The sequence below is a fragment of the Vicugna pacos genome, chromosome 5 (genome assembly GCF_048564905.1).
Source record: "Vicugna pacos chromosome 5, VicPac4, whole genome shotgun sequence".
Taxonomy (NCBI): Eukaryota; Metazoa; Chordata; class Mammalia; order Artiodactyla; family Camelidae; genus Vicugna; species Vicugna pacos.
The window spans coordinates 16,565,254-16,709,432 of NC_132991.1; the positions used below are offsets into that span (position 1 = coordinate 16,565,254).

The 144,179-nt window shown below is 36.6% G+C and overlaps 2 protein-coding genes across 3 annotated transcripts; both read right to left on the reverse strand.

Annotated features, from left to right (window-relative positions):
• Positions 1 to 820: 820 nt before the first annotated feature.
• MCM6 (minichromosome maintenance complex component 6) lies at positions 821 to 38,288 on the reverse strand. The gene is made up of 17 exons (XM_006196126.4): positions 38,084 to 38,288; positions 34,795 to 34,941; positions 33,301 to 33,411; positions 32,194 to 32,443; positions 30,468 to 30,633; positions 30,048 to 30,193; positions 28,829 to 28,979; positions 26,555 to 26,696; positions 22,538 to 22,679; positions 21,725 to 21,832; positions 20,544 to 20,699; positions 18,843 to 18,971; positions 16,837 to 16,998; positions 8,214 to 8,349; positions 7,482 to 7,637; positions 5,454 to 5,593; positions 821 to 2,331 (listed from the first exon to the last, which is right to left on the reverse strand). Exons 1-17 carry the CDS (start codon positions 38,188 to 38,190, stop codon positions 2,215 to 2,217), a joined length of 2,466 nt encoding a protein of 821 aa, XP_006196188.2. The 5' UTR covers positions 38,191 to 38,288; the 3' UTR covers positions 821 to 2,214.
• Positions 38,289 to 50,314: 12,026 nt separating this feature from the next.
• Positions 50,315 to 101,244, reverse strand: DARS1 (aspartyl-tRNA synthetase 1). 2 transcript variants are annotated; one of them, XM_015243814.3, is made up of 16 exons: positions 100,966 to 101,244; positions 98,933 to 98,990; positions 94,986 to 95,078; positions 90,702 to 90,804; positions 73,037 to 73,139; positions 68,009 to 68,089; positions 66,917 to 66,976; positions 65,286 to 65,397; positions 64,299 to 64,433; positions 62,108 to 62,255; positions 57,349 to 57,495; positions 55,998 to 56,040; positions 54,547 to 54,627; positions 53,230 to 53,341; positions 52,960 to 53,031; positions 50,315 to 50,972 (listed from the first exon to the last, which is right to left on the reverse strand). In XM_015243814.3, exons 1-16 carry the CDS (start codon positions 101,029 to 101,031, stop codon positions 50,881 to 50,883), a joined length of 1,506 nt encoding a protein of 501 aa, XP_015099300.2. In that variant the 5' UTR covers positions 101,032 to 101,244; the 3' UTR covers positions 50,315 to 50,880. The 2 variants fall into 2 exon arrangements, with proteins under 2 accessions (XP_015099300.2, XP_072817003.1); XM_072960902.1 differs by lacking the exons at positions 94,986 to 95,078; positions 98,933 to 98,990; positions 100,966 to 101,244 and adding an exon at positions 91,054 to 91,134.
• Positions 101,245 to 144,179: the final 42,935 nt, after the last annotated feature.

Consider the following 144,179-nt stretch of genomic DNA (forward strand, 5'->3'; position numbering starts at 1 on the left):
ATCCCATGAATTTTGGTATATTTATTTCCATTTTCATTTGTCTCATTTTTTCTTTCGAGTTCTTTGACCCACTGGTTGTTCAGTATGTTGCTTAATTGCCACGTATTTGTGAAATCTTCAGGTTTCTTCTTGTTTTGTGGCCTAACATATGATATATCCTGGAAAATGTTCCATGTGTGCTTGAGAAGAATTTGTATTCTGTTGCTTTTGGAAGGAATGTCCTGTATAGTCTGTTAAGTCCATCTGCTGTTACATGTTAAGGTGAATTCTTTCTTACTGATAATCTGTTTGAATGATCTATCCTTTTATGAAAGTAAGGTACTAACATCCCCTATTATTATTGTTTTGTTGTCTATTCTCCCTTGGTTCTGTTAGTATTTGCTTTATATATTTAGGAGCACCATGGCTTTATTTGCACATTTTCTTTTTCATGTGTCCTGGAGATATTTCCATTTTAAACATCTTGATTTCCCTCATTTTTGTTTGTATAACCCACAGCATAGCTTTATCACAGTTTTTATAGTCATTTCCTTATTGATGGACATCTGTCGGGATTTAGTTGAAAACTCATTAAATTTATGGATCAGTTGACAATTTACAATATTCAAGACTTCCTATTCAGGAACAAGTAACATCTATCCATCTACTGAATACTTGTCTAATTTTCTTTGTAAAGATCTTGTACGTACTCCATCATCCACTTCACTTTCCTGACAAGTAACATGTAGATGAATAAGCACACTTACTCAGATGTGCAAAAACTGACTTCAGTTGTATTAAATGGCTTCCCCGCTCTAATGGCAGAAGTGGGGAGAACAAATTCACCACAAAGGAACTTTTTATTTTCTGGGATTTACACTTCCCTTTGGTTCAATATTTGATCAAATTAAAGTTCAAACTCCTGTCAAGCTGTTTCTCTCTTCAGAACCTTCTCCCCCCATTTTCTTTATCAAGTTGGGAGCCAGTGCAGGGAGGGGGCTCTTTCTTTCAGTCTCCTGGGTTTTCATTAGTTATTCATCCTGTCACCTGTTACTGAATGTCCTGCCTAATTAATCCAACCCTTATACCAGCATGTCCTAACTGTCTCCACAGGATGACTGGGATCATGTACCCCAAGGTTTCCTCATCCCAACAGCCTCTACTACTCCCATTAATTAGGAAGTTTTCCCAGGAGCTTACACCCTGCGTCTGCTAGCTATGCAACATCTCTCTATACATTTCCAGCCTCCTATATACCCTACTGTTTTCAAGCCAGTGGAACATTAAGTTTCTATTAGTGAACTCACATACCACATACAAACGCTCCCTACCTGACTCCGCAGGCCCAGTACGCCACCTGTTGTCAAACGCTTCAATAGAAACTGCTATATCATGAACATACTGATCACAGCTAAGTCTCAGGGACTGTTATTACCATAAACAGCAGTAATTTTTTTCTGGAAGAAAGCCATAAAATGTAGCAATGGTTTGTAATATAGAAAATAACATATTTCCCTTAAAAAAGCCATTAGAAAATAATTCTGAGAGTTTAACTATAGGATACATAAGTTTAAAAAGTTATAAATGAGTACTGAAAAAAGTATAATAAACCTTTTATTTTCATAAACTATCTTAAAAAAAAAAACCCAAGTAGAACTGGAATTAACCTGTCGAAGACCTCTTAGCTTTCACACTAATAAAAGGACTAATAAGGACTCTCCTAACAGGAACCTACATCAAATGTTTACCATAATGCCGTATTTCCACCCTCTCACTCCAGATCAAAAATAAAGGAAAAGATTCATATTCATGAATAGATGGAAGCAGTAATTTCAGTAGAATAAAAATAAATCCAACAGACAACTGCAAAAAAAGCTATCTTGGTGAAAAAAAGCAGTAGTTGGCAACTGAAAACAGTTATTTCCCCAATAAGATACTATGCATCATAAAGCAACAGGACATTTCCCTACACATGAAAAGGTCTGAGTTATAGAAATGACACATTATTGCAATCCAACTTCACTTAGACAAGAAGCACACTAAACAAAATGATAAAACCTGTGTTGGTATAAAAATGCATGACAGAGATGTGACACAGAACTTGGTTCTTGTTCCTCAAAGTAAATCCTCTTGAAGCATCCCTTTCAGAAGCAGAATTTCTCTGGCTAGTAGACCCCCATCCAAACTCCAGGTAACAGGTGGAGGTACATAGTTTCTTTGGTTACTTTCAATAGCTCAATCTTCCAGCAAGTAGTTGGGGTTAACTACTAAGTAGGGATCTTCTTCATAGCTCTCACTTCCTTCTGTGGAGCCTTTCAATCCAGCTTGGGTGAGTTCAATTAGAACATGATCCTATGAAACACAAACATTTGTCCTGAGATGTCTAGCAGTACTGTAAGAATGCTCAGAAACACAGGACTTGACCCTCTCTTCTGAATGTTTGCTACCAACATTTTCTTTCATTTCCCCCTAGAAACTCTCAGAAAAAAGACTACACCTAAAAATACTTTATCAAGTTTCTGCTAAATCACCTTCCCATTAGGATATAGACCTTTTTATACAATAAGTCTCTTTTGAAAAATTAAGAAATATAAAAGATCAATAGACAGTATGATTTTAATCAGGTTTCCTAGTATATTACATCAAGTAGTTGTAAATATAACTTCAGAAAAGATAGAACGTAACATGAATTTTATGATCATGCAATTATATAAAATCTTCTGATAAGTATGTTTATCACACAGCTTTATCACTGATACAAGTGTTTAATTCACTTAATTCACTGATACTAGTGTTTAATTTCACTTTTAATTACTGGCCATTGAACTCTTTCATATATGAGCCATTCATAATTCAGTTAGAAATAGAATCTAAGGATAATTAACACGAAAATATTTCACTCTGATCCATTAGCTAATAATACAAAAAGGAGAACATGCCATGTGGCTTTCATATACTTGATGACAGATTTCAAGCCATGATGTGTCTATAAGTCAGTCTAATATGTCCACAAATGAGAACGCCTCCTACCCAAGGCCCACAAGGTGGAACTTAGGAAACAACAACTTGATCTTAAGAAGGTGGGAAAGTCCCACAGTATGAGCACTACGACTACTGAGAGAGGCTGGACACTTCTAAGCACTCACTCCATATGCTAACTTACTGTAAAAGGAAGCATTTAATCAGCACAGTACGAGTTTCCTAGTCTTTTGTAGTGAGTTAGCTCAGGCAGTGAGTCAAACTTAAAAAGGTAAGTCCAATTTAGATCAGTTACTTTCATGTGTCCCAGCATAGGTTTTCTTGTGTGGGCCATTTTATCTTACACTGATCCCAGGGCCACTAGGGAGGGAAGGGCTGGCCTGGTGCAAACACGTTGCTCACCACTAGATAGACAATTTTGAGCACATACCACCCTAGTTTGGCTTTATTTTTATACATTATTATTTATTAAATTTTGAATGGAATAGCTCTTCCCACTCCCCACTCCTAAAATACCTGTAATCGTAGACTCATCTATTTCTACAGGGAAATAGTTTTTCAGATAACAAACCTTTCTATGTGACACCTATAATATTTATATAGTGAGCACTATGAAGTGAACTGCAATCTATGCCATTTGAAGAGAAAAATCCAATCATTCAACAAATATTTGACCACTCTATGAGCTAGGTACCACTGTAAATCCTGGGGATATAGTGGTTAACAAAACAAAGTCCCTGTCCCCATGGTGCTTGCATGTTAATAAGAGAGACAGACTAAACACAAAGACTATACTGCCATACAATGATAAGCACTATGAAGAAACACAAAGTAGGGTAAGGGGGTGATAGCAAGGAAGAGGCTGCTGTGTTAACAGGCTAGGCAAGAACTTTGAGAAGGTAACATTTGAGCAGACATCAGAATGAGAAGGGATCTGGGGAAAGAGACAACAGACAAGTGCAAAGGCCTTCATGTTTTGTGTGTCTAAGGAAGAGTGACAAGGCCAGTGTCACTAAGCAGAATGGGCAAGAAGAGGCTATGTAAGAGGTGGACAAGGTAGGCAGGGACTTGCTTGTGTAGGGTTCTGCAGGCCACAGTACAGAGAATGGATTTTACTCTAAACCTGAGGGAAGGAAAGACTGGAAGGTAGGGCACTATGACAATTTGATTTGTTAAAGATCTGCCTGGTGCTGGGCAGAGAGCCAGTGCAAGGGGGGATAGTTGAGAGGTTCCTGTGGAAGTCCAAGCATGGAGGCTTGGGTAAATATAACAGTGGTGAGACAAGAACAGAGAATACTCATAAGGAATGCAGGGCTCACAGAATTTGCTGCTAAAATGAGAAGTTGTGAGGGGAAAGTAGAACCAAGGAATCAACAATAATTTCAAGGTGAATGGCCTAAAAAAATAGTAAATGAAACACTGCAGGGAAAAACTGTTTTGAACATAGTAAGTGTGAGGTGCCTACTAATTTACAGGTAGGCAGCTAGCTACATCCATTAGGAATTTAGAGGACAGGCAAGAGCTGGAAAAATAAATCTGGGGGCCACTGCAGATGGTTTTAAATTCATGCCACCAAATGAGATCACTTAGGTAATGAATGTAAATAGAAGAGAGGTCTGAGGACTAAGCATAGCACTTCATTTAAAAAGTGACAAGAGAAAGACATAGGAAGAGAAACTAAAAGGAAATAACTAGTGAGAAGGAGAAGACCCAGGAGAATATGGTGACTCAGAAGCCACGTGAACACAATATTTCCAGAAAGAGTGATCAGCTATGACAGGTGCTGCCAATAGGCTGAATACTGAAAATGATCAACTGATTTGAGTAGCAAGAATGTATGTATGCAATGGTCCTTTAATAGAGTAGGAGAATGAACTGACTAGGAAAAAGTAATAGCAGCAGGCAGTGCTACTGTGAGGTTGACAAGACAGAAGTAAAAAACTATCCACTTGAGATTTGTGGTCATGAATTTAAAATAAGAGTGGGCATATGGTTGTATGCTTTTCTCCAGATACTTTTAACTGCTTAGATATAGGTATAGTAAATGAATTAGATTTAGCCAAAGCTGGAGTTTCGCCAAGCAAGTAATATAAAAAGAGAATAAAGTTGAAAGCATAAGGAAAAACTGATTACAGGATAGACTGTAAGCTGGGTAATGGGGGAGGTAAGAACACGAGGAAGATAAAAAGCAGAAAATAGGTGACAGTGGTCAGGAAGGTTAAAGGTTTATGGTAAAGAGAGTGGAAAACAAAGCTTAAAAATACTCAAATAGGAAGACCTTAAATTCAACTTCCCAGCTTTAACCTAAGTTCTGCTTATTTTAGCAGAGAGAAATAAGTCAATTAATTGTTGTTAATTCTCTCTTGATAAACAACTCCTAATTCTGACTAGACCCTACTGATTCAAAATAAATGAACGTCTAATGAACCTACACAGATATGAGGCATGAACTCCCTCCCTCATTAATACTCCACCAAGCGTAGCTCTATACGTACATAGTGGGTGAGTCGATAAATGACTTTCTCTATGATTCTTTTTTTGTTTATCAGTTCCTCTTCAGAATCTATTTCTGACTCGATTTCTTTCAAGTACCAGTTAACAAGTTCACTTCTCTTTAATGCAGACTCATCATCTTCTGAAAAAATAAGTAAATAAAAAAGGATTAAATTATCCTTGTAGCAAACTAAGTAAATAAAAAAGGATTAAATTATCCTTGTAGCAAACTATTGCCAATTCTTTGATTTTGCAAACACAAGACAATGTAGTGATTAGATAATCATCAACCTGTCTTAAAGTACATCTGCTGAAATAGTCTCCAATGTTCCAGTGTAAGTCCAACATAACCTGCCATTTTATTTGAATTAAAGTATGCCATACTTTATCCTGAAGAGAAAAACCTAAAAAAACACATTATAAGAAACAAGTGTCCTAAAGCTATGAAGATTTCAAAGTATGGAGGTGTTTCTTTCACGTTCTTATGCTTCACCACCTATGACAATGTTTGTCAACAGCAATTGAAGGCATAAATTAGGAATGAAGTCATAGCAGGTAAAACTGCTGAAATATAACCGGTTCCTCTTTGGAAAGGGGAACACTGAGGTCAACCAAAGCATGAAATCCATAGGTGTTCACTCAAAATAAAAAAATTACCAATTTGTTCCAGCAAGGTCAATCCTTATTGACTGAACTATCTGCCCTTTAGAGTCCAAAGCAGAACTCTAAATTCACGAAAAAAGTTGGAACCTGGATTGTATTTTAACTATCATAGAAATAAAGAATAATAAAGGAAAACTCAATCCATTTAGTCTTGATTCTAGCCAATTGTTAATAAAATATAAATTCAAAATAGGAAAATTCTAGCTTTACTGATGATAATGCCTTTGAAGTTTTATTATGGCTGTACTCAAATTTCAGTGGTTTGTCCCAATGTTTTTAAGTAATTAACCTCCTTGGTTTTAAGTTTTGCTCCCTGTGCTAGGCTAGAAAACAGCTGTCTATCTGAAAACTGAGAATTAATAGTTTACTTGGCTGGGTGAACAGTGTCTTTTTTCTTTTTTTAGGGAAAGGAAGAAGACCTAGTAGAATTTATCTGTGGAACACAGACAGTGTCTGGGCACTAATCATATCTTTGCTTCATCAGTGGTTTGCTATGTTTAAAACTTAGCTGCATGAGAAGTAGAATGATGTGAACACAAGAACGTGTGAGCTCCCAAATCTTTTTATGCGAGAAGGGACGGACTAAAACCTGTCTGTCCTAGTGGCTTCTTTGCTGCTTCCTTTCTCCTTCCCACTGGTCCACAGTTCTCAAGGGAAAGAGGGTAGAACTAAAGGGCTCAAATCTTTAATAAGCTGAGACAGTTTCTGGTGTTCTTGTCCTTCATCAGTTAGGACACTGTGAAGAGACTGTCTGGAAGCCAGCATACTGAATTAGCCGATGGTTAATCACCAAATTGAAGTTTAAGTTCACTGCCTTGATTTCATCACTTTTCCTTCTGCCTTGTGGCTAGAGAAAACTTGGATAGCATGGTGAAGCAGTTAAAAATAAGAAGGGTACTAGTGTCCCGATATCACACTTCACCTATGGAGAAATGAGGATTTTACTTCATTCCTAGTCTGGAATGTACTGCTTTTTGAGTTTAAATACTTGTGTATGAAATATAAATATCCTAGGAGTCCATCCATTTTAAACAAAGCTGTTGTGAGGAACAGTGATTTTGCATCTGTAAAAACATGTTAAGTGCTTCTTTATATATTATCAGATCCCAAATTCTGCTTCACAAAACTAAAATAGGCCAAGGACACTAACAAGAATTATTCATAAACCTTTGACAACAAACTTGGGAAATGTCCAGGCTGCTAGATATGCTGACACTCCCTAGATTTTGTTTGCCAAAGTGAGCTTGTTTAACAATTTATCATCTCTTCTGACAAATGAATACAATCTTTAGCAATCAGAAGTGGCTTATGTGAATACAGCTTATGTAAACGACTCAGCACATGAGCAGCATTAGGTAGAGCCTCACCTTCTTCCATCTTTCTGAGGTGAAGTACGATAAGATTAGAGATTCGGCAGTATTCAGAGAAGCCCAGCCTTAAGGTGGCTTTTGGAACAGAGTCTTGGTTCATGTCTTCATTGTGGCTGTTGATTCCATTCACAGGAGCAGGGCTGTCAGCATGACCTAAGTGAAATATCAACTGTTTGAATCTTGTTTCTGTGCCTCCAACATTCCCCTATCAAATGTTTATAAATATACTACTTACATTTTAATACTAATTTCAAAAGAAGCAAACACTTATACTCAGTATTTAAACATTTTACAAACAAATTAGAAGCAAATTTACAAATGCTACTAGTGAAGTCAAAAACTAATTTGGAAGGAATGGGAAGAATGGGAGATAAAAAGATTTCATGATCTTAAATTGCATTTGCAGTATTATAAATTTTTAAATTTGGTGTCTGTCTCTTAATGTACTCAAGATAATGTTTTAATTCAAAAACAAAGTAACAATACAAATAAAGTCAGAAGAATTAAATCTACTATCCGCATTTTGGTGTTATTTTCTCAATCTTTCAAGCATATATATTTTGTATCAACTATTTAGTTGTATTTTAACTCACAAAGTTAATAAAATTCATTATCCATTTTCCACCGTTTTGCTACATAGACTTCATTACCATCAATAAGTGCAGACACCATGACATCTCAGAACATTTTGGTCCCTAATTCCAGAACAGTCATGAACAAACAACTCACCATTGATGCCATCTGGGCCCTCATCTACTTCCATCTGGGCATCTTCTTCTTGATCTAGATTAACATCAGGTGTTTCTACACGGATGATTGATTTATTCAGTAACCTGAAAGCTTCCTTTACATGTTTAGGCTGGACCTAAGCCAATCAAGATGAGGTAAATCAATAAGCCAGTCTTCTTGACATACCTAGAAGATTTTCTCTGTACAAAATTGCAGTGGCATTTTGGTTTTCTCATACTCTCCCTCTCACATACAGACATAAAATATGAGACAGCACCATAAATTCACAAGAATGGCTAAAAGGACCGACAATACTGAGTGTTAAGAATGTAGACAACTTTCATTCTCTGTTGTTGGGAATATAAATTGATATAACCATTATGGAAAACCATTTTTCAGTCTTTACCAAACTGAGCACATGTACAATCTATGACCCAACAACTCCATTCTTAGGCACACGTCGGACAGAAATGTACACGCACATACATCATATGAACCAAAAGATATGTACATCCCATTAAAAACCCATATTGGAAACTATCTATCTAAATGTTCATCAATAGAATGAGTCAATCATGGCGATACATTCACTCATAGTTACGTATCTGGGAGGGAAAAAAAGAGTTTGAAGACAACCTAACCAAACCATCAGGAGAAGTATGGTTAGAGTACATGGTCATGAAAAAAAAAAGTTATCCTCAGAGGAGGATAGTAGTGACTGTAAAAAAAAGCACAAAGAGAAGCTTTTGGAGGTGCTAGTAAGGAATGTTTGACTTCCTGATCTGGGTATAGGTTACATAGACATGTTCACTGAAAGTTAACTGAGCTGTACACTTGTGATTTATGCACTCTCTATGTATGATTTGCTTCAACAAAAAAATTTGCTTAGACACAGTATCAACCCAAAGAGGAACAAACCAAGGCACATAGTCATCAAATAGACAAAAATTAAGGATAAGGAGAAAATATTAAAATTAGCAAGAGAAAACAACAAATAACATACAAGGGAACTCCCATAAGGTTATCAGCTGATTTTTCAGCAGAAACCCTACAGGCCAGAAGGGAGAGACACGATATATTTAAAGTGATGAAAGGGGAAAACTTACAACCAAGAATACTCAATGCAGCAAGGCTCTCTTTCAGACTTGATGGAGAAATCAAAAGCGTTACAGATAAATAAAAGCTAAAATATTTCAGCACCACCAGACCAGCTTTACAGCAAATGTTAAAGGAACTTCTCTAGTCATCAAACCATAAGAAAAGAGAACAAAAAGAAGAGGAAGAAGAAGAAGAAGAAAAGACCTACAGACGATTGCTTTGGCAGTTCAGGATCTTTCATGGTTTCCATATAAAGTTTGGAATCGTTTGTTCTAGTTCTGTGAAAAATGTTGTGAGTACTTTGACAGGTTGCACTGGATCTGTAGATTGCTTTGGGTAGTACAGCAGAATGTATAGAACAATGTTGATTCTTCCAATCCAAGAGCACAAGATCTTTCCATTTCTTTGTATTATCTTCAATTTCCTTCATCAGTGTTTTACAGTTTTCAGAGTATATAGATAACTTCCTTGGTTAAGTTTATTTCCAGGTACTTTGGATGCAATGGAAATGTTTATGCCAGTTATAAAATTCTGGTTTTTGAAGTGGAAAAAAAAAGTGAATGAAGGGCTGCAAATGACAAAATATCCTTTCTTATGGGCGAGTTGTATTCCATTACATATATATGCTGCATCTTCTTTATCCATTCATCTACTGATGTGCACTTATAATGCTTCCATATCTTGACACTTATAAATAATGTTGCTGTTAACAGTGGGGTGTATGTATCTTTTGGAATTAATTCTTATTTTGTGGTTGGCTTTATTCCTTTGATAACTATGTAAGTTTAAAAAGCTAAAGCTCTAAATGTTCTTAGAAACAATGTACAGTACATATATGTAAATTTTTTAAATATGTGCAGTATATTGTGTATATGTATTTACATGCAATACATTGCATATGTGCAGTCAAACTGTAACAATTCTATCTAATAAAACTGAAAAATGAAAAAAAAACGCTTACTCAGAAGAAAAATGACATGTCAGTATTTTGGGGGGATTGCTTTAAGTTCTTGTATAAATAACCATCTAAATCTACTTCCTTCCTAACTAGCTGAGCCCCATAACAACAGATAACAACAGCATAGCAGCCTCTTTTTTTTTTTTTTTTAAATTCATTACCACCTGCGAGGAAAATTTAAGTCATTTGAAAACAGTCAACATCAATACATAGGCCAATGAAGTTACTGGTCTATAAAAATAAAGAAAGAATAGTTTGGAAACAGAACAATATCAAGTTCCATGAGGGAAAAATTAATAATCAAGGGCTGGCCTCAGATTTCCCCAAAGCAACAGTTAATGCCTGTTGGCAACAGGATACAGTAGAAAAATTCATAAGCAAAGTAAGTATGAGCAAGAGGTTGTAGATCAAGCCAAGCTATCTTTCAGGTAAAGGCTACAAATAAACCCTGTTGAACCCAATGGTCAGGTAATATTATTCTCATACTCATACTCATAAAGAACTTATCTTTTTTTTCAGTTTTAATATGCTTTTATTGAAGTACAGTGAGTTTACAATGTTGTGTAAAGAATTTATCTTTAAAACATTTTTTTTCATTGAACTCTTGAAAGGAGGCCAAATTTCAATCAGCTAAGAGATAAATTAGGAAATTATAATAAAATTATCTTCAATGAACCTTGCATATATTTAGCTACAAAACTAAGACTAAAACAAATGTGGGAATTAAGAGTGACAGAACACAATGTAAACAGTATATGCCCTAAACACAGAGGGATACAGGGAAATGCAATAGATGAGTAAATTTGCTGATTGCCTCTTACCTGTAATAGATGAAAGTCAAAAGATGATAAATCAAGTGATGGATAAGCATATTTGACTGCACAAGGGTAAACAGTAAAATATTATTTACTAAAATCAGGTGGTTGAGAGGGAAGGGAGGAGGAAAGAAGATGAAACACACTAGTTCTATCACTGCTTATAGTAGGGAAACAGTAGGAACCAAGGGTACAATATAAAGCTATAATAATAAAACTACTAAAATAAAATACAAACTTTGTGAATCTCAAAATTGCACATACAAGCAAAAGCAAAGAGACTACATAAAGAAAAGTCTTTTCAACTATGAAAAGAAAAGAAAAATCTCTCATACCAATAAATGGAAATGGGTTTAGGTTACATATTTTAAAAAGATTTTCTATTTGGGTCACAAAACAAAGCCCAACTCTATGCTTTATATAAGACACATAAATTTATTCAGAAATGGTGAAAAATTCCCTCAAAGTCTCTGCAAGGAACCAACCCTAACACCATCTTGATTTCAGACTTTTGGCCCCAAAACTGTGAGAGAATAAATTTGTATTTTTCAGTCACCTCCTCCCCCACCAAAAGAAAGAAATAGTGAAAAATATAAATTTAGCCAAAGGTATACCAAAGAAAGCAAGGTGGAGTTCAGGCCAAAAAGCATAAATGAGACAAAGCTAGAGGTTAAAAATCACAGTGAAAGTATATGTATCAGTTAATAGAAAACCAGTATTAGTAAAGTAGAAATTATAGGGGCTAAAAGGATAAATACAAAGAGACAGTAACTACATTATTGGTAGAGAAATAAAAAACTATTAACAGGAGGCTTTTACCTTTCAATCTGGAGAAGATACAGTAGATCAAGCCCTAAAGGTAACCCCTACTTCAGATATATATAAAATTATGTACATTGTGAACACAGACTAGGTCTTCCTTTAAAGTGCTCCCTGGAACATTTATGAAAATTGACACTGGGCTATAAAGAAAACAACCATAAAACCAAATCCCAAAAAAATAAAAACTAAATGAGAAACAGACATCATTTTCTAATCACAACGTAGTAAAATTAAAACGAGCAACCAAAAAACCCACATTCTACCTGGATATTTTAAACTCTGAAACAGCTCATAGAAGTGGTTACTTTTCTAGGAAAATGTAACTTACCAAAAGTGACCCAAGAAGGAACAGAAAATCTAAACAACACAGATTTCCATGGCAGAAATTAAGAACCATGCACCCAAACTGCATATACTAGACAGACACAGGGTTTTACTTGAAAATTCTTAACAATAAAATAGCACATCATTTTAATGCAGTAGAAAACCATTCTAGGATAGAAGAAAAAGGGAAAATCTTCCAAAAATTAAAATGAAATAATAGCCGTGGTACCAAAATAAAGATGGGAGAAACAAACAAGAACACGTGGAGACCAATGTCATTTATGAGTACTGTTTAAAAAATTCTAAGTAAACAGTAAATAGAAATCAAATGCATTAAAAAAAAGTGGGATTTACTCTAGGAAGGCTTGATATTAGAAAGTGTATTAATTTATTTTTTGTATTGATAGTACTAGGAGAAAAAAAATCATGATTAACTCTATAGACACCAAAAAGACACCTGGTTTAAAAAAAAATCAATCTTCTTGATAGAAACACTCAAGATAGGAATAATAAATGTTCCTATTGACATAAACATATTGTATCTCAGACATAGCCAATCAGGAACTAGAAAAAAAGGTCCAATGTCATAATTATTAGACACTGTATTGCAAAAGTAAAAGAAAATTAAATTAGTGATGAATATGGGAAAAGATTAGTTTAGTTTTCAGTTAAGAATGGAAAGAACATATCCCACTATATCATTTGCAAGTAAGAATGAAAACCTGGAAAATCAATAGATTCAACTGAAAAACTATTACAAACAGTAAAAGGTATCAGTATGGTACAGAACTAGCACATAGAAATCAGTAATTGATATATACAAGCAACAACCAGTTAAAAGATAATGGGAAAAAAGCGTACCTTGAAGATCAAGAAAAATTATATAATATCAAGAAATAAATTCAATAAGAAACACGCAAAAATCATATGAAGAAAAATTTAAAATCTATTGAGTGAAACAAAAGACATAAGTAGAAAGATAATGACATCTGTGGTAATCATCAGAACTGTTCACAAATGTCTGCTTTTTTCATTTTAAGTACCTGATAGGAAGGCACTTTTTTAACCACATGAACTTAAGTCATGGCTCTGTTAATTCCTCTGACAAATGAACTGTGAGCAGTAGTGCCATGTCATTTCTAGACAGAAGGCTAACACATGATATGTGGTTTACCACCTTTTCTCTGTCTTCTGTGATCATGGAAGCATATGTCAAGAAAAAGCCTTTACATCAGCCTGAATTTCTGAGTGATGTGAAGACAGCCTCTGGCTAACATAAACGGATATGAAGCATGTGCAAAAACTGCTTTAAACAGCTTAGATTTCTATAGCAACATAATCTATATTATAACTGCTATTATGTTTTCTCACATAGGAAAAATCATCATAAAGATGTCAATTCTCCATATCACCATATGAATTTAATGTGCTCTCAATATCAATAATTAAAAAAAACAAAAACTAAGCCACCTGGTTATTAAATTCACAACAGCCAAAGAGAACAATGCAGTGGAACTAGTTGTGCATTTAAAATATAAATCATCATTGATTAAAATATTGTGCTACTAATGCAAGAGGAGGCTGACAGATCAAAGGAACAGGAAAAAAAAATTTCAGAAAGAGATCCTAACACAAGAATTTAATATGTAATAAAAGCATACCAAACCAGTGTGGAAAAGATAGATTTTTCAATAAACGGTGTTGGAACAACCAGAAAGCCAGATTAAAAAAGAATCAAGTGATTCATACCTCACATCTTACAGCAGAATAAATACCAAATATTTTAAAGATTTAAATACAAACAATGAAACCATCTAAGTGTTTCAGGAAATTCTGAGAAAATTCTCTGATTAAATTTTAGAGTAGTGGAGGCCTTTCTAATAAGATAGTAAAAAATGAACGAAGAATATGAACATAAAAGGAGGTAGAAATGACTCTTAAATAAATGCAAAAACACTCAATTTTACTCAGAAAATGTATTTGTATGCACTATGTGTATATACGTGAGTGTATATTTATTTTCATATCATGTAAATTTGCTACCTATTAGGGGAAAAAAAGAAAAAAAGGAAAGAAAAATCTATTAGAGATTCTCCAAGACACATGTCAGTTCTGTGAAACTCACTTTAGGAAACATTACAATGAAAAAAAAAAAAGGTACAAAGGTTAGTATAGTTTTTAAGAATTCCCCTCCACCATGACCTATTCTTTCTCTGCAGATTCCACTATATTATTCCAGACAGATACCTTATGCTTTTTTAAAAAAAAACTGAAGTGTAGTTGATTTACAACGTTTCAGGAGTACAGCAAAGTCATTCAGTTATATATGTACATATATATAGTTTCAGATTCTTTTCCATTATATATTATTACAAGAAATTGAATATAGTTCCTTGTGTTATATACAGTGGGTCCTTGTTGCTTATTTATTTTATAGTAACGTGTATCTGTGAATCCCAAACTTCTTGCTTATCTTTCTACTGTCGTTTTCCATTTGGTAACCGTAGTTTCCTTTCTACGTCTGTGAGTCGATTTTTGATCTGTAAATAAGATTTGTATCTCTCTCTTTTTTTTTTAAGATTTCACATATAAGTGATATTACATGATATTTGTCTTTCTCTGACTTACTTCACTTAATATGATAATCTCTAGGCCTATCCATGTTGCTGCAAATGGCATTATTTCATTCTTTTTTATGGCTGAGTAATAGTCCATCACACAGACACACACAGACACACACAGACACAGTCTACATCATCTTTATCCAGTCATCTGTCAATAAACATTTACTTTGTTTTCATGTCTTGACTATTGTAAATGGTGCTGCTATGAACATTTTGGGGTACATGTGTCTTTTCAAATTTTGAGTTTTCTCTAGATATACACCCAGGAGTGGGACTGCTGGATCACAGGGTCAACCTAATTTTAGTTTTTTAAGGAACCCCCATACTAGATACCCATGCTCTTGCTAAACTTCCCACTTTCACTCTAAAAATGCCTATCAAAATTCTATATGTCAATGCTCAGTTTTAAATGTTGGCATCTCCCCAAACCTTCGTCCTTCTTAAGGAAAGAATTCATTGATCTCTATATTCTTTGCTGGTGACACTCTATCATAATATCCTTCCTTTCATACTTCACATGCTTAATTAAATATATATCTTGCTCCCACCAAATTATCAGCAATGGAAGACAGAGGCTCTATTATTCATCCCTCAACCTACAAAGATGTCCACTGAAAGTCAGGAGAATCAAAGAATATCAAATAAGACAGTGTGAAAGTTTTTGTAAACAGTAAAGCACCATATCAGAGAATTTGAAAAATTAAATGAAAAGAAAAAAAGCCAAAAAAAAATGAAATCTATGGGATAGAAATGGTGAATGAGGTCAGAACAGTGGTTACTCCTGGGGAAGGGTACAAAGGAACTTTCCAGGATGATGTAAACACACTATATTCTAAGCTGGGTAGCCACAAGGGTGTATATAAAGTTGGAGCCATACATTTTCCTCTATGTGAATTATATCTCAGTCATACTATTAAGAAAAATAGCCAAACTCTTCAAACAAAATCTTACACTGTTTAGATGACTGGATAAAGAACTTGTGGTATATTTCAACAATGGAATACTACTCAGCAATAAATAAAACACTATCTGCAGCAACATGGATGGATTTGCAGATTGTCATTCTAAGTGAAGTAAGCTAGAAAAAGAAAAATACCATGTGATATCACTCATTAAGTGGAATCTAAAGAAAAAAAAAAGAAAAAAGAGGACATTAATAAACTCATCTACAAAAGAAACAGACTCGCAGACATAGTAAACTATCTTACGGTTACCAGGGAAAGGAGGTGGGAAGGGATAAATTCGGGAGTTTGAGACAAGCAAATGTTATTCACTATATATAAAAATAGATTAAAAAACAAATTTCTTCTGTACAGCACAAGGAACTATATTTAATATCTTGTAATAACCTTTAATAAAAAATGTGAAAATGAATACATGTGTATATATATGCATGACTGGGATATTATGCTGTACACTGGAAACTGACACATTGTAACTGACTATACTTCAATTTAAAAAAAATCTTAAAAAACAGAGATGAGGGTGTGAATGTACTTCCATACTGCTCCCGTTTACTCCTTAAATATCCACTGACATGTATCTGTAGAACCTAGGGCTCAAAGAACAATTTAATATCTACATATTATACAAACCTAAGGAGCAGAATTCCTCCTTAGGATACTGAGGGCTACATTATCATTTCTGTATTCCTCAGCCCTGAGGCCTAGCACACTGTAGGGTTTAAACCAAATTTTCTTGAATGAATGGCATTAATCTTGAATTCACTTCTATATGTTCTGTATAATCTATGTTATGATTATTATTCATTACTATTAATCTAACTAGTACATTCAATAAATGCTTGAGAGCAACCTTCTTCAGAGGAAAAAAATCCCAGGGTCATGTATCCTATGAGCACTCAACAGTTATATAAAAATAAATTTGCAGCAAATACTGGATGTCCTATACTAAGCCAAAAACATGCTTATAAGCCAACAAATCAATTTCTCTTTCCCATTATGTTAAAGTGATTTTGATACCTCATCACAGCAGTGCATCCGAGCCATTGCTTCAGAGAGACGGATCATGCTCTCAAGCTGTCGCACTGTAATCCTCCATGAAGACTTGGTTACTCCAGAACCATCCCTCTGGCGGAGGCGTTTATACTGTTCCACAATGAAGTCCTCTGACTCTTTAGAAATCTGTTTCAGAACATCAGTGAAGTCAGAGTATTCCTACTTAATGGGAGCTACATTAAACTTTAGTTTTTAGGAGCCTCCCAGACAGATATTCTGGGGGAACTGCAAAGGTCAATACTTTGAAACCAAAGACAAGGAATTAACACTGAAATGCCTTTCAAAAGAAACTAATACTAAGGAGGACTATGAATTCTATGTACTAATTTTATGAACAGGAAGACAGCAGAGTTAGTATTTAAGCGAATGACCATTTTAAAAAGATACGTGCTAAAAAAAAAAGGAAAAAGGATATGTACTTTTATATGTAAGATGCCAAAGATCACTAAACAAATTACTACTCAAGCTATTCTTGAGGCTCAGTTATTAATGTACGCAGTCTTTGGGAAAAAGAGAGGTCAATATATATAGTAGTCCCCCCTTCTCTGGGGCTTCACTTTCTGCGGTTTCAGTTACCCATGGTCAACTACGGTCCAAAAATATTAAATAGAAAATATCAGAAAGAAACAATTCATAAGTTTTAAATTGTGCACTGTTCTCAGTAGTATGATGAAATTTTACACTGTCCAATATCCCACACCCAGGATGTGAATCATCCCTTTGTCTAGTGTGTCCACACTGTTATCTGCTACCTGCCTATTCATCCCTCAGTAGACATCTCAGTTATCAGATTAGCTGTTGTGGTTAACACAGCAGCGCTTGTGTTCAACTAACACTTATTTTACTTAATAATGGTCCCAAAGCACAAGAGTAATAATTCTGGCAATTCAGGTATTCTCTTATTGTTCCTAATTTAGAAATTAAACTTTATCACAGGTATATATGTATAGGAAAGAACATAGTATATATAGGGTTTGGTACTATCTGTGGTTTCAGGCATCCACTGGGGATCCTGGAATATATCAACTGTGGGTAACAGGGAACTGCTGTATATATACTATTTCAGTAAACATTATTATTTGTTGAATAACAACAAAGTGAAGCACACTTAAAGACTCCTCAGTTTTTCAAAGCAAGGAACTCAGCATATTAAGGAAGCATGCAAAGGTCACAGAGGGACCAGCGTATAGTCATGAACAAATGCAAACAAAAGTGATGCTTTACCCTTCCCTTGGGACAGTGAGAGTCAATCCCAATATTATGGAAAATCAAGTGAAGATGATGGATAATTAAAATCTAAGCATAATTCTCAAAAGTCAAGCCAGAAATAGTGTAAAAACCTCAATCAGAATCAAATGAAACATTTTTTTTATATTTTATTTTAGGAAAATACCAAACAAAATATGCATTATGGAGGTTTATTTTAAAAATAAATGCCCAAGTGAGTATCCTGGATCCAGTACTAATTTAATCTAGTGAACTACATCAATTACTGTATTATAATGACCTCAAGGAATCCAAGTTTTTCCTCAGAGAAAGACTCGAGAGCATTCAGTAGACTACTGATTTAAGCACATGAAGTTTTAAGATTCTTAGGAATAATGGTTAAATAAAAGGATGGCCTACTTTATTTGGCTATTCAAAACTCTTCATCCATAAAGATCTTTTTATTAGCATCTAACAAGTAAAAGAAATGGAATAAGTAAATTTTTTTAGACTTGTAAAAATTTCCTTTTTTTAACTATCTCTGAAGAAACAAAACTGTTCTCAAACAAAACAAAAAAGCAAAAACAAAAAACAGAAACAAAAAACTCCAAAACCCCAAATCAAACAAAACCAACCAACTAAGCAACCTTAAAAAAAAAAAACCCAAACAAGTCAGGTTCAGTTAATTTCCATGTAATACTTTTGCTTAAGTACCACTTTCATATACTCCTTATGTCCAATTACAGTAGAAAAGGGCAGGTTACCTTTGGTTTAAACTGTCTTGCAAAAAGAAGATACCTCCTGATGTCATCAAGGGAATAGACACGATCAATTGAATCCTCAATTCTTGAATGCAAGTCTACTATTCGTCTGGCAATAGCATAATCTGTAACCTTATTCAAAACAAGAAAATCATTTTGATCAGTTATAGTAATATCCACTCTGGACCATCCCACCAGGCATTAAGAAATTATTTATAGCTAACAGTAAGCTCTATTATGCCACCATAAGGTGTATTAATGGGTTCAAGTTTCTGAGGCAAGTACCAGTTTCATCCAGAATCAAAAGTTTAAATGTATACCTTTGCCTCATTCTAAGACTACTCCTGAAAGAATTAACTGACTTCAACATGCCAGAAATAAGATTTCTAGGGCCCTTAGTATATGCCAGGCATTACTGCCTCAAATATGTCTAAAAACATTAATCCACGTACTCTCACAAAACCCTTTTTATTAGGTAGGTAGTATTACTCCATTTTACAGATGAGTAAATTGAGGCCTGGAAAGATTAAGTAACTTCTCCAACATCACAGTAGTAAATAACAGCAACGATTCGAAGAGTCTAGCTTCAGAGTCTGTCCTCCTAGCTATATTATGTTGTTGCTTATGAATATATGAAGATAATCATGATAGAATTGTTATTAAAATTGAAAAAATAAAATCATACTAAAAATATGCAATTTACTGTCAAATGGTACAGAAAAAAAATGTAGAGATATAGAGCAAATGGTAAAGAATATGGGGCAAAAAGTGCGTGAACTGAAAAACGGGTATATAGATACCATATGCACTATTGTACTTCCTGCAACTTTTCCGTAAGTTAGAAATTATTTCCAACTAAAAAGTTAAAAAAAATTAAAAAACTAATTTAGTAAAATATGTATAGACAGAAATATATAGATTTGTGAAGGAAAACAAACCAAAACATAAAAATCGAAACCCTCTAAACATTCACATTGATAGAAGACAGCTTTTATTTAGGTAATATTTAAAATTTTGCTGTAAGCAAGAGGTATGCATTGTGCCTAAAGTAATGTCGGATCTCCATGTAATTAAAAGGATAGCACAATATTACCTTCTATAGAAGGTCATTTTGTAGTTCCGTGCACATCTGAGATGTGCAATGTTGTGAAATACTTAAGTATAAAAAACTAGTACTAACATGTTAGAATCCAAGTAAATTCATAATTTCACACTCAATCTTAAAACTGCTACATAATTAGGGAAAAAAAGTGATACATGCAGTAACTTGACTGAAGATACATAAAGACAAATGACTCATAATTTGAGAAGAAAGAAAAAAAGAAATTTGTTCTTCCAATTCTTTCAACCTTACCGGAAAAACAAAAAACAAACAGAATTCTTATAAAAATCTTAAAGAGTATAGTTGGGAATTAACTGTAACATGCTTCCTTTTTTTTTTTTTAATAAAGAATTAAAAAACAGTAACAAGAACAAAAAGCTTGCTATTCCTTAACACAATTAAGCAGAATGAGCAAATTCAATTGACTTTATCTTGAGTAGCTTAATAAATCTTTGTCCAATCCAATGCCACTATGAGAGAAATAAAGATCAGTGCCAACACATGCACCAGCTCTTCAAGAGCGTATCCTCCAGGCTTGTCTCACTCAATTACTCAAACTGGAAATAACAAAGGAAACTCAGAGTGACAGCTCATGTGGTTACCTCATTACACTCATCCACAAGTATAAAGAAGAGATCAAATCGGGACATGATAGGAGCTGACAAGTTTATATTCTGTTTCAATGATTTTGATCTGTCGTAGTGTCCACTGATTGGGTTTGCTGCTGCCAAAATGGACGTCCTGGCATTCAGAGTAGCCTGACCACAAAAGGAAAAATCAAGACCTGTTTAAAGAGACAACTGGAATGGCCAATAGCGTACAACAAAATTCTCAGTCTCACTCATAAGTAACTAAATGCAAACCGAAATAGTAAGATTATCATCTTTCACTTACCAAATCATCAAAATTAAAGTCTGGTAATACATAATAACAAGTACTACCATATGATGTTGGTGGTATGATGTGCACACTCTTTAAGCCAGTAATTTCTTATTAAGAATTTATCTTGAAGCTAGGTACAGGAAGATGTGCACAAGGATGTTTACTACAATATTGTTTGAGTACAAAAGACTGGAAATGACCTAAATGTCACCCTATGAGTCTGATGAGCCAAACTGGGATATATACAACTGAAAATCATGGACTAATAAAAAACCAAAGTGGACCTAACATGCACTGGTATATAGAAAGATTACCAAAATAAAATTATGAAGTTAAATGAGCAAGGAACGAAACTGTGTGTATTATGCTTATTTATGATAAAATATTCCTAAAAGGGGCATAAACTCAGCAAATACTTCTGAGTATCTATTCGTGCTGGGAGTTGGAGGGGAAGATTTCTCTTTTTAACTTATATTTTAATGTACTGCTTACATTTTTCTTAACTATTTGAATGTATTACTTTTATTTTTAAAGTTTGGTTTCTCTCTAATGCTAGTTACAACACTGTATTTATTGTTTTCATTAAATAATCTGTGGATTTTGATTCTTTTTGTTACAATTGGAAGCAAACTTTATCAAAGACTATAGAAGCTCTGCGGAAATTTTCTAAGTGCTGAAAATTTCACCAGTACCTACCCTACTTCTTGTCATAACATTATTTTCACAGTACCCTAAATAGCACCTATAATTTGTATCAATAATCCTCAGGGCTGTGTTTTCCATTTCAATAAACAGCATTTCATATTGAAGTAATGCATTTTACCCAAGTTATCATCTCTAGAGCTGTATTTTTCTACAAGGCTAAAGCACAATGCAATGGAACAGAAGTGGACACACATACCTTCACTCCTGCTTTAGTGATGGAGATGGTCTGCTGTTCCATGGCTTCATGAATAGCAACTTGATCCCGCACATCCATCTTATCAAATTCATCAATGCAACATACACCCTATAACCAAACAAAGCTAGCATAAGAAACTGCCTTTCAGGTGTCAAACAGGAAAGAAACTCAGTTTGCTACCACAGAGACCTTTCCATTCTCTAAACAATGAAGATAGGTAAGTAAGCAATCCTAATTTTCCCTACCAGAGTAAGACAATACAATAGATCCCAGAGCTAGAAGGAACCATTTGCTTCTGACTCATTTTAAACTGAGTAAAACTAAAAACATAGTTACTTACTGCACTTTAACTCAACACCAAAACCTTGTGCAAATCTCAGAATCAAAATATTCTGGTCACTTTAGTATTGATTTTAGGCTGGGGAACTGAAGGGTGAAGTTGGAACATAATGTTTCTAAGTATATATAGCTACAACTTATATGCGTTCACAGATCTAAATGATATTTGACAAATACATGTGAAATGTAATGGATGCACTCATAGATATGCCACAGTCTAGTAAGCAAAAAGTGCTGAGAAGTACTAGTCAGCAAACACACCAGCTCAGGGCATGCAGCACATTCTACAGAAGTTCAGAAAGTGCTGATTAATGATGAATCCCAATTAAATTCTAGATTACTAAAACCATGAATTATTTACTAAAAGTGCTTTAAAAAAAAAGGATATCTTCTTAATAGACACTTACAGGTCTTTATTGATAGGGTAGGGGATATTCTGATTTACTTGTATCCAAGAGGGTAAAATGTTCTTACATTATCAGCCAGCATCAAAGCTCCAGCCTCAATGACAAACTCATGAGATTCTTCATCTCTCACAACAGCTGCTGTTAAGCCAGCAGCACTGGATGCTTTGCCACTGGTGTAGACAGCTCTGGGACTGAATTCTTCCACGTGCCTGTTCAAGGTTATCATGTTCATTAATATATGACTACTAGTATATGACATTAAAGCATCCTTTTCAAGAATCTTAGGTGATAGGATTTATGTCAAGTAAGAATTTGTATTTCTTAAAAAAAAAAGAAAGAAAGAAAGAGAGAAGCATTAAGAAACAGCATTTCATAAAGACACATGTCATAGACCAAACAGAAAGCCTTTTTTCCTTTGGTCTTTTAAATAGGTTAAACTCATTCCTGTCAAATGGAAGATGAAGTTCATACATGATAAAAACATCAATAATAAACAGTTCAACAACAATGATCTATTAGAAGGCCTTGCACTTAAAAAATGAAAATAAAACAAAACTAGATGTGAGATTTATTTTTTAAATTATTTTTATATTTCTTTGGGGGGGGTGTAATTAGGTTTACTTATTTTGATGGAAGTACTGGGGATTAAACCCAGGACCTTGTGCATGCTAAGCATGTGCTCTATCATTGAGCTACAGCCTCTCCCACCTGGATGTAAGATTTATTCCAAAAAAGCAAGGCTGGTTTAACATCTAAGAATCAATAATACATCACATTAATAAAGGATAAAAACCATCTCAATACAGACGCAAAAAAAAAAAATGCATGTGACAAAATCCAACATCCTTTCATGACAAAAACTCTAACTAGAATAGAGGACACTTTCCCTCAACCTGATAAAGGGCATCTATGGAAACCCACAGCTAACATACTTAATGGTAAAAAGCTGAAAGCTTTCCTCCTGAGAGCCAGAACAAGACATGGGGCCTGCTCTTGCCATTTCTGTTCCACAATATACTGAAAGGTCCACCAAAGGCAATTAGGCAAGAAAAAGATAAAGGCACCCAGATTTGTAAGGAAGAACAATCATCACTGTTTGCAGCTAACATGATCTTGGAGAGAAAAATTCTACAAAATCCACTAAAAGCAGAACTACAAAAATTAGTTCTTGCAATGTTGTAAGATGGGAGATCAATAATCAATTATATTTCTACACACTTGCAATGAACAACCTAAAAATGAAACTAAGAAAACAGCTCCATTTATAATAGCATCAAAAAGAATACAATTCTTAGGAATAAATTTAATAAAAGAAGCATAAGCTTATACCCTGAAAACTGCAAAACATTGTTGAAAGAAATTAAAGAAGACCTAAATAAATGGAAAGACAGCCCATGTTCATGGATCAAAAGACTTAATACTGTTAAAAAGCAAATAGACCTCAAATTGATCTACAGATTCAGTGCACTCCCTATTAATATCATAGCTAACTTTGTAGAAATGGACAAGCTGTTCCTAAAATTCATGTGGAAACTCAAGGGACCCAGAAAAACCGAAACAATCTGGAAGAAAAACAGAGTTGGATGACTCACAATTCTTGATTTTAAAACTTACCACAAAAGCTATAGTAATCAAGACAGTGTGATACTAGCCTAAGGACAGACATAGAGAATAAAATTTAATTCAAAGTGCTGAAATACATTCTCATATTTATGATCAAGTGATTGTCAACAAGAATGCCAAAATAATTCAATGGAGTAAAAGAATAGTCTTGATTTGGGGACAATCGAATATCCAAATGCAAAAGAATAAAGCTGAACCTCTACTTCAAACCATATACAAAAGTTAACTCAAAATGGACCAATGACCTAAATTTAAGAGAACTAAATTAAAGAATACAAGAATAAAATAAATAAAAGAAACAAAAACAAGGACTTGAACAGATACATTGTGACCTGAACAGATACTGTGAAAATTCACAAAAGCCCAAAGGTAGGAACAACTCAAATGCTCACTGATGAATGGATTAATAAAATGTGATAAATACAATGAAGTATTATGCAGTCTTAAAAAAGAGGGAAATTCCAAGACATTCCACAACATGGATGACCCCTGAATACATTATCCTAAGCGAAATAAGCCAGTCACAAAAGGACAAATATACATGATTCCACTTACATGAGGGACTAGAATAATCAGATTCAGTGACAAAAAGTAGAATTTTGGTTGCTAGGGGATGAGGAGAGGGAGGAATGGGGAGTTATTGTTCAATGGGAACAGTTTCAGTTTGAGAAGATCAGAAAGTTCTGAAGATGGATGGTGGTGATGGCTGCACAATTTGAATGTGCTTAATGCCACTGAAGTGTACATGAAAGACATTTAAGACAGTAAGTCTCACGTGTATTACAATAAAAAAATGGTGAAAAACTTATACACTAATGTTCAAAGCTTCATTACTTATAAAATACGAAGTATAAACTATCTAAACTTCCATTAACTGATGAATAGATAAATATGATACATACATATGACAAAAGATTATCAGGCAATAAAAGGAAATTATGTTCTGATGCATATTACAACATGGCTGAACCTTGATAATATAGTAACTGGAAGAAGCCAGTCACAAAGACCCCATAGAATATGATTCCACTTATATAAAATGTCCAGATAGACACAAAAGTAATTATCCATTGCCTATGGCTAGCGGAGAGAATGAAGAGTGATTGCTAGTGGGTACAGGATTTCTTTCTGGGTGATGAAAATGTTCTAAACTGAGTTTGGTGGTGGTTGTATAACTTTGTGAAAATACTAAAATGGAGTGAATTTTAAGCTATGTAAATTATATTGCAATACAGATGCTAAAAACCCCACTAGACAGATATAAAGGCTATTTCTGCCTAAGACAATCATGTACAATACTGCTATCAGAGGAAATATGCAGTGCATTTTTTTGTGGTGGTGGTAAGGAGGCAGAAGAGGACATAAAGAGGAAAAAAATAATTCCTTTTAAAATAGGACTACTATCTTCAAATCTAGAACTCAGTCCCTGATATACTTAAAGGAAACAGTATTTAACAAACTCCAACTTAAGATGATCTATATTCTAGAACACTGCCATGTTAAAAATCTCCCAAACAAATAAAGGAAAGGCAGCTTGACATAGTACAAAAAGCACATGCTTTGTAGTCAAATGCTGAGTTCTAATATTCATGGCTTAGAGTCACTTGTTAGCTATGAGAAGTTGGGTAAGTTACTGAGGCTCAGAGAACTTTTGTTTGCCTCCCTAAATTACTTGCCTGTTTGAATGCTGCTAGGTTAAGACGTAACACACACACACAATCATCAAGAACATAGCAGATGCTCAAAAACTCATTGTTATTATCTTGACCTTTAAGTTTCTTAAAAGTTTGAAAGTAACCAAGTATTTACTATAGTTTCTACAAAAAAGCAAAAATTGCTACAGTGGTACTCATACTGAAAAGTTTAGCATAAAATGTCTTGTTTTTATAGCACTGCTTTTGGAAAGAGTGTTGTGTTTAAGAACCTTAAAGATGTTTACATTCTTAATCTCAGCAATCCTATGGCTAGGAATTTCCCCCAAAGTGGGGGAAAAACTTATACATACTATGATGTTCACTGTATTAACATCTGTAATCATTAAAATAAACTACTCTTTTAAATTATCTAATATCAGGTTAGGAAAATGACTTTTTAAGTTATAGTTTACCAGAAAAAAAAATTGAAAATAAAGAAACACAGGAAAATATTTAGGGTAACTCAAAATTAAAAATACACATGCTGTGACTTACAATCATTTATTCAAAGTCTTTTATACAAAGATCAAAAGAATTCTATGTGGGATTGAGATTATAATTTTTCCCCATTTCAAAAAATTATAAAATGTTGTTACATTCTACTTAACAAATTAAGGTGTAATCTAAGAGTTATAGAGTCATCAGTCATAATTTATACTCTTTCTCTGGTAAAGGCACACTGACTGCATTCTTGGTAGCACAGAAAGCCTGTAACTACTGTTCTAGGTATACTGTTCTCTGTTGTCCTATCTCAGACAAACACTTACTTGAGAAACTGGCTCTTAGCTGTACTTGGGTCACCAACAATGCAAACATTTATATCCCCTCGAAGAGAGGTTCCTTCCCCCGTTGTCTTTGGAACGCCACCAAAGAGCATCAGCAAGACACCCCGTTTTACTTCATCATTGCCTGAAACAAAAACCCAAGGTATTTTTCAACATGAAGTTAAACAATTTCATAGGAAACTACAAAGGTATATTTACCAACCAAAAGAGCAGAGATAGCTAAAGCAAAGTTTAGACTGCGGTAAAAATATCTGGTTTCTAATCCTGGTTCTTGCTCTCTGAACATAAAGTCACCTAATCACTGTTCTAATGTCTTCACTTAATCACAGACACCAATGCTCACCATTCTAAGAGACTTTTCTTGTCCATAAGTCGTACTTCCTACACAAAGCCTTCTCTGATGTCACAGTCCCCAAATATCTCTCCCAATAAAAAAACTATGTCCATTGCACCCTACCACACTTGCTAGTTCTTTCTCTTGCAGTTCTATCAAGTTTGAGGAAATGGTCCACGACTTACTTCTTTTGTATCAGAATGGTGAACCATGCTAACATAAATACATGCTAATTGAACTGAAATGGATTAGGTAAGATGCAAATGTGATTTACATCTGCTTCTAAAAAACCCAATATAAGAAGGAAATGTGGTTAAAAAAAAAAGACCAGATTATTAGAAATGTGATACTGAAAGAAACATTTTTCTCTTTTAATTATGATGACTTTCTGTGAATTCCATTTACACAGTGCTAGGCACATTTAGACAAATCACCCCTTAAAAGCAGAAAATTAAAAAACCATTCCAAAAACAAAATTTCTATGACTGACCTATATGAAACAAATATGTTGGAGGTGTGGTTGGTTTTGAATAGACCACAAATTCTTTAATAATCCTCATTTCCAGGTAGAGCTTAATTCTCCTCTCCCTAAATGTGGATGAACTTCCAAGACTAGGTCCTGAGAAGCATTTTGCTTCCTCCTTGTTTTGCTCTCTTGGACTACATGCTCTGGAGGAAGCCAGCTGCTGGGTTTTGACTACACTAAAACAGCCCAATGGAAGAGATTCATGTGGCAAGGAATTGAGGCTTCCAGCTAACAACTAGCACTAACAGATAAGCAGTGAGTGAGTCCCCTCGTAAGAGGACCCTCCAGCCCAAGTCAAGTCTTCAGATAACTGCAGCCCCAGTTGATGTCTTGGTGACAAACTCATCAAGAACTAAGCCAGAATCACCCAGCTACACACCCAGTCTCTCTCAAATTCCTTACCTACACACTGTACGAGATGTTTGTTGTTTAAAGCCATGAATTTTGGGATAATTTGTTATGTAGCAATAGACTAATTTATGGGGGGAATGAACCAGCATAAAAATTTGACACTTATCATTATAAGGGAGGACACTCTATTAACATAGAGGACTTCAGTTCAATTTCACTGAACAATTATTTAAATAGGAAAAAAGGGTTAGTTTTTACTGACTAAAAATATATACCTAAGAGAAATACCCATAATCTTATAAATTCTTGCCACAACTTCAACTAAACATGGAAAATAAGGATGGAAAAGGAAAAGGGTAAAGCATAAAGCCTGAAAATTTAATCATATCCTTCAACACACAAGGAGATTTTAATGCCAGTGAGCAGCTAGTAACCAAAAGCTAAGAAAATGTGAAAGAAGAAACCACAAAGTACAGGCACAGTACATATAACTAAAAAACATAATGAAATCTCTCTGTAGTGAAAATTAAAAAGAAAAACAAGATCAGCATATTAATCTAGCATATTATAATATACTTAAGTGCAGTTCTGTCCTAAAGCCAGAAAAAGAAGACTAAATAACTTCTTTTCTTTTAAAAAAATTTGTGGTAAAATATACACAACAGAAAATTTACCATTTCAACCATTTTTAAGTGTACAGTTCAGTGGAATTAAGTACATTCACTACCTTTTATAACCATCACCCCTATCCATTTCTAGAACTTTTCATCATCTTAAACAGAAACTATCCATTAAACAATAATTCTCTATTTCTCTTCCCACCAGGTAATGTCTTTCTACTTCGTCTCTATGAATTTATCTATTCTAGGTACCTCATTTTAAGTGCAATCATATATCTGTCCCTTTACAAACAACTTAAGACCCCTTCTAAGTCCACTAAAAAACTTCCATGATCAGATTTATGTGCTTTAAGAAGTCACATGTTGCTATTTTATAACCATTACTTTGATCTCAATTTTAGACAACAAATGGATAGAACTCTTACCATGTATGGTAGGGAACAGGCTTGTACAAAGATTGTGGTATAGATTTTTATCTTGACTCATTTCAAACACTTTCTCCCACTCTTTCACAGTCATTTGGTTCTTAATGCTCTCAGCTGTCTGTTCCTCATCTCGAAGCTCTTTTCCTCCAAACTGAGAGGTGGAGAAGAAAGGAAAAAATAGAAATAATCAAAATACCCTCCCACTGGCTTTGGCCAAGCCAGACACTTAACATCATTTACATGGTTCTGTATAATTGTAAAGTTTATGTGGATAAAGTGAAGCTGTTTCTGTGAAACTGTATATTTTGTAAATAAATATATTGCTACTTTGAAAAAAAAAAGTCAAAATAATGTGAAAGAGAAGAAATGTCACCACAAACAAAATACAGCCTTGGGAGGTCAACTTCAGAATATGTTGACTTTATGTAAAGGTTTTGGAAAATCTAATCAGCATATCCTAAGTTAATCAATATACTAAAGAGCTTGTCATTTGTCCAGGGAATTAAAAATAACAAAAAAGTTGTGGTGAGGGTGGGGTGGGTATAGCTCAATGGCAGAATGCATGCTTACCCTGCATAAGGTCTCGGGTTCAATCCCCAGTACTTCCATTAAAATAAATAAACAAATAAACCTAATTACCTCCTCCCTACAAAAAACAAACAAAAAAGCTACAACCATAGTTTCGTATTGCTATCTAAATGAATCTAGATGCCCAAGAGATAAGCCATAACAGAATGTTAATCACTGATACGAAGATGAAAATGAAGTAACAGAGTATTATGTTCACCCCTTGTTTTCCAATACTGGAGTGTTTTCCAGACTTTTCACTGTAATCCCACCCTGGATACAAAATCAAGTTCTGAAAAACTGTAATATTGGAAGTCCATCACTCTTAGAGCAATTTACTTTACTTGCCAGATTACTAATTTTTTTTATTTGTACTTTCTCAAGAAGCATTACAGACGAACTGTGACAATTAAAAACAAAAACAGAAAAGCCACTATAGATAATATTGTACCAATGGTCTTAAAGCACTGAGCTCTTATGCATGAAAACTAGTAAGACTTTTCCCTAAGTCAGAAAAATAGACAAGAAATTTGGTTTTAAAACATATCTCAACCTAACCCCCTGCCTTTAACACTGAATTTCAGAGGACTATAACTTTGTGGCAGCCTCAGGGGATGTCTTTCCCAGGCATTGCCATTCTACTAAGACTCACCCTTGGATTGGTTGGTGCAACACAGCAGGCAAGAAAGACCAGCCTATATGAAAGGTCCCTAACACCAAGTGCCCGGAGTCCTCGAATGCCTTCTGTCTCATATCCATCAACACCACTGACACGGGAATTAGTTTCTGCACGTGCTCCTGAAAGATTGAATAGTAGGTTATTTCACACTGAAATACTGAAGGGGCTGAAAATCAAAACTGCACAGATAAATGAAACTTATAAACCCCCAAATTTCATTTAGGCTTTGAAAATTTTCAGAATAGTACATTTTGTAGCAAAAATCAATTTATTCTTGTTACTGCTCACACTCTGATCGGTAGCCAAAAATAAGACAAGGAAAATCCAAGAAGCTAGATACTCTGAAGTTCAGATAACTAAAAATTTGTTAAATTTGAGCTACAGATTACTGACCTGGTGTGCTAAGCTTAGACACATCAGGCACAACAATCAGTGTCCCTGTAAAGTCACACTTGTCACCAGCTTGAGCTGATTCCACAGCTTCAGCCCTCAAGATCACTTCTAAACTGCGGGGGATACTCCCTCGTGGAAGCTCAGCTTGAGTCTCTTGAATACGAACCTATAAAGACAAGTAAATGGCCAAGAATGAAAACAGAGTTTCCTCAAATGCCATGCAATCTAAATTAAATGCCACAAATATTAACATACCTTAAATTATCTTACCAGTTTGTAGACTTTTGACATATGCCAACATTCATCTTAAAAATTCTCTACTGTAAAACTCCTTTCAGTTTGGTAAGAGATTACATCTATTCAAAAACCTCAAATTCACTTTTACTCTCATTAAGCAATACATGAATCTTTTTTCCTCTTTGTTCAAATTGACTTTAAATATCTGTTCTGTGTTTCATCTTCCTCTAAGTTGTTAGGTAAATTTTATGAAAAATTTCACATGTGGTATATCCTCCACCTTAATGCAACTGTTAACATTATTTAATACAAATTTTCACTGAACTATTTGAAAGAAGTTGCAAAAATCAAGATACTTCACCCTTAAATATTTTAGCACTCATCTTCTAAGAAACAATCTTCTGTGTAACCACAATACCATCAATTACACAAGAGAATTACAAGAGAATTAAATCCTTAATTCCAGAATTTCTTATATTACCTAGTCCATCTTCAAATTTCTCCAATTGTCAAGAATGTCTTTTATTACAGCTGTTTTTCCCCCCAAACCAAGACTCAACCTAGATTCATATTTTGTATTTGGTTGTTATATCATATTCTTTATCAAATATAAAGCATCTCTTACCAAAAGTTGTTGGTAGAGTACATGCTTCTTACAAACCAAGTATCAGAATAATGTAAGAAAACTAGGTAAGGGCTAAAAACTGAATTTAATATCTTCTTTTTATTTTAGTCTGATACTCATTCTCCCTGTGCTTGAGCTGCTGCAACTTTTTTCCTCTTTGCATATCCCAGAGTTACTAAGTCCTAAAGAGATTTGAGATCTTCTCCCTTCATTCTTACTGCTACCATCCAACTCTTGCCCAGGTAACTACAACTGCCAATTAGTCTCTTATTAAATACTATACACAACTGTCCCGTTAATCTTTCTATAACAAAGAAAAATTCACATCCTCTGAAAATGTACTCACCTTGCTTATCAAGGTAAGTCCAAACTTCTCAATCTGAGATTTAAGACTCCAACTACTTCCATGCCTCACACCAAATCATCACCCAGGTGATTTCCAATTTAGTTCTTCTGCTTTAACCATGATAATCCTCATTGCTATCAACAAGCATGTCTATTTCCTCCCTCCTAACCAACAACTTCGAGTCTTATACCAACAAGCCTCTAATTCTCCAGTTTTCTTTACTCCAGTTCATAACAATAACAAAAATAATGGTTACGTTTATTCTTTGACAAATACATTTTACTTGTCTGAAGATGCTCCCAATCCAAGTTATTAAAGGTTAAAAACACATTTATATATTGACAATTGAAATCTGCATTATGCTTTTTTGGTTTAAATCTATAGTCACACTTGATCCTTGACTGACATAAAAACTGAGTTTAACATTGCCTAAATAAGCTTACAGTAATAATTACAAGTGCCCAGAAGTGAATTATTAGCATAGGTTGAATCTGACCTTAATAAAAGTTAATAAATACCTTTTGAAAATCAACAAATCTTGATTTATTCGTATCCAGCAGGAATCTCCTTCTGTTGGCACAAACTGGATTTCGGCAGATGTTTGGCTGAGTGTATTTGAACTGCTGCTCTACATCCTTGATCACTGTCTGACAGTCCAAGCACAGAAAAGTTCCACTCACAAGCTCTGGGTGAACCGGGTGAGTCCGTACCACCTGCCCACTGATGCGCGTGAGCAAACCAATTCTGGATGAGGTGAGTTCTCGAATTCTGTTTAAAGGCAGATATTGCATTAGCAAATTTTCATTTCCAAACTAAGAAAATTTTTTCTTTTTTGGGGGGAATTAGTCTATTTATTTATTTTTTGATGGAGGTACTTCCACTCTACCACTGAGCTATACCTTCATTCAATGATAATTTATGCTTAAAACAACAAAACATAAGGACTCTCCTATGAGAATGATTAATCAATATGCCCATTCCTAAAGTATAATGTACACACATCCACAACAAAATACATAAATACAGAATACATAAAAGAACAAATATGTTTTATATGCAAATATATTTTTTTGCTTACCTACAATTTCCAAATAAGCATATATTATTTTCATGATAAAATTATCATGGGAAAAATATTTTCCTGAACTTGGAAGTTCAGAAAACACCTTCACTTTATTTTACAAACCCACTTTTATATTAAATAACTTGGTAATTTTATAAGTAATTTCAGTAGTTCAAGTTTTCAAAATATCAGTTCAATTTATTCTTTAAATAACTGTTAAATAGGAAAAGTTTTAAACTGTTTATGTTGTTTAAGCTCTTGACAAAAATATCCAAAGTTCATTAACTTCTTTCTCAGTTTTCGTATTTTCTCAGTGAACTAATTTTTCACCCAAACATCCCTTAAAAGGGGTCCTGAAATATGACAATCCCCAGAAATTACTTCACTTAACTTACTTTCCATCTCATTTCCCTGGAAATAGAGATTTTCCAAAACTAAACCTTTTGGATAGTTGGGTATAACTCATTACAGATCTAAGACTATAACCTTTTGAGCTTTTGACAAGTAAGTGATGCCTATACTATTTGGTGAATTCTTTTTCTTTCAAACAAGGGTTTCTTACTTGTGTCTGGAAGGTAAATCTTGAAATGCAACATAAAAATCCTTGGCAAGAGGGATTTCTTTACGGTCTTTGACAAAGGTTTTCAAGGCCCGACAAAGGTAAGGGTAAACTCTGAAAAGCAAACAAAGAAAAAACAACTTAACATCTTCAAGAGGCTAACTGAGACCTCCTTCCCCTTTCATGATTCCTAACAGCTGAAACTAAGGAATTTCATCTTTAGAATTTAACTCTGCAGGATACTTTTATCATCCGGTCTAGGTTTAAGAACTTCTCCAATCCTTTTTTATTCCACCATAAATACATCTAAGGCAACAGAAACACCAAAGATAAAATGCTGTTCCTGAATGTCTATTATCTTTAAATAAGCATTTAGCATGCACACTGCAAGCCACTTCTCTATCCAAGATAACTCTACCTGAACCACCTGAGCAAGGCAGCCTCTCATTTGGTGTCAAGGCCTACTGTACTTTTCTAGGTTTAATTTTTGATTGATAGGAAATGGATGAGGGCAGGGAAGGAATTTGTGTACTGGTGTGAGAGCAAGTTGGTAGAAACGTTTCAACTAACTGGTTAGATGGAAGTGTGCGTGTCCTCTTGATTTAAGTTTTTCAATAGCTGTGGCAACTTGGTTTATTTAAGCAGTGGGATCTGGAAGTCCTCTGAAAAATCAGCTACTTTCAGGAGACAGAACTGCTCCATGGTCTGTGCATAGGTGTTTCTACCATCAGCCCCAATTTTCTACTTCCTCTCACTTGTACTTGTCAGTACAACTTTTCCTGCTACATATTTTCACAGTAAACTCTACTGCTTACCTCTCCAACCATTCTTGATGGTCAGATATGACTAGAAACTTGGAGACAAATCCTCCATTTTCCAGTCTACCAAGTAAAAGAACAAAACTGTGTATCCGTACTCCTGGGTCTTCATTTCTCCTTCACAACTGTCTACAGTGTTTATTTTAACCTGATTTTATTTATACAGATTGTCACATTTATTTAATACAAATGCAGACAAAGATTTGTGTAGAAAGATATTTTTGGTTTTATATAGCAAGTGAAAGCAAAACAAAAGCCTAAATTATTAAATGTAGTGTCGAATTTGTGCCAAAAAAAAAAAAAAAACCATTCAGCTTTTAAAATGTTTCAAGAGATTTTATATGACATGGGTAGGGGTGGGCAGTGGATTAAATGAACAACATAGCAACAGCACTGAATGCTTGACAATAGCATTGCATGCCTGACACAAAGCAAGCAATCCTCTTAACATTTGGGAAAATTATGTAGAAAGCAGTAGTTTTCAACATCTGCATGTGAAAAATTTTCAACTCCACAAAGGCCTAAATTAGTTCAGAGCAGCATTAAAATGACTACTGGCTGTATTAAAGGGCCTCTATGACAGCTGCCCTTTTGCCTCAAAAAGGAACACTTTTATTCCAAGAAGAGATGGCTTCCCAGGCTCCATGTTTAATTTAAAGTAAAGATTAATACATGATACCTATAGAACTCCTCTTGAATGGTGGTGGAAAGTTGCTGGTTAAATTGCTCCAGGTCCACAAAACTCACAACCAATGTGTTTCTCTCCGGACGAATTAGCTCCTCAGCTAATTGCAAGTACTTAATTTCCCCATCGCTGTTCTGGAACCTGCAGATATATGCAATTAAGATAAAATTCGAGAATTAGGCACTAAAAAGGAGAATCTGAATGCCTGATAATTCAGCGTATTGGCTAAAAACTGTCAGCCTTACGGTCAGACAGGCCCATTTTAGTAGTTGTATAACTTGGGGCAAGTTACTTACACTCTCTAAACCTGTCCCTCTTATTTTTGAAAATTATAAAAAAGATCAGAACATCATCTTATCTCATAAGATTACTGTGAAGATTAAGTGGGAGAATGCTTGTAAATGTTTTGTGCAGTCTGGAACACAGGAAAACTGAGTCTTCAAATTTAAATCTGAACTTCTTTATTTAACATTTTCCAATCTTAACTGTACATACCAACAATAAAATAGTTAGCATTTGTTGATTAGAAAGTATTAAACCAAGAAATTCAGGTTAAAGTACAAAGATTTAATTTCTAAAGGGAAAACTGACAGATCAGTTGTTGATTTAAAACCAGAGTAAAAGTAAATACACAGAAATGAAGTGCTTCACCGCCCAAGACCTCAGGAAAATGGAAAAATACATACACACAATGTGAAGCTGTTATGTTTTTTTCCAAGGGTATCATACAAACACACTTGCTTTCTGGTCTCTTAACATAACATGCAGTTTAGTTTTGAGGAAAAATCAATTCCTCCTTCAAATATTGCATGTTCTCACTCTGTTGAACAACATCTATCTGCAGAGCACTATCCACAGGTACCATAAGATGGAAATGACAGTGTTGCTCCTCTCCTACGGTCTCTCATAGGAGACATTTCTACTAAAGAGAAGAACAAGACATCTAAATGTCCATGAAAAAGGAATAAACAAAATGTAGTATACACATACAATGGAATATTATTCAATTTTAAAACAGGATTTTCTGCAATGTCTCAACATGGTTGAACATTAAGGACATGGTGCTATATGATAAAAGCCAATTACAGAAAGACAAACATCACATGAGTCTACTTATATGAGATATCTAAAATAGTCAAATTCATAAAATCGAAGAGTGGAACGGAGGTTGGAGGAAGAGGAAAAGGTGGAGGTACTAATCAACAGGCATAAAGTTTCAGTCAAGTAAGATGAATAAGGTCTAACAGATCTACTGTACAATATTTAGTACAGTTAAAAATCTGTGAAGAGGGTAGATCTCATGTTAAGTATTCTTTACACAGTAAAATTAAAAAAGAAGGAAAAAAAAAAGGAAGAGGTACAAGAAATGTGACAGGGGAATATAAACTAATTCTGCCTAACAGGAACATTTAGAAAGGCCTCAGGTATATAAAAGAAAGCACTAGAATTTGGCTTTGGAGGAATCAAAATTTGAAAGAAAAATGAATGGTAGATAGACTGGCTAAAGATGTTTCCAAGTATGTGGCAAAGTCAGAAAAGGTATGGAAGGAGTGTGGATGACAGAATGACTGTGGAAGATGAATCTGGAAAGAGCAGCTGTGAAGAATCTGGACTTTATTCTATAAGCAATGGCAAATCAAAGTCAGTATTTTGAGAGGGAGTTAACATTTTCCCAACAAATACAGGGATTATTAGTCTAGTTCATCATTACGTCCAGCAGTTAGCTGCATGGCAGACTGCAAGGAAATGAAGGCAATTACATCATTTGTTGAAATCAAACATTAATTGAGGACCGTTAACAAGTGGTGTGGTGGCTAGGTGGGGTTAAAGATGGGATTTGTATTCAGATGAAAGAGCTGACAGGTAAAGATATACTACCAGAGATAATGGAAAATGGTACCTTAGGAACATAAGGGAAGAAAGGAGTGGTGCTACTGAAAGGTTTATAGGGTTTAACAAGCAGGTAGGAATCTTGAGCTGGGCTCTGAAGAATGAACAGCTGTCAGGGAGAGAATAACATTGCCAAAGGCAGGGAAATATAAATTATGGTTTCAAGTATATCAGAATTTCATAAGACAGCAGAATTGTTCACAACAGCCAAAGTGTGGAAACGACCCACGTGTCCATGGATGGATAAACAGACAAACGGAATGTGGTGTATACATACAATGAAATACTATTCACTCTTAAAAAGGAAATTCTGGCACATGTTAGGACATGGATGAACCTTGTAGACATTATGCTAAGTGAAGTAAGCTGGTCACAAGAGGACAAATACCACGACTCCAAGTCTGACAGAAAATAGACTGGTGGTTGCCAGGTGCTGGAGGGTGGGGGGAATGGTGAGTTACTGTTTAAGTGGCTGCAGAGTTTCACTTTGGGAAGAAGAGTTCTGGAGATGGACAGCCGTGATGCTTGTGCAACAAGGTAAATGTACTTAATGCCACTGAATTCTACGTTTAAAAAAGGTTGATTGTAAATTTCATATTACGTCTATTTTACCACAACCGAAAAAAAAAAAAGAATTTAAGACATTTCAAAGTGTTTCCACATCTTCCTGCAGGTAGCAGAGTCCCTACTTTTAGGGAAAGCAGTGACATGTCGCGTATCTGCCATCTGACTGGTGGCAGTGGTTTAGAGCCAGCGAAGGGGGTTTAGAGAGGCCTGGAGCCTAAAAAAAGGAAACAGAAAAAAAGAAGAGTGGGGTTTGCGGGGTTGGAAGGCAAGGAAGGAAGAGAGGGAGGGCGTTCTGCCACTTCAGCAGGGCAGGCCGACCCCCGCCTGAGTATCTGTCAAACCATAGGGTTCGCTCTAGTTCTTTCATCTCCAAGGGCTCCAAGGAGCCAGGCCCTGGGTGGACCCGAGTCGGGACCCCGCCAGGATTCCAAGGCCGGTTCGGCCTCTCCCTTGCACCCTGCCGACGTGCGGCCGAACTAGACGAGTTATTCATCCCCACCGAGCCTCAGCTTCCGCCCCGGTGACCGGGGACCACGCGAGCACCAGCCTTGCAGGTCATGAGGACCGAATAAAGGCCCTAAAGCGCTCGGCACTGCGCGAGTCCGAGGAAGGGCTCCATATGGAGTCTACCCCTAGGAACAAGGCCGGCGAGGCCCAGGTCTCTCTCCGTAGCCCGGCTAAGCCCCCGTAGGGCGTGGGCCGCTCTCCCAGGCGCGCGCCCCCTCGGTTCCCGTACACGCGCGGGCCCCGCGGCGCCCCCGGCCTCCGGAAGCTGGGAGCTGCGGCAGGAGCAGTTCCGCTAAGGAAGGGGTGCCCGCCGACTTACTCCTCCAAGAAGTCCAGGAACAGTTTTTGGCACTTCTCGGCCACCTCGTCGCGGACTTCCAGATGCTGGCTGCCGGCGCCCGGCTCTGCTGCTGCCGCGAGGTCCATCGCTGCCTAGAGCTGAGGGGCCGCGGGCGCCACGCTTCACCGCAAAGAGCCGCTTCTCCGACGCTGGAGCTTTGCGCGCGCCGCCTCCGCTCCGTCCCTTCTCCCCCCTCGTCAGGTTGGAGCCAATCGTGGCACAGGAGGTCGGGGATTTCGCGCCAAAGCTGTCCAATGAACGCGGCTTCTCCCTCAGCCCCGCCCACGGAGCTGGGATTTCGCGCCAAATGTAAAGACCCGAGAAAGCCGGGAGTTCGCCGGAAAGCCTGTGCGCCTGCGCAGTGGGTCGTGTTCGGGAAATTTGGCTGTGGAGCAGAAAATAGAATCTTTGTTCGGTTTTTTTTTTCAAATGTTCTTCAAATCGTTTCACTGATATTAATTGAGCAGGAAGCGTAAGGCCTTATGGAAGAGAGAAATGAGTAAGTTCAAACCTTCTGCGTGAGCCATCTGATTGAAGGAAATAAACTAAACCACCAGATAAAACCCTGTAAAAGAAGCAAGAGATATATAAACAGTAAGGGGGTGGGGGGTGGGGGGAGAGGATGGTGGGGAGGGGGGTTGGCAGAGTTATTCTGGTTGTTGCTGACCGGGGAAAATCAGCGAAATATTTGGCACTGTTGATTAATTCTTCTCTCAAACTCAGTCTTGGTTTGCGTCCTCCTGATTTTCCTTTCCCCGTCATTGGCAATATTTCCTCTAACTCTTTTTACGTGGTTTTTCTCTCATCTCATTCCTGGCTAGCCTCTTTTGTAGGCGCCTCTTCAGGGAGTCCTTTAAATAAATGTTCTGGTCTTAGAGGCCTCCCTCTACTTTCCTATAAAGGAGCTCTCTTGGGCGACGTCCTTCACTCCGTCGGTTTTAGTCTGGGTGCTGTTGACTTGTGTATGTTTATCACCAACCAATTATCCTTCCTGGGCCTGGACCTCCAAGAGTTTAAGAGAAGCCTGGACAATTCCATTTTTGAGGTTTCCAAGCACTTTAAAAAATTTTTTTTTTAATTTAACGCCAAACAAGGTGACAGAAACTATAGTAATTCTTTTCACATGAACGTATAGACAAATACACTAGTCACAAGATAGTTACAAGGTTTAACAAAACAGCTCATTGCTTGTGTACTGTAGTGTATCAGGTATGTATTACCTCATTTGAAGGTGACAGGAATGCGTGTGAGCCTGTATCCCTCAACCCTTCACCAACTCCATGTAGAGTTGAAGACAGACACTCAGACCTTGACCTGTGACAGGAGAAAGGGGACACTCAAACCTTGACCTGTGACAGGAGAAAGGGAACACCCAGACCCTGACCTGTGACAGGAGGGAGAGGACACTCAGAGATGTGTTATGCTTTTGAAAAGATGTGCTTACTTCTAAGAGACAGAGAAGGAATTCCCACATTTTCTGAAGTAAATGTCCTAAGAAAAAGGGAGGGGGAAGTCTTTCCTTATTCTTCAGGGGAAATTAAACCCTGACGTCTGAATATGGATTTGCTCGTACACTGCCCAGTGTGAGTCCCAGTTGGGCTGCATAGGAACTGAGTTCTCCAACCCACTTTGCAAATTCCTCTGCACTGTGGATTGATGTTTTCTGATCTATTTTTTTTCTTTTTTTTTCTGTTCTATCTTAATGCAGATTAAGTACCAGGAATTATTTCACTCAGTGTTAGATTACAATTGCAAAGCAATATGCTTGTAATGGAATAACTACCACCACGATCCTCACTTCTGGAACAGCTACCACTAATATTAGTCACAGGCAAATTGACCAGGTGTGTGCATCTGAGGATACAGAGCAGGGTGGGCCTAGGAGAGGTAGGAGGTAGGCACAGGGCAGAGGTGATATCTCCATTTTCAAGTTCACGTTTTAGCTGGATTTTCCTGGAGGAACACTGGTGGCTGTAGATAGAAACGTCTGTGTGCCTGTAAGGTACAGGAGTGAACTTAAAAGTTAGGGACTTTTGCGACTGTACCTGGGGGTGATGTTTGTTCATTCACTCAACAAACTCGTGTTTGGGGTCAGGGACTTTGCAGGTGCCCTGAGCTTCCTGTTGGGAACGACTCTGGAATTTCTCTGGGGGAGGGGCAGGGCCGGGGTCCCTGTAGACGCCCTACTAGATCACACTCATTCCTTCCTTCCTTCCTTCCTTCTTTTCTTCCTTCTTTCCTTCCTTCCTTCTTTCCTCCCTTCTTTCCTTCCTTCCTTCCTTCCTTCCTTCCTTCGGGCCTGAGCGAGACTGAGGTCTTTTGGGGTGACCCTCCCTCCTGCTATGACGGTGCACAGACACACATATTCTGGAGCAACAGCAACCTTGTCTGGTTCTCAAGTGAGGGTGCCTGGTTTCACCCCCTTGGTAATTGTGGACTCATTGGTCGGACACGCTCTGTTTTCCTCCTTGGTCTCGTAGGAACTCTGCCCACTGTCCTTGCTGACATCTGAGTGTGCAAAGCGGCCGTGTTTATTCAGTTTGGCAAATCATGGAATTGAGGAGAAAGTCAGGGAAATCCATACCCTTGGACACCTAGGTTTTGGGTGGGAGTCCAGCTGACGTCTCAGAGTCCGAGTTCCACCGTGGGTGGTGATGGGGTGGTGGGCAGGGGCATGCCGGACAACAGTCAGGAACTGGCTCTCCAGGGAAAGAACAGCCAGCATGAATGCATAGTTTATGGTATAAGCTGATGTGAAGGACAGCAGTACACAGATAAGAAAGATGATGATATGCTGTTATCATGTAATAACAGATAACACACAATCCTCTATTGTCATGGGCTCCCCGAAAAGGTACCTATATGGGCACATGAGTTTATTAGCTAAATGGACATTCAGTATGTGCAGCACACAATTAACAAAAAATACTAATGGACAGGACTCTGGTATAAATTCTAAGAGCCCGAGGCCTCACGGGATGCTTTTGTGGATGTTGCCTGGCTCCTGTTCCCCAGGCACCTGTAGTCCCCTAGTCGATAAAGGAGAGCAGTTCTGACATGACAAATGTTGCTTGGTATTTTCTTGTAATTAGGGAGTAAGACTATGAAACCGACGTGAGCAAAACATCACTTCTTCCTGGGTGACGTCAGCAGCCTCTGCTGAATGACGTCCTGGGTTTCGGATGTGGAAGTCTTCTCTCCGTCTTTACAGTGCAGCACTGCAGATACACACTTGTGCATCTCACCTGCCCAAGTCATACTTTCCCCATCACTTTCTAAGTCTACAGCATCAACAAAATGATCAATCAAGGCTGGCTTGTGGCATTTGCTGTTTGTGGTGTAGATGTTTCCAACATGATGTTCCTGAACATGGAGTCAGAAGAACCCCAGAAAGCATTTCTACTACACACACTGTGGGTGGGAGGGGATAGTAAATGCAGTGCAATAACCAGTGAGGCCTACAGTAATCCTGCTGAGTTTTGAGAATTTGCTGCCTTTATTCTCAGTATAGTTTATTCAATTGTAAGTTAATGTTAGCTGGGTTTAATGGCCTGTTCACACTATTCCTGAAGATTCCGACATGGATTTCATAACGGATGACAGCCAGCTCCAGCACCCTCTCCCCTTCAAGGTTCAGTGCCTGGAACCCAGAAGTTAAACTGAGAAGACAGGCTAACAATAGAAAAAAAGAATCGAATGATGTTATGTGCTCTTTATAAAGAAATGTTACTCAAGGAGGCAATGAGAATTGGGGACTTAAATACCATCATGGCTGGACAAACAAAAGGGGTTTAGGGAGATTAAGTTATGGGAATGTGGTCAGGAAAGCACGGTGAACAAGGGTATTTAGAGGATTTGTGATGCTTGATTTCAAGTTGGTTCCTTGTCCATTGATAAGAGCTGTTAAGAGACCTCCTCTTCCAGGTGTGGGAGGAGAGGTCCTTACAAATGGGTGTTTCCTTTATAAATGTGATTTCCTCTACAGAAGGAAAGCTTGCGTCCTGTTCTTAGAGCATTTCCTGAGTCTACTGGTTCTCAGTGACCTTCCACTGAGAATAATCCTTATGCCAAATGGGCACATTTTGGGTTGGTGAGTTCTGGTTCCTTTCATTTGAAACTCAGTGGTTTTCCCTTAAAAGCAAAATGGGGAAATCCCTGTGAGATCCTGGGATTCACCTGAGTCTCTTGGTTTGGGATCGCTGAGACCTGGCCCAACTGGGATAGGATTCTAGAGGGCACGGATTCTTGTCAGTACTCCAGGTGGCTGTGAAGAAGGCCCAATTGGGTGGACACTTGGGAGGTTGCAGACCTACCTTTGTTCTGAGAAGAACAGCAGAGGTGTGTGTCCCTACGCCAGGGCTGACCACACTCCCATATTGGGTCCCTTCCATGAAGCCATCCCACACTAGAATCCTTAAAGTGGGGTTTCAGGGTCTGAGCCCTGGCCCTGATCCACCAGCATTTTGGAAACCTGTGTAGAGGATGTGTGGGCCATCGTAGCTGGATGGCACTGGGATACAATCACTCGTGTGTGCTGTGTGGCAGAGTCCAGTTCCAGCCACCTGGACACTTGCTGCCTGAATGTCACATGCCCCCCAGGTGGTCTGGGGTCTCACTGCTGGAGGGACACAGTTGGGACAGGGCACGAGCTGAGGGAGAGCCAGGGGACAGGCTATAAGAGAAGATGGAGGCAGGGGTGCTAGTCGAGTATTTCTCATAGGTGGGGAGAGGACTGGTCTCTGTTGCTGCTGAGGCAGAACAAGAACAAAGTTGGGTTGGCTGTTCATGTACTCGATGCTGTGCAGGGGAGGAAAACCTTTTCCTCTGCCCTCTTATGTTCTGTACCAGGGATCAGCAAATTAAACTGACAAATGACATTAACAGGAACAAAAGGTTTATTATGTTTGTGTACAGAGCCCTTCATAGAAAAGAAGTAGAGACCCAAAGAGACAGTTAGACTTGAGGACTTAAGTTCCTAACACTAATCCAGGCAGCACCCCAGCTGACTTGGAAGATGGACCTATGGCTGTGATGTCAGTTCTACCACTTTCTCGGTAAGGAGTATTAGGACTCATTCATTCAATAGTCACTTAGCAATGGTCCAGCACTCCTCTAAGCTCTTGGATACTGCAGTGAATAAAACAGACAGAACCACTGCTTTCAATAAATATTTGTATCTGAGGGGAGCAGACAGTAAACAAAATGTATAATTAAATTATGTAGAATGTTAAAGGGTAGTAAATAGGATGGAGATATAATGCAGGGAGGAGGAAAAGATTATGTGTGTATGTGGTGATGAGTGGGAATACTGGGGGGCCCAGTATTTAGGTTCCTCTCCACCCTGGGTGGGGAGAAATCTAGGGATTCCTCCCTACCCTGGGTAGAGAGAACTTCAGAGACTGATATTCCTCTTTGCCCTGGGAAGACAGACATGTAGACATTTCTCTGGGAGCTAGAGCTGACAAACAAATATCTGATAAGGGGTTGATATCCAAAATACACAGAGAATTCATACAACTCAACAAAGAACCCAATTAAAAATGGGCAGGGTGGGGAGGATATAGCTCAGTGGTACAGTGCATGCTTAGCATGCATGAGGTCCTGGGTTCAAAGCCCAGTACCTCCATTTAAATAAATAAACAAAAAATAATTTTAAAAAATTTTAAAAAATAGGCAGAGGATCTGAATAGACATTTTGCCAGAGAATACATACAGATGGTCAACCGACATGAAAAGATGTTCAAAATCACTGATCATCAGGGAAATGCAAATTGAAACCACAATGAAATTTCACCTCACAAAAACAAAAACAAACAAACAAACAAAAACAAAGCATAAATACAGGACAGAAATAGACTCAAAGACAGAGAATACAGACTTGTGGTTACCAGGGGGGTGGAGGGTGGGAAGGGATAGACTGGGATTTCAAAATTGTAGAATAGATAAACAAGATTACACTGTATAGCACAGGGAAATATACACAAAATGTTATGATAACTCACAGAGAAAAAAATGTGACAATGAGTGTGTATATGTCCATGAATGACTGAAAAATTGTGCTGAACGCTGGAATTTGACACAACATTGTAAAATGATTATAAATCAATGAAATTTCACTTCATACCTGTCAGAATGGCTATTATCACAAGACAAAAAATAACAAGTGTTGGTGAGGATGTGGAGGAAAGGGAACCCTTGTGTATTGTTGGTAGGAATGTAAATTTATGCAACCACCATGAAAAAGAGAATAGAGGTTCATCAAAAAATTAAAAATAGAACTACCATATGATCCAGCAATTCTACTTCTGGATATTTTTCTGAAGGAAACAAAAATCACCAATTTGAAGAGATATATTCACCTCTATGTTCACTGCAGCATTATTTATAATAACTAAGATATGGAAGCAACCTAAGTGTTCATCAACACATGAATGGATAAAGAAGATGTGGTACATACACAATGGAATATTACTCAGCCATAAAAGGAATGAAACCTTGCCATTTGTGACACCATGGTAGGACGTAGAATATATTATGCTAAGTGAAATAAGTGAAGCAGAGAAAGACAAACACCATATGAATTCACTTATCTGTGGAATCTAAAACACAAAACAAATGAATAAACATAATAAAGCAGAAGCAGACTTATAGATACAAAAAAGAAACTGGTGGTTGTCAGAGGGGAGGGGGTAGGGAAATGAATGAAATAGGTGAGCGAGATTAAGAGGTACAAACTTCCTGTTATAAAGTGAATAATTCATGGGGATATACTGTACAGCATGGGGAATATAGTCAATCATATTTTAATAATTTTGTATGGTGACAGATCATAACTAGAATCTTGATGACCATTTTATAATGTACAAAAATATTGAGTCAGTATGTTGTCTGAAACTAATATAGTAAGTTAATTATTAAATTTAAACAATTAAAATTTTTAATTTTATTTTTAAATAAAAAGATATGAAAAGTTAAAAGAAACCAGGCTGACCCTTGGGCAAGACTGTTTTAATGGTCTAAATACTTCCAGATACGTCAATTGTATCTCAATAAAGCTGGAAAAAATGAAAACAAACAAAAAACCCCAAACCTTCCAGAGCTTTTAGGAGTTTCTGTGACAAAAAATATATTCTTATCTGACCCGACCCACCTATATAGTAATGTACTGTATATAACATTCACTTAAAGGAAAAATATTTTTTTAAAGTCTTAAACATGTTTCAGCTTGAGTTAACAAAGTTTTATTCCAGGAAGTACTGTTACTGTATTAAGTTAAAGAAAAAAGAAAAAAAATGAGATGCAGGAAGTTATGCAATGCAAGAGTTGGTCCAAGACAAAAGCCTCAATATAAATTTGATTCTGAGCAGAACTGTTTGTGCTCCATGTAGCAGCTAAAGACAGAACTTCCTGTGGAGCCTGCTACCGTCAGCCACTGCAAATGTCAACTGGTAACAACTTATTACAAAAACTACTGTGCCAGGAGATAGCATCTACTCATTATTTAAGTATTATTTTCTTCATATTATAATGCTTTCCTCAAGACAGTCTAATGAGTGTCTACACGTGATAACCCTTTCTATGTGACACATGTCAAGAACAGACAAAATTAAGAGGCAAAAATATTTCATAGGACAATATAATAAATTATAAATGACTCCATAATTGCCACCAAAGAATGAACAAAAATAGGAATAAATGAGATAAAAACTAATAAGAAATTCTGGATGTGAAAAAATTGTCACTGAAATTAAAAAATGCAACAAATGGGGTTATTTTTAGACTAAGTATGTGTTAAGAATAATTAAATACATTAGAAAACAAGACTGAGGAACTCATCTAAAAACAGAACAGAGACAAAGATGAAAACTATGAGACATAATAGAATAGTTAGAGGCCCAAATTTAGCTACTTGGAGTTTCAAAAAAACCAAAACCAACCACCACCACCACCACCACCCCCACCCCAGAGAAAGTGGTAAAGAAACAATATTTGAAGAGAGACTTGCTGAGAATTTTCCATAATTAAAAATAGATATGGGTCCTAGACAAACAGCACACTGAATACTGAACAAGATGATTAACTGTTGAACAGATCATAAGGGGTAGTAGAATATCAAAGATATTTAAGAGGCAACTTAGAAGCTACCAAGGAAAGAGGAGATATTATCTACAAGAGTATAGAACTCTCTAGATGTTACAAACAACAGACTTTAACTTAAAAAAAATTAAAGGTGGTACTTTACTACGAAGAAAAGCGAACCCTGAGGAAATATACAGATATAATAAACAATGGTGAGCACAAAACATGATGAAAGTAAGTCAGTATATTTAATCAACTCCTGAGTATAAAAAAGAAAACTGAAACCTAGCAAACTAGGGGGAAAAACCTTAAAGAAATCAGAAGGAAGGAAAGTGATACAAGAGTGGGAATTAGTGAAAAAAAAAACACAAAAAACAAAAGAGAGGATCAATAGAATCAAAAGCTAAAGACATAAGCTGAAAAGATTTAAAGAAATAGATAAATGTCTAATAAGACAATAATTTTAAAAAGTTAGAAATAGCACAAAAAGATGGTTATGTATTTTTAAAACCATAGGCGAATACTACGAATATTATCTCATTAAATATAAAATTTTCTCTGTCTTAAACTGTTTCAAAAAACAGAGGCTGATAAGCCATAAATATCCAAACTGAAAGAGAACAATATAAAAAAGAAAATTATTGCTATAAACAAGATATAAAATTTTAAAATATAAAACTAGCAATTAAAAGTGAACTGTAAAAGAATGTACCTTATAATCTCTAGCGTAATAACTAAAACAATACAAAGAAGTTTAGTTCAAATGCCAAGAGGAAAACTAAAATGAAATTCTAAAACATATTTAAATTGTATTAAAAAAAAAAAGGAAGGAAAGGAAAACCAGATGAATGAAAAACAGAAGAGGCAAGGAGGAAACAAAAAATGGTAGATACAAATCTAACCATACAAATAGCTATATTAACCCTTTCAGGATAAGCTCTCCAATTAAAATGTGGAGATTGTCAGAATGGATAAACAAGACCCCGCTACGTGCTATCTGTAGGAAACCCATTAAATATAGACACAGGTGGGCTGAAGGTAAATTATGGGAAAAGATATACCATGTAAATAATAACTGCAGGAAGACGGGAATGGCTATATTAAGATCAGAAAAAACAGATCTCAAGAGAGAGCATTACCAGGGTTATAAAATGGCATTTCATTAGATAAAAGGGCAAATCGGGAAGAAAACATTCATAACAATGCATACACCTAACAATAAAGCTTCAAACTATAGGAAGCTTTATCAAATATTTACAGAATAACAGACATACAGAGCAAAGGAACAGAACAAAGTTTAGAAATAGACCCATATTTATACAGTTAACTCTTTCCCACAAAGGTGCCAAGTTAATTCAACAAGGAAAGGATAGTCTTTTCAACAAATGGTCTGGATCAACTAAATATCTACATGGGGGGAAAAAAGTGACTTGACCCTTACAAGTACCATAGACAAAAATTAACTCAAAATGGATCATAGATCTAAATGCAAGAGTTCAAGTTACTAAAATTATAACAGAAAACATAAGAAAAAAGACTTGTGAGATTGGGTTAGACAGAGATTTCTTAAAACAGATCACAAAAAGCACAACTATAAAGTTTAAAACTTCTGCTCTTTGAAAAGAAACTAAGGAAAAAAAGAAGAGGCAAGCCAGACTGGGAGGAAGTAGTTGCCAAATGTATATCTATCAAAGGGCTCATATTCTGAATATATAAGGAACCTTATAACTCAAGTAGAAGATAATCAACCTAATAAAAGAAACAAGGAAAAATATGAAGACACTTCACCAAAGAAGATATACAGATGGCCAATAAACACATGAAAAGATGCTCACCATCATTAATCCCTAGGGAAATGCAAATTAAAGCCACAATAAGATACTGCTATATAACCACTAGAGTAGCTTAAATTAAGAAGACTGACATTTCTAAGTTTTGGTGATGATACAGAGCAGCTTAAACGCTCATTCAATACTGGTGGAAATGCAAAATGATACAGCTACTTTAGTATTTGTATAACTGTATGGCAGTATCTTATAAAGTTAAATATACACTTCTCATATTTCCCAGAAATTTGACTCCTAAGTATCTACCTAATAGAAATAAAAACATGTCTGCACAAAGACTTGCAAACAAATGTTCATAGAACTATTATTTACTACAGATTAAAAACTGGATGCTACTTATACGTACATCAACTGGTGAATAGAAGAGTGAATTATGGCATTTCCAATCTATAGAACACTACTGATCAATAAAAAGAAATAAAAATATAGGCAACAACATGGAAGAATCTCAAAACATCATGCTTAAAGAAGACATCAAACACAAAAGACCGTTCTACTTGTATGAAACTCTAGAAAAGGCACACTATAGTTACAAAAGTAGATCTTTGTTGCCAGAGGTGGAGACTGAAATACAAAGATGCACTATGGAACTTTCTAGGGCAATGGAAATATTCTGTAGTTTGATTATGGTGGAGGTTGCCTGACTGTATAAAATTACCAAAATTCATCAAACTACACACTTAAGATGAAAGAATTTGTTGTATATATCAGCAAGTTGAATTTAGTAGTACACAAAATAATATATCATGATCAAGGAGCATTTATTCCAGAAAAATATAGGAATTTCTATTACTGTCATCTATCATATTCAAAACTAGAAGAAAAAAAATCACAGCAAGTACAGAAAAAGCATTTGACAGATTCAACGGTCATTCTTAACAGAAACTCTTTAGTGGAATATTCATTAAACTGATAAAAGGCATCTATTAAAAACCCAAAGAAAATATCACACTTAATCTTGAGACTTTATGAGTGTTTAAAAATTAAATCAGAAACAAGAAAAGCATGCCTCCATCACTCCTTTTACTCACCATTCTACTGAAGGGCTTAACTAATACAATAAGTAAATATGACATAAGAATTAAGACAGGAAGAGGTAAAACTCTCTTTATTTGCCAGACACTATTCTACTGTTTTGCCAGGCACTGTTTTGTTTCACACTTAATTCCCACAATAGTCCCATGAGATAGGAATATGCGCAAATGAAGAAAGTTGAAGATACACAAGTTACTCAAGGTTATACAGCTGAGCTGGTTATAGAGCTGGTCAATAGCAAAACCAGGATTTGAATCCTAGCCATAGAATCTATACTTTTCAGTACTATGCTATCCTTCCTCACATCTGTCTATTTGAAGCAAGTATTACAATGTTAAGATTTGATAAAGCTTGGCGGCAAGTACAAGGATGTCCTTTTCTTCATGCTCTAATCTGGTTGACATGTTTGTAATACTTTTTAATAAAAATAAATAAAAAGATTACATCATTCTAAGACTTTATAAACCATTTATTTTGAAAGTAGCTTTTATTCTATGAACTTGAAAAGAACAGCTCTAGGGCCATTGTTATTATACTATTTTGGGGCTTGGGGATTATGCAACACAGAAAAAGACAGACAGTAGTCCATTTTATTCTTGGTATGGCTTAAATGTATTCAACATTACCAGATAATCTGGTAGGTTAAGAAAGAAAAATTAAAAAATTGAGTCTTTACTCTCAGAGATCATAATCTAGATGGTAAAATAAATTAACTTCAAAAATAACAGGCAGATGTTTACGGTCCAGGGGTAATGGCCTACCTTTCTGTGCCTTTTACTTTTCTGTATTATTTTTCCTTTTCCTATAGGAAAATATGTGTTACATTGTTTTGTTCCTGACCATTACGTGTGCTTCACCATAAAATTATCATTAGGATCAACATATTTAATAATCCAGGAAAAGTGTTTGTAACTGTATTCATTACAAAGAAATTTCTTTTTGGGAGGGAAATGGGAGTGCCTTTTAGTGACGTTCACTGAACACACCAGTACCGGTTAAAACAAAACGAGAAAATTTTGCAATATTTCTTAATCTATGTGAAATAAACTATTAACTCAGGCTTTTAGCTTTAAGAACTCTATCCTTACCCCCATCTGACTTATAACTTGAAATGAATACATATTATGAGTATATCAAGTTTTCATTTGCTTTTAGGCATTTACATAAACCAGTTGTATATTTTTTCTTTTCCTAAATTAAAAATGCCAAGAACCAGTTATAAAATCATACTGCCATGACAGAACTATAATTAGCTTCAAAATTTTATTGAAATTCAGGTTTAGAATTTAACAATTTAATACAGTATTACATTGAATATTTTCTAACCAGTATTCTCACCTGCTTTACATGATTTCTGGGCACAATTTTTACGAATTGATACTTTCTGCCTAATTTTCCAAGATATGCCAATTACACATTCATTAAAATCTCAGATACTTCCCTAAAATTGTTATCTCAACATCAGAATTAAAAAAAATAAGATCAAATATTGAAAATTTAAGACATTAATATTGTAGCCACTGTAATATAGAAAAAACTTTATACAATATCAACTGTTTAAAATTGCTAACTATTGTAATAATGCAATATGAATTTTTAACATAACAGTATGAATTTTTCATTAGAATGTTCTACCATTTCATACTGAAGAATGTTTAAAGTTATAAAAATGTTCTCTTTTAAAGGAACCTACACTAAATTAATCCAAAAGTAATTGTGGCACTTTAGATAAGACATTTATTCTTTTGCATATTTTAAGTACCTAAGGTACAGCCTGATCAATAGCAGGTTACTGGAAAGAAGCAGCACTTCACTTTAAGGAGTGAGTCGTTTGGGATCACGGGGGAACATTGAGGTCTGACGAACATTGTGCAGTCCCAAAAACAGCATAGTCACTCGTTCCAACCCTGGGAAAACAAAATAATCATCAATTCATTTTCTGAAAACCTCTTAGGGTCTTACTTATTGAAAACTACCAACATAATATCACTGATCAACAAAATACTCTTCCTTGTTAGGAAGGAAAATGACTATTATTTTGAGTTTAAAATGGAATATTTTGGTTCTGATTCAGAAATAGAGATGATGTTGTCTGTGGGAAAGAGTAAATGAGATATCTTTAAATTGTATGGGTTCTGTGAAATATGAACTACAAAAATTTATATATATGTTTTCAAATGAGACCAGATTCTAATTACGCAGTCCACGCCATCAGTGGTTAAGATGAGAGTCATAAACTTTTTAAAGAAATTTGATTAATGGAAGTACCAATAATTCAATATACATGTAGCATGGTGATTTCTAGCATAAAAGACTCTAAAATCCATTATTTTAGGATAAAAAAACTATTTCTTTTTTTTTTGGAGGGGGAGGTTATTGATTGATTGATTGATTGAACTGGGATTGAATCCAGGACCTCATGCAAGCTAAGCACACACTCTACCACTGACCTATACACCCTCCCCCTTCCTTTAGAATACATTGTTGTACTGAACGTTTTGAGTGTAGAAGGCTCTTACTTTGACATGTGACTTAAATACTATATTGCTGACAAGAATTAAGAATAAATAATATGTAAGAAACACAGCAAGTGAAACTTTTTGTGTGCAATTTATCTGTTTCTCTGAAGTTGCAGCATCATACAAAATAGGCAAGGTCAAAGAATATTTTTATATAGTTATAACTTACAAGTTTAAAGAAATATATTTAATATCTAAAATAGTAATATGAGAATTAATATTTTTATTGCTATTCCTTACTAAAAAAAATCTGCAGATGTAAATTTGAACCTTGTATTATAGTAATCTAATACTAATTAAAAAAAATCACCATATCATATCTTTCTCCCAAATGTGAATTATCAAAAATAGATTGGTATTTTGGTAATCATTCAAGTATCCTTCACAAGCAAGATTGAAACTTACATCGTCAACTAGTCAAAAAAATTTGTAAACTATCATGCAAAATGCACATTACTCAATACTCTAAGAGAAAATAGTCATAAACTTCCATTAAAACTTAAACTATGTATATATTCAATGTAGCATTGTTTGTAATAACAAAAGGCTAGTATCAGCCTACATGTCTACCAACAGGAAGTTGGTTAAACAGGATTATCAAGCATCCTCCTTTCAATGGATTCTAAAAAAAGCAAAGTATAATAAGGAACAAGTTACAAAATACAGTAAGTGAAAAATGCAACATACTGAGTGGTTTATATACTACAATTTGTATAAAAATATATGTTAAAAAGTGCATGTAGTTTTGCATATGCAAAGATTATCTTTGCAAAGGTAAATAGAAAACTAGAAACAAGTTTCCTATACTCTTCTGTATGTTTTGAATTTGAAAAATTTCTATTACCTGTTCACCAAAAAACTGAAAGCAAAAAATAAACAAAAACTTCGACAAGACTATAAATTCAGAATTCTTTTCAAGAGTTTTTGATATGGACATCCAAGAGCTGAGTTAAACACTTACTCATTTTAAATCACAGAGTAGTATCTTACGTATACTCTAGAAGTGGTCCTAAAAATCAATAAATGTTCTATTTCAACAAAAACAATTAGCAGCAATCTGAACTTACTTGAGGGAGAGCTTTAATTTGGGCTAATCTGAATGAACTCATGAATACAGAGAGAAAACACAATATTCAAAGTCAAATTTTCATTTAGTCATAACTCACTTTATAAAATGCTTACAATTCAAAAAAAGTTCTTACAATTCAAATTTGTATTACACTCAGCACTTATAGACTTATTTGTAAGCAGTAACAATATATAAAATTTATTTTTTGGAGTCTAATACTGAAGAAATTAAGTCAGAACTGAAAGAACACTTTGCCAAGTGAAATTTGGGTTGGAAATATTAGTCGTAATATTAAAGGAATATTACCAATGCCTCCACCAGCATGAGGAGGGGCTCCAAAGCGGAAGGAATCAATGTATGCCTTAATTTTCTCCAAATCTACAAAACAAACAAATATAAAACAAGCAAACAGAAAACAAAATTTATCATCTTATTTAGCTTAAAAAAATTACAAAAGCAATTACTGTACAACAAAGATTAAAACAAATGAATGTGTTTCTGAAAAGTCTTTATAAAGGGTTTAAAATTTATTTTCAGAATATACATGACCCTCCTAAACATATTTCAGTTGTTTACCAATTCCATGATGTAAGGCCCTCTCTGTCAGCAGCTGAGGATCATGTATTCTTTGAGCTCCTGACAGTATTTCTTCTCCTCTCATGAACATATCATAAGAGTTGGACTGTTTCTGCAGGAAAAACAAATAAAAAAATATCACTCAAGTGGCTATCATCTTATTTCCATCACCCATATGTGGAAAAACACACTCTGTTGCATGAAGAGTAAATCCATTTTTTCCTACAATTAATGATGCAACCCACTCCAATGAACATGATTTGTTTCCCTAAAACAGGAGTAAACTAGTGAGTATTAAATCAACTTCTTCCTTGCCTCTACCAGATTTTATGCTCCCCTTCTCCCACACCTTCCAATAATAAATCAGAACACTGTATCTTTTAAGAAGGTTCTTATTTCACTGAATCATCTGAAATGTTTTTAAGTGACTTTGGGGTCACTTTTGGAACTTCATATTATCAAGAAGTGTTAGTCTTTTTAATTTTTAAAACGTCTTTATTTTAAGGGAAGTAAACTGGACATTAATTTACCACAGTTTATAACCTATTCCTTATCAGGTTTTAACTTACTTTCCTTGTCTTTCACTAAACAAGTGGTTTAGTGTGATTCCTGGATTGGTAGCCTCAGTATTATGTTGTTAGAAATACCAATGATTAAGACCCACCCCAGAACAACTAATCAAAAAGTCTGGTGATGTGCCCCAAAAATCTGTGTTTTAAAAGCCCTCCAAGTGATTCTCATGCCCACTGAAGTTTGGGAAACAGTGCAGAGGAAAAACAGCAAAAGCCCACAAGACATTATTTAGATTAACTACCAAGACAGAATGTGAATTCTTAGTTCAAGGTCAATGATAAAATGATTTGGTAAAGTCTTCAAACCTTTTAGTAACATTTATTACTTATATGGTGTTTCTTCCTCATTTTCTTTAAAAATGACACATGAAAATAATTTTTAATATAGGTTTTGGGGACTAATTTGCTAGAATATTCAAATTCCACAATATCATTTCGATCTGAATTGACAGAAACTAGTAGTGATAAATAACAATATGTCTATCATTGTATTATTTTATTTTGGCAGCAGGGGGGCGGTAGTTAGGTTTGTTTATTTTTGGAGGAAGTACTAGGAATTGAACCCAGGACCTTGTGCATGCTAAGCATGCACTCTACCACTTGAGCTATACCTTCCCCCCTAACAATATGTCTATCAAAACTGCAAGTTACTACTGAAAACTCTTACTCCCATTGTACAATTTGACAGTGACAATAAAGTTTTCCATCTTCCCCAAAATAGGTTATTTAATATCAGATTACTTACAGGATTTCTTGGGTCAGGCATGGTATAGAAAGGTCTTACAGCCAATGGATATTTATCAAGAATATAAAAATCTGTATCATACTGTAAAAATAATAAATATGATTAAAATAAATTTTTTAAAAGTTTACTGAGAGTAAAAAGAAGTCTAACATTTTGGTAATTAACTATCTTTTTATATATAAGTTTTGTCCTTTAAAATTACTGTAATTAAGCTCTGTGTATAGTAACTATTCTGCTTCTTTCAAGTAACATCTGTATCCTACAGTATTTTGCCACGATGTTACAAATTCTTCTAATATACCTAATTTTTAGGAGCTATTGACTAGTCAATCATAGTTCAAATATGCATTTTTCTTTTTCTTTTTTTGGACATGTCATCTCTTTCAATTTATTTCCCATCAGAAATTATGCTGTGATAAACTTCTTTGATTTTCATTTTTCCCATTGCAATTCTAGTCCACTTAGTCTTTCGGATGCATTTTATAACTGTTTTTGTTAAATCATCCCAATCTCTTTGGGTTTTACAAAAACTACATTAACTCTATAAATTATTTTGGGAGAAACTGACATCTTTTACTCTATTCATTTTCAAAAAACCTTGATTATTTCCCCAACAATTAAAATTTTCATTTAGATATCTAAAACAGATTTGATAGTTTTCTTCAAATGAAAACTACAATTGAAGTAAATAACATATTAATGAAATTATGACACTTTTGTTAGAAAGAATATTTACTATCTAACCTATGTTTAATTAAAAAGAAACCATTCACATTGAACTGTTTCGGTGTTAAACATTTTCCCTAAAACTGAGTGTAGAGGGAATGTCAACAAAGGTGACAAATTGGAATTAGCCCCACTCAAACAGCATTTTAAAGGTATAAACTCACTAATGTGTAGTTTCACAAACATGTTAGTTCTCCAGTCAGTTGAACAGTTTCAAGTGCAACCAGCAGGAGGAGCTCAAGGACTATTTCATTCAATTACACAATTCTCTTAATTTCCTTAAAGACCACATCAAGTTTAGCTTTCCTCCTCTTTGGAGTTTTAGAAAACAAGACAGGAAAGTATCTTTCCTGTAAGAGGCACAGAGGAAATTCATTCACCCTCTAGTCCCATCAGTCAGCAAGGGTACTCAGGGAAGACTATTTCTAAATAATTTCAAATCATCTTGAGGTCCCCTTCTAACTAATCTGACAATTAGACCTAGATACTACTTTTAGAGATACCTCAGTACAACTTAATACAAAAATCAAATACTGAGCTAATTATACCATCTGGACAAAGCCTGAAGAGTTTTTATTTTTCTAAGTATTTTTAAAAAGTACTGACCCCCCTGGTTATTCTGGAATATTATCATTCTAGGGAGATTAGCTTCTTCCAGCTGTTCTTTAGTACCAGGATATGTTTCAGATTTAGAAAAAGAAATTCAGCATGTACAAGAGTCCTACCTTTTCCTTTACCAAACGACCCAACAGTTTTTCATTTGGTGTACTGAAAAAGAAATAGGAAATCAGGTGTTTGAAGATCAAATGGCAACTTAAGAGAGTTTTAAGTTAATAAGGCACCTCTTCTATTTGAAGTTCTCAAAGGATAAAAAATGTAGCCAAAATATACAGTTTCTATTCTGTTCCTTTTTAAAAAACCAAGTACCACTAGAAACTACTTAAGGATGCACCTGGGACAGTTAGTAGGTGCTGCTCAATGATATTTAAATAAAAGCATAAACAGAATTTTGCAATTCACTGATTCAGAAATAACATGAAGTAGTTTCCTATAATTAGATATAATAGAAGTTCACTATACCAACACAGACTATACTTGTCAGTAAATGGTTCTACTTCAAAATGGTTTCTCCTTTTTGTTAGTCTTTATCACAGGTTATAAAACAAAAATCAGTATTTCCAAGTAAAACGTAACAGTGTTTATGTAGACCAATTATATTTCTATGGCCAGGAGGTTGCTACTTTAACTTCTATACTGTTTAAGAAAAATTTTCAAAATCTTAAGAAAATATTGCCTAACTTAAAAGTCATTACAGAATTTATGGTTTTTCTGAAAATATTTAGCAATGTACAGGATGCTTAAAACATATACATATATACATACACATATATGTACATATTTGTTAAATAAATAAAAGTAAATGAAGACTTTTGAGTGAAATGTTTTTTAAAAAATCCTAAAAAATAACAATAATCATCCCTTCCTTCCTACACTGATATGAACTGTAGTGTTGGCTTATTTATTTTAACTTAAGAATCCTTGAATAAAATATAAGTAGACAGTAATTTATAACCTTTATTAAACCATATCATTTGTTTTAAAATTGAAAGTTGTTTGATTTGAATTGAGATAATATAATACAGTATATCAAATAAAGAATAGTAACTTTTATAACTTTCAGAGATCTTCAATGTCTTATATCCTAATCCTTTATGGGGGCAGATTTAAACTGCTGTCTATCTTTTCTAACACAATTGATTTAGAAAGAAAGATAACATATTAGATGATAAAAATCACAGGCAAAAGGCCCTATATTCTTTAAAGCATGACAAATGGGAGGGTACCTATGGACAAAAATAATGTTCATAAACAAAAATACTGAAGCTTAAGTAAACCACATTAAATATAACATTTTATTTCAGATCACACATTGAACAAAACATAACACTATATAACAACATTAATAAAACTGAAGTTTATCAACAGGGTGAAAAGAATTATTCATTAATAAATATTTATTCTTTCATATTTTAAACCTAATTAGTGAAGTTTTAAAAATCACAAAGGCAAACAAACCTTAGATCTTCTTCATCTCCCATTTCAATTCCAGCTTCCCTAAGCATAGCCAATGCTTCACAATACTCTAGTCTTAGAGTTGGCTCCAAAAATTTGAAGGGCTCACATGGGAATTGTTTATTCACCGTCTGAATTTCAGTTTGAAACCTATTTGTACAATGATTATATGAGTTAATAAAAATGTATGAAATAAGTATTTTCACCACAAGAGGTCACTGTGGCAATACATAAATTAAAAAAAAATTTTTTTTAACCAATACTGGTGAAATAAGGAACATACAGCTTTTTTCTTCCATACACTCAAAACATTTTTTGAAAACAAAGAAACAACATTTTTAACATTTCACAGGAGTCACTAAATATGTAATGATGAGAAGAGGGCAACCTGAGCAGGTTCCAGGGTGGAAACATGCCCTTTCCAGCTGAACCCACTCATTGCCATGGGCCTCCCAAGCTGTCTAGGCAGCCTGTTCTCAAGCAGCCAGTTGACATGGACCCAAGAGCCTACTGTATGTACTATCTGTTCTATGGTTCCATTGATAATAATTTTAAATTCAGAGATAACTCAAAAGGAAACGCTTTCAGAGCAAAGCTCTTTTGTGTAAAATCAGCCTCAGTGTAGAAATTGCCTTGGAGACTTTCAATCTCTTCAGTAGTAGTAACAGCAGCTAAGAAAAAATATCCGGCAGTTATTGAACACCTATTTATGTCACATAAAATCATTCTCTGAATCACTGTATGTATCAGAAAAAAGTGTTATCAAGAAATTATTTAAGTTAAAAATTTATATTTAACACCTTTTCTCAATCTCTTATTGTTTGTCACTAAGGTGGCATTAAAGGATGAAAAACTTTCTTTATAATTCACATCAGCTAACACTGTTAGAAACATAAAATACCCACTTTATGAGATATTAAAAAAAGTGACTTTTTAAATTCTTTAACAGCACCTGTTATCATCAAGGAAGACCAAACTAATGAATACTTGCTTGTCTTCCCCATTACCATTATACTGTAAGTTTGTTTAGGAGAGTGCCTATTTCTTTCCCACTTTAATAATCACTATGGTATACTGTCTACCTTCTAAACAGTAGGCACAAGACAAATGTTTACTAAAGTATGGATGAAACAATAGCTGAGATTTGCTTCAAAGTAACAAGGGGTGGGAGAAACGGGTAAAACAAAGTTGGTCATGGGTAGACAATGGTTGAAATCAGGTTATGGGTATATGGAGGTACATTAGGCTAGTCTACTTCTGTATGAGTTTTGAAATTTTCCATAATTAACAGCATTGAAAAAAGTATGTTTACATTTTATGAAAACAGTAGAAATTAAAACACTACCACTTCCTGACTAGTATTAAAGATTTTAATGGAAGCAATAAAGTTTAGCCATTGATTTATTCAAATCTTGATAAGAAGGGATAAAAAGACCCCAATAATTAATTTTTAAATTGCGCTGCTTTGTTTTGGATATTAACCCCCATTCATGTTAATCAATGGTAATACAAACACATGAATATCAAAATTTTAAAATACATTTGTATAATCTTCTTTAAGAGACATTTTAATGATAAACATGAGAGGGACAAGACGTAAGTCATATAACTCAATTTACAACTGACACGGAAACTTAAAATTCCTAAATGACATACAGTATATAGAAAGACTTTTATTTCCAAGCTTCTACCTTAAGTCTACCAATAAAGTCCAGTGATAACAGTGTCAGAATCTCTCATTTTTAAGTAGAGACTTGATTAATCCCAATGGCCCATTTTGTGCTTGGTCTGTTGTTACAAAAATCAAAGTGGAAATTTCATATTCCAACATTAAGAAGATAAGATATCAATACTTAAAACAACAAGTTTCATAAACTTCCTTGAATTATAAATGTAAAAAGAAAATGAGAAAAGCTCTGTACCTTCATTGTAGTTTCAAAGATATTTTGTTTTATAGGAAACATTAGTTGTTCCACAGACTATCTGAATGAAACTAAAATAAAATATGTTGAAATGTTTCAGAGAACAAAGGTTAAAAGAAAAAGGCTGGGAGGAGTGGTCAAGATGGTAGAGTAGGAAGAACCATAGGCAGTATATTCATTGATATTGGCTTTAGCAGTATTTTTTTGGATCTGTCTCCTCAGGCAAGAGAAACAAATGCAAAAAACCAAAAAACAACAACAACAAAAAAAAACGAAAACAAAAACCAAGAAAAAAAACCCCAAATGAGACTACATCAAACTAGAAAGCTTTTGCACAGCGAAGGAAGCTATCAACAAAATGAAAAGGCTACCTACAGAATGAAAGATGTTTGCAAATGACATATCTGATATGGGCATGATATCCAAAATATACAGAGAACTCATACAATTAAACATCAAAAAAAAAAAAAACAACCTGATTAAATGGGCTGAGGATATGAATAGACATTTTTCCAAAGAAGACATATAGATGGCCAACAGACACATGCAAAGATGCTCAACATCACTAAGCATCAGGGAAATGCAAATCAAAACCACAATGATATATCACCTCATACCTGTCAGAATGGCTATTATCAAAAAGACAACAAATAACAAGTGTTGGCGAGGAAGTGGAGGAAAGGGAACCCTTGTGCACTGCTGGTATGAATATAAATTGATACAGCCACTATGGAAAATAGTAGAGTTTCCTCAAAAAATGAGAAATAGAACTATCATATGATTCAGCAGTTCCACTTCTGGATATTTTTCTGAAGAAACAAAAACACTACCTTGAAAAGATGTGTGCACTCCTATGTCATTCCAACATTATGATTACAAAAGCCAAGATATGGAAGCAATCTAAGTGTCCTTGATAGATGCACAGATAAAGAAGATACATATTTACATACATACATACATACACACACAATGGACTTTTACTCAGCCACAAAAGGAATGAAATCTTGCCATTTGCAACAACATGGATGGATCCAGAGGGTATTATGCTAAATGAAATAAGTCAGAGAAAGACAAATACTGTATGATTTTATTTACACACAGAATCTAAAAAAAAAAAAAAACCAAACAAAGTAACAAACATAACAAAACAGACTCATAGAGAAAGAGAACAAACTTGTAGTTACCAGAGTGGAGGGGTTTGGAGGATGAGTGAAATAGGTTAAGGGAGATTAAGAGGTATAAATTTCCAGTTACCAAAAACATGAGTCATGAGGATGAAATGTACAGCATGGGGAAATATAGTCAATTATATTGTAGAAACTTTGTATGATGACAGATGATAACTAGACATGCCATGGCAATCATTTTGTAATGTACAGAAATATGGAATCACTATCTTGTGCAACAGAACTAACTTAGTCGTGCAGGTCAATTATACTTCCTTTAAAAAAAAATGTAGACACTGTGAGGAAATGCATCAAAATGTTAATGATGGTTATTTCTGGGGAGTGGGATTATGAGTGACTGTTAAGTTTTACTTAATGATTTTATTTCTAGTTGTCTGCAATAAACGCATATTGTTTGTAAAATAAGAAAGAAAATAAGTATCATGAGGGGGGGAAAAGGCTGTCTACAATTAACTATTCATCAAAGGTACAATACAATGCAGAGAGTCCCTAGAAGTATTAATACTATGCTATAATATTTTTATAAGATCAATGATTAATTTCTGTGTTCTTGAAATTACTCAGACTTGCAATGGAGTAAATAAGTTTCATACTAGTTTTGAACTCTTTAAGTATCAATGAAGCATATACAAAAACATCAATCAATAGTTAAATCAGTGGTCTTCAAATAAAAATTTCAAATATGGTCCTTTGTCAGTTATCAAAGCACTAGATAAATCTGTTATATCCAACTTAACACTTGGAGTACTGTCACAAGTATGGACAAAGGGGAAAAAAAGACTTGATCCTAGTTAACTTGTTTTCCATCTTCTTCCTATTTTTCTCCATTGTAAACATCATCACAAGTAAACAACTTCCAATGCTCTTTTAAGGGAGAAACTATTTGCTAGTTTAGAGGGTGTACCTAAATGAACATTTTCCATAATTCAATTTTCTGGAGTCCCAGAACATGTCTAATAAGTTTCTACAAATGGGTCAATTCACCAGGCCCAAATAAGCTGAAAGTCCCTTCAGGATAGTAGTTTCTAATCTTTACTGAGCACTCAGTGTAAACATAAATTGATCTAAGAATTAACCATTCCTGACATAGGCTTAATTTACACAGATTCGGTAAAGATTAGAAACTGAAAGACTGAAGGGACTTTTTACCCCTGAGGTTAAGTGATAATATTACCTTCACTTATAATGGCGAGGGAAACTGAGGCAGAGAGTTAAGTAACTTGCACAAGGCCCACACAGACATACAACAGACCTGTGATGTGATCTCAGGCTACCTGGGTCTAGCTGAATCCAAGCTATGAACCACTATCTTATACATCTTCCCAAATAATAAACTGCTATAAAAGTAACAGAGGCTCTATTTCTGAGACATTCAGGATGTCAGTACAGAGGAAAAAACAAATCTACTTAGGTTGTTCAAAACCTAGTAAACTTTCCCACCAAAATTAGGTTAATTAGCTGCAGCCCTAATTGACTTGGATCCAGATGGATTTTTTCACTAATCAACTGATCATTTAACGTGTGTGTGTGTGTGTGTGTGTGTGTACGTACAACAAAAACTTAGTTTACATGTTTTAAGAATTGCCTTATTTTGAAAAATACAAACTGATTTGAAACTATATCCATCTAAGGCTATCAAATATATACTTTTACCTTTCCTGAAGTCCTCTGAATATTTGTACTAAAGTGTCAGCAATTTCTTCCACAACTTCATGGTAATGGTAGTTAAAAGCCATTTCAATGTCCAAACCAACAAATTCAGTTAGATGTCTGTGGGTATTAGAGTCCTCAGCTCTGAATACTGTTAACATCAATAAAAGAAATAAATAGTCAATGGTGTTTCAAATTTTGGAGAAACTGGGATTTAAATATAAAATTCTGTTTGTTAGTACTCAAATAGTACTATTTTTCATTATCATTATAGGTTGCAAAAATCTTTGATAGACCATCTGTTTCAGCATACTCTTGGATGGCAAGTTCATTACAAATTCCTAGTCACGTAAAAGCTGTAGCAAATGTAAATTATTAAGTGAAGCTCATGAAAATCTCAAGGGAGTGCAAGATCCTTGAAGTATCTTCTCAATAATTAAGACAGATTCAATATAGTGAGTTCTTCTCAATTTTAGTAAAACTTGACTCAAGCTAAATGAAATCTCTACAAATGAAATAACATTATACATATTCCAGCCAATACCCTGGTCCACCTTTTATTATCCTCACCCTCCTTTCCTCCTTTCCTGTCTTCCTGACGCTAGCTCTGCTCCATCTTTCACATCACTGCAAGATTAATATTCCTAGAACACATCCTTGGCTCAGTAACTTACAATGGTTCCCAAATGATTACCATAGTAAGACATAAAAAGACAAAAAGTCTAAAACCTTTATGCTTTCATAATTTAATCCTACTCTTTATATCCCATTTCCCAATACTAACTAGTTTATTTTCTATAACTTAATACCATTTTTATTTTCACCATGCTGTTTACTCATCCAGCTTCCTCTGACTAGAATGATATCTTCGTTGTCTATATATCCTACTCTGTCTTTAGAGCCTATTTCAGTTTGAATTCTCTTTTATGGTGAGTCTAGCAAATTCCACCTTCCCTCTCTTTTTATACTATCTATAAGATATAATTAACACCAATTTGCTGATTGGACAGCACAATCTGATTATCTGCTGTGAAAATCAGTTGATTACTCTCTGTGACTGCTATATGTATGCATGTCTTGTTCTGTCTTGGGAGCATGGACAATGTTTATTCTTTTGTCACTCAAAGCATGGTCTGTCTGATCAGTAGCATCAGCAGTACCTGGAAGTCTGTGAGAATCTCAAGCCTATTGGTCAGAATCTGCATTTTAACAAGATCCCCAAGTGATTCATGTGCACATTAACATTTGAGAAGTGCTTATTCTTCTTCTATGTACATGGTACCTGAGGCAAGGCTGTATATGTAGCAGGTGTTCAACAAGTAACTGATTAATAAATTCAGAAAATTAATCATCTTGCCAGCTTCTCTACTAGCAGGTATTTAATTTTTATTAAGCTTTCAAAAAATGTACATATATAAAATAACTCGGTCAGTTTTAAAGAATGAAGTAAAGCTGGTTTTTGCTTATAATTAGCTTCATAAAAAAATCTGCAACATGATTGTGTGTCCATGCTTGACTTGCAGCAAACAGATCTTAAAAATCATAATATAATCTATTACGTATCAGACATTTGTAATAATCTTTAATGGACTTTAGCATATTATCAATACTAAGAGCAATACAAACAGTAATAGTAAAACAGAACAGCTTTGGAATGAAGTTGGTAGCAAAATACACAGTGGCATATCTGTAAACTCACAACAGGTAAAGAGGCTATCAAGGACAACAAAATATATTATTTGGAAGACTGCAACTACTACTTGTTCTTTAGTGCTGTTGGAGAGCTGAAAGGACAGTCCAAATGGGAGCTAATCTGTTCTAATTACACTTACGTATAGTAAAATAACATATTCAGGTATATTTCAGAGGGGGTGTATTTTCAAAGCATGCATTTTAAAAATGAGATATTCGTAAGATAAAATTTTTCTTTAGCATTCTTCTATAGAAATATATAACGGTTATGATTGCATTTACATGAATGATGCTCAACTGTACAAAGAACTACTGAGCATACAATTTAAAAAAAATGACTGCCCAAGCAATTGTCATTTTTACCTCAAAGTCTAGTGTTTATGTAGTCAGCATATAAAAGGATTCAAGCTTTCAAAATGTCTGTATGTAAAATGTGTTTCTAAAACCATTACTACAGTACAATTTATGAATTTTGAGAAAATCATAACTGTCAAAACCTTACCTGGTCCAATACAGAAGACCTTCTCAAAATCAGCACAAATACACATTTGCTTATACAGCTGTGGAGATTGAGCCAGGTATGCATTATTTTTAAAATATGACACAGTAAATACATTGGCTCCTCCTTCACTGGCAGCTGAAATACAAACATTTAATATTATAAACAACTGCAAGCTTATTAATGTAAACTTCCAGTAAAAATAGTTTATACTTTTGATTCAAGTACTTTACTTAAAAAACTTGGAATATCAAGAATTGCAGAGAAACCATAACCTATATATGTTTTATACCTGATTCTAAATAGTTTACATTTAGGACAGATTTACTTCTTTGGTTAGACCTTCATTTTACTGCTTTGGATATGCATGCTCCTTTTCTGCATCAATTTCAAATCTATTAAAGCTGCTTTGCAGGTGTGAAAAAATTTTTTAAAGGAAAAAAGATTATTCCTAATAATTTTCTAATTATCAATAATGTAATGTTCAACTTTTTATTGGTAACTGAAAACAATTCATAACATACTTTTTAGTGTTATTTAAGTAATTCTAAATAGGGTAAAATGATTAAAGATAAGTTTCTCATATAAGAATGAGAATTAATGAGATTTTCCCATCTGTAGTATTTAGTAATTTTACAATGCAGTTTACACAAAACAAATCGCAATACCAATTTAGAAAGAAACTTATATAATGAAAGTAGTTTCTGGTGTACTTTATATTGACAAAAAATTTGTTTCACGTGTTACTGCCTCATTTTTATAATCAATATCATATAATGATTCCTGAAATAAGAGGATTTAGTATTACTGATGTTAGTGACATATGACGGCTGCTACATAGTAGTCTTCAAAATAAACTGTCTCATGGCAACAAACCTTAAGAAACACTTGGGATTCTCAAATTAAAAGCAAAACAAAACAAAAACTTATTAAGCAACCTGGGGGAAGCAAATTTATTTTTTAAAAATTAAGAAATACCTTAAAGCATACCTGAGATAATTTTAGGAGTCTGGATCTCCACAAAACCCTTGTTAATTAAAATTTCTCGGAAAAGATGGCAGATGCCAGACTGGAGACGGAAGACTGCCTGACTAGTTGATGTCTATAAGACAATAATAAAATTTAATTAAATAAATTTGACACATTAACTGAGATAGAGTATTTTTTTAATCAGGCCACCTGCCTGGAAAGTTCATAGAGAAAACAATTCATTATATGAGAGAAAATTAGGTTACATGACACTCAGCATAAGGATATAGCTTGGAATTTTTCATATTATAGAAGGAGAATGACAATTTTGCTCTTTATTTTCAACCTCTCGAATTCTTGACTTTGCTGAGGCTCTATGTAAGAACTGGTTTGGGGTTAAATTAGACAATAGTTTAGATATAATCTAAGGTGTGTAAAAAATTTCAAGTCACTAATACACAGAATGCTTCCCAAAATATAAAGTCAAAGTAGGGGTTAAAAAAGTGAATGCTTACAAGGGCCAGACAAATTAACATACATGGAATGAATGAATGGTACTTCCTGGGTGGTGCAGGGCATAGCAGAGAACAGAATACCCTGTCTAGAGTGCTAGCTGATGTTGCCATGTGGGCCCAGTATTGATGAGTTCACCTCCTACTTTTTAAGAAAAGCCATCTAGATTTAATGTGAAAACCCTCCATTTTTCAATGATGGCAATAAATTTAAATTAAAAAAGAAATGATGTGAGCCAAAGAAAAATATTCTTCAGGGCCAAATTCTAGAGGCACAAGCAATAACTCTTGTGAATAGCAAATACAGTATGATGTCTAACTACTGTGGCCAAAATTATGAAAAACTTGAGGTTTCTAGGCAGCATCAAGAGGACTTTTGATTACTGCTAGCCTTTTCTATATACTCTAAATTACAATGAAAAAGGTAAAAGCAGACAAAAAGCAAATAATCAGGGGAAACACGAGTGCACGTCAAGGGCAGACCCATACAACTGTAGAAAAGTGGGAAAGAACTCTTAAGGTGACAAAGCATTTAAACCTTAGGTAGATTATTTAAGTAAAGGAGGAAGATGTGGTCAAAACATTAAGAAAGAGAGATGACATTGGTTTTACTACAATGATGAAACCACTGAACTCTTTCACTTGCAACCAAACCAGAAAGGGAAACAGAAGACCTATGAGATTACTATACAAACCACCAGGGCCAACTAATTCTTTATTATTAATCCTGTGCTTGGGTCAAATTCAAAGGATTGAGGCATTAACTACTAATTTCCATCTGGTCGTTCTAAAATGTGCACATAACTTCTTTCACAATTTTGAGTGATATTAACAGTTGTTTTCACTTCCTGACTAACTTGTTTGAAACAGGTATCACCTGGAAGCAAGCCCATTTATTGGCTTCATGTTCTTTTGTCATTTTAAAATGAAGCAAGTCAGTATCCTGTGGTATTATTTGACTGTCCTTGCTGCCTACAATTCTTTATAGGGGAAGGGTCAGTCAGAAAGGTAAATTGTTTTTTGTATTATCGTATTACACATAGGCAAATGCCAATTAGGTCTATGAGCCTGAGAAAGACATGGTATCTCTGCCCACCTTGATTTCAGCACAATCATGTCACTTAAACAAATGAGGCATACCCTAAGATCAATGACTCTGTTGTCTAATCTTGTATCCTGGTTAACAGTAGCTCTTCCTTCCTAAAGAAAAAAAAAAAGATGAAAAAAGAGATTTTACTGCTTTTTTTAAAGAACACAAAAAACACTTTTAGAAGTCATGTTTATTTTTAAGTGAGACAACATGTGTTCATGTGTGTTAATGTTATGACCCCAGATCAAGGATCTGAGAAACAAGAAGCAGGGCCAGAGAGAAGTTATTGTTAAAAGAACGAAGAGAGATGGAAAGAAGAGAAATGAGAATGAATTGAGGTTAATGCTTTCTTTCCATCTCCCACCCCGAAAAGCCTGACTCATTACTGGGACATCAGAATAATTAACTACCCACACCTTCACTGATTCCTGGATTTTACATGCTAGTTGAAGACTAAAGGAACAGATAAAAGGTAACACAGAGTAGTGGTTCTCAAAGTATGTTCTGGGCATCACTGAAGGCCCCCAAGACACCTTCAGAGTCTGTGAAGTCGAGCCTATTTTTCATAGTAACACTTTTTCACTCTCATTTTTTTCCTGACTTCATTGAGAATTTTTCCAAAGGCTTCATTATGTGTGCTATTACAACAGAATGAATGCAGAGGCAGATATGAAAATCTGCTGTCTATTAAGCTAGACATTACCAAGATTTGTAGACATGTAATACAATGTCACTCTCGATACTAAATTACTTTTTGTTTTTAAAAATACTTATCATAAACTGTTACTGTTAGTTTCATTATTTATATAGGAATAATATAGACACATAATATAGTTGTATTATAATAAGTTAAAATAAATTAATAAATACTAAAAATTTTCTATTTCAACTTCTAATACAGTAAATATCAGTAGATACACCTACAAAAACAAAAGCTTGTGGAGTCACTTATTTTTAACAGTGTATAGGAATCCTGACACCAAAAAGTTTAAGAACTATTAATGTAAGAGTATGTTCAAATAAAAATGAAGCTCAAGTCAATTCATAGGTACCCTTCATATAAAAGTAGGACATCAAGTTTTCAATGTTCTGCAAACTAAACATATACAGGAAGCACACTATTTCCAAAATACAATTTTTACCTCTTCTCCTTCCATCTCAGGCCGAACAGCATCGTCCAGCTGCAAGGGCAGGCGGGGTTCAGCCGAACTGATCACATAAATCTGAAAGTGAGAGAATACCAAAAATATCAAGAAGCACATAAAACCTGTTATCTTTTGCTTAAAAAGAAAGCAAAACAATCTACAGTTGACTTCAACATGAAACAATGTTTGCATACATCTTTAACTGAAACTACTTGCTAAAAATCAAACAAGATAGTATGTTTTTTCACCTAAAATGAGGATAACAGTATTTCCTGCATACATCTCTAGGTTGTTGGGATCTGGCTTAAGGCTTCTCTTTGTCACGTGAAAGCTATTGTTAGGCAAATCACTTTACCTAGAAACTTCAATATTCTGTAAAATGAGGTCTGCAGTAAGAATCAAATGCAGTAATGAACATTAAACACTTAACTCATTAGAAGGGGACATTAAGAAATGAGTTATTCTAATTGTTAACAGAATTTGGCCACTTCTCCCACTAGGACCAAAGTCAGTCCAAATCTACTGTACCTCTCTTTCTTTTCCTCATTCTTTTTCCAAATGTCCCTTCATTGCCTTTTTTCATCAAGCATGCCATATCTCATTTCTTGCTGCTCTCCTGGCTGGGAACTGCTATAGAAGGTGTTCCTTTATGGTGTTTAAATTCCTCAATATTCTTTCACACTAATTGCACACACTTCATGCTAAAAAGCAGTTAGGTCACAAAGAATGAGCTAGTGGTTTTTAGCTACCCTTAAAAAAATGTGACCCTATTAAGTATTTCCAACTATGCCTGGAAAACCTGCGAAAGCACAAGAAAGAAATAGACCTTATTTAGTTAATTCAGGAAAAAAAATTTTATTCTTCCAGTTGATAAGTCACATTTAGCATTTAGCTCAGACATTTCCAAAAAAAGTATCAGAATGATACTCCATTCCACTTTATAGGAAAATAGAATTATTTGTCACAACCCCCTATATCTAAGTTGTAGTGCTTCCCTTTAATCAATCAACAGAAACTTCATCTCCAACACAAAGTTGGAGAACTGGACAGCTACCTCTTCCATTTTTATAACTAGTAGGAACTCATCATCTCCTTCATTAGGCTGAGTGCTTTCATCCCCAGAACTTCACATACTGCTTGGCACAAAGTATATACTCAGTAGCTGCTGGATAAATAAATAAATGATAAGAGAGTCACTGTTTATAATAATAATCTACTTAGTATACAATACTTTATGCTTTGTGAGATACTTTATAATTATTATTAGGGCAGAATTTGTAAGCTCTTTAGACTTTAACACTTATTAAGGTTATACTGAATACTAGATAATTAGAATATTCTAGAAATACATTTACTTGCTTTATTCACTAAAATCTTATTTACTAAATTATTGAAAAAGATAAGTAACTTGGAATATGGGGGTTGTTTCTCTTGGTCAGCATGCCCTTAGGTTAGTTTACCTTTACTAGGTTGCAGACTTCCTGTGGGTTTGGTTTGAAATAGGACTTAGACAAAGAACAAAAACCACGTGATCATCCCAACAGATGCAGAAAAAGCATTTGATAAAATTCAATGTTCATCCATGATACCCAAAGTGGGTATAGAGGGAACATATCTGAACATAATAACATATCTATTTATGACAAACCTACAGCCAACATAATATAACTCAATTGTGAAAAGTTGAAAGCCTTCCTGCTAAAATCTGGAACTAGACAAGGATGCCCACTTTCACCACTTCTATTCAACATATTACTGGAAGTCCTAGTCCTAGCAATTATACAAGAAAAAGAAATAAAAGGGATCCAAATAGAAAGAGAAGAGGTAAAATTGTCACTATATGAACATGACATGATACTATATATAGAAAACCCTTAAGACTCCACACAAAAAACTACTACTAGAGTTCATAAACAATTTCAGAAGGGTATGAGGATGCAAGATTAACATACAGAAATCACTGTATTTCTTTACACTAACAATGAAATATCAGAAAAGGAAAGTTAAAAAAAAAATCCCTTTTAAAATCACATCCAAAAAAATAAAATACTTAGGAATAAACCTGATCAAGGAGGTGACAGACTTATACACTGAGAACTATAAAACACTGGTAAAGGAAATTAAAGATAACTTAAAGAAATGGAAAGATAGCCCATGCTCCTGGATTGGAAGAATTAATGTTGTTAAAATGGTCATACTATCCAAAGCAATCTACAGACTTAATGCGATCCTATCAAATCACTCAGGACATTTTTCACAGAACTAGAACAAATTATCTTAAAATGTATATGGAATCATAAAAGACACAGAATTATAAAAGCAACACTGAGAAAAAAGAACAAAGCTGGAGATATAACCCTGCCAGGCTTCAGACAATATTACAAAGCTACAGTAATCAAAACAGTGTGGTACTGGCAGAAAAACAGACATATGGATCAATAGAACAGAATAGAGAACCCAGAAATAAACCCACACACTTATGGTCAATTAATCTTTGACAAAGGAGGCAAGAATATACAATGGAGAAAAGACAATCTCTTTAGCAAGTGGAGTTGGGAAAGCTGGACAGCTGCATATAAATCAATAAAGTTAGAACATTCCCTCACACCATACACAAAAATACACTCAAAATGGTTTAAAGACTTAAACACAATACATGATCCTATAAACCTCCTAGAAGAGAACATAGGCAAAACATTCTCTGCCATAAATCACAGCCATTACTTCCTAGGTCAGTCTCCCAAGACAACAGAAATAAAAGCAAAAATAAACAAAAGGGACCTAACTAAACACATAAGCTTTTGCATAGCACAGGAAACCATAAATAAAATGAAAAGACAACCTATGGACCGTGAGAAAATACTTGCAAACAATGTGATTGACAAGGGCTTAATTCCCAGAATATACAAACAGCTTAGACAACTCAATATCAAAAAACCCCCAGACAGCCCAATCAGAAAATGAGCAGAAGGCCCAAACAGACATTTCTCCAATGAAGACATATAGAGGCCAATAGGCACATGAAAAGATACTCAGTATTGCTAATCATCAGAGATATGTGAATCAAAGAATATAAAAATGAATATATGTATGTATATGTAGGACTGAACTATTATGCTGTACACCAGAAACTAACACAACATTGTATAATGTTGTGACTGACAATACTTCAATTAAAACTGACCATAACTCAATTAAAAAAAAAAAACCAACAAACTACAATGAGGTATCAACTTATACTAGTCAGAATGGCCATAACTAGAGTCCACAAATGATATATCCTGGAGAGGGTGACGATAAAAGGGAACCCGCCCTACACTGTTGGTGGGAATGTAATTTGGTGTAGCCACTATGGAAAACAGTATGGAGATTCCTTAAAAAACTAAAAATAGAGTAACCCTATGATCCAGCAATCCCAGTCCTGGGCATATATCTGGAGAAAACTCTAGTTTGAAAAGATACATGCAACGCAATGTTCACAGCAGCACTATTTACAATAGCCAAGACATGGAAGCAACCTAAATGCCCACTGACAAATGAATGGATAAAGAAGATGTAGTATGTATATGTGTACATATATATTTCACACAATGGAGTACTACTCAGCCATAAAAAGGACTGAAATAATACCATCTGCAGTAACATTGATAGACCTAGAGGTTATCATCTAAATGAAGTAAGTCAGATAGAGAAAGACAAATATCATATGATACGTATCACTTATATGTGGAATCTAAAAAAATCAAATGATACAAATGAATTTATTTACAAAACAGAAATAGACTCAGAAACAGAAAACAAACTTAGGGTTACCAAAGGAGAAAGAGAGGGAGGCATAAATTAGGAGTTTGGGATTAACATACATAAAAAAGATAACCAACAAGGGCCTACTGTCTGGCATAGGAAACTATATTCAATATCTTGTAATAACCTATATTAAAAAATTATCTGAAATGAATATATTTTTATACATATGTAACTGAATCACTCTGCTATACATCTGAAACTAACACACTGTAAATCAACTGTACTCAAAAAAAAAAGTTCCATGACAATCCATTTCAGTTAAATACATTACTCTCAAATTAGTATATACAGATGAGTCTTTTCTTTCTGTGTCTGTCCATCTGTCCATCTGCCTGACTGTTCTATCTTACATATACTCATGTAACACACACACACACACACACACACACACCAGAGGTGAGGGTGGAAAAAGACTACTCCTTAAGAGAAATTCAATAATGAATACTGTAGATACAAATGAGGCCTGGGTCTGAGACTGCAGATTCAAAATTGCAGAACTGCAGTTATTTCAACAGTACTAAATATATGTGCATTCACTTATAACATTTTAAAAGTCAATGATAATGAGCATTTCTAGTTTTTATGTATAAGAAAATACATGTGGAATAAATCTTATATGAAAAGAAGTTATTGCTGGAATATAAGCCCAATACAGTATTGTCTCTTTTGACTTCTTGATACTGTAAAATATCAGAAATATAATGATTATAAGGAAATATAATGATTAAGAATTAGTATAACTAATCAGCCTTCAGAAGTACATTATCAGAGGAAAGTTCACAGCAAAATAGGTTCCTAATAGTGAATAAAGCTTTTTAGACGTATTCTGTATTTTTCCGTATGTGACTATGGTACATGCCCTATATCAACAAGCCTGGGCTAGCCAGCTGGATGAGGAGAAGCCAAGGGGAGATATGTCCCAGAAGTATCAGTGAGACCAGCTGATGAAATGTGGAGCAGACAGGCCATCCCAGATGGGTTGGCCCTAATTCCCTACTTGCACAGAACTGTGACCAAATAAATGTTTGCTGTTTTAAGTAGCTAAGTATTGAGGTGGTTTGTTATATAACAAAAGCTAATTTATTCAGTAACCAATTTACAAATCTCAATACTTTATATCAACTCTAATTATTAAGACCATATAGACTTGACATGAATAGTTATAAGAACTACTCAAATCTATTTCTGTACACAATTTTGTATTTTGAAAAAAATTACCTTTTGAACATGTAACTCTACGTCTTGCTGCGTACAGCTTCCAATTTTCTGATTCACTTTTCTCACAACACTTTCCACATCTACGATGCTCTCTTTGTTGATGCTGTCAAAGGAAAAAATTCCCAATTTTATTCATCTCATTAGAGGTGTCAGAACTCATTTGCTGTTTCAACAGTAAAACTGAATATATTAAACTCTTCTTTAATGAAGTAAGCCACTTGAGATAAAGCCAGTCTGTTTAACCTACTTACAATAAGCTACTCTGTAGCACATCTTGTGAGATTTCTTGAAGAGACAGATGATTTTCTAGATCTCATAATTTAGTTACCATTACTCTAGACATAAGAGGCAACAGGACCAGCACTGAATTGTGAAATAGTTTTTCAATTATTTATTAAAGAACATTTCCCCTTCCACAGTTCAGATTTACTAAGATCAGCATTTCTTATAAGGAGAAATATTGGCTTCAATAAATGCAATTACTGGTATGTAGTGGAATTAAATAATAGAAGAAGGTGAACTGAAAAGATTTCAAGGTAATAAGAGGACATTAAGGTGCGCTGCAATTCAATCCTCATCATCTATAGTTTATGAGTACACACTATCATTGAATTTGTGACAAACAGCCTATTGGATTGTGTAAATCCCATTTAAGAATGCCTATATGAAGCTTATTATAAATTAAGAGTAAAATAAATGCAATTCCTCAGCAGTTTAATTCTATAACAAACTTGAATTTTGAACATGACACTCAAATCGTGAAATATAAAATTTATGAAGTAGATTATTAAACTGACCAATTGATTATTTTTTGATCTCTAGTATATAACCAAGGGAGAAAGAATGTAATCCAAAATGATGGTTCCCATATAAAATGTACTAGTTCTACTTCTGTGTATATTCTTGTGCTGACAGAATGTGTCAGAGTATATTTACGGAAAAGGGTAAGATTTAACTTTCAGATCCTGGAGAGTGATGTCAGCATGAGGGGGGCTCAACACTCAGGTGGTAACTGGAGTTACATAAGTGAGGTGAAAAGAGAAGGAAGAAAAATGCAAAAGTGACATCTAGGAGACAGTGGAGTTCCTGGGGCAGCTGATGTAACAGAAAGGGCAACATGTATTAGGAAAATCTGTCCTGGACTCTCTGCCTGCTGTTGTAAGCCCCAGTTAGTTTTTCACTAAGCTCTCATGATTCAAATCCTACCCAGAATCCTGCAAAATGAATGACCAGAATCTAAACAAAACAAAACAACAAAAAGATGTAATTTTCCTAAGAAAAATTCTGTTCATTCTGATAAGGAACTGGTTCCTTAGCAGTTGTGGTGTTATCTGACAGGATTCCAGAAATCAAATAATACTTATTTTACCCAGGAAAACAATCCATTTCAATGAACATCTGGGTTGAAAAAGAATCAAAATGATGATAATAGGTAAAAAGTGGTGAGGTAAGAAAGAAAAATTTTCACTTCAGTTTGCTACACTGTCTAGAATTCTAAAATGTCTGTTACCAACTACTTAAAAAAAAAACAAACCTCAACAGTACACACGTATCTTCCACTATCATAAATTTCCTGCACTAGACCTATCGCCTAATATCTAGCTAAAAATCTTGTGTACTGAAGAAACTCAGAATTTATTATGGTAAAAGAGATAGTTGGTGAACTATGATAGGGCTCCTCTGAGACCTGAAGCGATCAAGAGGCTTCATTTCATTGTTAAAAGGGCTTTCTAATACTAGCAATCTAGGGCCACTGAATCTTTCTTGAATGTGACTGACATTTACCATTGATTCATCTGTTTGCATGGGCAAACTTGATACCTGACTATGTAATTCAGCCCTTGTAAGCATTCTGTTGCTTATCTCACACGTTTCTATGAGGAAGGTTTTCTCTTCTTTACTGATCAAGATATTGTTTCATGGAGTAACCTGACCTGCCCCAACTAGAGCTCTACCTGGCTACAGTCCTGCTATGTCCCTGGCCCACTTGGTTCTCTTACTTCACCCACCTTGGCCTCCCTAGTAGGCGGCTTTCCAGTATCAGGACGTTTTCTCCAAGCCAACTCAAGTTAACCCATCTACTCTCAAGGACTGAGCACTAAACTAGTGTCCCTCCAGAAGGAAGCTGGAATGTGGTCAAATATACTCTGTCCAAGGCTAGTTAAAGGTTCAATCCAAGAAAACAAAATTTTTTCTTCTTTCTCACTCTTAAAGTAACTAGATGACTCTTTTTATTCAGGACCTAAAACCTGGAACTAAGTCTAGTACTTTAATTCAGTAGTATTATGTGTTAAAATACTTGATCAGCTAGACTAGAAGACAACCACCATTTAAAATACTGTTTCTAGTACTAAACAATTCACAAAAGAACTTCTGAAAACCTGACCTATTTCTTGAGCTTGGGCCAAAGCTGAACTTTTGCTATCACAAACTGGTCTATTGAATCAATCAGAAGGAAGACAGGATTAACTAGATGGAGAAGATTCTTAAAATTAATTTTTTGACTTTGTAGTCTCAGTATTTCCCCTTAATATATCTAGCAGCTATATACTATTAATAGAATAACTCTAATATCTCAATATCTATATCTGTATCTATATACCTATCTGTAATTATTTGTAGACATGAATGGATTAAGAAAAAACATAAAAACAAAATTTAAAAGTCAAATTTGTCAAAAAGGGTCAGACTAGAACTTGCTAGTTAAAACTAGTAAAAGGTTATTTGAGGGTTTAATGTGTATGTGTATAATTAGAGTCAACACTTGAATGAACTAACTGCCAGTAGAAGGATAAAATTCCACTCTGCAGAAAAAGTCTAACATGATTTTAATTGACACTGTATGTTAAGGTGGCATAGTATTTTACAGTGTATATACTGCAGCTTGACCGCTGACATAAAGAAACCCTATTAAAGTTTGTTTTACATTTTGAAACTAATATGCCAGTATGTCTGTATTCTCAAACAGGGTTACATCTAACAGGCAACTATAAAAGCCTTCAGTTTTCACAGAGGATATGGCAGGAGGAAAAAAAATCCATGGTGTAAAGCAGAGGAACTCTTGGGAACCATTTTACTGTAGGAAAAATGGGTGAAGTAAATTAAATGTATCTTTTTCAAGAGCTAAGTCACCTATTTTTATTATTACCACCACCTCTCAAATACACTATCACTACGCTATTTTATACCTCTTTCATTTTCCAACCATCCTTTTGCCCATACATGTAAGTAATCACTCTACAAATAAAATAAATTAGTAGAGGCTTGTTATTAAAAATACCTTAACAGACACAATAGACTCCATGTCATCCATTAGCAACTGTCAACCATCAATTTAATAGTTCGCTTCTACCCTAAATTGTCTTTAGGGAAAAAAAAACTGTAAAAAGCACCATTCTTCATATAAAGTATATTATATTTTGAGTTGGCTATCAAGTTTTTTTTTAAACAAATGATACAATGTATGAATAACTCAAACAGTTATAAAACATGCAACAAATAGTACTCAGTTACTTGAAGGAAGAAAATCCCATCTTTCCAGCATGAATGCCAAACAGTTTACTCTCTAGGGCCTCCCTAACAACCACAGGGACACTTTCATTATCTGTAGTTCTTTCAATCTTGATTATAAGTTTTCATGTCTATATTACTTAAGAGGCAACAAACTAAAAAAAAAAAATTCTGTTGGAACTATTAGAAGCAGACACAAATGCTGCATTAAGTACCAGCTGACTACTGAAAAATATATATTAAAAAACAAGGTGAAACAAAAATGGGAAAGTGGCAAACAACACATTATAACCAAGCATAGTAACAGATATTAACAACAGCCCTGTGTTACTAAAATGTTAAAAAGGAAGAATGTGTAACATAGACTTCAAAGATTCTTTTTAAGTTGTCAAAACAGTTTCAGTATTGAAGGAAGGAAGCTTTATAATCTAAAATAATGCACTAATGAGTAATGCCTTACTCTTTAATGTTCCTGAAACTTTTAAAAAGTTCTCAGCATACCTTTGTGGTTCACTGAATTATTGGTCAGTGTCTCAAAACAGGGACTGCATTGAATCTGTAGATCACTTTGGAGAGTACTGTCATGCTACTGAGTTTTGAGATGGTTTGTTATGCAGTAGTGTTTTGTTTTGTTTTGTTTTTGCAACAGCTGACTAATACAATCTTAAGCTTAAGAAAGTTATGAAATTAGAAAAAAATCATTGAGTTCAAAGCTATCATTTGATTATAATAAAGAACTCTGAAATAAAAGCTTATTTGTACTTCATCACATACACACTGCAAACTTAGTTTGTATAATGCATTGTAAAGAGATTTTTTTAAAGTAGATATACAAAATTTAACTGTGAAACATAGGGTTGATTTCTTATTAAATACAGCAGAATTTATCCATTCAAGTGAATACTGTCCTCAAAGTGACTGCTTAGGGAAAGGAGGTAAGGGTTATAAATGTATTTCAAAATCAGCAGTGCCTAAAACAACATTAAAACAACTTATTTGGAATTACTTCTTTGTTTTGTCATGCAAATCAGTTTTGGGGGGACCAATCTCACTTATACCTATTGTTTCTATCCTTCAGAAATGGCGAAGACTATGACAGAACTCTGGGTGGGGGAGAAGAAGAGACAAAAAATTAAAAGAGAATAGCATTAGAGGTACAAGGAAGTAACATGTTTCAAAAAGGAGAGTATTTAATCTATCAACTATAGGATTAATATAGATAGCTATAGATAGCTAATGTTATCAACTATAGGGCTGAGAAGCTGTCTCCAAACATTTTTGACAATTTGATTTATTCTACCAGTAAAAAACTGGAGAGTGTGTACCCCAACATGTGTATTTTATTTATTTTAAAATTACATACATGTAATACTAAATGTTAAGTATCACTTTTAGACAAATATAAACTTGGGTTGAGATTCATAATTAGCATTTGTGATCCATAATTAGCAACAGCAAATCCATACTTCACATAGTTTTCCTGATAAATTTCTAATTAGGAGAGTACTGAAATCCTGTCACATCTGATCAGATTATCATTAAAAAAACAAAACAAGCCAAAGCTTCATAATGTGGCTGATACAAAGATCTCACACGGTAAGTAGAAGTGTTAGCGTCACCATTTTCTAGTTTGTGTGTATGTTGTATCTTCAATGTATAGTCTCTTGGTAGAAATTCTTTTAAGCCATCTGTCCATTTTGAGGGTCAGTTGATTATTTTAATAAATACAAATAAATAAAATCCCCCCAAACCAGTTAACCAGAAACAGTAAACTGCAACTGGGTATAATACAATGAAAGTAAACCCAAGAGTTAGGGGACCAGTGTTAGCTCTCCGTGTTACTGTAGGAACCCTGCAGTTTTCCTTCAGAGACCTCACATGCCACAGGCAAATGTGACCTTCTGAGATGCAACCCAAGTAACAGGCCAGTGTTTATGTATAACTTAACTATGAGAAAAACTTTTTTTCAAATTCTTTCTTACACTTTGGAGAGAGAAGGAAGGAAGGGAGGGAAAGAAATAGAAGTGAATTATTTTCTTTCCCTTAGTGGGTAATCTTGAGCAAATCACTCTAGATACCACTGGGATAGAGCACACGAATCATTAACGACCGAGAAAAGGCTGCGGGAGCAGGTGATTTATAGGTGAAAAATATTTAACAGCATATGACTCTAGTCAAAGAGACCACCACCTTGCATATCAATGGTAGAGAAATAGATCTGGGAAAGAAATACTTTGTCTATCTCTTGTTGCTGGGTCCCAGAGTGAGGTGCTGACTCTGGCAAGTCCTCTTGGAGCACAAAGAAGAATCACCCCCAACTCATACTGTTCCTCACCAGTGAGAGATGGGAAATGGCAGGGTTTGCTCTTATATTTTGAAGTTATTTTTTAAACAATGTTTTTAAAACATTGTTTTAACAATTTATTTTATTATAAAAGATTATACTTATTGTTAAGAATTCCAACGTTAAGTAACATGTAAATTTAAAAATTTAAGTTCCCCATCATATACTCAACATCCTCTTTCTATAATCACTGTTTACTATACTCCTCCACATTTTTTCTCACTTGTAAAAAATATGGATGCGTCATAAGTTTATGTCATTCATACAGTAGTTTTTGTTCATTTTCTATTTTTTTAAGGTTGAAGAAGCAGTTTTATTTTTACAGCTCAAATGAAGTTGATCTTAATATATATATACTTAAAGTATCATTCCCATATCACTTTAGCAATTTCCTTTTATGTTCCAATTCCTTTGTGAAGTGCTTTACACATGTATCATCTCACTTAAACCTCACAAAGGCCTACAATGCAGGTATTACCACCATTCTAGAGTTCAAAAAACTGAGACTCTGAAAAGTCAAGTAATCAGCCTAAAATCACACAGGTAATAAAATCATGTACTGATCACTACGCTAAATAGTTCTGTTAGACTCACAAATTAGCACCTAATTTTAAATACTCCAGAATGCATCATCAGCTCACTCTGAAATAATGCATTCTCATTCTTACAAGCTCATGAACGGCCAGATTCCTTTATAGTTTATGTGAAAGAAACTGGAAATAATAGGCCCTTCACGAATAGTTTTCAAAATGGAAAGAATCATGCTGCTTCTCCAGCAAATGCAGATACTCCTGGATGTCCTGCTGTTGTTGCCAGCCTCAACAGAAATTCATCAGATTTTCTTTGTGTAAAACAATATGAAGTTATTAAAGTTATATTAACCTAGAAAAATTAATCCCATAAGCTGGGAATGTTTGACATGAGATTTTAGACCTCCTTTTAAAGCACATCTTTATCAAAGTTTTTAATACAAATGTTGAACTAGACAGGGTCAAACGTAGAGGTTCTGTTTCTGTTCCAACAGATAAGTAACTTATTACCACAAAGAGGTATAAACTATATAGGTACAGCTCTTCAAAGAGTTGCAATCCACAACAGTATAATGACCTACTCTATGTTCACCAACTTACCCACATGATGCTCAAGGGGTACCCATCTACCCACCTCCCTCTGGGCTTCAGCTGTAGATGATATATACATACACTTCTACCACAGCACCTATAACATCCTGCATGCAGTTTATTTATTTCTGTCCTCTTCCCCTACTAAGTTCCTTATGTTATACACACATCATTGTATACTCAAGCCCAGCAGAGTGCCTGGACCAGAGCAGGTGCTAAATAAAAGTTTTCTAAATCAGTGAGACTTCTTTTGAGTACTATTTTGGTATTTATAGTTCTAAAAGTTAATGTGCAAACTGAAAATCTAACCTACCAACTAAGTAAAATAGTTATTTTTAGCTGAAAGATCTAGAAAGAAAAATAATAAACAAACTTGTATGTAGCTAGGTGACTCATTAGAGAATGAGAAACATACTTGTGACTCACCAGCTGCCAATAAATCACCTAACCACAATGACTAATATGAAGAAAATGAAAATAAAATACATTATATATATACAAGTAACTGTCTGAATAAGTCTTTTTTCCCAGAATCCAAACATCTCTAACCTGGGGGTGGGAGGGGTGGGGTTGTGTGTGTGTTAGTTACATAAACACAAATAGCAAAATATAATTTTTAACTTAAATATTTCCTATTCAAATAGACTGTAGCCCTTTACAGTGGTCACTATAACTTTACTTTTAAACTTAAAAAAATCAGCATTTACATACAAAAATGCCTCCAGGGCTGCCTTTAAAAAAACTTGTCTTTACAAGACTCAGCCATAACTAACACAGCCTATTCTGTTCACTACTTTAAAATGGCATTAAATGAACAATAATTATAAAAAGAAGAAAAGGGATGACTTCTTGCCTCAACCCAAACACCAGCTACTAAATATTAGAACATTAATGGCCATGTAAGATGGGGATTCATAAACACTGGCCTTGACAGGTATCCCATCTTCCTGCTTGCAGAGAAATTTCATTTAAAGACTTCAAACCATTTCAGATACACAATTAAGAACTGTTCTTAAAGATCTCTAGGGAATGAGATGTGCCAACCTTCCTACGTAACTCATTTAGTTGTTTCATTTCTATATGCATTCAACCATGAGAAAATTGATCCTTCCAACAAATTGATTAAAATAATGTGTTGAAGAGTCCTGTGGCACTTAAATCCAATTAGTACGTCAACTTTTCGGATTAGTATATTGATGAATTGGATATTCCTAGGAAAGATAATCCGGAAAAACAACTGATCCTCGATTAAACTTCAGTGTTGCTCTTAAGGAAAATACTAAAAATCTAGAAACTGCTAGCAATACAATCTAGTCAGTAAGACAAAGATAAGCACCTCAGATTTAATATCTAAAGTAAATGCTAAGATACTCACCTACTTAAGATATTAAAAGTGACCTCATATTTTGCCTTTTAAATGATTAGGAAACCCCAGCTGGAACTATCTGATTTGATATTTTTAATAGTGGAGTCCTTGCTTTTTTCCACCTGGTATATGGCCAGAGGGAATAGAGTTAAATGTAGAGCCTCATGGAATTAACATATAAATACCATTATTTCTCCCACTTTGTTGTGTAGGAGTTCACATGTTTTAAATGTCCAGTCTCTCTGGGCTGCACTATTCAAAATGGGAACACCTTGAGACTAAATAAATAGTCCTTAGGTACTCCTCTAGTACTAAAGATAATTACAAGCATTTAATATAAAAACACATCTCAGACAGAATGAAAATTAAATGAGGATAAAAAATGGCCTGTTCCTCAGACATATTTCTAGTTATGCTATTTTCCAAACCAGAGATTCTAACAAAATGGTTAGTTGGCTCACTAAGCTGCTAGCCTCCCAAAGTGAATGTGTTACTAAATATTCATTTGAATTACCTCAAGCTCTACTGATCCTCAAATTTCTAAAGTAACCTTAAAACATCTATAAGTAAGAATTTTTGCTTTATTTAAATAAGTAACAGAATCCACTAGCATTTGTATGTTGTTGTTCATATGCTGTTTTTAATAATAACAGAAGGCTGATAATATATTAAGCAATGGAATTCACAGTATTTTCTAAATTTTCCTTTTCTAATTATAATTATACTTAGAAGCTAAGGGGAAAAGAGGAATGACTGCCTAAAGAGTTCAACAACACAATGAAAGCAGAGGGGGCTTATAAAGCTCTGTTTTCATTATAAAGTAGAATATATTCTACTGGGCCCAGCTGAGGAGTAAAAATCAATAGTTGCTACAAATACACAATATACCGTTTAACCTGGTATTAGACAACGGGATGCTGAGTCTATGGACCGGGAGTTAGCAGGGCATCTGAAGGGAAAAGACAGAGATGGGGAACAGTGGATATGGGTTCAGTGAGAGTAGTTCTAGGAATGGAACTGGGGTTGCACGAGGTCAAAAGGGGACAGAAAAAACTAGGAGAAAATGGGGAGATTGATATAAAAAAAAAAAAACAAAAAACAAAAACTAGAAGTCCTGATGAGGTCCAGAGAAAATTAAGAGGCATTAGAGAGGTAGAAAGGTGGAAATTATGGTTAGAGAGAATGGCCACTGGAGTTTAAAATGAAATTCTAAGGGGCAAAATCCAAGCTGTGACCACAGGAGTGTGTTGTTAAAATGAAGTAACACTGAAGGCAGTGGAGGAAAAGTAAGGAGTGTTAAAGCCAACATGTTTCATGTAGTCGCTTGAAAACATTTAGAATGAGAGGATGATAGATGCTCCTCCTTGGATGGGAAGAGCAGAATCCTGTGAAACAGAAAAATATAATGATTTCAATAAAACAACCCATTTCAATCTTTAGGCTTTTTGTGAACCCAAAAGGCTAGACTTCTCTCCAATTTACTCAACATAGTAAGCAAGATCAGGAGATACTGTCTATACAAACTGCATATACAACCCCTCTTCCCTTTCTTCATTGGTAACAGAGCCCCACCCTTGTTCAGTATCCTTATCTGGCCAAGTAGTCTAAGGGACCATAAGCCCATCCTAGCTCCAGAGAGTGAGCTGTGTTTAGTCCCAGCCCATTCTGGAATTGATTCCAGATTGACGGTGTCCTTTCCACATAGTTTCTCAAACTAGAGACCATGAAGTCATTTTCCACTTCTTTATTTTCCAAGCAGTTAGCAAACAGGTAAGTCTTACATTTTGACCTACTCACTGCACAAACATTATTATCTTTTTTAAGAATATAGTTAGTTTTGCTATAACATTTGTTTTGAAAAGCTGAATTAATTCCAACACAATTGATATATTAGATATCAATGTGAGCATAATGAGAATTTTGTGTTTCCCTATGCCAGATTTCATCAGTTAGAAACAATAGGTCAGTGCAGACAACTGTACTCAGGTGAACTTAGCCATGTAGGAATACACACACCTCAAACATCTACCTGTGTTATAAGCCATTCACATCTGGTGGTCCAACTTCCCTTCCAATTTCAGACAGCCTTCCTTTCACTACTTCGTAATTATTTACAAGCTTAAATTCTCCCCCGTTTTCACAAGGAAACAGAGTGTCTTTTTAAAGATAATGTGTGATATTTATTGTATTTATGTATTTCTCAACTATTTAATATGTATAAAACTATTCTATATTTTTTTTAAATTAGGTTCTTTTCATAAAACTCTGTCACTGGTGAAGTTTTTGACTGCTGTGTCATTTACCTATTTTCTCCATAAACCTTGAGGTTTTTATTACATAATTTTGCATAGCACAGTGATTTTTAGGGATGCATCTATTACAACAGAACTGACTGAATATTAGCACCACTCTACAAAAAGTTAACCCAAAAGGACACTCCTACCCAAATGTCCAAGATCTCCTCCCTTGTTGACAGCAAGCAATTCTAGGACAGAATTTTAGTTTGTACAAGTATATAACAAAGAGCCTAATATGTTAAGGAACAGCATCAGTTATCCAGCCAAACTCTTTCATTTCCTTCCCGCATCCAGAATCTTGGTAAAGGGTAAGTTCTTATTTTAAATTCTGAGTCTGCAGTCCTATCTTCCACATCAGCTGCATACACCACACAGCTGCTTTGTTGAGTGACTTTGTGTTTTACTTCCTACAATCAGAGTGATAATAATGTGTGCAATGCACTCTGTGGCGGTGCTGATGATGATAAGATAAAAAGCAAAAGACTATAAGCAAAAGTGGATGTAAATTTGCTAGTGAGTTTTAGGCTTCATGTTTATGATTATAGCTATAAAATATTTTTATACTGAAATTATTCAAGAAAAATAACTGTCTTTGCAAACATGAAACTCTTTAGTTTCTAACAAACTTCCCCCCTTCCCCCTACTATTTTTATCACATGCTTTTTTTTTAATGAGGGGGAGGTAATTAGGTTTGTTTATGTATTTATTTACTTATTTATTTATTTATATTTGGAGGAGGTACTGAGGATTGAACCCAGGACCTTGTGCATGCTAAGCATGTGCTCTCCCACTTGAGCTATACCCTCCCTCCTTTCATTATGTGCTTTCTAACAGTAGGATAATTCCTTAGGAAGGCAACTACCACTTTATACTAGAAGAGACAAATTCATTAGTATTACTGATAGAAAAAATTTTAATTCCTACTTTGGAACTGTTTTTAGCATCAACTTATAACTCAATGTAAAAATCTTTATTACTTTAAAATCAGTTATACTTTTTAAAACGAAAATTATTATTTTTCACCAGTTTTGGTTCTCACTAACTTGGGAACAGTATCTAAAAGTTATTAGCACCCTCAATCAACAAAATAGCTACCTACTCCTTGAGGATATGCACCAGAATAAACCGCGCACTCTAAAAAAGGCACTTCTAAGGGGAGAAAGCAATGGGGGCTTCCCTTTCCCAGTCACCAACATATTTCAATGACATTACGGTTGTATTCTAAGTGAGCTACATAAACTGTGGAGGGCTTTGAACTAATATCTTTACACAATCTCAGAGAGGCAGGATGACATACGAGGAGTATTTCAACTATTAATGTCCGTTATCTGTAAAACTAAGAATAGACAAGGAAAAAAAAAAAGCCAAAGAGTATCTATACCTCATAGTGCTACTATGAATATTAAGAAAAAAAAAAAACAGAAGTACAGCACTCTGTAGCTCCATACTTAGTGTGAGTAATAGTTAACTATTACTGCTGCTACCGTTATATTACATAAATCTGTTACTGCCGCTGTGCATGAAATAAGGAAGCTACAGGTGATCACTGCACTGAACCTTTACTGGGGTGCACCCCATAAATATAAAAATGCTAAATACTCAAAAGCGTGACAAGATAAATAGCAGTCATCACACTAAATTTTAACTGTAGATTAAGTTTCCTAAATATTAAAAAGAATATTTCACATGCAGTAGAAGGCCATTTGTGTGTGTGGTGCGGAGGGGAGGGCTTTCTATGGCCTTTCATCTAAAAAATATATGGTACTTGTTACAGAGATCCCTGAAGAGTATCCCATCATTATTCATATAATCTACTCAATATGCCCAAGAGAATGATGGAAGGTTGGCAGCATAAGCTTTGTATGAATAATGGTTTTATTTCACTTTTACTTCACATTGTTTTAGGCACCACAGATTTAAGCCCCTCAAAGGGCTTTATTATACTAGATTGTCACAGTAAAGATCTAAGATATGTAAGAAATTCTGTAGTATACTGATATATCCTGATTGTTACTTGTTAACAGCAGGGATAAATATGGGAGTTGGAGAAAGCTAGGTGACGGCCAAAATGTTGATTTTAGGTAGTCATTAGCTCATATTTTTCAAAACGATTCCTATTTTATTCCTATTTATCCTCTTCCCTCCAAAATTGATAATGGTGAACAAGACACTATTTTAAGCTTGTCTTTCATATTTACATATTCTAATACCAACAAAACGATTACAATTAGACACTTACAGAAACTTCAGTATTAAAGGTTTTTGGCAAAACTGGCAACAAATTTGCTACTTTTGTGGTCGTCAGAAATAATTTATTGAATCTTACTGTACTCAATGAGAAATGTGCTCCACAGGTCTATATAACCATCCACATTCAAATTAATAATCTTTAAATCCTGGGAAAGAGGTAATAAAAGATTAGGTGAAAAGAGGACAGGCTTTAAAGTTGCTAAACACTAGTTTTTCTAGTAATGTACCAACATAAAATGCTTCAATGATATAAATTTAATATACAATTCATTGAGGCAAAGAACTAAATATGCCCAAACATGAGAAACCATATATTTGCTAGTTAAATTAAAATAACATGCAAAAATATATAAATTATATAAGTATTTAAAAAAATAATAAACTCCTTTTTGATAATAAAAATCTATATTCCAATTTTAAAGCAGGAACAAGGTTGGCCTATGTGTCAATTAACTTCTTTCAATTACACTGAATTAGTACCACACCCAATCTCAGACTTTAATATTTCCCAGGCATATAGAAATAAAGATGTTTAAAGAAGGGTCTTAGTTGTAATGAATGAAGTAAGACTACCATACAATAAACAATTTATGAAGTCACGTGGCTCATTAGTAAGAAGTCAAGTCTCTGGCCCTTTAGCCCTCTGTTATACCCAGTTGCCTTGTAAAAACGAAAAGTTTCAATCATCCCAGAAGTTCTACGATCACTTATTTTGTGAACTCATTTTTCTTCATCAAAACCCCACGAATCTTAAGTTCAAAATAAGCTTGGTAAGAATTAAGCACTACTCAGTGTGGCATAGATCAGTGGACTCCCTTTAGTGGAACTAACAATATCAGGGACCTTTGGTGAGTGCTTAAACTAGTTCTATCATGTTACTTAAATACTTAAAAATATAAAACTAGTATAAATGCCTTATGCTTATAGCCCTTTTAAAAATCTTTTTAAATCAAAATGAATTTTAAAAGAAAACAAATATTAAAAACAATAAAATTCCAATCTAATTTAAAGTTTGCTAAACCTAAACTGTCAACATTTGGTTTACTGTATAAAGCTATAGTCTCAGATCCAATTCTGTATTCAATTTTTCTGTAATTGTACTTTAATATTAGCCATATGAAGAGTTCCTGTTCACAACTACATAAAACGTTAACTTTGAGGTTGGTTCAGGATAATTAAGCGTCATAATTAACCAAAGTTCTGCAAAGAGCAATCTAAAAATGACAATTTAAATAAAATATCAGTTGATAATTTTATAAAACTATCATGTTCATGTGAAAGTTAATAATGTATTATTATTAATTGAAATTTGAGTCAAATGAGTAATCTGATAACTACTGGAACTGGAAATAGGAACATTTCTCCTTGTATGAAGACTATTATACTATTAGTAATCTGCTGCCTCTGTGCAGACGAAAATAGGATTCAGTAAGTCTGGTTGAAAGGCACAGACTTTTCAGAATGCCTCTTAACTATGAAGTACCACCTAGTAATCCAACTCATTCAGCATGCTGCTATTCAAACTATGGCGAAATCTTCATTTGTACAGAACAGGAATATCATTGGCTTCAGTTGGCGTGAACCTAACTATAAATAAATATGACAGTAAATGCTAAATGGAAGTACTGAATTCACACAGCAGTTCTTTGCTATAAGTTAGCCTATAAAATGATATGCATACTACCCTTATATAACTTTAGGATAATCATCAAAATGTGCACTACATTTTAAAAAATATAGAAAATTTCCAGTTAAATTTATTTATGGACTCCACAGAAAAGAGACAGCAATCAGTGAGGATCATGAAGGCCAGAGGCTTAAGCGACAAAGAACGAGGATTTAAAGAATAAAGCCAGAGCCTTTAAAATAATAAGTCAAGTAAGCAAAGAGGTCATTGCACATATGGAGAGTCTGCTCAACCTGAAGCATGTATATTGGGAGGTAGTTGGAAATATCAAGGGGAGCGAGCAGGCAGAATTAATATTGGACATGGTTGGAAATAGGAAGCCATTAAAGATTTTAGATAAAAATAGCACTTAAAAAGAAACTTATGGCATGTATGGACTTTTCAGGAAAAGGATTCTGAAGGATGAAGGAAAAAAACCAACATACCTTTTCCCTAAAGAAGTTCTGAAAGTTCTTCAGAATTTACATTACAACTTCACTTTTTTATCATTATTCATGAATACAGCAGGTAATTTTCAAGTAAAATTTTTTTGTTCTTGATATTCTTCTTAAAAAAGTGGTACTCTGTAAGGTTATACTACTGGCTTTCTGTCAGAGAGGACATGTGTTTTAATTAGACTTCTATTACTAAGGAAGATGAGGATATCTGAACTACTTTGGAAGTATAGTAAAATTACATAAAAAAGACAAGCTGATTGACCTATCAGGAGCAAGAAACTATGTTCCTAAGAAAATTATCTTAGCAATCAACCAAAAAACTAAAAACTCATCATTTCCCACCATAGTCATGAGAATTTTCTTTTTTCACAGGGTAGCAAAAACTATTAACACATTTACTCTTAATTACTCAGGCTAGACACCTTAACATACGAGTAGTGCCAAAAGTTAAATAATTATAACCTAACTACTAATATTAGACCTATTGTATAAAACTGGTTCCATTCACTTGTATATAATCAGTCAAATGCTTTATAATTTGCAACAGCCCTATTATGAAACAATCTTTTCCCACACATTACTAATTATATTAAGTCCAGTTTTTTTCAAGGGACTAATAGCTACATGTTCTTTGCTTTAAAAAAAAACAAAGTCACATCCAATTGTTAAACCTAAATTAAGATTAAAATCAGATCTAGATCTTGATTGAGTTCCACCTGAAGATTTTGAAATCTGGGCTAAATTATCTAAATTCTTTCTATATCTAAAAGAAAGATTACCCATATACCATCCTGTTTAGATGAAAGCCTTTCTTTAATATGTATTATAAGGGCTTTAGTGAACTAAATTCTGTTTGCAAGCAGCTCTTCTAGCTTAGTAAGCTTTGGTTGACATCTGATAGGGTCAACTGCTGTTACTCAAGTGCCAGGAGTTTCTGAGGAGTGTCTACTTCTATAATGCAGTTTAATGAAAAAAATACATTCTATATAAAGCTGTCAGCTTCATATATTAGTCTTCAGAACCAATATAATACATAAAAGACAGAAGCCATAAAGTTTGTTGATTTTAAGTGGACTTTTCCCCAGTATTCTCCAGTATATTAAATATAATTTGGTATACATGTCTGTGGTTTTCAGCGGATCTTTTTACAGATGCCTCTCTGTGTAGGTAAAGTTTATCTCTAGGGATCGAGATTACTTATGTCCCACTTCATAGGATATAGACTGACCTTAAAAGGTTAGATGACAAATTCACCCCACAGGCATACACCCCTATGGACCATGAGATGAAAACAGCAAACCTAATCACCAAAAGATACAGGTAGGAGAGATGAAAGTGACAGTCTCTGGACTGCAGGACTGGGAGACAGGGAGAGGTGGGACTACTGCACTAGTAGTACTAACACCTCGGCGCTCATCAGTAAATTGATATAATGGCACTGGAGTCTTTAAACCTGAGTGCAGGTATTTCTATAGTACACTAAAACTAAGTATCAACCAAAACCAGTTGCTAAGCATCCACTATATGTAGAACATTATGCTGGGGTAGTCAGGGAGGGCCCAAACATAAATTAAAATGTTAAATTAGATCACTTCTTAGTTTTTTCCTAGTTCTAAAACTGGTAATTCTATCTATATTAACTCATCTTTGAAAGCATATATATATATATATATATGTACATATTTATATACATATATAATATATCAAGCACAGAGATAAAAATCAATTAAAAATATAACATTTACTTGATCAAACTTCTGCTAAAAAACATTTATGCCTATAAAGTACTCTATTGCTTAAAATGTAAAAATCACTCATTTTTCCAAGTCTTATTTTATCATTACCATAGAAATTAAATTTTGATTAAATTGAGGAAAACATATGAACAAGACTAGCCACATGACCAACTCTTATTACCTTAGTGTTCCAGCATGCACAACCACTATGCCATCTCCATATCCTGCCTCTTGCAAACTGAACAAAGCAATGGGCTTCTATGGGACCTCTGAGCTAGACAGTAACACTTCTGTGGGGGGAAAGCAATCTTTACCTTTACCTTTACTTATTTACTTATTTACTTATTTACTTACTTACTTACTTACTTACTTACTTACTTACTTACTTATTTATTTATTTATTTATTTATTTATTTATTTATTTAAAGCTTTTGGGATCAAAGTTGAAAGTTGTAACGTGTTATAACATTTGTTTTACTTCCTTCAGGATGGAACCATTTACAAAATTAAATTCTTTATTTTAAACACTTCCACTATTCAGTTAGAAAACTTGTTGCTTAATATGCAAATCTCAAACTGGGGGAGGGAGGGAGGAAATGAAGCTCAACAAACACAACAAAATAAAGTTGCTTTGCTGTGTTGAGGCTGCCAGGCTTTTTGTTACTCTACTTGAAAGTAAATGTGACTTGTCTGTAGAGAGTGCTGCTTCAGCAGTTCCAAATGAATTCCAAGCCTGTGCTCCATATTTTCTCTTTTGTAAGTTTAATGTATTCAGCAACACTGAACTGACAATTTAAATAACTACATTTTTAAACAAACGAAGCATTGATGTTAATGTATGAAAATGGTCCAAAGCCCTGGGAGTCTTGGTTCCCACCATTGTTCATTCTGACAACAGGATATAATTGCTTACTTACTTGGCAGCAAATTTAACCATCTGCTTGCTTGCATGGTCTCCCACCGCCACGAGAGCCTGGATGTTAAACTGCTGCTGACGTAGGACTAAGAAACACTGCTTCCCTGAACAGGACAGAAAGTACACAAGAGTATTAAGGACATGCTACTTCAGGTTTTACAAAGAAGAAAAACGCCTCTCTACTTTAAAATTGGGCCAAAATTTAGTATACTCATCAGGGACATACACATGTGTATCTGGCTTCCATAGCCAGAATACTCATACTCAACTGACAAGCTTTTAAGAAACCCAAGTTCCCACTACACTTTCAAAATGCTTCTAAGATATTTGTTATGAGAACACAGGCAAATCACCAATTTCAAAAAAATATTATAAATCATGAAAATTATTCTGTCATGGTATGGACTTATTAAACGAATTTCAAGGAACTTCAGATCACTTTCAACACTGATTCTACAACTAGCATATTCTACAGGCAAAGGTACTATGCTAACCATCATGGAAACCTCAATGATGCAACCACCAAAGTGCCAGCAAAGTGCTTAGTAACAAGAACATGCTTAGTAACAAGAACATAAACATTCCACGGAGGTGGTTCATTTTATTCCCTACCAAAGTACACTGTAAAGAGCACTTAGAATAACAGGCTAGCTTCCTTCATGTTCTATTTCCCTCATCTTTCCTTTATCATCTTCCTAATCCTTCATCCTTTATAACAGTTTCACTTTTTAAAAAGTTCCAAATAGTTTACTTTGTCCATAAAAGATTCTCTTTATGTCCTGTAACCAGCTTTATTTTTAAATAATTCTGGGCCTCTTGATCCCCCTTACTTTCATAAGGAACTGTCATTCCTCTTTCACTTCCTAATACCCAAAACTAGTATTTTCCTTTATCACTTAATCAGTTATGGTATAAACAGCAAAGACCTAAATGTTTTGAAGTACTTTCCATTTGTTATTTTCCCTGAAATATTCTTGAATGGATGTAAGTTGAGGTTCTAACTTTTGGTATTAAAAATTCTAAACTGTATGACTACCTAAATAAACTAGCTATTTTGGAAGTAAATAAGTTAAGTTTTTAGGAAGAACAATATTGAAAGAGAATTCTCTTGTGCCAATGACTTTCATGTACTATGTACAAAATTTGAACGGAACCACAGATATTTCAATTACTCTTTCAATATTCAGACTTAAGCTCATAAGCTTTCACAATCGAAATAAATTAATGTTAAATGTATCATTAAGAGTTAAAAATTTCTCCTTGCTCCTATGTAAAAATCTTGATTTTAGGGATGTGATACATAAACCTACTGTAAGAAATTTGATTTTTAATCTTTAAAAATGTGTAAAACACTGCTCTTAATTTGAGGAAAAATATAGATATTTGTTATATAAACAGATTTTTTTTAATGTAACAGGATTCTAGTTGTCATACTTTTGATGCTATGATTTTGACACTTTCATCTCCTAATTCATGGTTTTTCAGAATTTTGCTTTACTTGAAACTGCCAGCATAGGTTGTTTTTCCAAGTCCAATTTTAATGTGTTACTACCTCGGGAGTTAAAGCAAATGAATGATTCCAAATAAGTCATATTTATTGGCATGATTTTTCCAATGTAAGGAAGAAAGGAGTAGCAGCAGCAATCAAGGTTCTGCCACTTCAAAGCACAAGATTTTATTTATTTTTCAGATAATCTAGTTTGGCAAAAATAAAAAACACTGACAATCATTACTGGCAAGGATGTGGAGAAAGTGTTACTGTCACATACCTGTGGGAGTATAACTGAGTAGAGCTTTTTTGGAGGGTAATCAAAGAGTAGAAAATTTTAATATGCATATGCATACCTTTCAACCTAGCAATTTCACTTCTAGATATCTATCTTGGAGAAATACTGTCTCATGTAGATCTATAACTAATATCATGGAATGATCTCCAAGAAACACTGTTAATTTAAAATTTAAAAGGTTACACAATAACTTGTAAAAATATATCATCTACATAAAATAAGACACATTAAAATGTACAAAACAAAAATCTGTATGTATGTGCATTAAAAAGATTTTTTGAAAGACACTGAACAAATTATTATGAATTAATAGAAAAGACTGGGGCAAAGGATAGGCAGTAGAGGAAAAAAAGGAATATCATTTCTGTATTCCTGGAAAAATTCATGTGAAAATATTCATGTATTACTTGGGTAACTTATAACTTAAAAATACACACATGCATATATATGTATATATATATATAAAACATATATGTGTGTGTATATATATATATATATATATATATATATATATATAAAAACTTAAAGTAGGATTTTCCAAATAAAAACTATGAAAACCAGATTAATGTAAAATTCCAAAAAACACCTATTACACATAAACTTAACTTAGTACTACACTAAAAGAATACCACCCACACCTTTAACAAATTCAGTTTATTCCAAGAATCCAAAAATGGTTCAACATTAAGAAATCCACTGAATTACTGTAAACCACTACAGTTACATACAGTTGATTCTTTCTCTATTTGTGGTAGTTACGTTTTAGAAAGTCACCAGGAACAATGAATTAGCAAGTACTAAACCATTGCTCCTCGAGGAAATACAGGTCTATGTTTCTGTGAATGTCTGGTCACAATATTTTCATCAGTCCCTCAATACGTAAATTGTTCTGTATTTCTGTTAAAGACACCTTATTTTGATGATAAAACTGTGGAGAGCCAAGAGGTACTTCAGTGACAGGCTATGGGTTGTGGTAAGTACTAGTTTAACCAAAGAGGCTTTAATTTTAGTTAACATACTTTTTGTGAGTTTGGTGGTGTTTTTTTGTAGTGGATCTTTGGGCTTCAGAAGAAGGTTAACAATAAAGAAAGAAAACGGCAAACATTGCTTTCTGCCCCCTCCAAGGGCTTATGGTTGGTTAAAAGTTTTTAGAGCAAGGAATTTGGTGAAAAAAGAATCCAGATGTAATTTAACAGCAAAGGGACACATGACAAAGCAACATTTCTACTCTCAGGCATATACATTTACTGTTACTGGTAAATTGAAATAAAGTAAAAACTTTCATAAAAATACAAATATCTTATTTAATACATATTGTTGATTCATTAACATAGAACTCATGGCCAACAGTACTGAAATTCATGCTTGAACAAAGCTTATCTAATAACTTGTATTTTATTCTTAATGCATATTACAGCCTTCTTGCACTTAGGAACACTAGAAAACATTTCAGCACGATGCTGGAGCCCATTTTAAACAGTCAAATCAGCAACGAAAAGCACAAGACTGTGAAGAATGAGGCACTAAATAGATTGCAAAAAAGACACTGGTTTATGAGAACTGATACAAAGCAGAGCTTCACTATATCTGACCTCAGCTGCAAAGGTGTGCATTGGGGGACTCAAATTTCTTGCCACTCTGCACATGTGTGTCTGGCATGTCTGTGAATGACAATGTTGGCACAGCAACTACTGATTTAGAAGTTATAAATACATGTTAGCAAGTAAGTGGATTTGCAAATACACGACCTGTGAATAACGAAGATCAACCATATTTTAAATTTTTCATCATGTGGAAAACTTCAAACAAACACAAAAGCAAAGAGAATAGTATAATGAATCTCTACATAAATATACTCGATCCAATGATGTTTTGAGGGAAAAAATTTCTAGACAAGGCCTGATAAAATTTAACATCTATTCCTGATAACAGAAAACTTGGACTAGAAGAAAACTTTTTTTAATCTACTTTTAAACTTTGGCATTGTTCTCTAATAACATTTTACGCAGAACACTGAAAGTCATGAAATAACTCAGCAGGAGTTTTTAATCTCTGCTGTTGCAAAAATTCTTCATTGTGAAAATCGCTGTAATATTGGACAATCTACTAATTATTGCAGAGGGAAACAACAAGAAATGAGATAAACATTAGAAGGACAAACTGATCAATACTTGTAAAAGATATCAATGTCTACCTACAATCCCCACGTACCTCATTAATTATCAAGTCATGGCCGTTCTTGTTTCAGCTTTACTCCAAAACATTCTTCACTTTAAAAAACTTAAACTTTTGAGACATGCTAGAAAAATACCTTAAAGTCTAAGATTTCATTTGAGTTTTAAAGCCAAACTATTTTTAAGGATGTCTTAGAAGACTAAAATTAATTAATTAATGCTAATACTTTACAAAGATTTAGGAAAGAAAACAGCTGAGGAATTTGCAGAACAAAAAATTCAAAGCCTTTACCAAAAAAGCTGTAATCATTAAATCACACTTACCTTTAGCTCTGCTTGTATGAACCCTTGCACGCACCCAAACAACTTCATCAGCTTTTTGTACCGTCAAGTCACTAAGTCGAACCAAAACTCGATCTGCGCCAGATAAGTGAAACAATTTTGTAATTCAGAAAAAGATCAAACAGATCAAAATTATTTTGGTTTGATAGCTAGCCAGAGTACTTGGTATTATCTTAAACAATTCTCAATCTCCAGCAGCACTGTTTCTTTTGCTTTTTAAAACTGGTTTCTAACATTATATAGGTTTCATGTGTACAACATTACATTTCAGCTTCTGTATACACTACAGCATGCTCAACACCAAAAGTTTAGTTTCCATCCATCACCATATAGCTGACTTTGTTAACCCATTTTACCATCCCTCTACATTCCTTTCCCTTTGGTAATCACCATTCTGTTCCCTGTATCTGTGTTTGATTTTTTTTTTGGTTTGATTTGTTCATTTACTACTTTTATCAATATTCCAAATATAAATGAAATCATATGGTATTTGTCTTTCTCTATCCGACTTACTTCACTTAGCACAATACCCTTAAGGTCCATCCACATGGTCACAAATGGCAAAATTTCATCTTTTTAATGGCTGAGCAGTATTCCATCTCTCTCTTTTTCTCTCTCTCTCACACACACACACACCCCATCTTGTTTATCCAATCATCTGCTGATGGGCACTTAGGTTGTTTTCATATTTTGGCTATTGTAGATAATGCTGTAGTGAACAACGTGGTGCATATATCTTTTCAAATTAGTGTTTTAGTATTCTTTAGATAAACACCCAGAAATGGAATCACTAGGTCATATGGTAGTTTTAGTCTTAATTTTTTGAGGAACCTCTATACTGTTTTCCATAGTGGCCGCACCAATTTATATTCCTACCAACAATGCATGAGAGTTACATCTTCTTTTTTGTTTTGTTTTTTAAATAGAGGTACTGGGATTGAACCTAGGACCTCATCCATGCCAAGCATGAGCTCTATCAGTAAGCTATACCCACTTCCCTACAACATCTTTTCAGTCACCTTCTATATGTAATTTGCCTCAAGTTATATGAATAACATTTTCTAAATAGATCTATAAAATCTATCCAATTCTCTTTCATCTTCACTGCCACCATTCCAAATCAAAGTACTATTATATCTTGCCTAAACTACAGGAAAAGCCTTCTAACTGGCAATCCCCTGATCCCAATTCAATCTACATTGGAGTCAAAGAGATAATTTCAAAATGCAAATATCCTGAACTTCAATTACTTATAAAGCCAAATAGGCTTTGCTTAAGTAGACACAGTATTTCTGCTTGCCTGCCTTGGTACATAAGTCAGCTACCCACAGGGGAGGATTCTCTGCCAGGCCTGGACAGTCATAGAACCCTATTCCCCAGGCACAGTGACTGATCCAGGGAAGGGCATGTTACTCAAACTGAGCTAATCAAAGTCCTTCTCTGGGACTCAATGAACAGATACTGGAGACAAAGCTGCCTTCCCTAGGGTTGCTGAGCTGGGACAGTGTAGGCCCGGGGCTGCAGGCACCATCTTTCTTACTACTTGAGTTTGCAGGATGAGAGAATGAGGTCAATGGCCTAAAGGAAGTAGAGCCAAGAAGCAGAGACAGATAGCCCTGAAGATAATGCTAGAACCTCTAAATCCAATCACATCTTATGCCTTCTTACATTTTGTTTCCTATAGTTACGTGAACCAGTAAATTCCCCTTTTGGCTTTGAGCCCCAACAATTATGCCCTCCAATACTAATAACAAAGTATTATACCCATCTAGAGTCTCCCAAACAGGAAAATTATTATGTGAAGATAGTGAAAAAGGCAATCATGATCCAGAAAATCATTTGGTTATCATTGTAAACATGCAATAATTTTAATATTAAAGAAAAAGATTTAAGTATTAATTAAAAATGTATTAATAGACATACCACATCATGAGTAGTACAAGATCTCTATTCTCAAGGATTATATTGCCTAACTGTAACCAAATGTGACAATATCACATGCAGTAAAACCTCTTTACTATAATATTTAAAAATACCTTTGTAGGGGATATTGTAACGAAATCAAATTATAAATATAATTTACCTACTTTGTCTAAATGTATTGAGACATTGAGTAATGCTTCCTAAAGTAAAGATGAAGCTTAGAGAGAATTTGATTTACAGAAAACCATGTTTCTCATCATCAAAATCAAAGAGAATGAATGAGAAATTTTCAAGCACTGGGCATCAGAAGAGAATTTCTGCAGTTAAACTCTGTCAATGGACCTTATGAGTTAAGCTAATTTCCAAGTCTGCTGTGTAAACTCCGACAAAACTGTGAAAGAGAAAACACAGACAAAGCAGTGTAATATTTTAAAAGACAGATTGGAAAATGTCAAGATTGAGAAAGCAAACAACTTACTAACTAGGCAATCAAAACTCAAAACCAAACAAAACAGAATAATATAAGTCTAAAAAGACAGACATAAATAAGTGTCACACTTAATAAGTGTCACAATTAGAGTAATTTTAATAGTACTTTGGACTTTGGGTATAGCTCTAAAGAGAGTAATGGCCCTTCTTTCATGTGGCATTCTGACTAATTAATATAGGGATTCTCAACTTTTAACATATCCATATATACCAGAGGCACATATCACACTCCCACCACTATGACTGGCTGAGGCAAAGATCAGTGGCAGCAGGGTTTCAGTTTGAAAAACTACTGCCTCCTCCACACTTAAGTCACTGGCATTAGAATGAAGGAATTTGAAGAAATCGAAGTAGATAGGAAGGAAAACTTTATTTTGAGAAAAGTATTATAATTTTAACAGAGGTAAAACCAAAGGCAGAATTTTACTCTTATTTACTATAATCAGATATATACCTATATCTTTCCTTCCGGTGGGGTGAGCTTGTAAGTCGAAAAGGGTAGTCTGGATTTGCCTAGGAACAGTTAATTATGGCAAAGGGTGACTGGGGCTTATGTAAGAGATTGAAACTCCAGTGAGCTTCTTTGTGTTAGAGCTCAAGGAAGTCCAGTTTGGGAAAATAGTTAAGCTGGCAAAAAGTCTCTTATGACCCTCCCTGCTTGTCCTAGCAGGGGTAGTCCTCTCTTATACTACATTGCTTGTATCACATTTTATACTCAATTGTTTTACCTCACTATCTTTATCTTTTGGAAATGGTTTATTCTTTGTGAACTTTTCATTGCACACTTTTCCAACAAAGTTGGGTAGGAAAAGTGATTTTGTAATCAAGCAATAAATCAAATCCAAAATAACAGTAAAATTGACCTTGGGGTATATTATTTCCAAAGCACACAATTCATAGGCAGGCATCTAAGTTAGTACTGAATGCTTCCTTTGGGCCAGAGCTTAAAGGTCTACAGTTGTACCAAAGTTTGAAAGACATAATTTGGGGTGTCTACCAATAGAAAAATGACTGTTAAATAGTTGAGTAAGATAAATTTGTTGAAACTGCATATATACAATAGAAACAAAAGGAAGACAAATGTTTATAAACAGAAAACCTACAGGTCTGAGGGAAACAACTAACAGGTCAATTTCAAAGAAATATAATAAAAGCAGGGAGAAAAGTAAAGGAAGTAACTTCTTAAAGCATACAAAAAGGCTGTATATGATGAAGACAGTTACTATTAATCATTCTTTTATCTCCTAGGCCAGAGTTAAATCTTTTACCTAATCACCTTTAATATAAATTACCATTTAAAATATACTCCTTTCACATATTTTTTCCCTTTAGAGATTAGGGATCCTAAACTGACAATGTTTGCACAGGGTTGTGGCATCTGCTTGGGTTATGAACATCATTTAAGCTTTTCAGAGTTTACGCCTTTAGTTACGTCAACCTTACCTAAAACTTCATGAAGAGCTTTCCAGGAATTACAAAGAAAGAAAAGCTTTATTTATTATCACGTAACTACTAACCTGGTTTTTCTTGTGACTGTATCATTGAAGATACTCCATATCGTTCTTTAGCATAATCCTACAAAAAAAAACGTTTTTGCATCATGACTTTTTAAACACTAATAGCATAGTAAACACAGAAATACAAATGACATAAAAATGAATTCACGTAACTTTCAGGATCATTTTATTAATTCACAATGAGTAGTTTTAAAGTGTGAAAATCTGTCCTGTCATTTATATATGCACTCTATAGAAAAAGGATAAGCACCCAGTTTGTTTAGTTTGTTTTGAGGATCACCACTCCTAGAGTGATATACCATACATAAGAGCACTCTCAAATAAAATTTACACACATGTACAACACATCTTAACTACCTTCTTCAAAAAGGAGATTAAACAACTTCAAAGCAGGGATATAAATTTCCTTTGTGAAGGGAGAAGGATGAGGTACCACAGTTTTATTAACTTCCTATTACAGGAAGAGATGTTCAAAGAGAACCAGCGTTTGCGGTAAGCTTTCTGAGCACCAGATGTCTACAGTTTTTAGAAATTGGAGATGTTGGATATAAGCTAACTACAACTTTCCTTTTGTAAAACATCATTAAAAAATTCACCTGTTTCCTGTTTCTAAAAACCATCTTTGTATCAGGTTGCAAGTGGTTTGACATTGATAACATGACACCAAATTTTCTTGTTACACATTTTAAGTTAGCAAGAGGAAACAGGAGACCTAGAGTCCAGGCTATTATTAACAAACTTTACTTATTAAATAAGTGGCCTTTTATTTTAATCTCACTTTATCTAAAAAATGATCTTTTAAAGATTCTTTTAGCTATAAAATGACAACTTTGCCACAATGTCTACCTTATTTCTACACCTACTCTATCTGCAAAAGTGCATTGCTAGTTTACATAATTAATCAGATCAAGAAAAACACAAAAATAGTTTCCTTACATTTTACAAGGTGGATGAAACAATTAGTTTCTGTCACAATGGCTATGTGTTTGAATCATCTTCTTTAAATCTGGAGGATATTGGATTTTGTGTTTATAGCAGAACAAACCAGAAACACGTTAACGTGTTTATTGAACAATTTTGTGTGTGTGTGTGTATTAAAAAAAAAACCACCTGAAAAACAAAGATAACCTCAGTTGTAAAAGAAAAGATTTCAGTCACATAATGTAGCAGGAAGGCCGCATAAATAGGTTATAGCACGTGAGGAGAAAAAAGGTGTCACTTATTAGTACTGTTCATACTTCAGCAACCCTTATTCCATCTAATGGTCTTAAGATAACCTATTCTTTATTCAGTTTATCACAGATTCTTATTTCCTCAAGAGAAAAATTAGGAACCAATCAGGGATCTGAATTTTACTAACAGCACATACAACTTGTAGGATGGTTTCAAACTTTCATCTTTCAATAGCACTGAAGGACCACAGGGTATTATGAGTTACACAGATGATTTTGGGTCACTTCGTCTCAAATATATTCTCTGCAAATTTCCCTACCTAGGGGAAGAAAAGAAATTAAAAATGACAAGTGTTCTCTAAAGCTGTCACATGGAAAATGGTCATTAAACGTATTGGCAGATCGTTTTACGAAGTAGTGTCATTACTTGAAAAAACATTTAAGAACTTGAGGGCTGAGCAAAAATCGATTACCAGTGGACATTAAAATTTTCCAGCGAAAAGATGGATTACGTGAAGGACGTGCCTAACCCAGGGAGGTTTAAATATGACCCCGCCACTCCTACTTCCGGGGCAGTTGGTACTTCAGGTCCACCCCAGCCCCGAGACACGCTTCTTACAGGCCAGGCCCCCCAGGCACCCCCGTAAGAAACGCGATCCGGAGTGGGTCTGGCCACGCTGTTCGGACAAGGGCCCTGGAGGACCGGTGAAGGCTCTGAGCGCCCGGACTCCAGGCCAGTGGCCTGGAGACAAAGTACCGATAGGGACCCAGAGGCCAGGGCCCCGCTCACCCTACTCCCTCCCTCAGCGCGGTCCGGCCCAAGGGTCTGTCCTCCCAGGCCCGGGGAAGGAGGAAACCCACTTCCGCCGCTTCCATGATCTCCCGCGGCTTCTCCTGACTCTTGCGGCAGGCGCTGGCGCTGGGCATCTGGACTACCGGACGGGGCAGCGAACACCACCCTCCCTCGCAGGCTTCCGTAGGGCCGGCCAAAGGGGCTTCTCCCTCCCGCACAGTCTCCGCCCTCCCTGCACTCCAGTCACAGCACACACGTTCTGACTCCGCGTGGAGGGTCGGCTCCGGAAAGATCGCGAGAACCCAGCTCTCTCGAGATCCTGGATGGCTGTAGGCGGACGGCCGCGCGCCGCGTCTCCATTTCGTGCCCCGCCCCTACGGGTATTTGCCCGGACTTGTAGGGAGTTCCCTGGAATTTGTTATAGTATCGCGAGATTGACTCTGAGGAGAAAGGTCTCAGGGTTATCAGCTGGCGTGCGCGCCACTGGACTCAGTTTTGTCGTGTACCAACTGCGACGTCTGCTCAGTTCTCATTTTAGCCCTGTTTACCCCTCCCGGTCTTAACTGCAGACTTTTCACTAAAACATCCGCCCAAGCTCAGGACTGGACTTTTCCGGCCTTAGACTTCCCCGCCTTCAACACTCCTCAGCGGCGGTGTAGCCGCTTGGACACGTAGGAGACCTCTTCTCAAACTGCTGCTCTGTGTACTGGCACACAGGAGTGCTGGGTTATAGGCAGTGGCCTTGCTAAGGTAGGATTGGGTACTGGTACCCAAGTGATAGGTATAAACACAGTGACAAAACCCCACATACTCAAACTATCTGAACCTGTTGCATTGTTAGCGGTCGTCAAATAGGTGAATCTCCCCAAGACAGGCTTTTTGAAAAAATTGTCATCCATGAGCCTCTTACTGCAATTGAAAGTAATTTGGAGGCTTGGTTAAATACTGCCTCCTCTGCTAGGCTTCGTTGCACTTTGTCAGGTTTTAACTGTCTGAATAGTCTTAGCCTGGCACAAAGTGGCACAGTATACTTGTTCAGGAGTGCAGTTAGACCCCAGTGTAAATGAAAGGGCTCTGGAGGCTACCGCATGAAAGTCCTGGGATAGAATAGTGAGAAGACAGACATGGTCCTTGCCCTCGTATAGCGTACCATCTAATTCCAGGTATAGAGGTACCACATACTGTGAAAGTTTCTTTGAGAACATTCACCTCAGGTTTCTCTGAGGAAGTGATACTTAAGCTAAACTAAAATAGGAGTAGAGGTCAGCCAGTTGAAGAGGGGCCGAAAGAGTAGTTAAGGCAGAGGGGGTTAGGGAGAGAAAGATTGTGGCTCAGTATTGGATATAGTGCCTATGAGGTGCCTTTGAGTCATTTATAGGGGACTGTCCAGATAACCACTGGCTTTGTGGGGTCTGGAGCATAGAAGAGAGGTCTGGGCTACAGATAAAGGTGGGTAAGACATCACAGGTAGGTGGTAATTGAAACCTGGACTAGGGAAGAGAATGTTCCAAGAAGAGTGTTAACATTGTCACCTGATGACTAGACCTCAAGTAAGATGATGAATGAAAAATAGTTGTTGGATTTAGCAACATAGAGGTCATTAGTGTTCTTAGTAAACACTGTTTATGGTAAAGTGGGGTCAGAATGTGCTGAGAAGTGAATGATGGTGAAGAAATAAAAGTAAAAGTGATTATAGCAAACCTTTATATAGGGCTTATTGTGTGCCAAGCAGTGTTGTCTGTGTTTCATGTATACTAACTGATTTAAGTCTTACGCCAAAGAGATAATATTGTAATCTTTTTTTGCATATGGGGAAATTGAGGCAGAGAGAGGTGAAGTAACTTGCCCATGGTCTCAGAGCCATGAAAGGATGTATTTCAACTCAGGTAGCATGGTGCCAGAATCCATGTTCTTAACCAGTATTACTCACTGCCTTTCCTGTCTTTGGGAGATAATGAGAAAATTGGATGTGGGAGGGAAGACAAATATAGCTGGTAGCTAATGTGGAATAAGTTAGGTGAAGCTTAGAGAAAAGACTGTTTAAAAGTCCATTTTAAAACTAATAGGCAGGGTTTGTGAAAAGGAAGACTACAAGACAGAAGGATTGAGAGATGTGAGGTTTTGTTTTTTGTTTTTTTGTTTTAATTAAGGGAGAGAGAGAATTCAAAACACAGGAGGTGGGACAACGGGAGGAGGAACAGTTCCTCTATCACAACTGGAGGCAAGGAGGCTAGGATAGTTGTGGATGTTCAGTTTTAGGAAAATGAGAGAACTCCCATTTGGTGACTTCTGTTTTCTAGAGAAGAGGAGGCCAAATTATGAATGATAGGGTTGAGGGTTAGAGGGGAGGGAGAAAAGGGAGATTGGTGACTTGAGGAGAGTGGGAGAGGTTGAAGTAGTCCTGGAGGTTATTTGGTATTATTTCTGGGCATTGTACCCGTTTAGTAAAGGATCCATTTAGTAAAGACTCATGAATTGGTCTTGGAACTGAGACTTCTCCAGTAGCACAAGGCTGGTATAGTGCAATCACAAAATGGCAGATAGTTGCTTCAGTCAGTATAGAGGTTTTGGTGCTGACCCTGCTCAGCAGAAGGGAGCCCAGAATAGATCTGCCCCAAGTAGCCATACAAATGCTATACACATACCAAGCAAATGAGAAGGAAATTTTTTACCTGTAGTTTTTTTGAAAGATCAACACTGGACAGATTTACTTATCCTTATGTCAGGATGGAGGCAGGATGGAGGAAAGGACAGAGATGCAAAGAGTTGACTGTGGGTATGCAGACAGATAGGTTGCCCTGAAATTTGAAGAAAAGGAGTAAATTTTATTCCTCTTTTAATTAATCAATGATTATTTATAAGCATCTCCTCTGTGCCAACCATTATGCCAGGTTCTGGCAATAAAAGGATAAATTAGGATTTTGGTTCTCAGTAATACGTAGTCCACTTAGTAAGATACCATGTAACTAATGATAAAGAAATGTGAAAATTGTTGTAATATTGTTAAGTATGTGCATTCCCAGCAAGAGCCCTAAGATTCACTTTGATTGGGCCAGGTAAGGGCATGTGTTCACTACTGACCCAATCCTTCTGGCCAGGGAAATGAAATGTTCTGATTGGTTTAGCCTAGGTAACATCCCCTCCGAGCTTGGGATAGAGTTAGCTTTACTCGAATCATGTGGAAACCCCTGTCAGAAGCTATGGGACAGGGAAATGGATCCCGGAAAGGCAACTGCAATATCCACTGCAAAGGCCAAGAAGCTTTGGACTTTGGACAGATAAGCCAATTCCAAGGGAGTGAGTGCCTCCTCTTGTCTGATCAGGAGTGCTTAGATATGCTGTGATAGCAAACTAACCCCCAAATCTCAGCAACTTAAAATATATTTCTTGCTCATGTCTGTTGTAGGTTAACAAAGGGGCTGTGCTCATGTAGTCACTTAGAGACATAGGCTGATAGATGCTCCATCTTGACACATGTTTCCATGATTACAGGCAGCAAAAAGAGAACCTGGCTCTTAAAGTGGCTGCCTAGAGGTGACACATTTCACATTCTACTCCTGTTTAATTGGCCAGACAACTCATATGGCCATTCCTGAGTTCAACCGCCCAGGATAATTTCCTCATTCTTCAGGGAGCAGCACGGAATCTTCGTGATCAATGAAACATTCTATCATACTCGTGAGATTCCAGCATAGAAGGGGGTCTATGAAACTGTTCTATCTTGGCATTTTTTAAGCTTTTATTCCCTCAATTAGATATAGTCCTAATATGTGAACCGATGGTCAGAAATCTGAATAAAAATCCCATCTATTGTCCCTTTGCTAGGGTCGGGAATCCTTGCATCTTTCCATTGCCCACCCGTGAAGCCTCTCCCTGTGCCTCTTCCTTACTTTGATCCCCTTACCTTAATAGATTATCATTATTTAGCCCCGGGGGAATACTCTTCTTCTGGCCTTTTCTCCTGATAGTGATGGAAAAGAAGAACTTTCCAGATCAGTGACCACATGCCATGTGCCTGAAGTCTTGTCAGTCTGCTCTAGTGAAGATACAGCTGCCATTGAGGCTCTGACTTGGTTGAATTTGTGGTAGTCAACTGTCAACCTCCTGGATCAGTCTGGTTTCTGTAAAAACCAGACTGGTGAAAATCAGGTTATGATGGGGACTTTCAGCTATCAGGTCTTCAAGGGTTGCACTAATCTCTGCCATTTTCCCTGGGGATGTGATACTGTTTATGATTTACCATCCTAGTTGGGGACTGGGGAAGTAAATTAGAGTTTTCTTGTTAGCTTTCTTGCAATATGATAACCTTATCCAATAGACCAAGTAGCTGTAAGGGAACAACTCTGCCATGTCTTCTGACAACCTTACAGGTAGCCAAATAAGCCACATATGCAAGGGCTGGTTTGATGTGCAGCTAATCTAACTGGTTTGAAGCACTATTGTGATTCCTGATCCTTTGTGTATGATTCATTTTCCCCTGGAAAAAAGAAGGTTATAGATTATCTGCTAAGTGAGTTAGCACTGGTTGTTTTCTTTATTTCTAATTCTCTGGACTTTCACAATGTGTACCCTCCTGTGGGTCTAAATTCAACGTTGTGCAGGACACTTAGCCGGCCTTTCAATCTGGCAACTCATGTTACTTAGTTCTGGGGCATCTTCTTGAAAAATGTCTTTGATGATTCTCTTCCTTTCATTTCCTCTCTGCTGTCTTTCTTGAATTCTTATTATTCAAATATTGGCCTTTTCTGAGCTGGTCGTCTTATTTTCTTATCATTTGTCTCCATTTTCTAGCTCCTTGCCTGTTTGAACTGCTTTTGGGAGATTTCTTCAACTTTTATCTTCTAATCGTTCAATTGAAAGTTTCTCATTTCTGCCATCATGTTTATCATTTCCCAAAGCACCTTTTTGTTCTCTTAATTGTTCTTTAAAAGAATAGCATTCTAGTCTTTTTATGTAAATACAGTGTCTTATCTTTCTGAGTATATTAATAAAGATGATTTGAGGGGGTAATTTTTAATGTATTCACTCTGCGTAGCCTATTTCTTACAAGTTGCTTTTTCCTTTTTTGGTCTCTATCTTCCACTTCAGATATCTGGTAAATCCTTATTTATTTTTATTTTCTGTATATTGTGACATTTTAACATACATTGATTGATTGGTTGAATCCTTAATTGTCAGCTCATGTTGAAAGTAGGGACTAAAAAACTAATTAGAAGCTCTGAGCATTTGCATGGGGGTTGTCAATTTCAAGTTTTACTGTGTGATGCTCTGGTTAGGCCATTTGATGTCAGTATCTTTAGATATTCCACCTGGCTGGTCACATTGTTCAGGATAAAACTCTTCTGCTCGTCTGCCTGAAGAGTGAAGGTCTGCCAGTGCTCTGGGATTATTCAACATTCAACATGCATTTGGTCACTGAATACCCCTAGTTGGTACATTACCTAGTTCTTAAAATCCAAGGACCCACCTTTTCACCCTCTCCAGAGAATATACATCATGTCAGGGTGGGAGAGGACTCTTGCCAAAGAGTGGAGTAGGGAGGGATGTAGGGATGAGACTTCTCATGTGACCTTCCCCAAATTTTCCTTATTATAACTTCTAATCCCCACCTCCATTTCCAGAGGTACGTAGTGCTACTTGTCCTGAGTCTTTTGAGGTTTCGGTGGTGTAAATTAGGTTGATTCTCAGCTTTCTTGACTGCTACCATAGGATTCAGCTTTTCGTATCCTTAAAGTTGGCTACCGCTGATCTGTTTGCTCTCCAGCTTCCTGCATTTTGGGAGTATTGTCTCCCCTTCTGTTCTCCCATTCTGTTGATTATTAGGATTAGGGGCAGGAGCAAAACTGGATCTACCATCTTAGCAAAGAAGTCATTTTTCGTATTTTATAATGTCAATGCATAGAAGATCTTTAGCTGATGACTAATGCCATTCATTCTTTCAACAGATATTTATTGAGTGTCAACTGTGTGCCAGGCATTAGGTAGGCATTTGGGAAACATCAGGGAGCAAAGTAAGATAAAGATCCTGGCTCTTGTAGACGTTACCTTTTAGAAGGGGAGGCATACAATAAACAATAAACATGAGTAAGTTGTGTAACGTGTTAGAAAGTGATAATGAGAAAGCAAGCAAAAGTAGAGCAAGTTAAGGGAAATGGGGAGTTGTGGTGGGGGATGAGGATGGGGTGAGTTGCAGTGTTAAATTTGGGGGTCAGGGTAGGCGTCATTGAGAAAGTGACATTTGAAGATTTGAAGGCAATGAGAGATGTGACCATGAACGTATCTGAGGAAAGAGCATTTGAAACAGGGGAACAGCCAATGGGATTTAAGGTGAGAGGAACAGTGACAGTGTTCTATACAACAGAGTAATGTCTTCAGGGCCTTTGAAGTGTGAGTCTATGACTCTAATTTGCTAAGCTATTTTTTTTTAAACTTGTGATTAAAAAACCACATAATGTAAAATTTACCCTTTTAACCTTTTTAAAGTATACCGTTCAGTAGTGTTAACTATGTTCACATTGTTGCATGGTAGACCTGTAGAACTTTCTCATCACGTAAAACTGAAACTATACTCATCAAACAACTCACCATTTCCCCTTCCCCGAACCCCTGGAAACCATCATTCTAGTCTCTGTTTTCATGATTTTAACTACTCTAGGTATTTCATATAAGTGGAATCATACAATATTTGTCCTTTTGTGAATTGCCAAGCTTTTTGTATTCTTGGATTGCAAATTTATTCTGGCTCCAGCCTTGGTGTCCTTCTTTCTGCTATGACTTCTCTTGTAACTACATGTAATTCAAATCTTAGCACCCGTTTCCCAACTGAATCAGATGGGTTGCCTTTGGCTGTAAGGAAGACTCAAACTGTTTCCAATAGTAAGGAACATATTGCTCACAGAGCGCAGAGTTTAGGAAAAGGGAGAGTTCAGGCTTGATCCAGCCATTCAGCAAGGTAATCAGGGACTCAGTCCTGCAGGCTTCATCCTCAGCCCAGTGGCAAGATGGCTGCAGCTAATTCAGGTATCACATCTAGGTATGACAACATCAGATTTTATTCCTCTCTCTTAGACACAGAAACCTTTCTTGAAAATCCCTGCATGAGACTTTCCTTCACATCTTGTTGGCCAAAGTTATATCACATGCTTGAACCAGTTACTGGGATGGGTTGGGAGTGTTGCCTCTGTGGAAGCACATGGATGGATGGGAGACAGGTAGATACTAAGTAAAATCAGATTCTAGTAGAAGGGAAGAAGAGGAGAATGCATGCTGAGTAGACAGCTGTGATATTGTGATATAATAAGAAAAATATGTTTGATCTTAGTCTCTGGTTCCTGGCACAGAACTTCTAACATCCTAGGAATTTACTGAGTGACTGAGGTGATATGAGTGTCTTTTATTATTCATAGCAATCCTCTTTGAACCACATCGAGTTTATGTTAATAAAATAATTGGTTGCTAAAAGCTCCTGGGTAGTTCCAGGATGGGGGCTGGTTGCCAGAGGAGTCAACCAGGTGATTAGAGGGTTGGAACTTTCAGTCCTGCTTCTACTCACTCCCTAACTTTTGGGGATGAGGGAGGATCTGGGGATTGAGTTAATCACCAATGGCCAATGATTTGATCAATCATGCCTATGTAATGGAACCTCCATAAAAACCCTAAATAAAGAGGTCTGGACAGCTTCAGGGTTGGTGAACATATCTTTGTGCCAAGAACGTGGTGTAGCCTAACTCCGTGGGGACAGAAGCTCCTGTGCTCAGGATCCTTCTGGGTCTTGTCCTGTGTACTGCTTCAGCTGGCTCTGTTCAATTGTATCCTTTAAAAAATGCTTTGTAATTAAACAGTAATAGTTGTTGCAGGGAGTTATAGCTTAGTGGTAGAGCACATGCATGAGGTCCTGGGTTCAATCTGCAAGTACCTTCATTAAAAAAAAAAAAAAAAGAAGACAGTAGTAGTAAGTAAAATGCTTCCCTGAGTTCTGTGAGCCCTTGTGGCAAATTATCGAAACTGAGGAAGGGGTCATAGGAACCAGTGATTTATAGGCATCAGAGAGAAGGGTGGGTAACCTGAAAACCTACTACTTAGAATTGACAGCTAAAGTTGGGGGAAGTCTTGTGGGATTGAGCCCTTAACTTGTGGGGTCTGTGCTAACTCGAGATAGTGTCCGAATTGAATTGAAATGCAAGATACCCAATTGGTGTCTGCAGGGAATTGGAGAATTGCTTGGTATGGAAAACCCATGCATTTAGTGTCAGAGTGGTGTCAGTAGAAACAGATCATAGCAGTAATAGTACAGCCAATAGGGTCCACCACACCAGCTGTGTGATTTGAGGAAAGTCATTTAACATCCCAGATTCTCAATTTTCTCAAGAAAATGAGGATAATGGTATTTTTCTCGTATGAGGATTAAATGACATAATAATTGAAATGAGAAAACAAATATAAAACCACTCAGGACAGTCGGTGGCACCTGGTGTTGACTAGTTCAGTAGCTCTAAAATTGTGATCTCTGGACCCACAGCATCAACATGAGCACCACCTCGTGTTAGGTGCTGAATTACCGCTTCCTCCTCCCCAGCCCCCAGCTCATGTATTGAAGTCCTAACCCCAGGTACCTCAGAATGCGACTGTATGTGGAGATAGGTTGTTTAAAGAGGTAATTAAATTAAAATGAGCTCAGTGGACTGGGCCCTAATCGAATATGACTGGTGTCCTTGTAAGAAGAGGAGGTTGGGACACACACACAGAAGGATGACCATGTGAAGACGGAGAAGACAGCTCTCCACAAACCAAAGAGTGAGGTCTCAAAAGAAACCAACCCTGCCTGCACTTTAATCTCAGACTTTAAGCTTCTAGGAACTAAGAGAAAATAATATTTTGTTGTTTAAGCCACCCAGTTTGTGGTTCTTTATTATGGAAGCTTCATAAACTCATATACCTGGGAATTTGTTAGGCAGGTGAAGTTTCTGGCCCCATCTCAGACCTACTAACGTCAGCAACTCTGAGGATGGAGCTCAGCACTCCGTGTTTGAAAAGCCTTTTAGATGATCCTGATGCACACTCAAGTTTGAGAGGTGCTGGCCTAGTTGTTAAGGATGTAGGATCTGGACTAGCCTGGGTTCATATCCTAGCTCTACCACTTACTAGCTTTGTGTTTGTGGGTGATTTTTAAAACTTCCTTGTGTTTCAATCTCCTCATCAGTAAAGTGAGGATATCCCAGTCCTTATCTCTGAAGTTACTATAGTGATAAATGAGTCCATCTAGGTAGAACAGTGCCTGGTGCATAGTTAGTGCTCAGCAAGTATGAACTCGTAATGTTGAATCTGAATCTCATTTTAAATGATTGACTTTGAAAGAGGAGATAGTAGCCAAACTTATTGGAATTATTTGTAAAGTCAGGACCTGGGGACTCCCTTGAATGAACTTTAATACTCCCACCCCTACTTTGGCTGCTTGAAACCCTTTATTTCTTACTTCCTGGTTTATGATTGTGATGTGGAAAATGTAGATTGTGCCAAATTCTCTGGAGTTTATGCAAATAATAGTAGCACACATTGTTATGTTGCTCTTCATCCTCTGTGACGGCCCATTGTCATCAATTTTGTATCCTGTTCCCATGAGAACTTTACCTTTTTCTCTTCTTTGCATTCTGTTCTTGATGGATTGTCTGCTTTCTCACTTAGACAACTTATCCTCTTTCCCTGACGGCCCATTTAAAACCACCTTCTATTTAAAAAAAAAAGTTTTCCATGGAAGGCATCTAGATACTCATTTCCCTTGTTTTTCATTTGCCTCTAGCTGAGACGATTCCAATTGTTTTACAGTGTGCAGCTGCCACTAGATACTAATGATATTTTCACTGGGTAGGTTGCATTTTCCAGCCTTGTTTCTGTATACTTGATTGTCTTCAGTATTTTATTTGAGTTGTAAACACACTGGGTAGAATCAACTCAATAAATGACAAACAGTAAAATGAATAATAAAAAGTTATAGTCTCATAAAAGGAGAATGGGTGGGGGAACTTTCCCAAACAGAAGTAAGCCAGGGATATCAGTATGTTATGAAAATGCTGCCTAGCTGCCACTTTGCCTTAAAATATTCTTTCACTCACAAACTTGTTTTTGTAATCTTTCTCTGCAGTTCACAGTTCTCTTTCCCTTCTACTTACCTTCTTAATCACCCTAGGAAACATACCCATTCATTTATCATCTAGGCTCCAAATCTTGGTGTCATTTCTTACTTCCTCTTCTCCCCAGCATTGAAAAATCTACCAAAATCATTCTGTTTTTGCCTTTTTCATGTTATCCATCTCTAACTTATCTCAGAGACCAGAGTTTGTACAGTTGTAAGAGACTCGGGAGTTCAGGGTAAATAATAATTCATTTGGCTAGATTATCTCCAATCTTATTTTGTAATTCCATGTTTGACTATAGCCACATTCAGAAATTCTGTAAAGGCCTTAAACCCCTTCCCCCCCAGTAAACTGAAATGTAAAATACAAAGCAAAAGTAGAGTATATTGCACTTTTAAAAGAACTGTACATGAGCCGGGAGGTGGGGAAAAAACCAAAATCTCAGTAACGGCAATTATAGGACTCTCATGGGCCTCTTGCTGTCTGACTTTTCCTATTTATTATTCAGGTGCCCTTTTGTTGTTTTCTGCTTTGTTCATGTTAACATAATACCCTTCTGTTTTTCACTATAATCTCACCATTGTCACTATCCAGGGAGTAAGTGGTGTAAGAGGGGTTTTATCACCTACCTCTTCTTTAAGGAAAAGTTTTTACTTTTAGAAACGCTCTTCACTGATAATGATTTTCTCTAGCCTAATGTCCTTTATCTGTTTTCATTGATGTTTCTGAATATGACTTTAGACCCAAAGGAACTATTTTCCATATTCTGAAGAATAAATTTAAGTCACCTGTAAACAAGTTATGCTAAATTAAAACACTTAATTCCATTTACTTCTTTTTAGTGGGTATCTCTGTGATCCAAGCACAGATGGGTCTGCCTAATTGAGTCACTCAATACAAACGTTGTTAAGAAAATCTAGTTCCTATTCCCTGAGCTGTGGTAGATCATGTTTCTGAAGATGACAGTAACAGTATCTCCCATCCCATATGTTCCTTTGCAGTGTGACCCTACTATTCCTTTATTATGAAGTAGAATTTATTTTTACTCCCTATGAATCTAGAGTGGCCAATAATCTGTGTTAACCAATAGGATACAGTAGAAGTGATGCTATGCAACCTCCAAAGCTGGGTCTTAAGAAATCTGCAGCTTCTGCCTTCATGTCTTGGAATATTCTTTTTGGAACTAGCTTCCAGGCTGTTAGGAAGTCCAAGAAGCCATGGCAAGAGGCCTCACGGAGGAAAACCAAAGACATTGACCAACAACCCGAGCTGAGCTCTCAATTGGGATGTGAATGAGACCATTTTGGACATTCCAGCCATCTCAGGACCCTAGCCATCACTCTATGAACTAGAACTGCCTGATCAACCCAAAGAAACATGAGACATAATAAACTGCTGCTGTTTTAAACCACTACGTTTTGAGGTGGTTTGTAATGCAGCAATACCTAACCAGACCACTGGGGCTCCACTCCCCTTGTTTTTGAGGACTTGCACCAAGTTCCCTGCTTACCTCCCCATCCTCAGACCTCTGCAAGAGGTATAGCTTACTTTCTGGGTCTTCACAATCTCCTTTTGGCTCTGTGGACAAAATAGTTTGCTCTTCATTGATTATGAGGATGGCCAAATGATAATCATAATAGTCATAACACATTTTGAATGCTTATGATGTGCTAGGCACTATTTTACCTGTGATATATTTAACCTCTAGAACAGCTTTTTAAGCTAGGTACTATTATCATCCCCATTTTACAGATGGGAAAACCAAGGCACAGAGAGGCGAAGTAATGTGTACAAGTCCAACAGGAAGTGGTGGAATCACATCAGAACCCAAGCACCAGATTCCAGAGCCACATGGTAGCCACTGCAATGTACTGCCTCACATAAATAATGCCTCAAGCACATCTGGTTGATCGCAGGAGACTTAGGTGAGTGGGGTTTCTTTCACTTATGTTACTTGATCCTCTTACTTTCATTAAGAAAGACCTTTAAGGCTTTAACTGCCTCACTTGTTTATACTAGACTCTGGGCTATGTCCCATACTACCACTTACATTTAGGAAAGTGTAATGTTAAAAACATCTAAATGCTTGACTGTTTCTACATTCACAGTTCAGGGGAGGTAGAGCGTTTGCTTAGTTTTCACAGGTTCCTCATCGCCACGTGGCCATCCAAGAGGGCAGCAAAGTGGCAGGCAGGCAGTGACCAGGACGGGAGCCCGGAGCAGAGAGGTAGAGTGGGCAGGAGGATGGAGGCAGTGTGGACGTGGGGTGGAGCTCTCTACACATGGTGAGAACCAGGCGAGAGCACAGCACAGAGTCCCTCTGCACCCATCAGAGTGAGGAGAGAAACAGCTGCTTCTTCTAATAACCCAGGCCAAGGGTGGCTACAGACGTGCCAGTCAGACTTAAAGTGAGGGGAAGCTTCTGTGCTTCTTAGGCAATTGCAGCCTGAGGAGGAGCTCCTCATGCCATTTTCCAATTGGTTTACTGCCTTCAGGACTCTCCTAGGCACCCATTCTACAGATGTCATTGCGAGGGGGGTGTGACTTTTGCTTCAAGTAGCCTTCAAGTCCTTCTCCTTCCTGTCTGCCTGATAACTGCCTCAAGAACTCTGGGAGAAATAAAAAAGCTAATTATAAAATTGAATAGGTCTGCTTCTAATGCTGTATTTAGAGGAAGGCCTTAGGAGACAAACAGTTCTGCGGTCAGAGCCTTCTCTGCTCCTTAATTGCTGTGTGGCTTCAGGAAAATTACTTTCTTCTCTGAGCATCAATGTCAGCTGTAGAATGGGTTAGTGTTATTTACCATGTGTGGTGGTTGTGAGGAATAAATAAGTCCTCTTGGCAAAGTGCTTGGCTTCATATACACCAAGCAATTATCAGTGTACCTATTATTTACATACACAGTATGTATGGACATCCAGATAACCATTAATTACCATGCGGCCTTAGCGCATAGCTGCAAAGGGTGGACCTGGTGTTTCATGCTCTATTATACAATGTTTGCGCAGGAAAAAGACAACTGCCACTATCTATTTTAGAAAAGTACTGTCTTTGTAGGCTCTTCCTTTTTACTTTGATCCCCTTAACACTTTGGAGATATGTGGTCTGAAACTGACTTCTGTAAGTTTAAAAAGTATCTCAGCATCAATCACGTGTTCTTAATCTGAGGTTTACCCGTCTCCAAGGGGCCACGACCCCCTTGAAATGGTATGCAACATTTTGTGTGTCTATATGTATGTGCACTCTTTTGGGGGAAATGATTCATAATTATCAAGACTCTCAAAAGGATCTGTGCTTGGACAAAAGACTAAAAAACCCTAATATAGATACAGTTTTCTACATCTCCTTCTACTGAAAGTAACTCGGAGGCCTTCTCTGACTCAAGACAAAGCAGGTGCAGCTTTGGAAGGTGCTGGAAATGGATCCCATCTTTCAGCCAGTCTCTTTTTCCCAGTGTGTTCCTAACAGAGGGGAGGCTGGCAGCTCCCGCTGCTACAGGTAATGCTGTAAAGAGAGGACCATGTGGAAGAAGACGTGTTGCCTTCTCTCATTACAGCTGACAAAGACCAAAGCCTAACCTCAGCTGCACCTTCTGTCTCTGGAAAATCATTCATAGAGCAGACCCATAATGAGGATTTGCTACCTGAAACATAATTCTCAGGGAGACGAATATCTAAACTATGCCCCCAGACACATACCTGAGGCAAAGCCCTGAGAGCTGGTGGCCAACAGGGGGGCCTATGATATTCTTCATTCAGGGGGATTAATAAATGAGGATAATATCACTCAAAATCTTGGAAGCAGCAGGTGTGCAAAAGGCCCTTTTGGCTTCTGCAGTGAGGCCTGACAGCCCATGCACTGGGCTCTGTAATTTATGCCTCCAGCACAGAATCTGCACAAAGCAGGAGTGGCCACATCAGCATTTGGGGACTTAAGGCCAGCTTCTCTTATCCACAGACCCTCTCCCCCAAATCGTAAGGATGATTCAGTTAATTGATTCCACTCTTTTTTTTTAAATTGAAGTATAGTTAGTTACAATGTGTTGATTTCTGATGTACAGCACAATTTCCCAGGCATGAATAAACATACTTATATTCGTTTTCATATTCTTTTTCATTAAAGATTATTATAAGATATTGAACATAGTTCCCTGTGACATACAGAAGAAACTTTAAATCTATTTTTATACATAGGATTCCACTGTATTTTTAAAGAACATAATTGTTGGTATAAGAAGTAAATGAAAATACAGTCCTGGGGGAGGGGATTTAAAGTAATTTAAAAGTTCAATGGATGATGACTAATTTTGCAATTGTTATTATTACATCTCCTTGATTAACAGATAATTCATGAATTATGGAGTATACAATAACTATGTTAGGAAAACATTTTTGATTTGTGTAAAGAAATTGAGACCCATGGTGGGTGCACCTGTTCCTAGCCTGTCTGGAGAACATATGAAACTCTGACACAGGATGAACGTCTGTTGGTGTCAGTGTGACAATAACAAAACAAAGCTGGCACTGGGGTCAGGAAGTCTGGTGGGTGGGAAGCCACCGTCTGCAACCAGAGCCCAGCACTGCTGTGTGTTCTGATGCCCATCAACCAGGAAAGGGATTCTAAGGTTTCCAAATGATTTTCCCCTTTCACAAAGCTGTTGTAAAATAAAATACAAATCCTTCCTGAATGTTCCTGGCTTTCCTTCCTTTAGGAAGTTTTCAGTCAATGGGAAACAAAGCCTTATTCACAGGATTAAAGCCGTAGTCATTCTATTGTTTACATCTTCAATAATGTGGCTTCCTTCCATGGACAAAAGTTTCAATTCACAAATCATCTGAAAAACAGGAAATTTTGGGGGAAACACATGCTTATGATAAAAAACAAGGGATCTATCGTGTGGTATAGAAGTTTATGCAAAGAAGCATCCGATTTTAAAGATTTTTTTTTGACTGTTCTTTACTCCTGGATGCATTCTAGGAAGATTATTCCTTAAAAGAAAAAGCCATATGGTTTATAACATAAAACTGCACAGTTCTCACCCTTGCCCCCAGAGCGGGGAGCAGTGATGAGGAGGGGAAGCAGATTCTGGCTGTTTCCAAGGCTGCACTGCGGGCAGTACTATAGAGGCAGCGGGCATCTTCAGTACCCTCTTCTCCCTGCTTCCTCTCTCTCCCTGGCCAAGTCCTTGGTCCTTTCCAAGGGGATGAGGGGAGAAGGGCTGGCAACATTGGTCAGCAGGACTGGAGAGAATATGAGAGAGAAGCAGTGGCAGACAACTCTGAGCTCTGACTATGGGCAAGAGTCATGGAGAGCCACTGAACGGTAAAGAGGTAGTGGAAACCGTCACTGTTTTCACAAGTGCGGAAAGCAGGGCTGGTGGGGGCCTGGGATGAAGCAGCAACACTTAGCTGTGGGCAAACTTATTCTGAAAAGCTAGTCTAGCTGCTTCTAAACAGACTACCAAGAGAATTCTTATCTAGATCCTTTATTTTGGTGACAATCTTTTAATCTTTTTATCTACATGCTAAAAGGAACACAGTATAGATCCTCCTGAATAATAATTTAGCATATGGAATTCCCTAACATCATGGTCTTTCCTCAGCCCTCCGTCTTACACCATTCCCTTTAACTTTCATCTATGCTTCCAGGGAAAATACCACTTTTCCCTAAATGAAGGATGACAGAATCTATTTACTTTCTAACATTTTCTTCTGTGCTCCTGCTACTCAAAGTGTGGTCTGGATCCCAGCAGCAGGAGCTGCAGCTTCTAGCTTGGTAGAAATGCAGACTCTTATGTCCTACTCTATGACTTCTGAGTCAGAGCCTGCATTTGAGGGGATCTTCAGTGATGTGCATGCAAATTAAAATTTGGGAAGCACTGGTCTATACCATACTACAGACCTGACTCATAATCCATACAACCAAGGCCTGCAGAATCCTACATTCTCTGGCCTGCCCACTTCTCCAGCCTCCTCCCACAGCACTCTACTGATCAGTCACTAGTTCAGGCCTCTAGGCTTTGGCACTCACTGTTCCCTCTGCCTGGAGTGCTCTTGCCCCCTCTTAGTATATGGTTAACCTTTATTTCATTGTGGTATCAGCTTAAAGTTTACTTCCTTAGAGGAGGTTCCCTGACCACTTTATATGAAGGACCACCCTCAACCCAGCCACTCTATCCCATTACCCTGTTTTATGTTTTTGTGGCTCTTACTGTTATCTGGAATCATTTTATTAGTTCATTTTTGGGTCTGTTTTGTTAAGGGTTGTATTTTCAGTGCCCAAAGCAATGCCTGGCACATCAGAGGTGCTCAGTAAATATTTATTAAGGAGTAAAGTTTGGGGATTGAAAACAGTGAGAACCTATGCCCAGACAATTCTAAGGTAAGAACAGGAACCTTCTGAACCAACTCAACAACTTTCAGTTAGTTGGCCCAAGACCCATGCTTTTGAGTTCCAGATCAAACCCAGTCCCTGGATCAGCAGTATCAGCATCTCCTGGGAACTTGATAGAAAGGCAGATTCTAAGGCCCCACCCCAGACATACTGAATCTGAAAACCTGATTCAGCAACTTAACAATTAACCTGTTGTTAAGTCCAGCAATCTGTGTCCTAACAAGGCCTCCAGGCGATTCTGATGCACTGCCCCAAACAATACAAAGACCTTACCTGTGTACAGAACGTGCAGTGTCCAAAGCCCTTTCACATATATTATTGCAGTTCTGGACTCCAGAAAATACCCTGAGACATAGACAAGGCAGGTGTCATTGCCATTTTATAGATGAGGAAACTGAGTGCTAAGAAATGATTTGGTTTGCCTATGGTCATACAGTTTTATCATATTCATCTGGGGTACTTGTTAAAATTGCAGATACCTGGGGTCTACCCCAGACCTACTGAATGAGAATCACTGGGGCTGAGGCTCTAAAGTTTGATATAAAAAAGAAAAAAACTTCCTAGGAGAATCTGAAGCTCCTAAAAGTTTGGTAACCAATTATACTAGAGGATAAAGGAATGGGAATTAGAATTCATAGCCCCTCATTTCTAATATAGTGCTGTTAGAGGGTCTTGAGTAAGTATAAATGATTAGTCTTCAGTGAAAATAGTTAAACCAAAGTCTTAATAATTCTTTCACTTCTATTATGTTCTAACTCTATTTGCTACCCTTGAAGCTAGGGAGAGTCAAATCCAATGATAATGGGCTGTTTTTGGTATATGATTTAGTTGTGATTATTATGGAATTAGCTAAATGGACATCAATTAAGATTTGGTGGATTTTATTAATTTGTGATAAAGAATTAAAAAAAATTCTTTTCGTGCTGTGGAAATTGTTGCAAGATATTTGACCTATTTGGTGTACTCCTGCAGTCCATTACCAACTGCTATGTTTCCTTTCCTTTGCTTATATCTTCAAATTAAGAAGCACATTTTTGAAAAAGAAAAAAAGTATTTCAAGCCAAAAGCTATGGCCGTTTAAACAATCTTTTCAACCTCAGACATCGTTTATTTACCTGCTAGCCTAGAAAAGATTAACTTTAAAGAAGACTTCCTCAAATTGTCTGGTAACTCCCATATCTCTCTCTCCTGCTCAACCAACTAGCACAAAGTGCAGATTCCTAAATTCAACTGCATGTGGAACAATTCTGTCTGAATGTCCTGCAGACATATAAAACTCGGAGTGTCCGAAACCACTTCGTTACCACCCCACCCATTCTTCCTCCTGGATACATTCTATGAGTTAATGACTATACCATCCACTGCATCATCCTAGCCAGAAATCTAGGCCTTGTCTCTGGATTCCTTTCTTCCTCCCTTTGGATAGGCAACCAGTCCTTTCATTTTGCCCTTAGATCTCTCTAATCCCTCTCCTCCTTTGTCTTCACTGCAGCTGTACCTCAGACCTTCATCATCTCTTGCTTGGGCCACCACGATGGCTCTCAAAGGGGCCCCCTTATCTATGCTTCCAACTGACTTCATTTCCCACTATTCCTTGCTTCAGTGTTACAAACTGCTGTCACTCTTAATGATATTTTGTGCTTCTGTGCACATGCTGCTTCTGCTCTACTGATTTTCCCTTCCTACCTCCTGAGTATGGTAAATTCTTACCTGATTTGTATACTGCTCAGTATTCTCTTCTCTGTGAAGCCTTCGCTGAGGACTCCTATTTGGAGCGGGCTGGTCCCTCCTTTTGGGCTGCTCCCAAACTAGCATATAGTCTGCCTTCATTATAGTACGCCCCTCCCTAGGTTGCATGTGTGTTCATACTTCCTTCTCCCTCATCACAGCATGAGCTCCTTGAAGAAAGGGAACATGTCTTACTAACATTTGAATCACTGCCTTGCGTGGTATAGAACTTGGTCAATCAGATAAACATGTATTCAAATGATTACCTAGCTAGATTTCTGGATTCCAGAGATGGCCGAGGGTATGAGAAACTAACATATTGAGCAACTATTATGTGTAAAGAGCACAACATCCATTATTTATCTGGTTTTTACAGGTAATGCTTGGAAGTAAATGTTATTCTAATTATATACACATTGAAACTCAGACTTTAAGTTACTTGCTTGAGATGTCAATTAGTAAATGATAGTGCTTGGAGTTGAATTCAGGCTTTTCTAACTCCAAACTCTATGTTCTTCTACCCATCCCACGTGGTCCCTAGTATTACCCTAGCATAAGCCATAGGTTTTAGAATGACTTCTCACTCTTTGTTTGCAAAACATTAAAACATTTATCTCTAAAGAGTAGTGGTGATATCATTTGTGGTAGATAGTCTCCAAAGATGGTCCCCAATGAGCCCTGCCTCCTAGCATTCATGCCCTTTTATAATCCACCTCCCATGTATCTAGGCTGGTCCTGGGTAGCCAATAAAATGTAGCAGAAGTTGGGTCATAAGAAGCCTCATGGTGTCTACCTGAAATATTGTTCTGGGGGAAGCCAGCTGCCATGTAAGAGATCTGACTCCCTAGAACCACCAGGTTGTGAGAAGCCCAGCCTATCCTCATGGAGAAAGAGAGACCAGCCCTCAGCTTCCCCAGCCATCCCAGCCTGGCTACCAGACATGTGAATAAAGGAGCGTTCTTAGATGTCCAGCCCCGGCCACCATCTGATGGCAGCAGCACCAAACACCCCAAGTGGGAACTGCCTAGAGGAGCCAAGTGTTGTTCTCTCTCGTGGAACCATAACAGATAATACATCCTTCTTTGAAGCCACTCAGTTTTGTGGGGTCTGTTAGGCAGTGATAAAACTAGAACACCATGACCTTTTTTTGTTTTGTTTTGTTTTAAAGAAAATAATGTAATATTTATAAGCACAGCTTTTTAAGCTTTTGTTGTTGTTGTTAGTTTTCCTTTATAGAGTACATATACACTGTAATATAAGTAGATTTCTACCTCAGTCCCAGCAAATCTCTTTATAATAATGTCACTGAGCTTCATGTGCCTTAGTTCTAAAATGAAGGGTTGGACTTAACTAGTCACTGAGATCCATTCTAGTTCCAAAATTGTATCATTCCCTTCAAACTGTCAGCGAAAAATTGAATCTTCATCTAACAAGTTTTAAACTTGCAGTAAAATTATATAGGTGCAAGAATTTTCAGCAAAGCAATGAATGCCAGGGAAGTGCTGACTCAGCACAATGCTGTCTGTTAGCAGGAGGAAAAAGAATCAGGAGCTACTATAAATCTGATCCTTTTGCTCCTTCTCCCTGAAGCAAAATTCAGAGATGATTATATGTAACAAAAGATTTGAAAAGAGATTTTTATCCCCACCTGCCCCCTCCCACCGCCCCAGCTTAAAAATCTACTCAGGTCAGTAAGTGACTTCAGGATTTTTGGCAGAATATTCAGCACTGCAGAGCTGAATCAGTCTCCGGAAGATCCCTGCACACAAATGCTAAGTTTAGGGCCAGTGAACGGAGTGATTCTGAGAGGAAATAAACTCTCGCCTGAGAACAACAGCTGAAGTAAAATCCCATAAGCCAGGAAAACAACCACACAATCACAGTAACAGGTGGTTGGTTTCAAAACAAATTTCAAGGTCTGACTCTCGTGGCACCTGCTCTAGAACCACAGACGGCAGTGTAAATCTGTCTGGGTCTGAGTTAGGTCATCCCTGCCATGCTGGAGGAAGATTAACTACCTTTATTAGTTGAGCTAAGTCATGGTAGGTTAGATGACTGCATCTCTGTGGGAGTAACCCTTCTGTTCCCTATCAGAAAGGAGGAGGGAATGAGAACCAGAAGGGAACTTGGAAATTAACTAGTTCAACCCCTTTGATGGCTGAGCAACTTGAAACCAAGATAGTTACGTAGAAGCTTGCTCAAGGTCACATGACCTGTAGAAACAGAACATTCCTGTGCCCCCAGTTTTGCTACGAAAAATTTCAAACACACAGCAAAGTTGAAAGAATTTTTATAGGGACTAGCCATATACCCATTACCTAAATTCTACCATTACCATTTTATTAAGCTTGTTTATCATGTATCTTTCCATCTCTCCATCCCTCTACGACTCTACCTTATTTTTTGGATGTATTTCAAAGTGAACTGCAGACATCAATACTCTTTTCTTTCAAAGCAGCATTATTATCATTATTTGCCACCTCAATTTTATACACATTATGGAACCAGAAAAAAATGACCAAAAAGATCAATGCACACTAGAAATGTAAATTAGTATCAGCTAGCCTGAAAGGGAACCCAGCTTACTAAGCAAAAGGCCCTTGAGAATTTTAAGAGCAAATTCCAGAGAAGGCAGAAATACTGATCAGTCTACAGCACTGCTTGTGCTGCTCCCTCCACCTGGAGTCCTGCTCTTTCCTCTTCCTTTTGAAATCCTCCCCATTCTCCTTCAAATGAGCTCAGATGTCTATAAGTAACATAAATTACTGTTAAACAAGTATTCCTGTTTTAGGGGAAAAAAGTTATTAAAAAAAAATCTGAAATGCTACCTCCTTCCCAATGCCTTTCCTGAACCCTGGGTTTTAATCTTCCTAATTTCAATGCTCATAGGCCCTCCATGCCACTTTTCCTACCTTATTCTACCCTGTTGCAGTTAAATGTGTATTTATCACTGCTATGGCCACTGCTACTGCTACTACTATTACCACTATTACCACTGCTACTCTTATGGTTAATTTCACTTTGTAAGAGACTATGTCTTTTTTTTTGTGTATATATATATATATTTTTTTATTTAAGTATAGTCAGTTTACAATGTTCTGTCAATTTTTGGTGTACAGCATAATGCTTCAGTCATACATGAACATACATGTATTTGTTTTCATATTCTTTACCATAAGTTACTACAAGATATTAAATATGGTTCCCTGTGCTATACAGTATAAACTTGTTGTTTATCTATTTTATATATATATATATATTAGTTAGTATCTGCAAATCTCGAACTCCCAATTTATCCCTTCCCACCCCCTTCCCCCACAACCAGTAACCATAAGTTTGTTTTCTATGTCTGTGAATTTGTTTCTGTTTTGTAAATAAGTTCATTTGTCTTTTTTTTTTAGATTCAACATATAAATAATATCACATAGTATTTTTCTTTCTCTTTCTGGCTTACTTCCCTTAGAATGACATTCTCCAGGTCCATCCATGTTGCTGCAAATGGCACTGTTTTATAATTTCTTATGGCTGAATAGTATTCCATTGTATAAATACACCACAGCTTCTTTATCCAGTCATTTGTCAATGGACATTTAGGCTGTTTCCATGCCTTGGCTATTGTAAATAGTGCTGCTATGAACATTGGGGTGCAGGTGTCATTTTGAAGTAGGGTTCCTTCTGGATATATGCCCAGGAGTGGGATTCCTGGGTCATATGGTAAGTCTATTTTTAGTCTTTTGAGGAATCTCCATACTGTTTTCCACAGTGGCTGCACCAAACTACATTCACACCAGCAGTGTAGGAGGGTTCCCTTTTCTCCACAGCCTCTCCAGCATTTATCGTATGTGGACTTTTGAATGATGGCCATTCTGACTGGTGTGAGGTGCTACGTCATTGTAGTTTTGATTTGCATTTCTCTGATAATTAGAGATATTGAGCAGTTTTTCATGTGCCTATTGGCCATTTGTATGTGTAAGAGACTGTATCTTAAGGTGTATTTTTGTATCTCCTGCAGTTCCTTAAAGAGTCAATGTTGAACCTTAAGTAACTTCTAATTTCAAATCAACAAAATTATCTTCAGGCAGCTCTGTGAAAGTCAGACCTTGAGGGCCACCTGTGTCAGAGTTACCTGAGGGATTTGTTTACTATGCAGATTTCTGGGCCTTCCACCCTCAGAAATGCTGATTCAGTAGGCTTGGGGTGGGGTCCAGGAAGCTGCAGCTTTAGCAAGTGCCCCTGGTGACTTCAGCGTTGGCAGTGCAGGGACTGCACTTGTAGAAATCTACTACCGGGTCTGCATTACCAACCTTATTTTGTGTTAGGCCTTTAATCACTTTTAAACCAGCAACCCACAACTGCCTGTCCCTTTGATGGATCCCAGATAAAGGTGTGGCAGAGAAGGCGCCTGTCACGGTGGGGTGTGACAGCCAAGGCATCACTCCCCACCACAGCATGTGCTGCTGGGCACCACTTCTGCTGTTGCCACTCGCCCCCTAGTTTCCCTTTGTCACTTCCCCTTGCTACCGCCCACTGCCGCTACCCCTCTGGCTCCTCACCCTCTGGAGCTGAGTCAGATCCACTGTGGAGCACATGGGGAAACACATCTTGGAGGACAGGTTGAGGGGGTTCTCATTCTACATTCACAGCCCCATGTCTTGGAGCAAAGGAACACCTACTTCTGACCCTGGCTTCTTAAGTTGCTCTGCAAGCCTGGTTGGAAAGTTGGGCCCATGGTTTCAATTTCCTGCTGTCTTTGATTTTACAATGAGTAGAAACTGAAGTTGAGTAACAGATCTCTTGCCCAAGCATTGAGGGCCACCACAAAGCAGAGCCATGGGGCAGGAGCTGATCGAGATGGGGTTGCTTCCCTCCTCCGGCCAAGCCTTTCTGCGTAGGGAATGTCAACTGTAGTCGTTTCCACTGTCCGGTCTTACAGCACGTTTGTCATATATGCCGAAATTTACTTCCTTTTAAGTGCCAGAAGGATAATACTAAGAAAAACTATGGACCAGAGCGTTGTTTCATAAAGCAGAACTGGAAATAGGTTTTGAGTTGAATATACTTGAAATCAACTTTTCTAAGACATTCACAGCATGGTCATTTTCACTTCAACGTATTTCTATATTGTGGTGGTCCCCAAACAGGTCTCTGATTCACCTGGGGGGCTAGACCTTGCTCATAGAGTTTCTGATCCTCTAGGTCTAGGGAGGGACTGAGAATCTGCATTTCTAACAATCTGCTGGATGATGCTGATGCTCCCGGTGCAGAGGCCATGCTTTGAGAAGCACTGCTTGGAGAGAAAGCAAAATAGTTGTACTTATCAGACCACTTGCTGATTTGCCTGCCGGTCTTCATAACGGCTTACAGCTGGCTTCTCAGCCCTAGCTGTCCATTAGAATTACCCGAGAAGCTTTTAAAGCATAGAGTTTAGGTAGGATGCTTAGACCTTACCTTAGACCAAAGAAATCTGCAGCTCTGGCATGCGGCCTGGGTATTTTTGGAAAAAATTCCCAGGTGACTCTGATGGAAATCCAGCGTTGAGAATCACAGGCATATAGCAAAGTCTGGCCCTGTTTTTTGTTCACATGATTCTCATTTGACAGATATTTATTGGCCACACAATATGTGACACAGAAAATGATGAAGTGTCTAAGAAATGGTCCCTGACCTCAAGCAGAGATAGATCACATACCCAAACACTTAAACAAAAAGCTAGTGTGTGGCGAGTGCCAATTAGAAGAATAAACCATTACTGAAAACAGAAGGCTAGATGATCCAAGGTAAATCAGTGCTGCACTGGAGCCTCACATTGTTTGTGATAAGTTATGTACGTCGTTGCCACACAGGAAACATATCCTTTTTGTGGGGAAATTGCTCATTTATTGGTTCATTGAGGATGTTCCATCTGATTCACTATGGTAGGCATGATTGAACCATGGAAATGATGGAACGTTAAATCAATAGCTAGTCAGCTGGCAACTGTTCCTTTGCTAAGTATGCTATTAAGGTTCTGTTTCAGAAAGCCTGTGCTCAACAGAGGTGAATCTTTTCAGTGGAGAAATAAAACATGAATTATGTTTAGAAACTACTTCAGTCTGGGGTTTTAAATAAACATTCCTTAATTATATTTAAAAAAATCAATTTATTGGTAAACCAAAAGATAAGTCCCTCATAAATATATACTTATTTGCATCCCCTGGAATACAGAATAATGTAATGATTCAGTAACAGCTGACCCACGAAGGGGACAGTTTCTAGAAAGGAGAAAATATCCTCTGCGGGTGTTACTTATGTATTAAAGGCATTGTTTAATTTAATGCACTATTTAATTTGGTTATATCTTTCTTGAGATTTTTGTTTTCATGTGGAGGAGTTTTTCCAAGGATGAGAGATCCCAATGACAACAAAACAAAATTATTTTCAAGAAAAGGAAATAAATACTTTTTAAACTGTTACATTTTTCCCATTCAAAAATACCAGAGGCAGATTTTAGTCATGGTGGAAGAAACTGAATATGACAAAGTAACTTTCTCTTAAGGAAACTTACAACCTAGTAGAAGGGAAAGATATGTACCTATTTGAAGCAAAATATAATACATGTCTTTGGAGAAGAATAAATTTTGATGAGGATTCAAAGAGCTGGAAGACAAGGAGGTCAAGGTTCAAAGAGCCTAAGACAAGGCATACAACTGGGGTTCTGGTGTAGTGCATTACTGCATGGCCAATTTTCAAAGGCCAGCTGTTCCCAGTCAAATGAAGACTGAAGATGAGGGTAGATGCAAATCAATGGGAAAATTAAGGCACCCTCTCCTATTTTCTTGGCAGTGTAGTTTCAAGATCAATAGTTTTATACTAACGTTTCATTTTAGGAAGCAAAACAAAAATGAATCTGACATGAGCTTTTTTTTTTTAGCTCACTTTTTACTAATAAAATCCAATTTAAAGAATTTTATATGTTGGCTATATGGCCACTAATATTTGGTAAAAATATTTAACTTCATTAGTAATTAAAAAGATGAGAATTCAAACAGTAATACCATAACTGTTTTTGACTTATCAAATTGATAAAGATTTTAGTTTATTTGTTTTGGGGGTTAGGTAATGAAGTTTATTTATTAATTTTTTTAGTGGAAGTACCAGGGATTGAACCCAGGACCTCATGTATGCTAAGCACACACGCTTCCACTGAGCTATACCCTCCTCTGTAAAGATTTTAAATGGCTCTCAAGTGTTGGGGAGGATAGGAGAAACAGGCTTCCTCCTTCTGCCTATGAAGTGCTCCTTGGTTCATAATAGCTGAGGACAATTTACATCCTACAAGCTCACCAGTTCTTCCAGGAATACATTCTAAGGAAACAGTACAGACATGTACAAATACTCATGTACCTGAATATTCCTCAGTGCTTTTGTTTATTGTTGGGAAGAACCAGTAAAGAAATAAATGCCCCCCCAATCGGGTAATAAATCTAAAAGGTATTATGCTAGGAAGGAAATAGTGATGCTTCACTTGCCTAGAAACCCAGAAACCATGGTCCGGAAAAAAAATCTTCCCGAGTGTTTCAGTCTCGCCAAAGTCAATCCCCTTCCCTTCATTTCCTCTTCTTTAGATGTTCTGTACTCCTGCCAAATAAGACCACTTGTTCTTTGTGCCCTGAACTGACCCTATACACTTTCATGCCTACCTGCCATTCCTCATGCCTTTCGCAATGTCTGAGGGTCTTTCCTGAGGCCTCATATCTTGAAGATCTAGTTTTGTAAGCTATCTTACCTCATGTACCATTGATGTTTTCCTACATCACTCAGGAGAAGAATTTATTCCCTTCTCTGTACCCTTGTAGCAATTTGGTTATCTTGCTATAGGTGGCCCTTCTCACCCTCTGTCCTGTATTAAAGTGATCTGAATATAAATTTTATTTTCAATATTAAATTTTAAACAACTTGAGGACAGGGGCCAGTCTTGTTCAGATTTATATCTCCCATATTTATAAAGCATGATGGGTATGGTTGTTGAATGAATGAGTGAGTGAATGAATGCAGAAGTGCACTTGGAGCCAAACTGTAACAGACATGGGATGAGCTTGATAAGTACAAAAGATGCTCTTTGGTGCCTCCCTTTTGTGTGGCAGAGGGGAAAAATAAAAATAAAATATTTGCAATGGGGGAAAAAAGGAATCTGAAAGAGTTTTAGTGATGCACATTGATTTATATATCCCCAGATTCAGCAGACAGCATAAATGCCATTCATGTTGATGGTGAAAATGCCTTGACACTATCAATGAGGAATAAGCTGAGCAGCTGAACTACTGTTCAAAATAGTCAAGCTTAAGTCTTGCTGAGGCAGTTTTTGTCCCCATCTGGTACAACCCAAACCTACATGTCCTATGATACTTGGCAATTACACCTGCTGGCTTTTGTGGGCCTTCAGGAAATGCCTTTACTTCCTGAAGAATGCAGCAAAACTACAACATAAAACACCACTGCAGCCAGCTGACAAACTGAACTGTGGTTCCCTTTCTGATGGTGTTAGGTACTGAAGTGATTAGTATTTGCAGGTTATGCTATGGCCAAATTTACAAAAGAAATTCTTATATTAAAAAATTCTTATATATAGAGAATCCACATAGTATGGATTCTACTATATATGTATATATGAATGAATTGATGCATGTGTATGTGTATGCATTTATAATTTGAGGGGGAACCATTTTTTTAACTTCTTAGTGTGGCAAAATTAAGCTTCACTGAATTATTTTTATCAATAAACAGCAACAAAAACTACTTTTCCCCAAACAAAGGTCCTCCCCCTCCTCTGCCAGGTAGCAGTGATTTCCAGTTCTAACATCGGAGCAAATGGGAAATACTCTATTTCCAGACTTGGGTAATGAATAACCTCTGAGGGCTTGAACTTTTCTCTGTTCCCACAGACTGCATCCACAAAGCGGTGCTCTTGCCCTGAAAGGAAGGATTTGCCCCGGTTTGGAAGGAAGTGGAATAAATAGAACTGGAAGTGGCAAGGTCACCTTTAATATCATTTGAACTGCCTCTTAACAAGCTTCACAATTGCTTTGTTTCTTCCTCCCGCAGTGCTATAAACAGGCGAAGTCAAAGCAAACTTTCAGAGCACGCATGGTGTGCGGAGGAAGCTCCCAGAGCCGAGGAAGGAGAGGCTGCAGTCTGCACGGGGCCCAGCCCACACGCAGGGGTTACAATTGTGTTACAGTGTGGGGACCAGAAGGGAAAACTGCTTGTTTTTAAAGGAAGGGGTTATATTGTCCCAAATTCCTGTGTACGAAATGTAGGACAAAAAACTTACAGTGGGAATATTTAATTGGAGTATGTGGAAGATATGGCATATTTGCCTTTCACTTGGCATATCCCTACTAACTTTAATTATTAAATGGTGGTTGCATAAATATTACATGTTATTTAAAAAACTCCTATCCTGTAGAACCCTGTTAAGTTGGTATTCCAAACACAGTGCAAGCTCTTTCCTGGCATTCTGCTTTACAGACAGATTTTTCTTCTTTTCCAAGCTTCTCCAGGCACTTGCGTTACTTCTCTGCCTTTTGTTTCCCAGCACTTCTTTTTGAATGTCTTCCTCCTGAGTGGAGGAGAATATCTAGGAGGTATAGAAAAGGCACTAACAAGATTGGGGTGCCAGAGGGTCCCCAAGCCTGGTTGGGTTCCAGACAGGACTGGCATTTCAGAGAACTGGCTTTCAGTAATTCTTAGTCCAAAATATAAGGCATCTTGGAGAACCAACTGTGAGGGCAGCACCACCATTCTCAAAACAAAACAGAATGATTCAGACTGGGCTTCGAGTCTAAGAAACAGAGCCTCGCATGACTTAAGTACAGCTAGTCAAAGGGAGCATGAACCAACCAAAATCGAGCTGGCACTTTATAAGTTGTTACTCACTCCTCTTTATGGGCTCTCCACATTTGGCAGAGTTGTCCAGGAAAACCTCCTTGCTCGTATTTTGAAAATGCCATAGAATTATGAACTGTTTTGATGTCAAAAAATTATGATTAAAAGGATGTGCGAAAGACCCAGTAACGGCTTTTAAGGGGTAGAAAGAGAAACCCAAAGGGCAGTCTCTGTCTAATCTGCATTTTGGCTACTTCACAATTCCAAGATAACAGGAGTTCTTGGCATTGCAGACAATGGATCACAGCTGAGCTATTGTGGGAACTGCTAGATGGAGCTAGAGCTGTTAGGTGGCCAAATATTTTGATCGGTGGATAGCACTTCATATCAAGAGATTTGATCTCTGGTAGGTGTCTTAAATTAAGTGTCTGGGGAGCAGACACTGAGGCACCAGTCTAGAAATTCTAACAGATGTGCTCTGCTAAAATGCTATGCTAGAATGGACCTGACCAGGCTAATCATCTTCTCAAGTGCCTCCTGCACTGTAATGGCTAGAAGACATTCTCTCCCCGCCTGTATGAGGGGAGGGGCTGGGGAATAAGGGTAGTCCCTTTGTCCTCCGACCACCTGGAACAGCACAGCTGATTTGCTTCATCTAGCAAATAAGAATCCTTACAATATATTTAACCGTGAGGTTGGGTGCATGCACACGCACACATGCATGCTCACATTCATTTCATACCTGCGGCTTTTCTAAAATATGAAAATGGTGAATCCAGATTGAATCTTGCCATACTTTTCAATCGGACATTTCCTTTTCTCCAAGGACAGCAGGACCTCATCCAAATGTGTCAGCTGTGTAGTTGTGCTGTTCTTTCTTTCCAGAGGACAAAATAGCAATACATTCTATGGTGATGAAACCCAGTTTTTTCTTTTCCTTTGTAGTTCTGTTTGTAGCAGGAATCTGACACAATTTACTTTTGCTCAGAAAGTCCCCCAAGTCTGAGCTATGAGATTGTGTGAGCCCTGCTCTCTGTTCATTAAGACTGCCCCCTCTGAAATGGAATTGATGCGTTTTCAGTGGCCATTTGTAGCATTTGAGATCCATAGGCATCAGGGTTTGATGCATGGCCCTCATCTCTGTGGGCTTCTGTGCAATGATTCCCATCTGTCTTGGTTAGAAAATGAATTAATCTTGACCTTGGCCTCAGGGGTGTGGTTCTCTGTCCTCTCACACATCTTCAACTCACTTCTTTATCAGAAGCACTTCTTGTTTCAGGTCCAGGCTCCCCCAACTTCAATCCTGTCCGGCCTTTTGTCTTTAAATTACATTGCTTTGATTTTAAACAAAATGTATATTTCTAGTATTATTTATTTCTATAAAGTTCTCATTCTGAGTTATAACTTAATTATATGGATCATTAAAGCTTTGAAGGATGCTAAAGGGCAGAAGGGATTAACAAAATGAAAGTTATTATTAGGAATTACAAATCACTTAGCATTTCAACATCACTCATCGGATGTGGGCATTTTGTTGAAAGAGACCTTGTTTTGAACAGTGACAGTGCAGAAGACCTATAGAAAAAATGAGCTTACAACTTGATTTCTATTGTTATAGTACACATAGAGAATTATCAATGATATGTTATATCAGTAAGGTAATAGATTTAGAAATACTATTAGCAGAAAATTTGATGTAGTAGTCAGTGATATACCACTTCAGTCCAACCACTCAACTGTACTTATTTCACCCATACTTTTTTTGGATGAATATGAAATTGATATTTCACAATGAAAGTAGAATTGCTGGGTATTCTTTTTTATGCATTTCGTGGGCTGAAGAGTTAAGCCATGGTGACAGCACTGTTGGTTAGGAAGCTAATGAAAACTTCAGGCAGTTTGGGATTATTCTTATTAGCAAGCATTAGTTAAAAGTTAGGGAGACATTATTTAAGACATTATTTTAAGAAAGTTAAAATTAGGAAGTTAAATTTAATATTTATCCAAGTGTTAATTCTTTTTGAACCACAACATACTACAAAAGGTTAATAATGAAACATTATATGACTCCACTTATATTTCTACCAAATTTCATTGAGTTTACATATTTAATTTTTGTGTTTCAGGCAGTGACACATTGAAAGTAATGCTTGTTTGAAATCAGAAACAGAAAAAAAATATTTCAGATACACAGAAAGTAGACAAGGCTGGAAAATCACAGACAAGTGTTTAGTTACTCATGTCAGGTTTAAAGCTCTCAGGTTCTGCTGATAGGCTATGTAGAGCAAATGAGAGAAACAAAATGATTTCTAATAAGAACATTTACGACCTCTGCGCACCCCCAGCCATTCCCACTGAGTGTGCCCTCACTTAATAGGCCCCCTTCATCCAGGCCACTGCTGGAAGGGTGTGAATGGTAAGGAGAGTACACTCACCAGTGTCTGGCTTCACATTTACCATCAGTTCCATTTGGTGTGGCTGCAAATTGATATGGCTGTATTTTGAAGACAATTGGGGTTATGAAGATTGTTAATACTGAGTTGCAAGTCATCCATTGTGTTTTCCAAAGAATGACCAATTTCTGTGATAACATATCCACAGAGAGGAAAGAATATAGATAGATGTAATGACACATAGAAAACACTCTCAGCATATACTGTTGATTTTGTACCATCTTGGCATATAAAAGGGGGAGAAACAGGATAAACTGTGGTGCTAGAAAAGCATGCAGATAGGGAGAAGTAGGGAAAGGAAAGAATTTGGGAGGGGCCGGTAAAAAAAGAGTACAAGAGGGAAGCGCAACCAAATGCCAGAGAGTAAGTGGAATTGCTGCAAGAAGAGATTTTCTTATCTTTTTTTTTCTTTTTAAAATTTTTCTTCTGTTTATTTATTTATTTATAATTTTGGTGGTGGGAGTTAACTAGGTTTTTATTTATTTTTTTAATGGAGGTACTGGGGAATGAACCCCAGACCTCGTGCTTGCTAGGCATGTTCTCTGCCACTGAGCTATACCTCCCGCCTGAGATTTTCTTTTGAATAAAACACTGAGATACCTTCTAAGTATAAAAGAAATGAGAAAAGAAAAACAAAAGAAAACATACTGAGAGGTGCAGTTATCCAAAAACAGGCAGGAGGTAGAAGGAGGCAAAGTGTGCAAAGACTATAGTAAGTAACTTTTCATGTAGTGGAAGATTTCTTTTATTTTATTTCTTATGACTTATCCCTTAGAAAAAAGTGCCTACTTTATCAGTTCAGTGATGGAGGAGCTAATTATAGAGAAGACTTGAATTAAAGGGCATCTTCCCTTTTAAAACTTAACTGGTCTAATCAAGTTATTTAAAAATGGCGCCAGAGTGCATAATTTCCCCTAAATCCCAAATGCTGTTAAACTACTTCGAGGAACTGAGAGTTATATTTTTATGTAATCCGTACACCAGAGTAATTTGTGGAGCCCTGGAAGGGAAATGTGAGTTCTGATGGTATCTCAGCTTGAAACACATGAAGCGGAACCTGAGGTCACACTCATAACCTATCAGGAATTAGAGGAAGTGATTCCACTTGAAAGACCCTAATGTATGTCAAAACTGGAGGAGATAGGTCCTTCCCCAGCGGGGGCAGAAAGGGAGAATAAAGATGGAGAGATGACCAAGAGGGGAAACAGTTACAGGCATTATGCCTGGATAAGTGATTATCCGGTTGTGTCCTAAATTCTGAATCTGGATATCATCGATATCCTGTTCAGACCTCCTCTGAATCCATTAAAACGTTGAAGCCACTGCTCAGTTCCTGCACCAAGCTCACAGTGTAGGTTAATGTGTGTTTTTATTGGACTGCGATCTCTGTGGCTACCGAGGCTGAAGAGAGCAAGCAGAAGGAAGACGAGACTGACTCCGGGCTGACTCCAACCCCCGGGAGCACAGGGCTGCATCTTTCACACAGACCTTCCCAGGAAATTCTTCATTGGCAGCGAGTGTTTGCTTTTGGTTATGTTTGAAGAATGCAGGCTGGGTTTGGAATTAGTTGTCTCTCCTCTGCTTCCTTGGATCCTGTGCATACCTCTCCAGTCACTTCTCATGGCTTATGAGAAGGCAGGGTACCAAAGTACCTAGTTAAGAGTATGGCTTCTGGAGATGGACCACCTGTGTTCACATACAGGTCCACTCTGTACTAGATGTGTGACCTTGTACAAGTTATTTAACCACTCTGAGCCTCAGTTTCCACATCTGCAGAATGGAGGTATTCATAATATATACTTCCCCAAGTTGTTGGAATCAATAAATTAGTAGTGTAACATGCTTAGAACATGGTCTAAAATCTAAATCTTATAAATTTATTTTTTCTACTAGAAGTAAGGTTCTAAAAGGCAGAGCAAATTTATCTATCCAATCCCTAGCATAATATAATATTCAATATTTATTGAGTGTTACAAGGAAATTTAGGTAGGTTTGATTTTAGAGTATGATCCTACATTCACTTAGTCACTCAGTAAATGTTTTCTGAACTTCTGCTAGGTGCCACGGGTCTTGCTAGGTGTTGAGTAAGCCAGAGGGAGAAGATCTCTACTCTTGGGGAATTTAGTGATATAAACTATCATAAAAGAATAAACACAAAAATAAATTTGTGACTACAATTTAAGTGCTTTGAAGGGAAAAACTAGTGAGCTATGGAACAGAAGAACTTCTGTTGTCTTCAGTCACTAATTTGCAATACAATGGGGAAAATACTGGAAGATGGAAGAAAATGTGTATATGTGTATATGTGCTCCTCATATTACGAAAGTAAATGTGGGTGATCAAGGTAGAGACATCTGTATAACTGATCTTTTGCTGGTTCTTCTTATGCTTTGGTTTAATCTACACATAATGCTCTCTGATATCCGTGGCTGGTTAGCTCCTTTGGTTAGCTAATGAGGTCAAGGTCAGAGGCCAGCATGGGTCAGTAAGCTTTTCTCCTTTCTGTGGCCAGATTGCACTGTCAACTTTAGTGATCTTTCAAAAGTGTGTTTGGTCACAGGAAGGCTATGCCAAGATATAGAGGAGCCCTAAAATTACTGCAGATGCAAATCTTGCTGATAGTAGATCACTGTTAGCATTTTCTTATACTAATGATAGCATGCTGTATTTTATTGTTCTCTGTCACTCGAGAGGCTCTAGACCCATTTTTGACAGATATAGCTGATAATTTCTACAACTTTTTCCCCAGAAAACTGCCATTTCATAATAAGCAAAGCACTTTTAAACATCACTTCTGCTGGATGGGTGCTGTAGACTAGAGTAGCTCTTCTCCAGTGGCAATGTTCATAATAATCACCTGGGCTATTGTGAAAATGCAGATTCTGGTGCAGTAGGTCTGGGTGGGGCTTGGAATTCTTCATTTCTACCAAACTCCCAGGTGATACTGTTGCTGCTGATCCACAGACTGCACTGTGAAGAGCATGGGACTAAACAGACAGTAACAAAATCAGAGCTAAATCCAGAGTTTAGATGTACAGCACATACTAAGCCGAAGCACAGTGAGTCTGACTACTGTTACAACTTGCTGGAACTGTTTACAATCGAAGGCACTTCATTGTTTATAGATAAGCTCTCCCCAAACAATGTTTCCTTTCAGCTTTTTTTTTTTTTCTTTCTAATGTGTACTATTTTCCTGGGAGGGTAAATACAAGAAAGACTTAAGTATACTTTCATTTTTAGACAGTATATCCATGTAAATATGGAGAGCTCAAAGGGCTGGGGCTGGAGCTAATTTCATGTTATGCAGCATAAAATGCCTTTGAAACACACACAAAGCCTTTTATTTTATGGAGGAGATTTTAGTTTCATCTTCAACTTACTCCATCACATGTGACAAGTGTAGTAAAAATCTTTTGTGTCTTCTGTATTTATTTTAGCTAATAAAAAGAGACAGTTCTTTTTCCCCACTGCCCAGAAGAGGCCTATTCCCCTGCAAACAAGTCTGTGGAACTCCCATTGATACTACGATGGTCTTGAGCACGGAGCTTCCAATGAAACTGCTTCTCTGAGGAAATTTCCATGAGTGTGAAATTATGGGAATCAAAACTGATGGAAGAGCCCTTCCAAACTGATAAAAATTGCCAGGATTCTGATAGGAAAGGAGCCGAGAATACCATGTTTATCTCCTTTACCATTTAGGGAGATGCATTTCTATTACCTTTGGCGAAAATGGTCAAACTCTGCTCAGTGCCAAATGCTTCATTTATTTCTTCAGATGTTTTGGGGGGATATACATTTGTAAAAATTTGAATGTTTACACCTTAGATTATTTAATCCAGTTTCAGCATTTAACAGGCAGGGACACCCAAGTACAGAGGAACTAAATTTTAAGGAATTTATTTTAAGGTATTACATCCAAGCAAGAGGCAGAGCTCCAGTCTCCTGGTCCTTTCCATTGTACCTTCAGATGGTCACATGGGTAGGAACTCAAAAACATACCGATTTGAAGAAAAGTTTTGGATTTGCACATACCTTGGTTCCTCAATTTATTTAAGCAGTCAATCAGTCAGTGAATATTCAATTACTGTGTGCCCAGCACTGCTTTACGTAATGTAATTTAATATTTATTTATCACTCAGATTTTCTGTCAATAAACTACTTTGGGGTGAATTAGGCACTCTGAATTGCTGAGTTAACTCTTGGAGCCCACTTGAGAGCTATTTATTGTAACAAACTTCTGTAAATTTGAAAACTCCATCACTTTTTATTCCTTTGTCTAATACCCCCCACATAAATTCAGTAGCTAAGATTCTTTCCCAAGTGCCTCTTACATCACTTCTTTCCTTCCTTCATCTGCTTGTCTTGAAGGCCCTGTTACACAACTGCCACCTCTAGCCTGTGGTTGGGGCTTAGGGCCCCTCCTCCCAGAGATCCTCCATACCCCTGACATGCCTATTCTCTTTTTCTTCAAAACATGCTTGTCCTGTATTTGCTCTCCTGAATCTGCTAGGTAACTGAAGCTAGTTTACTCCATAACCCTGGTTTCTTTCCTGCAGTCTTTGACCTGGATTCTTCCAGAAGTCTCCTACTCAGTGCCCTTGATTGCAGCATTTTCTCCCTATTTTTCCTGTACATAGCTACTAAATCTAGCTTTCTAAAGTGTGATAATCTGTATGCATGACCTGTCTTTCATTGAACCATGCTTGAAACACTGTAGGCAATTAATAAGTACCCCTCTCTTCTTTTTCCTGGAGAAAGTCATCCCTAGTAATTCTTTATATTTCCATATATGTAAAATGAGAATAATAGTACTAATAATTTCATAGGGTTGTTGTAAAAATTTAGCTATTATTATTACTGAGAAAAATTCCAAACTATGAATAATTTTATTGTCTTCTGTCAGTTATCATTTCATATATGCTAGTTTCATTTTTTTAAAACCAGATAACAAATGTTTTCCTTGAGGAAAAGACAATGTTTTGCCTTTTGGAGCTCCCCTCGTCTCCCACTCAGTTGCCTGGCGTGGATTGGTGATCCTAGTGAGTGTCAGTAGTAGTGTTCAGCGGGTTCATACCAATGCAGGCTACTGGCCAGGGTCCATGCTCATTGCTAGGACATCTATTTTGATGGTCAGTGCTTGTGCCACATCGGTTGACAAACAGTTGCACATCACCCCCTGCTTGATTGATTTATGGTAGCTGGAGTTTGACACCAGCCAACTGAAAAAGTTAAAATATGTTAAAGACATACAGTCTTTTGCTTTCTCCCTTACACCTCCATGATATGAATTCTGTATTAAAAATAAGTTGTAATTGTACAGATTGAATTCCTCTCATGATGTACCTTATTTCAATGTCCCTGGGTTTTAGCCGATTATTATGGGGAAGGGAGAGGAAATAATGAGAGAAACACAAAGATGGCAGGAGGCTGCAGGTGTGAGGTACACCTGGATTCCCACACTGCAAGTAGTGTGCTGAGATTTGGGACAAATGCCTCTGCCTCCGCCTCCACCCCTAGCCTGCGGATGGCGCTGTGGGTGGAGCCCACATCTGGAAACCCTAGCCGAACAACAAACATTTCATATAATAGTATTAAAAAGAAAAAAAAAAGCCCGAAAGTATAATGTTACCTTCATACACTTCTCCCTCAGCGAGTAAGAATTGGTATCATATAGATGATGTGAAGCACTTCGCCCATGTTACACTGTTGAAAAATAGACTCATATCTGGGGATGTTTTTCTTTTGGAGGAGACCCCTTCCAGCTTTTAAATGCTATTGCTCCTATGGGCAACTTAATGTTTCTCTTCCCAATTCACTATTAAATTTCCCCGAATCAGAACACGACGTTGAACACTGGGTCGGGGAACAGAGGTGGTGAATTAAAGGTAACTCTCTTCAGACTGGAGGACAGGGGAGCGCTGGCAAGCCCCAAAGTCTCAGCGCTGACTTCAGCCTCTGAAGTTTGGGGAGTTTGACAGACACCAGAGAAAAGCTCCCTTCATCTCTTAAATTGTTAGTACCATGGCAACAGCAGCCGCAAAAACTTGGAGGGATGAGGGGAGCCGGAGAAGACCGAGAAAGAGATAAGATGACTGAATAGGCCTGGGATTTTTTATATGCCGCGCTTAGCTTGAGAGAGAAGGAAGCCAGTGGGGAGGAATGTCCAAGACCGCCGCTGGAGTGATCTCATACCCGCCAAAAGGCAAACGAGAGCCTGGCCGCCAGCTGAAAGGAACAAAGGCGGTAGGTGGGCGGATGTGGCGAAGGGAGGGAGGTGGAGAGACAATTCGCCCACGCTTGCTTCAGCCTGCGTGTAACAGGCCCCGAGTTCTGGCACCGGGAGGGGACGCGTCCCAGCCCACAAAGGCTCTGGCCCGAAGAATGGCCTGGCGTGTAATTCAATGCAGATCCCGTGACCACACTGGAGTTGTAGCCTTTTGTGTTAGCTACCACAATGGAGAGGGAGAAATCAGGCCACAGGCTTGCAGCGCAGACGGGCTGGTGCGGATGTGTCTCGGCCCTGGCGGCAATGTGCGCTGCCTTTCTGACTGTTGCCCGGCAACCGGACGCCGCCCGCCTGTGCCCAAGGAGCCCATTGAAAGCCACGGCAGCCAGCCGGGTGAAAGCTGGAGCCTCGCTGTTCACAGGCCAGGTTAGGGGAAGAGGAAACAAAGGACAGGGAGCTGGAGCAGGGATTGCGTGGGACCCGGGGAAGGCCTTACACTGCAACGAGGGGGAACACTGGGCGCCTCCTTTCTGAAGGGCCGAGTTGGTATCCTGCCTTGGTCCAGCACATGAACTGCTTGAACAAATACTGCTCTTCCTCCGTCTTCAAGTTCACAGCGTTCCTAGGCCAGATGTTGCATTAAATTGTCTGCCTATTGTATAAAATGTGTAAACAACACCAAACAACAAAAACAAACCCTGTTCAAGTCGCCAGCTGAAATCCATTTGTTAGGCCGGAATATTTTCCAAACTAGGATCACGCACCTGGTGGGTAAAAAGACAAACGCTCACTATACAAAAGTTTTTGCTAAATGCAATGGGATATCCTGGATTGCATCGTGAAAACATTAGTAGAAAAACTAGTGATTTAAAGTCTGAGGTTTATTTAATAGTAATGTAACAATGTTAATTTCTTGTTTTTGACCAGGAGTCAACAAACATTTTTGTAATAGATCGGAAAGTAAAACTTTGAGCTTTGCGGGTTTTATGGTCTCTTGTTGCAACCACTCAACTCTGCCATAACAGTGGTAAAGGTTTACAGACGGTATGTACCAGAATGGGTGTGGCTGTGTTCCAATAAAATTTCATTTAAGGACACCAGATTTTGAATTTTGTATACTTTTCATGTGTCATGAAATACTATTCTTCTTTTGATTTTTTCAACCATTTAAAAATATAAAACCTTTTCTGTTTGCAGACCCAATAAAAACAAGCAGCAGGCTGGATATGGCCAGCAGGCTGCTAGTTTGTCATCCCTGGTTTAGACAAATGGACTAAGGTTATGAAAGATGTTAACATTAGGAGAAATTGATGAACGGTATATGAGAACTCTCTGTACTTTCTTTGCAACTTTTCTGTGAATCTAAGATTATGTCAAAATAAGAACTTTGTTTAAAAATACTTAAATAGTAAGCTTTTTAGTTGGAATATTTGGAAAGGAATTTTTTATTGGGAGAGGGGTAAATCAGAGTTGGGTGTGTGTGTGTGTGTGTGTGTGTGTGTATAGGAGACATAAAAGAATATTTTTCTTAGTATTTATTGCCATATGGTACTAAGACTTTCTAAAATGAAACTCCCTGTTACACTACCATATTGGTAATCAAGCCATTAACAGTAAACAGCCTGAAAACAAAATGGCATTCCAATAACACAGAACTCTTTGACCTTAAGAGTTGAGTAAAGAATATTTTCAGCTTCCACTGAACCAGGATGGGAGACACCAGGACAAAGAATCAAACCCATTTTACTCTAATAGGAAACTAGAAAATTTTTGGTAAGCTCGTTTTTAACCACACACCCACATATGTACACACACACTCCTTTTTTCTTTCCTGGTATGGCTAACATCTATCCCAAATAGAGTATACAGAAGACTTTGCTTTAGAAACCAGGATCTGTATTCCTGTCCTTTTTCCCTAGTTGTTGGAGTATAGACCATTCTTTAACTTTGTCTAAAAGTGGCATGATATTATGAGATCCTTTCCTTATCTTCTTTCAATTTGAGATTTAAAACATTCTATCTCAAGTTGGGTACTACTGATTAGGAATGGATGATTAGAAAGTACAGGAGGGCATTTACCATAAAGCACACCTTCCTGACTGCAACACTAGAAGGGTGTGGGATGCAGTATAAAGATGATATAAAACTCCACAGGTAGCTGACCAGTGTAACACCAGGCATGGTGGGCAGAGGGAAGCTCAATAATGGGAGTTGATGCTGAAATTGACGAAGAGACTTGCAGTAATGTTTCTTAGCAAAATATGAAGCAACTAGTAATTTGACTTAAGGGATTTTCTGTCACTCCTATCTTCTAATTTCTTTTCTTGGCCTCTTTGGATAGAGGATACCATGACTTATGATACAGGTTAGTACAAAGATATTTTATCGAACCTAGAAAGAAAAAATACATTTTCTGTTTTAAGTTTATAACTCCCTTATTATTATGTCTTATAGGGATGCTATGCACTGAATTGTATTCCCTCAAAATTCATATGTTGAATCCCTGATCCCTAAGGTGACTATTTAAAGATAGGGCCTATATAAGGAGACAAATAAGGTTAAGTGAGGTCATAAGGGTGGATCTCTGATACTCACAACTACTCCACATAAATAATTTATTTGATTGTTTTTTTCCAGTCAGAGGTGTTTGAAGACTCATTTATTCAACAACTTTTTTCAAACACAGACTTTCCCTTTACCATGGATTGGCCCTGAATTGGGGCTGGGGATATGAAGATGAATTAAAGATGGCTTCTAGCCTCAGTTGTCAAAGATCTTGGGGTGCAGACAAGGCCAAGTGCTTCAATGTTACTAGTGGACACCAGCATCAGGATCACTAGGGAAGGTTGTATTTATAAATGCAATCTCCTGGGCCTACCCTACACTTACTGACTCAAAACCTCTGCATAGGGCAAGGGAATCTGTATTTTTAGCAAATTCCTCAAGTGACTGTTTTGCTCACTAAACATTTGAGATCCACTGGAAATGTCAATAGATGTGAAAATGTCTTATGTATAATGATGCTGATGTTAACTGGTTATTATAGAAGCACAGAAAAAGGGTAAGGGTGGGGTGTGGGGAAATTCCCTAAAGCTGATGCCTGAGCCTAATCTTAAAGAAAGGGCAGACAAGAGTGGGTTTGAAGGTGAGAAAGAGCGTGATAAAGGGAAAGAGGCCAGGAGACAGAATCCTGAAGTGTGAAAAACCACACTTCCTTATGTAGTTGGCGTGTAATTAGCAGGGAGGATGGATGGCTAGTGGCAAGCTTTGTGATAGACACTGGAGAATGTATTTTGAGCAAGGGACCCACCTTTATGTCACTCTGCCTAAATATAAGTTCAAGTCCATTCCCCAATAAGGGTATATGGTTTTTGGCAAAAACTTGGCTTTCCCCCTCACACTGTATTCTCTCTAACAGGCATGTGGATTGAAAATGTTTTCTGTGTCAAAGGGGAGTGGCAAATAAGGGCTTATTGGTCACTTAAGCTACTCTGCTTTCAGACTCAAACATTCCTGGAAATAGAGCTATCTTCCTTTTGATTAGAATAGGGCTGTGAGCTCTGTGATGTGTAACCAAGGGAGGATATGGTTTACCCTTTAGTGCTTTTAATAGAAGGCAGGCAATGCCCCTCTTTGGGGGCATGGTTATGAAGTAGTTATGGGAAAAGAATGTGCTCTCCCTTGGCCCCCCAACATCTATTCCTAGTTTGGTCTATCATTGCATCCTCAGCTTTTGTTTTCTTCTTCCAGTGTTTCTTTTTCTGGACTTCAGCAGGTGGCCTTGGCATTGCAAGACTTTGATTCTTCTGGAAATGAGATGATTGGGTGGCCAGCCTTATCTTTTTTCCCACGGGTTTGTGTTTCCTTTCAGGTTGATCTGGTTTCTTTGACTACCCTATTTTAGGAATAAGGCATTTTGCTTGGTCAAGTGAATGAATTAATGTAGCCAGGGCAGCTAATCTAGACAAAAAAAAAAAAATACACAACGCACAAACCTCCCAACAGCTGCAGAGACCATTATCTATGTTGTTTTCTTTCACCAGCTAGAAAAGAACCTCAATTCATCAGAAGAGTTGAAGACACTTGAAAAGTTAGCATGGACCATCTGGCTCCTGGAAGAGAAACATTTGTGCTAAAAGTGACTCTTGGTGTATTTCATAAGAAGCCATAGATTTAGATGGTAGCAGAATGGTGACCAGTCATACAAAGGCAGAGAAGAGAGTTTTGAGGCGTGGAGAAAAAAAGGGAGCAAATAAATATATTCCTCTACCATTTTTATATGCCTACATCCATGCCCATCTTGAGGGAGCAGCTGTGAGAAAAATAAAACTCTGGTTCAGAGTGTCTCGACCTAGGCACCATTGTCATTTTGGGCACAATACTTCTTTACTGTGAAAGGGCTGTTCTGTGCCTTGTAGAATGTTTAGCAGCATCCCTGGTCTCTACCCACTGGATGTCAATAGCAACACCACCACCACCCACCCCATTCCCCAGGTTATAACCATCAAAAACGTTTCCAGACATTGTCAAATGTCCCCTGGGAGGTAAAAGAAGCTCCTGTTGATAACCACTGCTGTAGTAGAATCACTTACCACTTTAATAAATCAAGCATCATTCAAAGTGTTTATGGTAGTAATGGGAGGGTGGATGCTATAGTGCCTGCATATTTGTGGTTGGCAGCTTTCATAGGCAGATCAAGCTAAAGTGGACACGGAGTTATAGCTTCACTTCAAGAATGTGACAGTCACAGCTGTGAGTTGCAGGACAGTTGAAAGGAGCAAATCCTTTTGGGTAGGATATCCTGTGAGCATAATATGTGATATCCATCGGTTTTCAGAAGTAGCTTTTAGAGTTTTTTTTTTTTCTTCTGAGGCTTTGTGCTGTTGCTGTCCTCAAGCATATAATTTCAATTCTTCACAGGTCATAGGAGTTGCAGGAGAAACATTTTTTTTTCCATTCACATAGTCTGTGGGTCTCCGTGACATTATACTGGTACCCATAAAAAAGAGAATTCACTTGCTCATCTAACTTGTGGTATCTGATTTTACACAGAGCTGGAGAATATTCCATACCCCAGGTCCCATTAATCTTAGAGTGAAAATTAAGCTACAGACTGGTACATCCTTCAGTAGGAAATTCCCATGGTTCCAGGCCCCTCGGGTGGGTCCCTGTGCTGATTCTGGAGGAAATCCATGCTGCCTTCTCCAAACTGTGTTAAGCCTTTCCTTTGCTCTTATCAGGCTTGCCCTGCCTTTTAATACAATAAGGTCCAAACAATGAAAAAGTAATGGGGAGATTTAGACCCAAAAAATCACAAAGGAAGGAAATTTTGAATTACTGCTTTCACTCAGGCTCTCATTTAGTGGGTCCCACTGTTATCAAAAGACCAGGGAATCATATTATACATCCCACAGCATATAATTATCTATAAATATACTATTATAGGCTTAGAATCTTAAAATATCTCAATCCCTGAACTGTTAGGTAAAACATTCCAGAGTGCTAGCCAGGATGTCTTAGAAATCCCGGAAATAAATTATGGGTTCAGTTGTAATTAAACTTAACAGAATGCGGTTAAGATTGGTAGTTTGGTCTTTGATCTAATTTGGTTTAGACTTTAATGCCATGCTTAGCTATCCTGACCTTCTTCCATTTTTGTATTGTCATCACGGTCAGATAGATATGCATTGGCATACTGACATTAATATGCTGAGATCAAGTTGCTTTCATCTCTCCAGTACTGATGTTAGTTATGTCTCCTTTAAAGCAGCAGTTTAAGTCTGTGGGGTTTTTTGTTGTTGTTGTTTTAAGTCAGTTGTCAGTTAGTGATTGTAATTTCACTCTATTCTCTTGAGAGTAACTTAACACTGTTGGCTTTACCTTGGCATGTGAGATAGCCATAATAACATTAAACTTCAAAATCTCTAGGACAATGTCTAGAGTGTGGGTTCCCCTAATTCTTTTGCAGAGCTGTAACTTAGCTGGAAAATTACATCTCAATTGAACATTCTGTAATGTTTTGAGGTACTGCAGTAAATGAATATGAAAATGCAAAGCACATCCCATCCTGGCACTTCTTATTAAGCATATAATATTCTTGAGTGAAAGTAATATTGCAGAGTAATTTGGTTATTAGGGCAATAATAGCATATCTTGTCCTGGTGGTAAAGTTACCTTTTGTTAACAGTTTCTCTCCCCCATTTTAATGGCTGCATAAGAACAATGCATAATGAATTTTCTCTAAAAAGACTGCCTGTTCCACATTGTTTTCTTTTATCTGATTCTACCACTGTTTCTAAGGCTGGATGACAAAGTCCCATCCTTAGGGCTAGTAAATCCAAAGATTTCACATAGATAATTGATAAACTAAAGACGTCTTAAGAAGGATGTATTCCAAGTACTTATACGTAAGTTGTAGGGTTACAAGTGATTTTTAAAGTTTTTTTTTTACCCTTTCTTCCCCTAATTCTTTTTTTTTTTAATTGCAG

Coding starts and splice junctions, on each gene's coding strand:
- MCM6 (XM_006196126.4), bottom strand. CDS start 38,190: ATGGACCTCGCGGCAGCAGCAGAGCCGGGCGCCGGCAGCCAGCATCTG. Junction 30,194..30,467: donor GTCTAAGCTTAGCACACCAG/GTCAGTAATCTG, acceptor TCAATCTTTCAG/GAGCACGTGCAGAAACTAAT. Junction 16,999..18,842: donor CAAGACAGTTTAAACCAAAG/GTAACCTGCCCT, acceptor GTTCTGAAACAG/ATTTCTAAAGAGTCAGAGGA.
- DARS1 (XM_015243814.3), bottom strand. CDS start 101,031: ATGCCCAGCGCCAGCGCCTGCCGCAAGAGTCAGGAGAAGCCGCGGGAG. Junction 90,805..94,985: donor TCATACAAGCAGAGCTAAAG/GTAAGTGTGATT, acceptor TGTCCTGTTCAG/GGAAGCAGTGTTTCTTAGTC. Junction 57,496..62,107: donor TTCAGAGGACTTCAGGAAAG/GTAAAAGTATAT, acceptor TTGTACAAATAG/GTTTCAAACTGAAATTCAGA.